The 144,179-nt window shown below is 39.8% G+C and overlaps 2 protein-coding genes and 1 non-coding gene across 5 annotated transcripts; 2 read left to right on the forward strand and 1 right to left on the reverse strand.

Annotated features, from left to right (window-relative positions):
* Nucleotides 1-667: 667 nt before the first annotated feature.
* LANCL1 (LanC like glutathione S-transferase 1) lies at nt 668-52,206 on the forward strand. 2 transcript variants are annotated; one of them, XM_066279552.1, is made up of 10 exons: nt 668-718; nt 1,031-1,127; nt 6,207-6,324; nt 34,916-35,123; nt 42,451-42,586; nt 43,433-43,579; nt 45,956-46,138; nt 47,989-48,165; nt 48,596-48,668; nt 49,242-52,206. In XM_066279552.1, exons 2-10 carry the CDS (start codon nt 1,047-1,049, stop codon nt 49,316-49,318), a joined length of 1,200 nt encoding a protein of 399 aa, XP_066135649.1. In that variant the 5' UTR covers nt 668-718; nt 1,031-1,046; the 3' UTR covers nt 49,319-52,206. The 2 variants fall into 2 exon arrangements, with proteins under 2 accessions (XP_066135649.1, XP_066135647.1); XM_066279550.1 differs by having other exon boundaries at nt 717-822.
* A 40,296-nt stretch (nt 52,207-92,502) lies between these two features.
* Nucleotides 92,503-92,578, reverse strand: TRNAA-GGC (transfer RNA alanine (anticodon GGC)). Its single transcript has one exon. It is a non-coding gene; the product is annotated as a tRNA-Ala (tRNA).
* An 8,000-nt stretch (nt 92,579-100,578) lies between these two features.
* Nucleotides 100,579-124,663, forward strand: MYL1 (myosin light chain 1). Of its 2 annotated transcripts, none has more exons than XM_066232551.1 (7): nt 100,579-100,843; nt 113,656-113,683; nt 117,659-117,802; nt 120,419-120,592; nt 121,051-121,128; nt 123,738-123,779; nt 124,355-124,663. In XM_066232551.1, the coding sequence occupies exons 1-6, from the start codon at nt 100,730-100,732 to the stop codon at nt 123,764-123,766; spliced, it is 567 nt and encodes a 188-aa protein (XP_066088648.1). In that variant the 5' UTR covers nt 100,579-100,729; the 3' UTR covers nt 123,767-123,779; nt 124,355-124,663. The 2 variants fall into 2 exon arrangements, with proteins under 2 accessions (XP_066088648.1, XP_066088649.1); XM_066232552.1 differs by lacking the exons at nt 100,579-100,843; nt 113,656-113,683 and adding exons at nt 112,481-112,614; nt 113,378-113,402.
* Nucleotides 124,664-144,179: the final 19,516 nt, after the last annotated feature.

Below are 144,179 nucleotides of genomic sequence, written 5' to 3' on the forward strand. Positions count from 1 at the left end.
CTTGGGTATACAGTGTTAGAGTCCAACTTAGGCTAAAGATCAGATTAACGTTCTTAAAAGCTGTGATTTCTGTTTTTCTGTATTTTCCCTGACGTCTTATCAATTACCATTTGATACCTTGTCCCTAGGGCACTCACGTGGCCTCTTGAGTACCTGTGAGGTACTGGCCCTTCCATATATCCTGGTTTTTGCTGTTTTGTTTGTGTTGATAATTGGGGTGGTGGGCTTCATTTGTTCTGTTTCCTTTTTGTTTTGTTTATTTTTAATGAAAAAAAGAAAACTTTGCAAAATACTAGAAAGACATTACCCTCCCCAATTTCACGGAGTCCTAGTAGTGGAAATATGAACGCTTATTTCTCAATACAGTCTTTTTTCCAGATAAAAAAATGTCTAATTCTTATGAATTATCAGAACTTTAATTAGTTTTCATAAAAAAAATTTTAATTAAAAGAGAATAAGGTAGAAAATATTGGGCACATTATCCCGTTGTATTAAGATATGTCTTCAATCCAGCTATCAAGGAATTAAATCACTCTTTAGTATCCTTTGGAAATCACACTCCTGTTTCTTTAAAGAACTGAGAGAAGGGGGCGGGGCTTCCTTACTTCTCCGCCCGCCCCCGCCCTCCGCTGCGCAATCAGACGCAGGTTCTGATTGGCCAGACGGCCGGAAGTACTCGGTGACCGCGCCGCTTCAGTTATCGTCGGCAGGCTGCGGGGTGAGAGGCGGAGGCGGGGCTGGGCTTCTGGACACTGCCCTGGGCAGTGGCTTCAAATCGCGGGAGTGGGAACGTGGGGTGTAAAACGGCTCCTCTTCATCCCGGTGGGTTCGGGGCCCTGGCAGCCTTTTCGCGGAGGTGCCACGCCCTAGCGGCCGGGCCGCCGTGGGCCCGGCGTCCCCGCGGACCGCCGAGGCCGCGCGGTGGCCCTGGAGGCCGCAGGGAAGTGTCGCCCGGGCTCCGGCCGCCGCCCGCGCAGTCAGGCCGTGGCCCCCGTCTCAACCCCGGTTCTCTCTTTCCTCTGTTCTGCAGGCTCGCTTCCGGCGTCATGGCTGAAAGGGCCTTCCCGAATCCTTACGCCGATTTTAACAAATCCCTGGCCGAAGGCTACTTCGATGCTGCTGGGAGGGTGAGTGTGGGATACACCTGCCCGAATCCCTTCCTCCAACCCCCAGCGTTTGGAAAGAAGCTCAATTTTGCCTGAAAGGGATGAGCATCCTTTTAAATATATGTATATAATTCGATGGTAATGATATAAAATATATTTTAAATATGTAAAATACATGTTAAAATATACAATTTGAGCTCTAACATGTGGGATGTCTTAGGAATCATGGTTAATATGAATCAGTGCGATCACCTCAATCGTTGATATTTTAAATTATAAAAATAGGTAGATATGCAGTTTACATTAAATTTGCATTTTTTATTTTCTTTTTATTTGCTTTTTTAAAGAGAGGTGAAAACCCTGACGGTATTTCGCATGTGCCCTGTTAATTGCTCTAGGATGGTACACAAGTATAGGCAGGGTGAAGATGAGAGTAAACTGGAATGCAGACATCTTTAAACTGAAAGAGCTGAGAGAAATTTGGGACATAGGCCTGAAATTCTTCGTACCATTTCCACTCTTTGCATGACATTCCCACAGCTGGGGGAAAAAAAAAAACCAGTAAATTAAACTAGTTTGCAAAACCACTGTGCAAAAGAGAAGCTGGTTGTGAGTTACCAGAGGCCTGTGTTTCCTCATGTTTCTTTAGAGACATTGAGAATACGGTTCTTAGAATACCTAGTTGAGAGATCTCAAAGAGTGAGTTCGATTGGATAAGTGACCTCTTTAAATGCACACACACTTTTTAAAATTTTACCAGTTTATTTCTTCCAAACTTCTCAATCCTATGAAAAGCATTTCATTTTTCATATCTGTCAAGTTTACGTGGCTCTGTTGATCTCTTCCCTAAAACACTCATCATTATAGATTAATTTGGGTCATGATGCAGGTGGGAGACATGTCAGATGGAGAGGAGCTGTAGGATAGAAAGGTACCAAAGTGTATTTGGAACTAGAGTCAGTTCTATTCTTTTAAAGACCAAAATTGAACTGCCCTAAGGAAGCTTCTTATAATTTTCTTGAGGTCAGATGGCTTCCGTTTGGCCATTTGGACCTGCATTCTGCCTAGCTCAGCAGATCCTGAGGCTGAAGTATTTGTCTTGTCTTGTTGGAAGAAGACATGCTGTTTCATGATCACTTGGCAAAGAGATCCTAATGTATCCTAATGACAGAAGTCTTCAGGAGGATGTAGCTCCCTATTTAGGCTTTTTTATAAATGTTTTTTCACAAAGTTAACTATAAGGGGGGAAGAATATTCAGAAACTTAAATTCCAGCCACGAAATAACAATGTTATTTATTGCTTAACACATAGTTTTTTTGTTTGTTTGTTTGGGGTTTTTTTTGTATTTTTCTGAAGTTGGAAACGGGAAGAGACAGTCAGACAGACTCCCACATGCGCCCGACCAGGATCCACCCGGCACGCCCAACAGGGGCGACGCTCTGCCCAACAGGGGGCGTCGCTCTGCTGGGACCAGAGGCCAAGGAGCCATCCCCAGCGCCCGGGCCATCTTTGCTCCAATGGAGCCTTGGCTGCGGGAGGGGAAGAGAGAGACAGAGAGGAAGGGGGGGGGGTGGAGAAGCAAATGGGTGCTTCTCCTGTGTGCCCTGGCCGGGAATTGAACCCGGGTCCCCCGCACACCAGGCCGACGCTCTACCACTGAGCCAACCGGCCAGGGCAACACATGGTTTTTGGACAGATCCTTGAAAGAAACTAACATACAAGTTCTAAAATTGCTTAATGTTGAACACGAAGGATGATGCCCTGGAGATCTGTTCTCCTAAGTTTGTTAACATACACGTTTTAGTAAAGAACTGGTCCGTTTTCTGGCATCTATCAGGAAAAGGGGGGCTTTTAGATATTCTTCAAATATTGCTAGAGTTTGAATAATTTTGTGGTCTGCCACAAGCAATCAATATTCTTAAGCAGGTCACCTTTATTAAGTGTAGTTGTGTGCCAAACAGAAAGTAACTTCCTTTCTTGAGGTTTGGGCATTCTTGTTATTCTTGGTCTCTTAAAATAAGGCCAAGTAAGATGACAAATTATCTATCTATGATCTGTGAACAGTAGGTGACATGTTCTCATGTAGAAATACTCTTCTTAATATTGAAGTATATTTTATCTTACTAAGTGTATTTTCAAGACTTGTTGAAATCTTAATCTCTTGGTAGAAACTTTTAAATAGTAGGGGTATGTCCTTCAAACACAGTGGTTTCTTCAGCATGTGAAATAAGGGATCACAGAAGCGTTTCAGAATAAATAATCCAAGTATGGCCAATTTGCCTTATCAGAGATGCTCTTCAGAAGTGAAACTCAATAACATATTATTATTAATAATTCTGTACTGCCTTCTTACTTTTTTTCAGTGTCAGGATGCCCTTTTTTAAAAAAATGATATTATGATGCTGACAGATAGTAGTTAGTTTTGTTTTTACAATCCTTACATGGTAAAATAAAACATACTTTTGTAATGTTCTCCAACGTGGTTTTGAAATTTCACTGCTTTGTGAATCTTATTGTAGGAATCACAGAAGATTCCTAAAATTATTGAGGGATAATTAAAGTGACTTTTTAAGATACGTCATGATTCAGTGTATATAGAACTTTCGAAATACTTTTCCATTGCCTGTAGGACAAATAGCATAATGATTGTGTGGGCCTCAGTTTGCCCAGCTCCTGTGGGCTTTATATGGATGTCACTAATCCCCTAGCCCCAGCCTTTATGTGTTTTCAGTCCATGTCCAAATCATTGCTTATTATAGACCCTGGACTGCTTATAGCATAAAAATGTCAGCAATTGTATCCTTGTATACAAAAGACCTGGGCCATATGATCTCAGTTGATCTTCGAATTACCTTTTCAGATTGGTAGGACAAGTATTTTCCTGACTTTATAGAGGTAACTGAAGCGTAACAACGCTGCAAGTTGAGTAAGGTCACTTGTCTAATAGCAGTAAAGAGACAGCCCAGTTCATTCACTGAGCGATATTTAGGAAGCCCCTACTCTGCCAGGCACGGTGCTGGGCATGGGTTCTTTTTTATTTGATTGATTGTTTTATTTTAGCAAGAAGAGGGGAGGCAGAGAGACAGACTCCTGAGTAAGCACCAACTGGGACCCAGCTGGCAAGCCCACTAGGGGGCGACGCTCTGCCCATCTGTGGCATTGCGCCGTTGCTCAGCAACCAAGCCATTTTTTAGCACCTGAGGTGGAGGCCACAGAGCCATCCTCAGTGCCAGAGGCTGATTTGCTCAAACCAGTTGAGCCTTGGCTGCAGGAGGAGAAGAGAGAGGAGAGGGGGAGGGGGAGAGAAACAGATGATCGCTTTTCCTGCGTGCCCTGATGGGGAATTGAATCCAAGACACCCACACACTGGGCTGATGCTCTACTACTGACCCAACTGGCCACGGCCTAGGCATGGGTTTTTTATGCTAGATTTGATATTCTTTCCACTCTGCATGAGACTTTATTTTCTAAGAGAAAAAGAAAGAGACAGACAAGGACAGACAGACAGGAAGGGAGAGAGATGAGAAGCATCAACTCAGTTGTGACACTTAAGTGGTTCATTGATTGCTATCTTATATATGCCTTGATCGGGGCTCCAGCTGAGTCAGTGACCCCTTGCTTGAGCCAGTGACCTTGGGCTTCAAACCAGCGGCCTTTGGGCTCGAGTCTATGATCCAGTACTCAAGCCAGCGACCCCACACTCAAGCTGGTGAGCCTGTGCTCTAGCTGGATGAGCCCGCACCCAACCCAGTGACCTCAGGGTTTCAAACCTGTGTCCTCAGCATCCCAGACCAATTTTCAATCCACAGCACCATCACCTGGTCAGGCATGGCTCTTGATATCTGTGAATTTATTTTGCTTTCTTAAAAGATGTTTATTTTTTATAAATGGATTTTTATAAAAGTTCATCCTTTAAAAAAAAAGCAATTAGAGTTTCTGTAGGGAATTAACATTGCTGCAGCTTAAATACTAAAAATGCAGTGGTGTGCAAACAGCAAACATCTTCTGATTTGTGATTAATTGAATAAAATGACTTTTATTATCATAAAAAGTATTGGTTTAAAAAGTGAGCTCTACTAGGTAGAAATTACTGTGATCTAGTTTATCACTGATGGTCTATTTTAGTATTTAATTAAAACCTTTGTGTAATGCACTGCAACAAAGTTTGCAACAAAAATACAATTGACCCTTAAACAGTGCTGGAGGTTAGGGACACTGACCTCTGAGCAGTCAGAAATCCAAGTATAACTACATTTGGCCCTCTGCATACTTGATTCCCAACCATTGAGTTGCCTCTTGAATAGCACAAGTTGAGCTGCACAGTCAAGTAAAAAAAACCCACATAAAGGTGGACCTGCACAGTTCAAACCTGTGTGGTTCAAGGGTCAACCATATTTCCTATCATGATTAGTAGTACTTTTTAAATTTTGTTACTTTGAACAATAAAATACAGTAAGACCTAACTGTGACTTTAAGGTAAATAACATATAACCAATTTTGCCATAGGCTGATTGATATAAACAAGGGTTAAATTCCTATGGCATATTTCTGAATACAAATATATTACCAAAATTCTAAATAAAGACACAAAACACTTCTAATATTAAACACTGAAATAAATGTGAGCTATACACACATATAAGAAAGATTTCCAAAAACAAGGCTGATGATTATTCTCCAGCCTGCTTCCCAGAGTCAGGGTCGGGCCTGGACAGGACGCCCTGCCATGCCAGCCTGCACTCACACCCACACCCACACCCATGCCCAGGCCGGGCAGTGTACACGCCAGTTCCCCTCGCATGCACATCTTTGGGATGAGGGAGGAAAGGAAGTTTCCAGAGAAAACTCCGATGTGAGGAGAGCACACAGACTCCATACCGACAGTGTACCCTGCAGGAATTGATTTCTTTCCTCATCAGTGTTATAACGAAACAACATTGAACAATGACATTTGCGGACCTGCTGCAATTGTCCAGTCTCCCAGGGAGAAATACGTGGCCTGAGTGGAAATGAAGTACCCTCCGATTGTTGATAGCCTACAGTCCAAGAAATCAAGTGACCCCATATTTTGATGTTTGTTTTCCTCTTAATTTCTACAGCTGACTCCTGAGTTCTCACAGCGCTTGAACGATAAGATCCGAGAGCTTCTGCAGCAAATGGAGAGAGGCCTGAAGTCAGCAGACCCTCGGGATGGTACCGCGTACACTGGCTGGACAGGTATGAGGTGCTGACTGTGAGCTGGCCTAGGCGTTGTAGAGGAGAGCCAGCGCATTGCCTTTCCGGAGCAGTACGGCTCAGTACCCTTACATGTTTCCTGCTACTGCGTAGGAGCAGTGCTGTGCTCTCGGCTGGCCTTGGTATGTCCGGATTCTTCACAGTGCTCTGAACTTGGGCAGGGTAAGCCTGTTCATGGAATTCATGCCTGACACACATTTAGAGGCTGCTGTACTTGTGAGGACAGAAAATGATGTTCAGCATTACATAGTTAATTTGGAGATGGAATTTCAGTGGGAAAAGTTGGAAAGAGTTCCACAATAGAGTGTGTGAAAAAGGTTAGGAGAATTTATCCACAGGAAATAAATCACAACCAGAATCGTTTTTTATAAAAATTACCACATAACGGGGAACCATACCGAACACAAGGTAAAGTATAGATTCTGTGAACTAATCCTTTCATATAGTCACTGGTGGGTGGTTTGCATTCGCTGTTTGCCGTCTTTGAGAAATGGAGAAAATTTCGGAAGGAATAGTACAAATGTCAAAATGGAAAGAGAGAGAAACCAAAGTAGGAAAGTTGAAGAACAGTTAGTTTACTAATGTGGTGAAACAGAACGGCTTTATAAGCTTGAAGAAAGCACAGTTTAGAGACTCAGTGTTTCCCACTTACCCTGAAAAGTAGACAAGAAGGAACCGGTTTTTAGCTTAGGAGTTTGAATTTGATTTTCAGGCAGTGGTGCTTGTCCTCAAAATGCAATTCCTGAGCCTCACAGCAGAAATTCTGGCTCGGGAGGTCGTGGACAGGCCCATGGTCATCTTTAGACTGGGCTTTGAGGGAAGGAATTACTAATAGCAGTCTCTGAGCAAGCCTCTTCTAGTAATGGCAAGTGATTCTACCTGTCCTTACAAGGATGGGAAGGCAGATAAAATCAGAGTAAAACTTATGATCTCTCAGGGACATTTAAGGTTAGTATTTTATAAAATAAGAGGAATGGATGGACCTTCCCTTTTATAGTTTAGTTTTATGATTTTTGTGGGTTTTAGAAGCTTCCATTTTTTGTCCTTAAATATCTCTGATACTCATTGCTGTCTCGTGGAAGTAGCTTATATGGCAGTGTCTAAGGCAAATTGGCATACTGAGCAGTGGGATTTCTTCAGTTGCTGGTTGTTTTATGATGTAACATAAAATCTAGATAAATTTGTTACTGACTTTTTTTTTTCTTTAGAGAAAGAGAGACAAGGACAGATAGGGACAGATAGACAGGAAGGGAGAGAGATGAGAAGCATCAATTCTTTATTGCAGCACCTTAGTTGTTCATTGTTTGTTTTCTCAATTGTGCTTTGAGCGGGGGACTCCAGCCAAGCCAGTGACCCCTTGCTCAAGCCAGCAACCTTGGGCTTCAAGCCAGAGACCTTAGGGTCATGTCTATGATCCCACATTCAAGCCAGTGAGCCCACGCTCAAGCCCGTGATCCTGTGCTCAAGCTGGTGAGCCTACACTCAGGCTGACGCTCAAGCCAGTGACCTCAGGATTTCGAACTTGGGTCCTCAGCATCCCGGGCTAATGCTCTATCCACTGCACCACCACCTGGTCAGCTGCTACTGGCTTTTGATGCAAGTTTCCTAATGTCTCCTAATCAAGCACTGTAAAAAAGCCATTGTTCCAACATAAATGGACTGTCTCCTCCAGTGTTTTGATAAGTAAAATGCTTTCGAGGCCAGTGTTCAGACAATCTAAATGGCATAAAACTCTGAGATGCATAAGATTCTAAAGCTGATTTGACCAAAAACGATCATAATATTATTCATAACGCCCATGATGTTCTATCTTACCAAGTATTTCTATCCACAACTGCAATTTTAATAACAAAAAAATACATCCATAAACATCTTTTTTTTTTTTTTTTTTTTTTTTTTGAGAAAGAGAGGGACAAATAGGTACAGACAGACAGAAAGGGACAGAGATGAGAAGCATCAGTTCTTTGTTGTGGCTCCTTAGTTGTTTATTGATTGCTTTCCCATATGAGCCCTGACTGGGGGCGGGGGGCTACCGCAGAACGAGTGACCCCTTGCTCAAGCCAGCAACCTTGGCCTCAAGATGGTGAGCCTTCCTCAAACCAGATGAGCCCGCACTCAAGCCAGCGACCATGGGGTTTTGAACCTGGGTCCTCTGAGTCCAGTCTGATGCTCTGTCCACTGCGCCACCACCTGGTCAGGCTCCATAAACATCTTTTTTTTTTTAAGTGTTTTTTTTTAATTTTCTTTTTTATTTATTCATTTTAGAAAGGAGAGAGAGAGGGAGAGAGAGAGAGAGACGAGAGAGAGAGAGAGACACAGAGAGAGGAGGGGAGGAGCAGGAAGCATCAACTCCCATATGTGCCTTGACCAGGCAAGCCCAGGGTTTCGAACCGGCAACCTCAGCATTTCCAGGTCGACACTTTATCCACTGTGCCACCACAGGTCAGGCTCCATAAACATCTTAACACAGTAAAAATACTTGGTGTGTGTCCAAGCTTTATTTACATAATTATGTGTAGACTTGTGTTGCTTTGTGCATGCTCTATGTTATCTTTCAAAAATTGATACTTTTTAGAAAAACGGACTATATTTCATTGACTTTGTTCAATGCCAAATTTAGGGTCAGATTTTTAAAAATATTTATTTTTGCTCTCATTGCTGTCCTGTCCAAAATTATTACTTTGGGAAACAATAATTTATTGTAGAAACCTGTATGGTCAGTAGCCATGTCCACCATCACAGCCACCTGGCCCACCATACAGGTTCAAACAGATGGTAATGAAACAACAGAGCCAAGAACTGGTGGGCCCTCATCTTTATCCTAGCTTGCACCCGGCGGGCAAGAAATACACACAGTGGGAAAACACTTTCCTTTCCAATCAGGGCTCCCAAAGCCACTGACTTATCCGAGTTTCCTAGAATCAAAGTTTTCTACCTCACCAACCTTATTCACCTGTTTCCCATCTCCTTCTCTCTGCACAAACTGCACTAACTGGCTTCTCCTTCTGCACTTTGCCATCTTGGCTGCTTCTCCTCTCCTTCACGAGGTCTTTCTCTGCTCTTTCTCTAATGCTAATCTCAGGAACCGAGAGAGAGCAAGCTCTTGGTCTGCCCCATTTTATAGTGTAGAAATCAAAACCTTTAATCCAATATAAAAACAAGGAAGTCTCTGAAACAAAGTCACTTAGGGTGGGAAAGACTTAGTCTTAAAACTAAGCCTTAGACTATAACCACCCTGCCTGCTTATAGCCTGTCCCCCACACCCAATGCAAACTATAAGCTAGCAAACAAATATATCATATTTACAAACTTATTTGACCAACAAAACCTTTAAAACTATTTCCTTCTTCAGTGTTGATATTTACTGAGCATTTGTGGTCAGTTTACTATTAAAGCTATTGCACATTATAATTATTGCCGGGGTCTAGCCCCGGGGGGGATCCAGGGGTCCCACAGGAGGAGACGGCGTCGGCGAAATCAAGTGAGAGAGCCGAATTCTTTCCTTTCTCTTTATTCTCTAGTTAGCATTTACTGCCAGGCATCTCTACCAAATGCTAGTACAGCTCCTTTTTTATACACACACACCAAGTTACGATTACATGGTATTAATCATTGCTTCTGTTTTACTATGTTTACATGTTTCCAGATAACAGTTAATTTATATCTATAAACTACAAATCAGGTGGCAAATCATTCAAAGTACAATTAAAAAATAACTTGAATAGCGATAACATCGGTAAAAGCTTTTAAAGGATTAGTACTAACTAATAACTCAACTTTACTGTTGTTGTGAGTCAAGGGGCAGAGAGAGATTAACAGACGAAATCATTAAGGACTAGCAAAGGACCACCGCTTGCTCAGGCAAATGGCCTTGAGTTTATGCAGTGTCCTAACTTTTCTCACAAGATAACAAAAGGCTTGCCCATTAAGAAATTGACATAACATTAAGAGTAACTTTTACTTAAAGATATATAGAGTGCACTCGCAAGATAGCTTAGTAGCAACATAATTTCAGAAGACATTAATTGCTATTGCTTCTATGGATGCCCTCCCATACCTCTCATTATCTGAAGAAAGAATTTTGGGGAGGTATACAAACCTCATGAGAGTGTCTCACTGAGAAAGCCCAGTAACTGCCTTCAGTCATAAAACAATTCTCTTAGCAAAACATCCTTTTCTTGCTGACTGCGTTCCCATCCCAAGCCATGCAACGGGCCATTCCATTACACTTTACCTAAGATTCTAATGTCTAGTTAAACTTTATTTATTTACTATATTCACACACTAGTAAATTCTAACTATATTCTTCTTAGAGTGTACCACTATCTGCAGATCAAATAAGCAAGAAGAAAGGAAAGTTTCTCTACTCTATCACATGAAAAGGCTTGGGAGAAAAAATGATGAATTAAGTGAAGGCCGAAAGGTGCTCTGTGCACAGCCACTGCCTTCTACCCATTCACAAGTCACAATCTTTTCTTTCTAACATGATTAAGAAGAAATTCTCCTACAAACTTAACCCTTTACGAGGGATATCATAGCCAGCCTCTTATGTTTACGAGCCCAGATCAAGGGGCTTACAGGCTTTTCTGTGGAACTTACACCTTCTGTCTCATTTCCAAAGAAATTACTACAAATCTACAGGGAAAGCACGGTACTGTTATTCCTGTGCCATAAATAATAGCACACACCCAGAAAAGGGGGAAATATAAGGCCAGATTAATTCAAAAGATTAAAGGGGGAAGTATCGTTGTCCCTTTCCTTGCGGTGACTTTGTCAACCCGCAGCTGTTGGTCTTTACTGCGGTGACTCTATCTTCTTTTGCTGTGACTTTGTCAACCAGCAGTTGTGGATCTTCTCCTGCTGTGACCTAGTTAGCCAACATTAGTGGATCGGTTCCCGACAAATTATATTATTCATTTCATAGTTTGTATGAGAAATCTGCATGATTATTACAGTTAGTTAACTTTAAATTACTATCCTAGTATTATGTTGAGATTCATTCCCCAGTACTGATATTATCAGTAGTTCATTCTGATTCACATAAGATTAGGATTTGGAATAGGATTGGGTTCAGCTGCATACACGCAGAAGAATCAGAATTACAATGCTTTAAATGAAATAGAAGTTTCTTTTTGTCTCATGTAAACGAAAACCAGAAACAGGCATTCCAGGGATGTAAAGCCAGTGGCGAGGGCTACCATCACAGCAGCCTGGCTCAGGCAGGTTTGCATTGGATTCAGACAGTCGGTAAAGAAACAACAGAGCCAAAAACTAGTGGGCCATCAATTTAATCTTAGCTTGCACCTGGCGGGCAAGTAAAAACACACACTGGGCTCCAAAACCCACTCACATTCAGTGCTCACAAAGCTACTGACTTACCCGAGTTTCCTAGAATCAAAGGTTTCTAGCTCACCAGACTTATTCTCCTCAGTTCCCCATCTCCTTCCTTCTCCCTGCACAAACTCTGCACAAACTGGCTTCTCACTCAACACTCCACCATCTTGGCTGCTTCTCCTGGCCTCTTCCATATGGCCTTTCTCTGCTCTCTGCTCTCTAATGCTAATCTCAGGAACCAAGAAAGCAAGCTCCTGTTCTGCCCCCATTTTATAGTGTAGAAAGCCAAAAACCTTTAATCCAATATACAAAATAGGGAAGTCTCTAATACAAAGTCACATATCTGAGTCATGATGGGATTGTACCACCCCACATTAAAAAGGGTGGGAAAGGCTTAGTCCTAAAACCAAGCCCCAGGCTACAATGATCCTGCCTGCCCACAGCCCACAGAGACACACATTAATATCACCTGGGCAACGGCCTCAATGTGGGCAGCGCCATCTTTAACAAAGTGAGCATAATACATTTTATCTGCCCAACAAGGGATAATAATAGTGGCCTCAGGATGTCACCTGAACCCAGTTTCCTTTCCTTCTGCTTCATAATCCCTCAGCCACTAGCTTCTACCTTCTGGCCAGTTAGCTGCTGAAGATCCAAGGATGACATCAGCTTTTCAGGCTTCAGGAAGGCAAACAAAGAGGAAGGCATTTCTTCCCTTTTAAAAGACTTCCTGGAAGGCCCATTTAGCAGTTCAGTTCTACTTACTTTGCATTGGCTAGAACATATTCACTAGTCATACCTGTTAGCAATGAAGGTTGGTAAATGTAGTCCGTTAGCAGGGGTTTTGTTAGTGTTGGTAAAATAAGTTTGTAAATATGATATATATGTTTGCTCACTTGTAGTTTGCATTGGGTGTGGGGGACAGGCTCTAAGCAGGTAAGGTCCTTATAGCCTAAGGCTTAGTTTTAAGACTAAGCCTTTCCCACCCTAGGTGACTTTGTATCAGAGACTTCCTTATTTGTATATTGGATTAAAAGTTTTGGTTTCTACACTATAAAATGGGGCAGACCAGGAGCTTGCTCTCTCTTGGTTCCTGAGATTAGCATTAGAGGGGAGAACAGAGAAAGAGGAAAGCAGAGAGAGGCCATGTGGAGGAGAGGAGAAACAGCCAAGATGGCGGAGTGCTGAAGGAGAAGCTAGTTTGTGCAGAGTGAAGGAGGTGGGGATCAGAGATGAATAAGGCTGGTGAGCTAGAAACCTTTGATTCTAGGAAACTCAGATAAGTCAGTGGCTTTGAGAGTCCTGATTGGAAAGGGTAGTGTTTTCTCACTGTGTGTATTTCTTGCCTGCCAGGTACAAGCTAGGATAAAGATGATGGCCCACCAGTTCTTGGCTCTGTTGTTTCATTACTGTCTGTCTGAATCAAACCCAAACCTGCATGGGCCAGGTGGCTGTGATGGTGGGCATGGCTACTGGATTTACAGTTAGTAAAAGAAGGAGGAAAGGATTTGGGGACAAGACCCAGCAGTCTCTGCTATTATAAGTCTTATGTAATAAGAACAATGATCCTGCCTGACCAGGCAGTAGTGCAGTGGTTAGAGTATCAGACTGGGTCTCTGAAGACCTAGGTTCAAAACCCTGAGGTCACCAGCTTGAGCGCAAGGTCACCAGCTTGAACATGGGATCATAGGCATGACCTCACGGTGGCTGGCTTGAACCCATAGGTTGCTGCCTTGAAGCCCAAGATCTCTGGCTTGTGCAAGGGGTCAGTGGCTCAGCTGGAGATCTGCCCCCCCCCCCCCTATCAAGGCACTTATGAGAAAGCAATCAATGAACAACTAAGGTGCTGCAACTATGAGTTGATGCTTCTCATCTCTCTCCCTTCCTGTTTGTCTGTCCCTACCTGTCCCTCTCTTTCTCTCTCTCAAAAAAAAATGTGATCCTTATCTTTATTCCCATGATTGCACATGGATTTGGACAATGAGCTTCAATTTTTTTATCTTCAAAAGGGTCTCTAATTCTATCCACATTTTGAGAATTTTTGTAATTAAAATATTTGAGTCCTGGCTAGATACCTAGGTTGTTTAGTGTAGGGCAGGGGTCCCCAAACTACAGCTGGCGGGCTGCATGCGGCCCCCTGAGGCCATTTATCCGCCCCCCGCCGCACTTCTGGAAGGGGCACCTCTTTCATTGGTGGTCAGTAAGAGCAGCACAAGATGCATCTGTATCCTGTGCTCCTGGAGTACTGTATGTGGTGGCGCTGCAAAGCGTGGTGTCGCTCACGTACAGTACTACTTCCTGTGACGTGGGTAGCACGCATCACGGCTCTGGAAGTGTGTCATATCACTTGTTACGGCTAGCAGTGACAAATATGGAACCGGACATTGACCATCTCATTAGCCAAAAGCAGGCCCATAGTTCCCATTGAAATACTGGTCAGTTTGATTTAAATTTACTTGTTCTTTATTTTAAATATTGTATTTGTTCCTGTTTTGCTTTTTTACTTTAAAATAAGATATGTGCAGTGTACATAGGGATTTGTTCATAGTTTTTTTTATAGTCCGGCCCTCCAACGGTCTGAAGGACAGTTTTTATAGAACTGGCCCCCTGTGTAAAATGTTTGGGGACCCCTGGTGTAGGGAATCACCCATCTAACCTTGAACCCTCTATAACAGGAGTCGGGAACCTTTTTGGCTGAGAGAGCCATGAACGCCACATATTTTAAAATGTAATTCCGTGAAAGCCATACAATATGTTTAACACTAAATACAAGTAAGTGTGTACATTTTATGTAAGACCAACACTTTTAAAGTACAATAAGTCTCTGAATTCTTTTTAATAACGTTGTTATGCTGTTGCTAACCAATGATGAATAAAGTACTTCTTACCATTAGTGGGACTTCTGGTGCTGATGGCTTTGTAGTCTGGTTGATACGTGGTGAGGTTAAACTTTATGCAGTCATTGATACTTCCATCTGTTAAACGTGATCATAGGTTGGTCTTAATGTTCTTTAGATGTGAGAAAGACTGCTCACATGCATACATAGAGCCAAACATTGTCATTACAGCAATACATTCTGCAGTGTGTGGTATGTGACGGGAAGCACGTTCCAAGTTTTGACAATCCGCTGGTCCACGGGTTGAAGTGTTTTCATTTCTCCCCACTTGTGTTTGCTCGCCAACTCTGCTTGCTGTTGTGCAAGTGTTTTCAAATCTTCATTCAGTGACTTGAACTTATTCACCCACGTGTCTGAGGCCTTCAGGTCAGCAGCTTGTAGCTCAAAATCTCTGATGGAGACACCAGGGATGTAACTCAGGTCAGTACTGTCCACTGCACACTTGAGTGGATGGGTGATGAACTTAAAAAGATGAGTGTGCTCACGAAATTCTCCAAAGCGCGCTTTGAATGACTCCAGGAGATTAGATGTGAAGTCCGCTAGCTGCTGGAGATCAAGATGTTGAGCAGGGTCACTTTTTGTGCATGCATCTTTAAACTCTCCAAGTTTTTCAAAATCTAGTTAAACGACCTGTTTCAATGTCGTGGATGAAGAGTTTAAGTTTGTTTTCAAATGCAAACACTGCTTGTTGAAGGGATAAGACTGTATTTCCAATGCCTTGCATTTTCACATTGAGCTGGTTCAGATGTTCAGTCATGTCCATGAGATAGTAGAACTTCAGGAGCAGTGTTAGCTAACTCAGGATGCTCGACGTTTTTCATTTCAAGAAAAGTCCAGATTTCGCTCAGATAAGCCGCGAGACGGCTGAGCACCTTCCCTCTTGACAACCAATGCACATTGCTGTGCAGAAGCAGACCAGGATAATTATTCCCAGCTTCATCCAGCAGTATTTTAAACTGGCCATCTTTTAAAGCTCGGGCAACAATAAAGTTGACCACCCAAATGGCCAGTGACATCACCTCACCAAGCTGCTCGCCACACATCTGAGCACAAAGCGCTTCCTGATGTAGGATGCAGTGAAAACTTCGGATGGGTCTCTTTTCATGTTTACGAAGAAGCGCTACGAATCCTGTTTTTCCCCACCTGCACAGAGCACCATCAGTACACACCGAAATAAGTTTATCCACCAGTAAATTTTTTTCTTTAGCAAACTCAGTGAAAAACTTGAATGTCTCTTTCATAAGCAAAAAAGCAAGACTTTCCTCACATACTGTGTCACCAACAGCATACCTTGCAATCACACTAAACTGGGATAAATGGCTTACGTCTGTTGACTCATCCAAAGTGAGACAAAAGAATGGTGCTGCATTTATGTTGCCTCAATTTGATTTGCCATCATGATGGTACGATCGTGAACAGTTCTTGCCGGCAGAGGCATGTCTTGTATTCATTTGATTATCTTGTCTTTATCTGAAAAGTCATCAAAAAGTTCATTGGCAACATCAAGCATGAATGTTTTGGCATACTCCCCATCTGTGAATGGCTTTCCATTTCTCACAATTGCTAAAGCACCAGCAAAGCTAGCAAATTCCAGTCACCTTGTTGGGTCCAAACACGGAGTTGCTGCTGACTAGCTTGCACTCTGCACAGTAGCTCTTGACATGCTTTCTTCCTGCTGTCCCCCGCTGGATATTTCGATGCAAATGTAGTATGACGTGTGTCGAAGTGCCACTTTATATTGGACTGTTTCATCGATGCATTTTTATCATTACATATTAGACACACTGCAGAACCTACTCTCTCCACAAAGGCGAATTCCTCTGTCCATTCCTGCTGAAAGGTATGATACTTTTTTTCTTTTAGCCATCTTCTTCATCAAAAGGGTTTCTGCAGTTAGCTAGCTGACTACTTGATTAAAAGGAGGGAAGTTTACTTCCTGACCTCACACGACCCATGTATGTTACGCATTATCCAATAAAAATTTGGTGTTGTCCTGGAGGACACCTGTGATTGGCTCCAGCCACCCACAGCCATGAACATTATTAGCGTAGGAAATGAATGGATTGCAATACATGAGAATGTTTTATATTTTTAACGTTACTATTATTTTTGTACTTTTCCGAAGCTGGAAACAGGGAGACAGACAGACTCCTGCATGTGCCCGACTGGGATCCACCCGGCATGCCCACCAGGGGGCGATGCTCTACCCATCCGGGGCGTCACTCTGTCGCAACCGGAGCCATTCTAGCGCCTGAGGCAGAGGCCATGGAGCCATCCCCAGCGCCCGGGCCATCTTTGCTCCAGTGGAGCCTTGGCTGCGGGAGGGGAAAAGAGAGACAGAGAGGAAGGAGAGGGGGATAGGTGGAGAAGCAGATGGGCGCTTCTCCTGTGTGCCCTGGCTGGGAATTGAACCCGGGACTTCTGCATGCCTGGCCGACGCTCTACCAGTGAGCCAACCAGCCAGGGCCGTTACTATTATTTTAATTAAAGATTTGTCTGTGAGCCAGATGCAGCCATCAAAAGAGCCACATTTAGCTTGCAAGCAATAGGTTCCCGACCCCTGCTCGATGACTTGGATTGAGGAACTTTAGTTAAAAACCCTGAGTGAATGTCTCTTGGATGCAAACACCAAGAAAGTGTGAGTGAGTGACCTATGTGCAGACACAAAGGAATACATGTGAGCTGGCTTTAGAAAGTTAGCCTAGAGGTCCTAGATTGCTCCTTCCTTTGTGCTTGTTAGTTAGCAAAAGATAGTGTTCTGACCAAATTAGCCCTTTCTTCATATCAGCAAAAAGTTCATTAGTCATTCTTTCCCCCTTGTCACCTGGCCTCCTGTTAGGCAGATAAAATATATTCTCACTTTGTTAAAGATGGCGCTGCCCACGTGGAGGCTGTTACCCAGGTGATATTAATGTGTGTTAGGGGCAGGCTAGGGCAGGCAGGATCCTTGTGGCCTGGAGCTTGGTTTTGGGATTAAGCCTTTCCCACCCTTTTTGATGTGGAGTGGTACAATCCTATCATGCCTCAGATAAGTGACTTTGTATTAGAGACTTCCCTATTTTGCATATTGGATTAAAGGTTTTGATTTCTACACTATAAAATGGGGGCAGAACAGGAGCTTGCTCTCTTGGTTCCTGAGATTAGAGGAGAGAGCAGAGAGGAGAGCAGAGAGAGGCCATGCGGAGTAGGCCAGGAGAGGCAGCCAAGATGGCGGAGTGTTTAGTGAGAAGCCAGTTAGTGCAGAGTTTGTGCAGGGAGCTGGAAGGAGATGGGGAACAGAGGTGAATAAGTCTGGTGAGCTAGAAACCTTTGATTCTAGGAAACTCGGATTAAGTCAGTAGCTTTGTGAGCACTGAATGTGAGTGGGTTTTGGAGCCCAGTGTGTTTTTACTTGCCCGTCAAGTGCAAGCTAGGATTAAAGACTATGGTCCACCAGTTTTTGGCTCCGTTGTTTCTTTACCGACTGTCCGAATCCGATGCAAACCTGCATGGGCCAGGCGGCTGTAGTGGTGGCCCTGGCCTTGGCTACCGGCTTTACACCTCCCTCCCTTGTAATCCTGTTATCTCTGTTCTGTTTCTGATCAATAAAAACTAAGGGAGAAGGAGATTCAGGAGGTCTCTCTTTTGCCTCCCTTGGCAGGCCTCCCTGTCTCTTCCTCTTGACATAAATTTGTGTCTTGAGTAGGTTTTTTCCACATGGCACTGGTAGTTCCCAGTAGGCTGGAGTACTACAGGTTAGAGCATCATCTGGAAGAGCAGAAGTTACTGGTTTGAATCCCAGTCAGAGCACATACAGGAATAGATTGATGTTTTTGTCTCTCTCTCTTTCTCCCCCCCTTCCTCTTTCTCTAAAATGGATAAAATAAACATTACAATACTTTGAAATTTGCTAAGCAGTGTTTTACCTGCTCTGTGTTTCTAGAGAGATTCATATTTGGGTTTGATTCACAACACCTGTAGTCTTTTTCAATGTTTGTGGGTTTTTTTTTCATTTAAATATGTAATAGTCTTTTCATAAAGCCTGTCTTAGAAAGGAGGTATTATAAGAATACCATATTATAAATAGTTTTTCACAAGCCAAGTGTAATAAATCTAGAAGGAGACTTGTAGGGCCATTGGCTGCCACCGTCGTGGCCATGCAGGTGCAGGTTCCATTAGATTCGGACAGTAGGTAGAGAAACAGTGGAGCCACAAAATGGTGGGCCATTCCTTTATTCAAGTCTTGTGCCGGCTGACAAGCAAACACACAGGGAAAAAACACTTCCCTCTTCATTCAGAGCTACTCACAAAGCTACTGATACATTAACCGGTCTCACAACCAAAGGAATCTTCTCCAGTTTCTCCTAGAATCAGAGGCCTCACCAGTCTCAGCAGAGCTCACAAAAGCCCCTCTCCTTTCTGGTTCCCCATCTGCACACTTTCTCCCTTCTCTCCACACAAACTCTGCTTCTTCCTCAGTGTTGGTCAGATAAAATATATTATGCTCACTTTGTTAAAGATGGTGCTGTCCACGTGGAAGCCCATCACCCAGGTGATGATATTGGTTGCCCTTCCTGCTTGGGATGGGCGTGATTATATTAATGTGTGTTGAGAGCGGGCTGTGGGCAGGCAGGATCCTTGTAGCCTGGGGCTTGGTTTTGGGACTAAGCTTTTCCCACCCTTTTTGATGTGGGGTGGTGCACTCTCATGAGGAATTCCATTATGCCTCAGATAAGTGACTTTGTATCAGAGACTTCCTTGTTTGTATATTGGATTAAAGGTTTTGGTTTCTATACTATAAAATAGGGCAGACCAGGAGCTTGCTCTCGGTTCCTGAGAGTAGCATTAGAGAGGAGAGCAGAGAAAGGAGAGTAGAGTAAGGCCACGTGGAGGAGAGGAGAGGCAGCCAAGATCAAGGAATGCTTAAGAAGCCAGAAAGAAGGAGATGGGGAACAGAGGTGAATAAGGCTTGTGAGGTAGAAACCTTTGATCCTAGGAAACTCAGATAAGTCAGTAGCTTTGTGAGCACTGAGTGAGTGGGTTTTGGAGCCCAGTGTGTGTTTTTACTTGCCTACCAGGTGCAAGCTAGGATTAAAGGTAATGGCCCACCAGTTCCTGGCTCCGTTGTTTCATTACTGACTGTCCGAATCAAATGCAAACCTGCATGGGCTAAGCTGCTGTGATGGTGGCTGTGGCTACTGGCTTTACACTCAGCACTCTGCAGTCTCTCTACTCTCACTCTGCAACAATGGCTTCTTTCTCCTCCAGCAAACGTTAGCAAGGCAGTGGCCCTTCCCAAGCAGGAAGGTAATTTGCAATTTCACGGATCACATACCTCGTGCTGCCCAGCACCATTTTTTAACATTAAAAGTGAGCAAACTCCAAAAATACAGATTTTACAAACTCATTTGCCTAACAGACTGCAACTGCTTTGCAACTTAATTCTGTAAAAATTTAGTATTTTTTCATCTTGATTGAACAGTTATCTGCCTCCTCTTTCCACTTCCTCTCAAACTCTTGTTTGCTTGTCACAGAATTTTAAAGTCCTTAATTTGTTGGTGCCATGTATTGTTATAAAGTACTGCACCCCAGATTCTGAAAGGCACTGTACCTCACTTCATCGAGTCCACGTAGAGACACCCAGTCCAGATAAATTTTGAAGAGTTTTATTAAAGGAGGAAATTTTAATATGCCAGCCGCATATGGCTGACATGGGGCATCTGCAGGCCCAAATCGTGCAGCCCCAAAAAATAGTTCAGGGGCTGCTTATATACCCTTGATCACACGCGGGCGATCATGACATCATGGCACAATTATTAACAAGATTATAATATTTGTCTAGGGGAGACACAGAAACATTAAGACTTTCAAGGTAACACAATCAAAGATATTTACAAATCTTTCAGGGCTCCTCTTCCCTCACTAGCCTAGAGGTATTTTACTCTCAAGATTCCAGGAAAGGGAGGAACTACAATCAATGCAAGGTGGTATGTAAATTCTGCCTCCTATTGAAAGGGAAGAAGTTTCTCAGTTAACCTTAATCCTTTCAGAGAACTTAAAACCAAATGACCCTAGTCATCCTTGTAAGTCAGGAGACTTTTACATTCCTTTTTCTCCATTTTCCAAGGAAAGGACAGGAAAGCCTGACCTTTTCTTCCTAGAATATCAATATTAATTTGCAGCTTTTTGGTACCTTACAACAGTATCGGTCTATAGTAAACTCCATACTCCTGTGTCTGTGTGTCTGCTTCATGACTCTAAACAAAGATACAGTAATGTTCATCCATGCTATGCTTAGATTTGTCTGAGTTGCTAACTTGATTGTGAAAATGAAATGTTTTCAATGCTGCATATGTACTCAATACTGAAAAACTGGACTTTCATCACTTTCCCTATTTTCTGTCTTTTCAACAAAATTTGAGAATAATAATGACAGAGTACACATTAGAATTTCTGCTAGAGCACTTCTGTGTTTTATGTGCTTCAGAAAGCACTATGTGCATAATGCTTTATTGGTAAGGGTGATATGTACAGTTCTAAATAGAAATTTAAAGTAAGCAAACATTGTTGTAGAAAGTACTTTACATTCACTTTATAAACTATTTTACAACTGAAATACCTTGGCTTTTATTTTAAAATTGATGCCAGGGAAATAATCCAGTGATGAGAGTGATTAACTTAGGCATTTTATTCATTTATTTATTTTACACTTGAAAGATATATAATTTGATTAACCAATGTCATCACACTAAGTTCAACTTAAAATATAGATATAGATATAATTTAAAAAAAGAAATAAGGTAACAGTCTTATGGGAGCTTCATTGTAGATCACGGTCTTTCTCTTGATGCATTTAAGAATCTCTGTCTTTAACCTTTGCTATTTTAATTACAATTTGTCTTGGTGTGGACCTTTTGGGTTCATCTTGTTTGGGACTCTGAACAGGTGTGTCATCTTCCTTCACCAGGTTAGGGAAGTTTTCAGACATTATTTCTTCAAATAGGTTCTTGTTCCCTTGCTCTCTCTCTTCTCCTGATAATCTTGTGATATGGTTGTTGTGATGTTTGATAAGGTCCTTAGACTTTCCTCACTTTTTAGATTTTTTTTTTCTGCTCTGATTGGATGTTTTCTACTCTCTTGTCTTCTAATTCATGATTCTATCCTCTGCTGCATCTAACCAGCTGTTGATTCCTTCTAGTGTGTTCTTCATTTCAGATACTGTATTCTTCATTTCTTTTTTTTTTTTTTTTTTTGACAGAGACAGAGAGTCAAAGAGAGGGACAGACCAGACAGGAAGGGATAGAGATGAGAAGCATCAAGAGAAGCATCAATTCTTTGTTACGGCTCCATAGTACATTGATTGCTTTCTCATATGTGCCTTGACTGGGGGGCTACAGCAGAGCGAGTAACCGCTTGCTCAAGCCAGCAGCCTTGGGCTCAACCCAGCGACCTTGGGGTTTCAAACCTGGGTCCTTTGCATCCCAGTCTGATGCTGAGTCTAGCCACTGTGCCACCAGCAGGTCAGGCTGTGGTATTCTTCATTTCTCACTGGTTCTTTTTTTATGATATCTATATTCTTTTTCATGCTTATTATCTCTTTAAATTATTACCTGAGTTCATTCATTCTTCCCCTAAATTTTTTCAGCATTCTTATAACCATTGTTTTGTACTCTGCATCTGATAGCTTGGTTGCTTCCATTTCATTTATTCCTTTGCTGGGGATTTCTCCTTTTCTTTCATTTGGGTCATTGGCTGCCTCTTTCTATTTGTTTCTGTGTATTAAGTAGATCCACTATATCTCCTAATCTTGGTATGCTGGCCTTATGTGGTAGGTGTCCTATAGAGCTCATAGGTGCATTCTCCCTAATTACCTTAGCTAGGTGCTCCCAAAATATCCCTTAGGTGGATTATGTTAACCTTCTCGTTGTGGTTGTGTGTAAAGCCAGTAGCTGCGGCCACCATCACGGCCACCTGGCCAATGTAGGTTCGCATTTGATTCGGACAGATGGTAATGAAACAATGGACCCAAGAACTGGTGGGCCATTAGCTTTAATCCTAGCTTGCACCCGGTGGGCAAGAAATACACATAATGGGAAAACACTTCCCTTTCCATTCAGGGCTCCCAAAGCCACTGACTTAACCGAGTTTCCTAGAATCAAAGTTTTCTACTTCACCAGCCTTATTCACCTCTGTTCCCCATCTCCTTCTCTCTGCACTCTCCTGCACAAACTGGCTTCTCAGAAACCGAGAGAGAGCAAGCTCCTGGTCTGCCCCCATTTTATAGTGTAGAAACCAAAAACCTTTAATCCAATATACAAACAAGGAAATCTCTGAAACAAAGTCACTTATCTGAGGCATAATGGTATTCCTTCTGAGAGTGCACCACCCCACATCATGCAATCAGTCAAGGGTGTGGGGAAAAGCTTAGTCTTAAAACTAAACCTTAGGCCAGGGGTCCCCAAACAACGGCCCACGGGCCGCATGCGGCCCCCTAAGGCCATTTATCCAGCCCCGCCGCACTTCCCGAAGGGGCACCTCTTTCATTGGTGGTCAGTGAGAGGAGCATAGTTCCCAGTGAAATACTGGTCAGTTTGTTGATTTAAATTTACTTGTTCTTTAGTTTAAATATTGTATTTGTTCCCGTTTTGTTTTTTTACTTTAAAATAAGATATGTGCAGTGTGCATAGGGATTTGTTCATAGTTTTTTTTATAGTCCGGCCCTCCAATGGTCTGCGGGACAGTGAACTGGCCCCCTGTGTAAAAAGTTTAGGGACCCCTGCCTTAGGCTATAGCGACCCGGCCTGCTTACAGCCTGTCCCCCACACCCAGTGCAAACCATAAGCGAGCAAACATATATATCATATTTAAAAACTTATTTGACTAACATTGCATCTTGACTGCTGTTGGCCTTTCTGTGAGTGGAATCGACCCTCAGGGTGGCTTGCTATGAGGATCTGCGCTGACCACAGTGTACGAGCTGCTGTGTGGGGGCTGATCCCCCAAAGCGGAGTTGGCCCCAGCAGGTTCGAGTGCCTTTGTGCCACTTGGGGCATGCTGTGGTGTTATCTGAAGCTTGCCACCTGTTGTGTTAGGTCTGGGTCTTTTGGGGAGGAACCACTGTATAGGTCAATGTCACACACTGACGGTAACCCACCTTGGGCTACCAAGTGATAGGCAGTTTGTGGCCTCTGCTGCTGGGCGTGGGTGTGTATGGGAAGGGCCAAGCTCTGTACCAGTGTGGGCTTCCACCAGCTCTGACCTTACAGGCAGGTCAGCAAAAGGCCCAGCGCACCCCAATATTCAGCTCTGCCTGCTAGCTGTTCTGCCACCCACTGATGTTGCCTGGATTTCCTTGAGAGCCTTCCGGAAAAAATCTATAGAGTAGGCCCAGGCTGGCCACAGCCCACAGACTCCTCCACAAGGTGTGAACTCAGCATTGGGCCTCTTGGAAGATGTGGTTTGTGGGTCTCCTATTAGGGGACAAAGGGACAGGGGAGGGAAAATGTGGCCCCTACTCCAGAACCAGACAGCTCAGTGTCTGCCCAAGTCTTTGACAATTCCTGGGTTTATCTTAATCCCCTTAATGGTTCCCCAAGGCATAGCATACCAGGGGCCAAGGCTGGATACAACCAGCAGAGTTTTTTGCAGGACACAGGCTCAGCAGGGTGGGGCCTCTGGGAGTGAAAAGGATGAAGTTAGTGCACACCCTCAGGACTGCATGATCCAGGGCAGATGGCAGCTGTAGGCAGTGTGGACCCTTCAGTTCTCTCCTCGGGGTCATATAACCAAGTTCTTCTCTCTATGACTCTAGTTTGCTCTGAGTCACCTTCCTTCTGCCAGAGCCCAGGGTGTGTGGCTGAAAATGAGATTTTGTGTACTGGCTCTTTAACAAGAGACATGGGTTTCATGCAGACTCCTGTCTCTTCCTGGCAGGCAGAATCCCAGCTGGTTTTCACAATCAGGTGTTACGTGGGCTCCTCTTGTCCGCTCTGGTGCTCTGCGATAGGGAGCCTGGCCTGGGGTTGAGACCTTTGCTGCTCAGGCTGGGGCATTTGCGGCTGATACACCCCTCCAGATTCTCAGCTGCCACCCATGGGAGTGGGGCCAGCCCTTGCCCTGTCTCCACCCTTCCTACAAGTTTCTGTGTGGCTTCTATAGATCCTTGGTTCTGAGACTTGTGTTCAGCTAGTCTTTAGTTGGTTATTCAGGTCCATTAATCTGTAACTTAGTTGTAATTCCAGTTTGGCACTGGGGATGCTGAGTGTAGCTTCAGCCTACTCTGCAGCCATCTTGGTTCCCAGCGTAGGCTTTTAATAGTCAAGTGCCATTTTCACTAAACCTGCATATTTATACCAGTGGGATGTCACAGTGCAGCTTTACATTCTGTGTTCTTGGTTTTTACCCTTTTATTCACAACAGAGAGGTGAAATGCCTTGACTCTAGGAAATAAAAGAGGGAAGAATTTTTTACAAACCTCACAACCATCTCATATTGGTGAATGAGACAGTATTACCATAATTCCCTCTGATCTAGCTCATGCTTATCCAGGAATGAAGTGTTGTGAATAATCAACTTTCCAGGCAGTGATTGAGAGTTAAAAAGTGATTATTATATATTAATGTTCAAAAACAAGAATTTAATACTTAATAATAAACGATAATGAATAAATTTTGGTTCCCAAGGGAATGAGGATCAACAGTATGCAGTTTTTTGTGATCATTTGTAGGGCAAGAGTAAAGATTAAAACATGATTCTTATTAAGAAACTGTTATTAGGATTGCCATATGAATGACAGAAGTCAGAAGTTGTGTGCATGCATGCCAATAACTAACATTACATGCCAGGCACTGCTCCAAGTGCTTTGCGTTAATTAACTAGTCAAAGTCTCAGAAGAGCTCCAGGCATGGATACTATTCATACCCCCATTTCACAGATGAGAAAAGTAAAGCAAAGCGAAGCTGAGTACCTGTTCAAGGTTACAAAGCTAGTAAGTGACAAAGCTAGGATTCAACCCAGCATGATTGGCTTTAGAGCACCTGCTCTTTACTGAGAGATGGAGACAGTGATGACAAGATTGTGCGTGTGTGCATGTGTGTGTGCATGTTTACTCAGATGGAGTAATTTGAGCAATCAAAACATGATACATGTACAAACTTTTTAGAAATGGTTAATGACTAATCAGTTTTAAGTGTTTTAGAAAACCATAAGCCCTGATAAAACATGAAAGGAATTTGGAAAGAAAGGAAAATGGCTTGTTAGATAGGCAAGAGTATTTACTACAGTATTTAAAGATCTAGGAAAAAGTTATTTAGGGCCCTGGCCAGTTAGCTTAGTGGAAGAGTGTCAACCCAGTGTGTGGATGTCCTGGGTTCGATTCCTGGTCAGGGCACAAAGGAGAAGCAACCATCTGCTTCTCCCCCCTCCCCTTCTCTCTCTCTCTCCTGCTCTATCTCTCTCCCTCCTACAGCCATGGCTTAGTTGGTTTGAGCAAGTTGGCCCTGGAGCTCAGGATGGCTCTGGGGCCTCTGTCTCAGGTGCTAAAAATAGCTCAGTTGCCAAGCAATGGAGCATTTCCCAGATGGACAGGCCATTGCCCCTCTGAGGGCTTGCTGGGTGAATCCTGGTTTGAGTGCATGTGGGAGTCTGTCTCTCTGTCTCCCCTGCTTTCACTTAATTTTTTAAAAAAAGTTATTTGAGATTGGGCATAAAGTAAACCCTGGAAAGATGTATGAGCATTTGCAGCTAGGAAAATGAAATTTCCAGCATTGTCCTATAGAAGTTGTTTTCTCTCCTTATCCTGTATTAACATATTAGCATGGTTTCAGGATAGAACATTAACTGGGGGAAAACAGAAGCTTATCCTCATAATTGCTTGTATTTGAAAAAATTTATTGAGGATTTTTTTTAAGTGAGAAGAGGAGAGATAGACAGTTTTCCACATGTTCCCTGACCTGGATCAACCTGGCAACCCCTGTCTGGGGCTAATGCTTGGTCCAAGTGAGCTATCCTCAGTGCCTGGGGCCAGTGCTCAAACCAGTTGAGCCACTGGCTGCTATAGGGGAAGAGAGAGAGAAGAGGGAGAGAGAAGGGAAGAGAAGCGGATGGTCTCTTCTCATGTGTGCCCTGACTGGATCAAACCCAGACGTCCGCATGCTGGGCCGATGTTCTACCACTGAGCCAACTGGTCAGGGCTGAGGATAATTCTTGTGTGAAATATCACCCATGTCTGAAATCAACTGGTAACACCTGCAGCTGTTAATGAGTGATATTTGAAATAAACAGCTTCAGCTCTGTTCACTAAAAGCCTACTTTATAAAAAGAGTGCATTGAAATGTAATGCATCATTACATAGATATATGACATATGCCAACAATAAACATTGAATTGTTCATGTTTAGCCTTAATGCTTTTTTGGGAGATTTGCAAGAGTTCTTTCTGGTATGTGCTCCCAGTTTGGGGAGCATTTAGGTTTTCTAGGTATCCCATCAAGAATCCTATATATCTGTGCACAAGCAGCCGACAGCACAGAGAGTAGCAGGCAAGGAGGTTCCTGATGGTCAAGCCTGATGGCCAGTTACTGAGTGGTCTTAGATGATGGCCAAAGAGTCTTGGATTAGAAATAAGCATTTAGTAGAAACGATTGCTTCCCTTGCAGATAATATGGTAGAAGGGTTAAGTAAACCCAAGGGATGGCTGATCTCATTTGTGTCTTAAAGAGAGAATGAGGGAATGTGCTAGCCCTCATTTAATTTCATTTTTTTCCCACTCTTAACTATGATGATTCCTAAGGGAAATGATGATCAACTCACACTTTGAGGGGAAAAAGTACACACAGGACTCTGGAGGCTTTAGTTCTAAAAGAAATGACCCAATCTTCTATAACTAACTAACTGTGTTAATGAGGCTAAGATCAGCATATAGTTCCTCTTTTCAAGTGTTAGAGAACATTTTAAATAGGAGGCGGTGCTGCCTAATCCCTAGAGTGTATTATTCACTTGCACTCTAAATGTAAGTCTTTAAAGTGTTTTGGGATGCTGTGTCTTTCATCCGCCAAATGTACGGCCTTGGAGCTACAGCTTAGCATGTGGGTCTTCATGCCGCTGATACCGGGCATATTGGAAAGGAATCACTTTAGCCAAGTGTCTTTTCTTTGCAGTTCGATCTCATTGTCAGAGCCAGCATTTCTGTGTCTACTTTGAGCCCTGAACAAGTGTCCCTCACCTTCATGAGAAGCACCTATGCTTCCCAGTAGAAGCAGGTAGGACCAGCAGAGGGAATTCAGGGCACGGAGCTCCACCAGGTTCCTAGAGCCCTCCACAGTGACTACTAGAGAGAAATGCACCAAGAGTGTCGCCTGCTTTCTTTCTGCCTGCATTTTATATGACGTTGATGTCATTGTACTACGAGTTACTTTAAATTGCCAAGCCACTGAGCTGAAACAACTGTAAGGGTTAGATGCCAGTGCGCTTAGGTGAGGCCCAGAGAGCAGAATGAGTGTTGGTAGAGATAGAAGAAATAGCAGGAAGGAAAGAAAGAAGACATGTCTGAGCAATTTGATTTTTACAGACACCAAAGAGACTGGGGCTGTGTCTTGTCCTTTTCATTCTAGTAACTTTAGCACCTAATACAATGCTAGGTCCATACTTAGTGCTTACTAAATATACAATGTGTCCGCAAAATCATGGTGCACTTTTGACCATGGAAAAGTCACAGGAAAGCAACAAAAGACAATAGAAATGTGAAATCTGCACCAAATAAAAGGAAAACTCTCCCAGTTTCATTCTTATTCAGTGCAGTTCGATGTGGGCTCATGCACAGATTTTTTAGGGCTCCTTAGTTAGCTATCCTGTATAGCCTCTACAGACTCATCACTGACTGATGGCCTACCAGAACGGGGTTTCTCCACCAAACTGCCGGTTTCCTTCAACTGCTTATCCCACCGAGTAATGTTATTCCTATGTGGTGGTGCTTTGTTATAAACGCGCCAATATTCACGGTGCACTTTGGTCACAGATTCGAATTTAGCGAGCCACAGAACACACTGAACTTTCCTCTGTACCGTCCACATCTCAACCGACATGGCCGTGGGCTGCTCTGCTGTATACACAGTGTTACGTCATCATCTGCACATGCGCACATGCTGCCACATCATTCTACAGAAACTGGAGGGTTTTCCTTTTATTTGGTGCAGATTTCACATTTCTATCGTCTTTTGTTGCTTTCCTGTGACCGATCAAAAGTGCACCATGACTTTACGGACACACTGTATGTTGGATGGATGGATGCACGGATGCAGTGGTGGGATTCAGCTAGTTTGCACTGGCTCGACAGAACCCGCAACCTAACTTTTTGTTCAGTTCGGCGAACCAGTTGTTAAAATGACACTCATAATCAGGGCTCTCTCTAAGGTGCATATCTGGGCAGCCATCCAATGTGAAAATCACAAATTTACATTCCTTAATCTTTTTTAACCTTCATCTGCACAACAGCATATTCTAAGTGCCCATAATGATGTTCATTCCATCCATAGGTGAAGAAAATTGCAAGTGAGGACACCAATCAAGAATAATATGGAAATATCTTAAATAACAGTTTTATTATTTTTTCAAGTATTACTTAAATAATATTTTTCATTAATATTTTAAACTTCTTATAATCTAGTTTTGTATATATCTTTAATTGTTCTTATTTAAGTGTTAAATGCATGAAATAATAAACTACCTTTCAGTATATGTTTTTTTATACTTAAAATGGTTGTTAGAGCAGAGAACCAGTTGTTAAATTATTTGAATCCCACCATTGGCTGGATGGATGGATGGATGGATGATGTCCTGCCATTACCATTCTAGTTAACACCTATGCAAACTAGGAACTGTACCTTAAAACAATGGTCCCCAACCTTTTTTGGGCCACGGACCGGTTTAATGTCAGAAAATATTTTCACAGACCAGCCTTTATGGTGGAACAGATAAATGTATCATGTGACCGAGACAAGAGTCAAGAGTGAGTCGTAGACAGATGTAACAGAGGGAATCTGGTCATTTTTAAAAAGTAAAACATCGTTCAGACTTAAATATAAATAAAACGAAAATAATGTAAGTTATTTATTTCTCTGCGGACTGGTACCAAATGACCCACGGACCAGTACCGGTCCGCGGCCCAGGGGTTGGGGACCACTCCCTTAAAACGAGGTGTAATGGGGATAGGGTGAGAATTCAGTTCATTTCATACATTAGTCAGTTAATCACATCTCTTTCCCTTCAACCTCTGATGTAATTGAGAAATGAACAAGAATTAGATAGGGCTTTATAATTGGTAAAGTGGATAGAGAGCTTATTGTTTAGATCTGGATGTTGAGTGGCTTCCTCCTTGCCCCCTCATTTGAACTTCCCTCCTCAGCCTCAAACAGAGCATCTGGACAGCCCAAGGTATGGATTACCATGGAAACAGTGAGAGGAGAAGGCAGAGGGCCTGAGGACAGAGACATCCAGAAAGGAGGCCAAGAGTGAGGCCAGATAGCACATTTTCCACCCTCCCCAGTCAGAGGAGCCAGTGGGGGTGGGGGGGAGGAAGGCAGGAAATGGGAGAGGGAGAGTATGGTTCCCTCTCTTCCTCCTCTGCCCTCAGCTCAGGCATCAGTGATGAGACAGAGTGACTCAACACAGTGAGGTTCACATTGGGCATTTGGGGTTGGACATTTATTGAGTAGTTACTGGGAGCTAAGGACTGTTGTGTTAAGTAGCATCATTCACAGTAACAACGGAGTGCTCTTAATGACTGTGTGTGAAGGATTTATCACACATACAGCAGTCTGGATAGAAGACTAGGAGCCCTCCTTAATGCGACAGTTAGGAAGCAGTGCCCTGCAGGGCCTGAGGGAAGGAGGAGGAGAGCATGATGTCTTCTCTTTTTTCAATCTCTTTTCCTATTGGTCATCTCTGGAAATAGATTCAGGAGAAGACACATCTTCAGAGTGCTCATGTGCCCTCTTTAATTTCTCTTCCCCTCCTTTGTCTGTAGCAATACTATTAGATTAAGGCTGTGGAGTCCCGACTAGTTTCCTCCCAGATTAGCTGGATTAAAAGGACTGGAGCATTGGAAAGCCAGCAGCTCAGGATGCTCAGCTGTGGTCAGATGACTGAGCGGAAGTGCTAGTCAGTGCAGTGTTTACATGCAGGCTCCGCACAGCGCTGCACACAGTAACTGCAGTGACTGGCCAGGGGAGTCCTGCCCTAACGGCAACTGTAAGTTTGTTGTAGAAATGGAAATACACACACTCAGACACTCTTCGCAATTGAGAAACCATTATAACATAACGCGTTAGAAAGTACTAACCTGATATAGAAAGATGATCATCTTGTATAAAGTTAATCAGAGGAAACTTCACTTATATTTATAAATCTAAAAAGAAATAAAAACAAATTAATGAACATTTAAACAGTTTATTTGAAACTTAAAACAACCCATCACCCTCCTTTAGGGAGTTCATGTTTTCATATCACTCAGACGATGATGACTCAGTCTTGGGTGTTAGCTGAGCACCGCTACAGTTTGAACACGATTCCGCATACAGAGACCATGAAGACAGTTTGTAAAAGCCCTGGCCTGTAAGGAAATGCCTTCTAGAGCTGAACTACCATGGCAAAGATTTGTGTGGACTGTTTATAAGTAAATGAATAATGTTAAGGAGTAATCTCTGAGATGCAGATTACAGAAAAGTGTTTTGAGAGGCTCATGCATCTGTGGAGATTTTCATCGTCTCCATACACATTTCAGGCACACCGGGTCTTGATTGGTCAGGATGAATAGGACTAATGATCCCACAGAAATTCAAAGGCTCAATATTAATTACTTCTAAACAGCTGGCTATATTTATAGTACTACTGGGGTAAGTAGCTGACTGAGGATATTGCAGATTTAGAAGTGTCCGTAAGCTGTTTGCCCTCCCTTCCCAGACTGTTAGCTATGGAAGGAAACAATAGAAAAATCTGGTTCAGAGTTTCCTGAAAGCCAGAATGGATTTCTGTGACAGCAAAATTTTATTTGGTCTTCACAGTATATATTACTTTTCTTTCAAGTTGTTGTCAACATTTCCAAAAGAAGATTTCTATGAAAAACTGTGAGGCAGTGCCACGCTTTCTGAACTTCATGACAGAATAACATCTATGCTTTTGTTCAGAGGAGGGGCATCCTTAGAACGCTCTGTGGTGATAGAAACATTACTTTGCTACCCATTACGGTAGCCACTAGCTCCATGCGGCTATCGAGCGTTTGACATGTGGCTAGTGTGACTGAGAAACAGAATTTTAATATTGTTTACTTTTAATTAACCTAACTGCCTACAGAGGCTATCATATTGGGCATTGCAGTGCTGAGGAACCAAACAGGATCCATAAACTGGAAGGTCAAAATAATAAATGTCTGAGTTTCTTCTGGCCTCTCAGTCCATAAAGGAGGTGCTAAGCTGGTTTTAGTTTTTGCTCTTCAGTCGAAGGCAGCTCCCACTTGCATTGAATCAATGTTGCTTCTACTCCAGCTGCTCCTGAACTGCATCAGGGAGTCACTGACCACTTTGGTTAACACATTTTCCACACATTTGGAGGACATTTGTCCTTCTTCTCATTCCTGATGCGCTCCAGACTCATATATCCAGCCGCCTACTTGACCTCCCTACGGGGGTTTATAATGAATATCTCAAACCTGACTTCCCAGGTTTGGCTCCTCTCTGCCTCCTCCCCAGCAGACCCCATGTTAGATAGACACTTGTAGTGCTCACCATACCTGCTGTCCCTCTCCTTCTGTGCTCATGGGAGGATCAGGACCACCCACCCACACACACACATTCTAATTAGGTGAGGCCACCTGTTCTGGACCAGGGGCTGCATGTGGAAGTGGCATGTGTCACACCCAAGCCAAAGCATGTAATTGCTGGTATGATATCCTGCTGCCCTTTTCATATGGTGCATGTTCACACTCCATTCCCTAGGTAAAAGGGTAGACCTTCCAAATCAAGTCCTGCATATTCAATTCCATTTTGAAAGACCTGGACTAACACATATGGCCAACTTATCTTTTAGAAATGTTTTTATTGAGTACTACTCCTCTGTATAAACTGACAGTGGATTAGCATCACATCTAAGTTACTAAATCTGCTTTTTAATCTTTTAGTCCCCTCGCAGCCCAGCCTTATTAACCAGGTCATTCTCTAGGCTTCTGGTCCACAAGAAGTTGCTCAGATAATTCCACTTGCTGGGAGTATTCCCACTAGTTAGTTACCGGCCAGTTTCAGCCTCTGGTAGTTCTGCAGAGGTGATGTTATATGCAAGAATATTGTCAAAGGTTGGAAGCTCTAAGAATCAGAGTCAAGACATTCGGCCACAGGTAGTTCCTCCAGTTCTTTCTGTTATTAAATAGGGACACCTGGTTTATAATTGATGCGGTATTCAATGGCTTTCTTTGACTTAGGCATTCTGTCTTATTTTCCTAACCTAGACTGATATATAATAAGCTTGTTCAGGAAGATTTTTTAATTGGCAGCAGCAGCACCCCTCACTCGAAACCCTTTTTATCCTTGGGATTTTTGTGACAAGAAAGGTTGGACATTGTAAATTGCAACCAGCAGGAGATTGCTTAATCAAAATATGCACACACGCAGGCCCAGAATGAGGAAAGAAATAGAACCTGAGATGGTGAAGTCCCAGAGGCTGGCAAGATAATTCTTTGTTGATCAAAAAGAAAAAAACAAAATATTTTTTCTAAATGAAATATTGTGAGACTTTAGAAATGATTACCTGTTTTTCATGAGAAATGCACCAAATCTTCCAATTGCAAATCTTTATGGGTTTTGTTTGTTAAATATTTAGGCCAAGAGGAATCGTTGATAATGAGAGCCAAAGGTCTGCAAAGGAAAGCAATCATTGGGCTTGTAGTTAATCACTTTTTATTTTCTCAGATCTCAGTCATGTCATTATCTGGCGTTGGTGCTTACATAACTTGATCAGGGGAGTTCAGGCAGCCATGGGACTCAGAGGGCAAAATGGAAGGGTAATAGTTTACACTGATTGCCTGCAGATGCCTGGAGTGGATGAGACGAAGCCTATTACGGATCTAATTCTACAAGAAGCTCTTGACATTGATCATTTGTGAAAAGGAATTTTTTTTTTCTTACCCACATATGTGGTTTTATACACTTATGTCTACAAACCCTGAGCATTGGTACATCTGATCATCAGCTTGTGGAATTACTAACACCAAGCTACTTTGAAAAAGCAGGCAACATTATTAACTTTGGCAGGAAATGAAAATTTGGTCTTAATATACATGTGAAATTGAATTGTTTCTAGCACAAAGCTTTGGAGATTACCCATGCAAAATGAGAAAGCTATCTAAATTTAAAATTGCCCTCAGTACAGTGAAAAGTAATTTTGCAGACTGCATTTTTACTGCATTGAAATTTGTGAAGAGCTTGGCTCTATTAATTTAGATTTAAACAGAAGCTTTGTATCTTTTTAAAATGGTAAATGAGATGGAAAATGTACTTTAAGGAGAAAAATGAGTTTCTGGAAAGGCCGCAGGCAGGCTGCTTCTGCCTCGTCTTTGAGTCTGCCCTGAGACCAGGCGCCTTCTAGGGAAGGCTCTGTCTGCTGGGACAGGTGTTTGGAAGAAAAACAAGCAGACAGCGGCTCGGTTACACATCGCAGGCTTCAAGAGTGGGTAAGAAGCGGAGTAAAGCCCAAAGCAAAGGCCATTGGCAGCTTGTACAGTGTAGTTCCCAAAGAGGCTGGGTTCTCAGCAGAGAGAAGAGCTTGAGGAGGAATTGAATTTTTCTCAAATCTCAAGTAATTTAATAGTTTTCTTTTGATCCCAGCCTACAAGGATACCAGGGTGGGGATTTGGTTACTCTGCCTACCTTCTCATGCAAAAAACTTCTCGTTCCCTAGTCTTTGAATTCCTTTAGCTCACAAGACAAACATTTCTTGTTTGTTAAGAAAATGATTTGTTAAATGAATAAGTGAATGTTTATTTGGAACAGTAGTTTTGATTTAGCCATCAAGAAGAATACATTAACACAATAACCAGAGTGCAACCAGGATGAATCAGAAACTTGGCTTTAGAGTTCTTAGAGGATGTTAGAGTTACTATTTTAGGGTGACAATGATGTGGATGGACACTTAGAACAAGTCAAGCGTTTGCCCAAGCCTGGCTCTTAGAGCTGCCTGCTAATAAAGCTGAGTTTAGATACCAGAGAGTTTACATATTTATCACTCCTTATCAAAAATCCATACTTCTGAGTAGACAACATACTGAAATAATAGTGAGCTGCCCTTGTCTCATTTTTACATGATTTTCCTTTTGCTTTTCAGGTATTGCTGTGCTTTACTTACATCTCTACAATGTGTTCGGGGACCCTGCCTACCTACAGCTGGCACATGGCTACGTAAAGCAGAGTCTGAACTGTTTGTCCAGGCGGTCCTTCACCTTCCTGTGCGGGGACGCAGGCCCGCTGGCCACGGCCGCTGTGGTGTACCACAAGATGAACAGCCAGAAGCAGGCCGACGACTGCGTCACCCGGTAAGCAGCTGCCGTAGGAGGGCTTTTATCTCTGTGTCATTATGCATTCATTCTGGGTGTGTTTGCAAAAGAACTTTTACTGAATTTACTTTCAGCAATAAATCTTAGTACTGTCACTTGATCAATTCTTACATTCTTATGTTGTAGTTAAGGAACAACCGTTATAATCCCTATTTCATTGTGAAATCTAATAACACTGACATGTTCCAGATCAAACATCAGTTTCAGTAACAAAAATGAGATCAAAAGCTTAATTATATGATTACTAATCCAAGGGGCTATCCAAGATCAATACTTTGAAAAAATGCAGTTCACTTCCTGTGGTGGGTTGAAAGAGGCCTCCTAAGGGTATACAAACTGATGCAAAACTGCCTTTTTTAAGGACAATGATACACAAATCCAACTTGTTTTTAATATAAATCAGGCAAGCTTACTAGAAGCTGTGAATCATGAAGAATTACCAAACTTTTGTACTAATAAATTCCAGTTCTTGTTTTACTAGAGTTGAACGAACCCTTTCAGAGTTCTGCTGAGAGAGCTGCTGCCGTGCGGTTCTGCCTGCTGCCAGGTTCCCGCCGAGCAGGTAGCGTACGGAGTTACGTTGCCTGCAAGGTTTTTATTTTGTTTAGTCATTTCATAGATTTTACTTTTTAGAGTAGTTTTCAATTCACAGCTAGATTGCAAGGGAAGCGTGTAGATTCCCCGTAGGCCTGTGTCCCCACACATGCACACCTCCCCGTGTCTGCACCCAGCAGAGGGCTGCAGTGCTCACAGTGGTGGGCTGTGCTCACACACCGGCCCTCCCTGAAGTCCCTAGTCTCCGTGCAGCTCATTCTTGGCGGGTACCTGCTGTTGATTGGACACGTGTATAATGATATGTTTCCATTGTGATAGTACCATTCACAGTCATTTGCCCGGAAAATCCTCTGTGCTCTGCCTACCCCTCTTTCCTCCTCCCTAACCCCTGGCAACCATTGATTTTCCTATGTGTCCATAGTTTTGTCTTTTCCAGAGTCTCATGTCATTGGAATCACACAGGATGTAGCCTTTTCAGATTGCCTTCTTTCAGTTAGTAATATACATCAAGCTTCCTCAGGTCTTTTCTTGGCCTGATAGCTCATTTCTTTTTAGTGCTGAATAATATTCCATTGTGTACCAGTTTACTTACCATTCACCTACTGCAAGATATCTTACTTGCTTTCAACTGCTGACAATTATAAACTACTATAAACATCCATGTGCAAGTTTTTATTTGCACATAAGTTTCCAACTCCTTTGGGTAAATACTAAAGGGTATAATTTCTGGATTGTATGCTAAGACTTTCTGTAGTTTTATAAAAAACTACCAAACTGTCTTCCAAAGTACCATTTTGCATCCCCCAGCAGTGGGGGGAGTCCTGCTGTTCTACACCCTTGCCAGCACTCAGTGGTGTCCGTGCTCTGGGACGTTGGTCGTCCCAGTAGGTGTGCAGTGATACCTTGTTTTCATTTGCATTTCACTCTAACATGTATGTGGAACATCTTTCATATACTTATTTGCCTTCCGTATATCTTTCTTAATGGCTGGCTCTTAAGGTCTTCTGCCCACTTGAGTCCAGCAGCATTTTAATTAGTGACTGTCCCTGAGTTGACCATGGTTTCTGAATCCCACTATCCTTTCTTATAAATTACTGTTAGAATAGTAGTATGGTTACTGGTTTCCTTTGTTGAGGATCCCTTGGTTAATCTTTCATTGTGTGGTGATGTGTATTTAAACAACAGGCTTTTGGCCTAATATTTTAATAAGTAGACTCCCCCCCCCCTCAAATTTTATTTTGAAAATTTTAAACATATAAAAAAGTTGAAAGAACAGTTAACACCTGTATATCTACTGCATAGGCTTACTGTACTTGCTTTATCACAAACCGACCCATGTAACATTCCTCTCTCCATTATTAATCCTTTTGTGGGGCTGCATTTCAGAGGAAATTGCAGACATCAGTACACTTTCTTCTAAATACTTGAGCTTGTACATAATTTACTAGAGTTCAGTATCTGTTTATAGTTTTCTTCCTTTGATGTAAACTTTATACATAATAAACTCCCAGTTTTAAGTGTATGCATGCTGAGTTTTGACAAATACATATACCAGTGTAATCCAAACCTCTGTCAAGGTCTAGAAGATTTTTCCAATTTTTTTTCTGCCCCTTCCTCTGTCTTCTCCATCTGAAATTTTAATTACATGTTAGGCCTTTTGATATTGTTCTCGTCTCAGACTGTTCTTTACTTCAATTATTTTCCCACTCTCTGTTCTTAAGATTAGGTAATGTTGATGTATTCTCAGTTCGCTTGTAAGAAAGTGTCAATTTTTTCTGTTATATCCATTCTGCTGTTAAGCCCATCCAGTGAATTTTTTATGTTAGACATTGAAATTTTTAGTTCTAGAATTTACATTTGGTTTCTTTTTTCAAATTTCTTATTATGGGAAAATACATGTAACAAAATTTTCTGTATTAACCATTTTTAAATATACAGTTCATTGGAATGAAGTATATACATTCATGATGTTTTGCAGCCATCACCACCATCCATCTTCGTAACTCTTTCCATGTGCCCCACCCTTCTGCTTTCTGTCCGTATGACTTTTAACTACTCCAGGTGTCTCATATGAGGGGCTGTTCAATGCCTGTCATCTTGTTACAGGCTTATTTCACTTAGCATAATATCCTCAAGGCTCATTCATGTTACAGAATACACTGTAACTAGATATTTTAAAGTGCGGTTTCTGTTGTATTTAAAGAAGTACTGACTCAACCATACTCTTGCTGTTTGAGCATATATGTGCAAATTCTCCCTCCTCCCTCAGTTTTTCCCCATACAGTGGTATTTTCTTATTGTAACTGAAAAGTTTAACGCAAGAGTCAGTACCGGAGGGTCCAAGGCATCTTGTGCTCCACCGGTAATGATCTCTGAATCATACTACAGCATTCCCTCAATTGACATATACTTCTGAATACCTTTTTAATGCATGCCTATTATACATCTGTCAGAGGTTAGAAATTATCTAGTGCAACTTAAAAAAATGTGGTACTGGTATATTTTAGAGGTAAAAACTTGAACATTCTACCCCAGGGCTGGGAAGTATTCAATATAAAACTTGTCAGTAAGCTTGATCACAGTGGCAAGTGAAACAAAACCGATTTCCCAAAAAGTTTAATTAACACATGTATGCCTTCCATAGTAATTAACTTGCATAAGATCATTTGAAATACAGGAACTACTACCTTTGTGGGGGGTTTTCACGTAGCCAGTTTAAAGCCATTAGACACACATCTGCTTTAGAGGTTCAAAAGAAAGTCTCATTGAGGGAATCACTCTTAGGTAGCATAAAAAATAAATTGTTGTGGGCACAGTATTTTATATATAATGCCAGCCTTTCTCAAATAGGAATAGCGTGCTATGTGACTAATGTTTATAAGTGTTAATGTTTGTTAAATACAAGAGTTGTGTACAGATTGGGGAAATACTGATTGTTAAATATGTAACTTTACTGGCTGCTGTCTTCCAAGAGTCGGAAGAGAAACTGTCCCTGCTCTAGGGAACGGATTTGCCAAACTTATCGTTTAGACAGCCTTTTTCCTCATGACATCTCAGAGTCTGTTCTTATAAGAATACTCTTATGGAGTATTCTTATATGGAGGATGGTATTTTATATTAATATTGGTTTATTATCAAACACTCTTTTTAAGAGTAAGCTAAAAAAAATTTATACCTTGATAAAAGAGATGACTTTATTATTTATGGGGGTTTTTTATGGCATTTTACCTATATTTTTTATAGCCAGCAGACTTATTAAGGTTGAAAACACAATGTGAATTTATGATAGGAAAAACCATTGTTTGTGGCCACAGCTTTGATTTTTTCGTATTTCTGGATTTCATGCAGAAAAAAACAATTGTGAATTAGTTTCACATTTCCTCCCTTTTAAGGAAAAAGATCTTGTCTTTTCAATTTAATTTCAGGAAACCCAAAACTAATTGATGTCATCAATTTTTTAATAAACCTAATTATTAGTTTTACTCTTTATGGAAACTTTTTGCTCCTATCACACAGCCTTGTGAAATATCACAGACACTCAGTTTCTCTCTGTGACACCCGTGCTGTGCTACAATGCCAGCATCCTACTTCAGCTTACCTGTCCATGTTTTCTTAATATAGTGATCTTTCAGACTCATAATTTTCAGTTTTAGAAACCAAAGCATTTTTAGCATCATCAAAAGTCTAAACCTTAGACAAAGAAACTGAAATACAAAGAAATCAGTGTTTTTTTAAGATAAAGGTTTTGACTTTAGGGCCCTGAGAATTCTAGGGCTTCTAGAGGTACAGAAAAACCCCAAATTGTATTCATCATAGAGAGTTGTTTACACTTTTCTTGGAGGGCTGTGTGACTCCACAAAAGGAGAGTGTGTGTGTGTGTGCGTGCGCGCACATGCAGATTGTCCTGCTATTAACCTTGGGAGTAGGTTGGTAAATAGCACTAGTTCTTCCTGGTGCTTGATTTTTTTATAGATGTTTGACCCTTCCTTCTGCATAGAGACAGTTGGTGCCACTACTTCCTATTATAGGAAACACTGCCTATTTAATACCCAGTGCATGTTCACAGTGGCCAAGACATGGAAACAACCAAAAAGCCCTTCAATAGAAGACTGGATAAAGAAGATGTGGCACATATACACTATGGAATACTACTCAGCCATAAGAAATGATGACATCAGATCATTTACAGCAAAATGGTGGGAACTTGATAACATTATAAGGAGTGAAATAAGTAAATCAGAAAAAAACAAGAACTACATGATTCCATACATTGGTGGAACATAAAAATGAGACTAAGAGACATGGACAAGAGTGTGGTGGTTACCAGGGGTGGGGGGAGGGAGGACATGGGAGGGAGGGAGGGAGAGAGTTAGGGGAGGGGGAGGGGCACAGAGAACTAGATAGAGGGTGGCGGAGGACAGTCTGACTTTGGGTGAGGGGTACGCAACATAATTTAATAACAAAATAACCTAGACATGTTTTCTTTGAATATATGTACCCTGATTTATTAATGTCATCCCATTACCATTAATAAAAATTTATTTAAAAAAAAAAAATACCCAGTGCAGTGACTAACCTGGGTATATAGTGCCTTGGGGCCAGTATTTACACTGATGATGAGTTTTGGTTATCTGGTCAGAAAATGTATATAATCTCTTTTTTGCAGCATGATGAGTAAGAAAAGGACCTCTTTTGATGATACAAGACAAAAAACTTCCCAATAACACCCTGGGGAAATATTGCTAAGAGTGGAACAGAACTAGCATGTGTTTATATGTTTTTGTTCTTCCTTCAGATTGGTTGCTATTAATATCAACATATTGAAACAAATAAATGGAGTTGCAATCCTTCTGGAGTTGAGTGTTTCTAAAAACACACAGAACAATCATTATGACTTATAAATGCTGTCATTTCTTCTTTTTATCTTAAGATATTGGCATGTAAAACATGTAATTAAAAGTCCTACCTTTAAGAATCATCAGACCCAACTGAGTTTTAATGACTTAAATTCAAATCCAGGGAAAAAAATGAAATACTTTTTTACACTAAACTGTAAAGTATTGTTTTAAGGAGGTGCTCTGAACAATACTTTATTTTTAGAGATTTGAAAAGTATTTGCTACCCACTTTTAACTTCCCAAATGCAAATAAATTTGGCTGCAAAATAATTGGAATGCTATTTATATACTGCCACCTACTGGTAGGTCATAATGGTGGCAAATAAGAAAAGGTGTTCTCTAATACAGTGGTTCAAACATTTTACTTACATGAGAACATCATTGCAGTCCGTGTAATAATTGTCCTGAATAGCTTCTGTAGAGCAGTATTTGGTTAAAACTCCATGGGTAATTACTCTTTTTGAGTAGTTTGTTTAAATCTTCTTTGCAAAAGTAAAAGTACTTTTTTGTATCTAATCTCTACAATTTGATATACTTAGATTAAAACACAATAAATTGTTATCAAGACTCTTAGACATTCATTCTGTTAACTACATCAGGTAAGTCCATTTTTAGGAAATAGATTTTGTTTTCTTAAGGTCTCAATGTCACTGAACTGCCCGCTGGACATTAGAAAAAGGACTTTTTTAAAAGATTTTTAAGTTCTTTAAAAACATGAGGAGTGTGTGCATGACACTGAAGTAGAAAACAAAATGCTCATATTTCTACCATTCACATGACCCTGTTGACATTGGAGGGGGGAATCAAGGTATCACAAGAATATTAAAAGCACTCTCATATCACCATGACCCTATACCTAAAATAACCACCATCCCACTGTGAGTTTAATGCCTGTATTTGTAGAAGGAAAAAACATGCAGGAGCCATCCATTGCACCTTTAACCGATAGGTTGGCATGCCTCCATTTGTTGAGATAGATATGGAAATTTGACCATTGCTAGTAACTGCAACCAGCCATGCTTTTCCAAGAGCTCTCTTTCCTGTTGGAGTAGTTTTGTTTAAGGATCCATTCACAGCTTTTTCTCAGTCTGGTACATAGCTGCTGCCCCCTTTTAGTCGCTAAATCATCTCATTCTCGTTATTAAAACATGTCTTCTTCATTTTAAATTGCGAGGGTTCCGCTTGTCTCACCACAGGGCGTGCGGAAGTGGTGGGAGCCGCTGGGAGGGGACAGCGGCTTTCTCTTTGACAAGGACCTTCCCTTCGGAGCACAGGCTTTTCACTGTCCCTGCTGGTATGCAGCCTGGTGGTAGCAATTGTCAGGTTTTTGCTGCTCATTTGATTTTGGTTTTTGTAGATCTTGGTAGCTTCAGCGATTAGAGGTAGGGGCTGTACACCCCAGCTCTCAGCTCTCACCTTACCACTGAACATGCTAATGAAAGCCCAGGCTGTTGACCAGGTTCTGCCGGATGTACAAGCATGATTACAAAGGAGATACACATGCGAGTGTATCTGTTTCTGTTGCTCTGAAGAAAGCCACGTTGTAGGTCCTTCCAAGATCCTACCCATCCAACAGTGGCAGAGCCTGTGCCATCTACGAAGTCTCCAGCCCGTCTCCACCACTCATTCCACCCGGGAAGAGCTATTTTCTGACATTCCTGACCATCATTCGTGCTGTGGCCCAGCCCACTCAATACTTAATGTATAATAACATATATGTTAAAGTATTAAAATAATATAATTTAATATATAATGTATATATCTCTGTGTGTGGTTTTAAATGTACCAATTTTTTTGGATATACCACTGCCTAATTCCTTTCAAATTATCTTAAGCATGTATTTTTCTTCCCAGGCTAATTCACCTATGTAAGGTTGAGCCCCATGCTCCAAATGAAATTCTCTATGGACGAATGGGCTACATCTTTGCTCTTCTCTTTGTGAATAAGAACTTTGAAGAAGAAAAGATTCCTCAAAACCATATTAAGCAGGTACCATGTTTTTGTGATTTTTGGAGTCTTTTTAAGCTTCCACTTACCATCTGCCTGAACTGTTGGTTTTATTTCTCCAGTTAACATATCCCAAGTAGCTGGAAGGTGTATCTTGACCTCTAAGGGTCAGGCATGATCAGAAATCAATGGCTTCATGCTGAGCACTGTTGGAAACACTACAGAGAGCGACTTAGTAAGAAGTCCAGCAGTTTGAGAGATTAGAGGCCCTTCCAAGAGGATGAGGGCCAGAGTTCACCTTGCAGGCACAGGTGTCTCCTGTGGCAGTGGTCCCCAACACCCGGGCCACGAACCCGTAACGGTCCGTGGGCCCTTTGGTACCGGTCCACAGAGAAAGAATAAATAACTTACATTACTTCCATTTTATTTATATTTAAGTCTGAACGATGTTTTATTTTTTTAAAATGACCAGATTCCCTCTGTTACATCCATCTGAGACTCACTCTTGACGCTTGTCTCGGTCACGTGATACATTTATCTGTCCCACCCTTAAGGCTGATCGTGAAAATATTTTCTGACATTAAACCGGTCCGTGGCCCAAAAAAGGTTGGGGACCACTGTCCTGTGGTGCCTGAAGGAGTCATGGCTTCCTTTGGCAAGTGGATTCTTGTAAGCTCTTGTGAAAAGAGTGCAAGATCTTTTATACCCTCTTCTTTTCAGAAAGAATCAATCACGCCCACTTCTCTGAGTTCCCGGTGCCCTTCCATGGCCTAAGGTGGTGTCTAAATCATCATGTTCCCCAGTATGGAGGCAAAACATTATTTACCTCTCCCGGGCACGTTTTTACTCTTAATTCTCCCATTATTTTGGTTGGCTTTCTCCCTGTAGATTTGTGAAGCAGTCTTAACATCTGGAGAAAACCTAGCTAGAAAGAGAAACTTCACAGCAAAGACTCCACTGATGTATGAATGGTACCAAGAATATTATGTGGGGGCTGCTCACGGCCTGGCAGGAATTTATTACTTCCTGATGCAGGTAAGAGGTGATGATGGTGACTTCACAGTGTGCTTCCTAATTTTACTGTCTCGGGTCAGAAGACAGGTGCTCCAGCTCCATGTTTTCATTCTGCCGACCACTGTGTCATCCTCCTGTTTTCTAGCCGAGACAGACAAGAGTAGTATTTGCCGGGGTGCATTTCAGATGTGTAAACCTAAAAGGCATTGTGTTTTGAGGTGACATTTGAGTTATGGGTGACCATACTTGCCTACTACTTATGTCCATTTGTTCAGACTAAAATGTTTTGACCTAAACTTCTGTGAAGGCTCTTTTGCTCCACTCTTCTCTTTCAGCAAATGCCTAGAATTAGAGTATTACTTTACGTTGAAACAAATACCAGGAGTAAGAACAAAGTCAATAAAATGCGCGGCCCTGGCAGGATAGCTCAGTTGGTTAGAGTGTCATCCCAGTACACCAGGGTCGTGGGTCTTATCCTCAGTCAGAGCACACATAGGAGTCAACCAATAAATGCATAAATCAGTGGAACAACAAATTGATATTTCTTTCTCCTCTCTCTCTCTTTCTCTTTTTCTCCATTCTCTAAATCAATAAATTTGAAGGGGAAAAAAAGGGAAAACAAATAAGCATATGTTGCCTAAGGCTCACTTAGAGAGCAAAGCCAAGAAGCCTTTCCAGTGGGTTTTGTGTAACCTACCCGAGAAGTAGCTGAATAGGCTGTACTCCACGGCAGCTCTTCAGATCTAATACTATCGGGGACATCCGCCAAAGTCAAGTTGAATGCACTGCGGCCAGCACAGCATAATCTGAGAAGGGCGGTCAGAAGAGGACTTCTCATGGAAGCATCATTTCTGGGGGCTTATTTAGCTCTCTTTAAGGAGAAATTGGCACTTGTGAATAAGAATTTATGGCAAAAGAAAATTGATTTTTAATGGTAGCTACGGTGTCCCCTCACCTTCCCAAAGTGCAGTGTGACATAAAGGAAAGGCCTCCTGAGAGTGATCACCATGGTGGTGCTGAGACAGACACTAGGAGCTGCTTGAGTAGCGGCTGCAATAAGGCACAGTGTCAGACCTGCCCTCTCCCGTAGCTACACAGTGACGGGACACTGGACAGCTCAAGGCTACTGCTTTTAAATGCAAAGCCACACTTCGAGGGATAGTGGCAGTAGGAGAACAACTGCTGTATTTATTCTGCACTTCTCAAGAGTTTGATTAGGGATATCAATAACTTAGAATTAAATTCTGCTATTTTCTGACATATCCTCTCATTGGCTCTCTATTTCCAGAAATAAATATAAATTCTTAAAAGTTGTCAGGAAAGGAGAGTTCATGTCTTCCAAAGTTTCAAGGCGAGTCAGAGTCGCATGTGTCAGTGACTGAACCCCCGCGGTTATTGAAGCAGGTCATCAGGAGCGCCTTAGCCTCTGCCTCCTTTTGTTTTCTGTAGTAAGAAATCTGGAGACCAGCTACTGCGTTTTCCATTGGCAGATTAGTATCTTCAAAGTGATTTCCTTTTTATCCTAATAGTTCATTTCAGGAGGTGTCTATATATCAGCATAAAGCAAATGTTCTTTGGCCATTTGGATAATTCCTGCAAGTTTGAGGAGAATCCACTCATTCTGTGCTGGCATTTTAATGAACTGGAACAGTATTCTTTGGATAAAGTGCAGCCGACGTGTGCACGTTCAGTATCTGCGAGAGCCTTCTCATCAGTGTGGCCTAATCCCCTGCCCCCGTAGCTTCACACTGTGCTTCCCGCCACAGCCCATCACCACGAGTTCACCCCTGCCCGGCAAAGAAAGCACCTCAAATTTGTCATTTAAAGATGTGAGCAGTGCTTAGAATTAAGAACAGGACCGAAAAGAAACTAAAAATGATGTCAAAAATGGAGACTTATGCCCTATGTCATTGTGTGCCATGAATCTGTGCACTGTTGTATCAGAATCATCCTTCTTAAGTGTCAGTTCCAGAAAGGCTTGTTCTAGTCACACAGAGGGTTGGGATCTCCTGACTTGTGAGCATCCTCTCCCATTGGAAACATCTCACTGTAATAATGAAAGGTGTGCTTGGTTTGTTTGTGATTCCTTTGGGGGCTTGAATGTATGCATTAGCTGTTCAAACTTCGATTGCACTTACTTTCTCAAGCATTGACTTAAGAAAATTATTTATATGTATGTAGATAACAATACTGAAAAATAATATGGATATAAGGCCCAAGAGTTAACTGATAACCTAGTTTTAGTTCCAGGAAGTGAAATAATTGGAGGAAATCTAGAACTTCTTAATGACTTTCAATTCTTTTGGTCCTGCTTTTTTTATGGCTTAAACTCATTCCTAGGGCTCAGAAAAATCTGTTTGCTTCAGCAGAACTCATAATTCCCTTTCTCATTTTTAGCCCAGCCTTCAGCTGAGCCATGGAAGGTTACACAGTCTGGTCAAACCTAGTGTCGACTACGTCTGTCAGCTGAAATTCCCTTCCGGAAATTACCCTCCTTGTGTGGGCGACACACGAGACCTGCTGGTCCACTGGTGCCATGGTTCCCCCGGGGTGATCTACATGCTCATCCAGGCCTACAAGGTACTGTGCAGGTTCTCGTTGAGAAATAAATTGGAAAATATAACATAAAATTCTATAATTTAAAATTAGTTTTATGCATAATCCTTAAAGATAGAATGGATAAATCACTTGTTAGACCTCAGATCACTTTTACTAAATGGATTATAATTCATTCTCCCAGTACCATCTGTGCCAGAGCAGACATTATGTCGTAGAATGAGAGACTGCCTCACTGCCAAGTAGATTTTGGGGTATTTACTCAAAAGATTAAAACCAAGGATGCAAACAGACACTTGTACACCAATGTTTTACAGCAGCATTATTCAAGCAACCAAAAGGTGGAAATAATTCTAAGTGTCCATCAACAGATGGATGGATGGACGAAATGTGGACCATTCCTACAATGGAATAGTGTTCAGCCATACAAGAGAATGAACTTCCGATCCATATTATAGCATGCATGTATTGAAATTGAAATTTAAAACAGTGTAAGTGAAATAAGCCAGATTCAAAAGGACACATACTGTATGATTCTACTTAAATGATGTGGTGGTTAATAGGGGGAATCTAGAACAGGCAAATTCACACAGAAAGGAAGTAGAGTAGAAGTTACGGGTGCTGGTGCTGAGGGGTGGGGCACGGATTTACGGTTAACAGGTACAGAGTTTCAGTTCGCCCGGACAGAAAAGTCTCGGAAACTCATAGTGGCGATGGTGATACAACACTGTGAATGTGATTAATGCCACAGAATTATGTACTTTAAGTAATTAAAATGGTAACTTTTATATTACATTTTACCATAATAAAAATATCAGTATCACTTCTAAAAGGCATGCTATAATAAAGCTGTAATGAAAGAAAGTTTTATTTGAGAAAATATTTTAGAAGTTAACCAAGATATCTATGTCTATCAGTGCTAAATCTAATATTATAGATCTGTAGACTGGCATCTCATAGTCTAAATAAGATTTTAGTATATCAAATATAACTTAAAAACTCAGTAAATATTTTTAAACTGCCTTATTCTATTGTTAAGGATACTTAGTTTGCAATGAGATATTTAAATGTCTACTCAGAATGTTCCTCAAGTCTTCGATTAAGATATAGGAGTTCTCAAAAATTGTAAAGGTGTATATCTATTTTTCTGCCAAAATATAGTGTTTTATAACCAAATTAGTTTTTTTAATCCATTTTATAAAGTTTCTCTTTCAGTGTGTAAAGAAACATTTTTATAGTGAAGGGCATCGCTGTTACCAAAGAACACACACACACACACACACACACACACAAAACTTAGAACAGGCAAACAAGGGCATGCCATTACCGTATCTCCCCATGTATAAGACGCACCTTAATTTTGGGCCCCGAAGTTTGAAAGAAGAATGTATTACATAAAGTTCTTGAACTCAAGTTTTATTCATCATAAAATTCATGCAACTCCATCACTGTCAAAACTCCCATCCATTAGCTTGTCCTTACCTTGTCCTCATCTGTGTCTGATGATGATGAATCACTGTCTTCGACAATGAGCACAAAAACAACCATGAAAAAACAGGAAACGCAAGTAAAAAAACCTATAATCACTGTATAAGACACACCCAGTGTTTAGACCCCAGATTTTTCCAAAATGGTGCATCTTATACATGGGGAAATACGGTATTTAAAAATATAAAAATAACTAGCAAAGTTTTGTGATTTGTCCCCACAGATATAACCCATCTCCTGTGGCTCTAAATCCCTTATCCTTTCTTGCCAAACTAATTCCCTCTCTCCTTCCCTCCCTCACCTCTCTCCTTCCCTATCAGGAAGGAGTAGCAATAGAATTGCCTTTCATATCCTTTAAAATGAACCTGTGCCCCTGGACTCCGCAGGTGTTCGGAGAGGAGCAGTACCTCCGCGAAGCCTCCCAGTGTGCTGATGTGATCTGGCAGCACGGCTTGCTGAAGAAGGGCTACGGGCTGTGCCACGGCACTGCGGGCAACGCCTACGCCTTCCTGGCGCTGTACAACCTCACGCAGGACCCCAAGTACCTGTACAGAGCTTGTAAGGTAGGCGGCCCAGCGCGGGGAAGGGTGCCTTCTCCTGGAGGCTGTGGAAGGGTTTCCAGGTCACCTGATTTAACCCCTTCACTTGTTAAACCATATCTGGAAGACAGACGCAGTTCTTTAAGAAAGCCCTTCAAAACCGTTCAATGGACTTAGCTTTCTTTTACAAGGATGTAATTCTGCTTCCCAGCGTTTGCGGGAGAAAAGGAAAGATGCAGGTGGTTGTGTTCCTTTGTTTCTTCTGCGCTGACCCGGAGCTGCGTGGCTCAGACGCTCAGGAAATTCCCACCGTACTTCATACTCTTTCAGGCCATCTGCTTCTCTGTGTAACCCCTTTTCTCTGCCCTGAAGATAGTTTATACTTGTGAGAATACTGACTCTGGGGGTCTTTGGAAGAAATCACAACAGTAATTTCACTTCGTCTCACTTTCAGTTTGCTGAATGGTGCTTAGATTATGGAGAACACGGATGCAGAACACCAGACACGCCCTTCTCCCTCTTTGAAGGTATTTTTCACATGTTACTCATTTGCCTGTATCAGCATCTACTTCTCTGCTTGGTAGTTAATGGATTTAAGTCAGAATTTTATCAACAAATTAATTTTATAATCATTTATTAAACTCCTTCCTTATTTCCTAATTCAACAACTTAAAACTCAGCACATGCACTACCACACCTAATACTGATAGTCACATGGTGCCTCCCTCACGGGGCCAGGCCCAGGCGAGGCCTTCCGCGGCGCCCCACAGACTGTCTCCGTGAACCGCTTGGACACGAGCGCCACGTCACAAACGGGAAGTCTGAGGCTCGGGCGGGCAGGCGGCCGTGGTGTCACACACGGAGAGGGCGGGCTGTGCTCTGGTCCCGGGTGCCTGCACTCCCTCCGGTCTTCCCCTGGGATGATGCGGCTGAGCTCCTCACCGGTCATCTCCTCCCATGTCGACCTGCCAGGACTGTACAGACAGCCTGCTTCCTTAACCATTGCCAGTGACACCGCAGTGTGGCGGATGCTGCAAAATGAAGCCCCTCTAAACTGGAGTCGTGTGGTGTATGAACTTCTGCCTCTTCTCTTCCTTCAGGAATGGCTGGAACAGTCTATTTCCTGGCTGACCTCCTCGTGCCCTCAAAAGCCAGGTTCCCCGCCTTCGAGCTGTGAAGGGACAGCCTGCCCTGCGACTCGCCGCAGGCCCTTCGTGTCTCGGACCCGCCGATGCCGATGCCCGTTGCTGTCCAAGGAAACGGAGTCAAACCCTGCGCTTTGATTTGATGTTTTGCAGAGTTTGTCTTTAGTTCACTTTTTGTTTTTTTATCATTTACTTTTATTTTAAAATACCCAAGGAAACATTTTAACTTTAACTTCACTTTCTTCCAAAAAGGATGTTGGGTGATAGAGACTATTTTGAGGGCATATATGTGTATGTACTTTATGATGTGGAGGAAATCTTTCAGGCTTATGAATATAACCATCTGCTACTGTTCTAAAACTGTTTGAAAGAAACTAGATGTAGGCAAAGAAAGACAAATACAGCTTGTTGTCAGACAGTGCCCGCTACCTCTGCTCTGTGTTAGCGGATCAGTTTGACGGATCTGCTTTTCTCCGTGTGGTCATGAGGAGAGGGGACGAAAATATAGCTGCTGCCAGGGCAGAAACTGCAGGAGTGCAAGCTGGTCTAGGGGCCCAGACACTGTATTTTAAATTCATAACACTTATTTAACTAGACATGAACATACTTGGAAATTTGCTTCTTTTTGTTAGTAAAGCATCCAGGCTCCAGCCAACATTTTTTAACAAATATTTCCAAAATGCAATGGTTGTGAAAAATTCTGATTTGAAGGTTAGTTCTACATAAGCTAATAATAAGAGTTTACTGTTTTTTTCTAAAATAAGCTAATGCATTTTGTAACTATTTATTTACATTTGTTTGTTCTCTGGAGTTAGTGTAAGATCAGGACGCCAGTGTCCTGCATGTGAATATGTTGTAATGGAAAATTTGAGTCCCCCTGTCCGACTGACCTTCTAAACTCGGACTTGTATTTTCCTTGCTTGGCCATGACTGTGCTTTAGTGCTGGCCGTTTGATGCGAGCCATGTTTCCCTTCCTAGCAGTCTGTCTGGATGTGGGGCTTTTCACTAAGTAGTACAGCATTCCACTTATGCTTAGAAGGGGGGAGGGGTACAGTGTGTGTGTGTATATATATATATATATATATTTATCCATTAATGTGGAAAAAAACAAAACACTAAGCTTTTGCTTGAAATCAGTGATCGTGCTTAGAGTAAATGGACCCTCCTTTTTCATAGGTTTAGGCTTAACATTTATCGATTTCTGCGCCCTCAGAGTGAGGTATTTATGTAGTATATGTAGCATCATCGCTGGGGCTTCGAACCTGTACAGATGTTCTGACTCATCAGCTTCTAGTCCTTCCATCGCTGCCTTTTCCAGGCTTGTTTTATTTGTTCTGTTTTGACCCATTTTAGAACATTTTGCAGCTTTAAAAATGAATAAATAACAGTGTCTAAGAATTTAAAACGTGCCTGTCTCATGGCTCTCTCGTCGTAAAAATGGCATTTTTTTTTTATTGGAACTTTGAACCAAATTCCCTCTGAGTGTGTTGGTTCCTGCAGGTAGCAGTCCCCTATTATTTTCAGTTTAGCACCAAAATAGCTAATATTATTGGAAATTGACTGACCCTTTAAAGGTTACGAACAATAGGATCTGAAAAAACAGCCAGTGCTCAAATCCTAGGATTAGCTTGTTCCTCTGTGACTGGCGCTGGTCGGGACAGCCTCGTGCCTCTCAGGTTTCTGAGAGCTGCTGATAGCTGTGTGCGAGCCTGCCCTTCTCACGGGCGTTTCAGATCACTGGTGTCAGTGTTCGCAGGAAAGCTCCTTTGACTTTGGCCGGGTGTCCAACCTGAAAATATAAAACCCATTCAGTTTAGTGAAATGTCTTATTATACTGAGCCTGTACTTTTGGCAATTCTAGTAACTAAGGGAGAAAGAACAAAACACATTTCCTCTTAGCTGGAGACTTGATCACACTGTTTCCCCAAACGTCTTCATTAATTTGACCCCAGGAAGACTTCAAGGCAGAGAGAAGAACAATTGGAATAAGATTCTTGTTAATATTTGAATTACAATTTGGCTACTGTCATCAATTATGAAATTCATCAATACAAATACAATTAAGGTACTTTATTTTTTTGTTTTTTAAGGACTTATAAAACTGGTAGAATTTCATATTTGTGCCATTAGGGGTTTTTTGTTTGTTTGTTTGGATGGGTTTTTTTATACTTAAGAGCTAAGAAAGTTTGATAGGATTTTAAACTTCAGCAAAGGCTACTAAGACCAGTACCTTTACATCATGGTAGAAACTGAAAAAAACATTTACGCTAGTTTTCTTAGTTTTAAAAGGAAGAGGTATCATTTCAGTTGTATTTCTGTTATAGCATTTTTAATCACATAATTTTTCTTTCGGGAAGGTTAAAAAAAACCTTCCAAAAAGTTGCCTCCTGAAAACTCAGTAGTATCTCTTATCTCCTTGAAGACTCGGTTGTAAAACCTTAAGAGCTTGTCGCAGTGTTCATTTAGCGTGTCCTATGTTCCTGCTCCTGCAGTAATGAAAAAACTGCAGTAGTTAACTTCTCATCACGGAGAAAAAGTTAACATTATCATAACTATTTTCATCAATCCCTTTGGGCTCTGTCTCATCCAAGTTGTCAGTCTTTAATCCTGAGAGTCATTTGGCTCCCTTTTGATCTTTGATGTCAATACCAGTTGTTTGGCATCAAAAGCCTTCGTGGTAGATAAGAGTGTTAGGTAAAAGTGGATCCAAGGACATTTTCTCTCCTCATTACCGCTTCCCCATGTAACTAAATGGCCAGAGATTCTATGTGCTCAGGTTAATTTGCGTCTGCTCTTATGATGCCCTGCCTTCGACTAGCTGATTTTGAATACAAGATGTGAAAAGTGGGCATTTATCATCTCCTTTGGCTACTAGAACTCATCTGTGGTCCTTTGTTACTCATACTGCATTGATGGTAATTCTGCTTCCCCTAAATAGGTCCAAGCACCCCGTTTCTGCGTTGCTAAGCTGCAGAACTGTTTCTCCCCTCTAGGTATAAAACAAAGTGTTCGGGACATTCAGGGAACCCACGCCAATGTTATATTGCCATTTATAGGGAAGGGCTTGGGGCATATGTATTTCTGTGTTCTATAAAGGATTTGACTTACAGGTTTTCAATAAAATATTATTAGGGCTATCTATTGTCATACACTTTTTGTTTGCTTTGGTTTAAACTTAACAATATTATCCTTCAGTGGTAACTGATGGCTTTTTCTCTGTACACTTATTCCCTAGCGTTTTTCCTTGACTTTTTCTTTATTGTTGGGTCAGACAAGATTTACAGTACTCTCTGAAAATAGAGCTGTAAAAGAGAAAAATGTTTTAAATCTGATCATTATAGAATTAGGAGGAGCCTCCTAAACTTCAAGCAGAGCAGTGTGTTATACATACGAGAATCCACCCTGTGGTTAATAACTAAAGGCCTAATTCTAGAAATTGATTTCCCTGCTGACCAGTTCTGAAAGGCACTTGGAATAGAGGAGGAGATTAAATGAGGCATAATTATGAAATGTATATGCAGAGGTTGGAAGGGAATTTTGCTGAATCACCTGGCATGACTTTGTACCACTTATTTTCATGGCCCAGCTATGTAGTGTCACTTAGCACAGCAGAGACCTGCCAAACTATAAAACACTGTTTTCACCCCTGAATTAGACTTTTGTCATCAGCTGGATATGATTAAAATGCCCTTCATATCCCTACTCTATTGTCTGAATGACTCATAAGACCTAAGGATAAATACACAGTTTCACTTCACTTGAGATGGCGGTGTGGCGTGTGGGGAGGTGGGCAGCCAGGCCCGCAGAGGACAGGCTTGCGGGAGTCGACTGGAGACCACGGTGACTCCTGGAGCACCCCGCTGTCTCCACGGGATTGCGTTTCTGTTGGCAGGCCACCTAGCGCTGCTCTCTGGTTTACCTCTCCCTGGCTCACCTTCCTGCCAGAGGAAAAACAATGACAGGCACGTGAAGTTCACCACAGTTGTCATTTCATAAACAAACAAAACTTAAAGAAGTAATTCATCTCCTGCAACTTACCAATGGTAGTTTGATTTATTTTTTTTCTAACTTTGTATTAGAAAAGACCTTTGCCTCCTCATACTCTCTGAATAGAATAATAATATTTGTGTCATTTCTTTTTCCCTAGATAGTTCCCACTGTAGAATCAATGTTATTAAAAGTCTCATGAACACTCGACTCTCCTAAGCATCATTTAACTGAAAAAAGCCAAACAGTCAGTCCCTTGATAATGTGCTTCCTCATTCTGTTTCTCATGAAAACCCGCCTGCTTCTTTCTAAAGCTGAGGGTCAGTTAACACAGTGAGAGGACCTTGGCTTTTTTACCATGGAGAACACGTTGGCTTCATTGGTCCCATTATGTAAGCCGCTGAAACACTTTTCCAGAAGCCTCGTGCTCATGCATCCTCCGGGACTCATTTGACAGTTTTGTGAGTAATGGGAGAAAGCAGGAAATACAATAAACCATGAGGGGAAATAATGAGAACAGAGAAATGGATCTTAGCAGGACCTCTGCTCGTAGTCAACTGGTTTAATTTCCCATTTCTGCATTGTGTTAACTTTTCATCCACATGCAAATCACAACCATGGTGACATTCAATCCGCAGCCTGTGCTGTATCGCTCTACAAACAGCATTAGAGAAAGCATTTGTGAGGTACATAGTCATTATGCAGGGAAAGGCAAGGTTCTTGATAAATCCATTTATAAAGTAGTGTCACAGTTGCCTAATTTCTCTGATGGAGCTGGGATATTAAGAAAGGCATTTGTCACTCAAAAAAAAAATACTAATGTGGCTCATTGTGAAAGTTGTGCTCTCAGAACTAACACGCTCCCCCTTGCTGGTATACTATAGTCTGAGCAGCTGGGATGTCTGTTTATATGGATACAGACATGCCATTTTATTTAATCATGCCGTAAGCCATGCTTGAAAACCATCGTATCACCTAAAGTCATTGGACACAGGTGTGTTTGTATGCAAGGTGCCTGGTGGCTTTGGGGCCGCGGTGTGTGTGAGATAGACACCCCTACTCTGACAACGCAGTCTGGTGACAAGTGAGACAAGGAGTGGCAATGCAGTGTACCCTAACATCCCTGTTACCCTCCAGATCCCACCCCCCCACACTCACACCTGCTCTTTCTTTGCTCCACCAATTTCAAGAATGCCCAGGTCTCTCAGGTGACCTGTGGTTTCAGGCTATATTTTGAGATAATGGAGTTTATAATCCTGCAGGGAGAAGGCACTTTAAAAGCCACTCAGCCAGCCCAGAAACACTTGGGGTTCTGTCATTTGGATCACCTTAAAGATAGGTGATATGGAGGGAAATTTGAGGACAAAAAATCACTTGCTTCCCAAATTATTTCCACTTAGTTGGTTGACTTCTCAGAAACTCCCAGTATTAGCATTATTAATGATTTAGGTTAAATTCATTTCTTTCAGGAATCCTGTTTAAAATGCAAATATATTCAAAGTGATAGTTCGTCAAACCTGCTGTTAGTCATTAGCACCTTAAAACTGGTTGATGACCAACACAGCAATTTATTTGAAGAACTTCAACCCAAATAATACTCACTGTGCTGTTAGAATATGCTCAATACAGCATCTTGCTAGGATCAGGAAGATATAACACCTGCTCACAAAAGACTTTAAATCTGGAGATAAAAATAAACACATATTTTTGATGTGACATGGAACCTCACCAGGACTGGCTTTGGGTGAGTAATGGAAGAACAAAGATAAAAGTTTATGAGATTCAAGGAAACTAGTTAAAAAAAAAAATGAGGTCGGGGCTTCTCAGTCACGTGTGCACACAAATCACCTGGGCATCTTGTTAGTATGATTCCACAATGCCAGCCCAGTGGGGCCTGACAGTCTGCATTTCTAACAAGCTCACAGGCCCTGCCACGCTGCACGCTGCTGTCCACAGAGCGTACTTTGAGTGTGGTGGGACTAGATAAGGAAGGAAGGAAGGAAGGAAGGAGGGAGGGAGGGAGGGAGGGAGGGAGGGAGGGAGGGAGGGAGGGAGGGAGGGAGAAGGGAGGGAGGGAGGAAAACAGTTGACCGATAGCGCTGAAGGAACTGACTGATGTGAATCAGAAGAGCACAGCCCTAGGAGCCAGAGCACGACAGCTGGAGGGGCTGCTGTCTGCTTTCTGATGAGACTCAATTCCAGTGTCACGGCAGTACAGTTCTCTGGGGTGGTGATTGTAGCGAGTGAAAGTAATGGACGTGGAGTAAATGTATATTAATAATTTTAATGAGAAACTGCCAAGGATTTAGAAACTTTTAAATCCAAAGAGTCATAAGCTTCTGATTTTATGAGAATCACATGGAAGATAACTATACTAAAAAATGAATTTGAGTCATCTGGAATCGTCAAGGCTTGTATGAGAAAAATTAGACTCCTCTGCCTCTTGTTTAGAATTTATAAGGAGTCCCTGGCTGGTTGGCTCAGCGGTGCAGTGTCAGCCTGGGGTATGGAGGTCCTGGGTTCAATTCTCAGTCAGGGGACACAGGAGAGGTGCTTATCTGCTTCTCCACCCCACCCTCTTCTCTCTCTCTCTCTCTGGCTTTCTCTCTTCCTCTTCCTCTTCTTCTTCCCTCCTATAGCCATGGCTCAAATGGTTTGAGCATGTTGGCCCAGGCGCTGAGGATGGCTTCGTGGCCTCACCTCAGGCACTGAAATAGCTCGGTTGCTGAGCAATGGACGGTGGCCCCAGATAAGCAGTGCATTGCCGGGTGGATCCTCGTTAGGGCACATGCGGGAGTCTGTCTCTCTGCCTCCCTGCCTCCCCATCTCTCAGTGGGGGGGGGGGAGAAAGAATTTATTAAGAGACATTATTAGCCAACCAACTTTTTTTTTATACAGAGATAGAAAGTCAGAGAGAGGGATAGACAGGGACAGACAGACAGGAATGGAGAGATGAGAGCATCAGTCATTAGTTTTTTGTTGCAGCACCTTAGTTATTCATTGATTGCTTTCTCATATGTGCCTTGACCGCAGGCCTTCAGCAGACCGAGTAACCCCTTGCTCGAGCCAGCGACCTTGGGTCCAAGCTGGTGAGCTTTTGCTCAAACCAGATGAGCCCATGCTCAAGCTGGCGACCTCGAGGTCTTGAACCTGGGTCCTCCACATCCCAGTCCAATGTTCTATCCACTGCGCCACCACCTGGTCAGGCCCAACCAACTTTTAAAGGTTTTTTTTTTAACCCAAAAGCAGATCAATCTCATTCCGTTTTTCAACATTTTTCTTAGTGTTTTCCCAGTAGTAAAAGTACATTAGTGGTGTCCTTTTTTTTCCTAATTGCCATCATCTATTTGCCATGTTTCTTAAATGAGAATTTCATAAAGTGATATGGGTCTAGGCTAGTTCAGAGATCATTTATCCAGGGACACCTCAGTTTGTAAGAACACGGCTGACCCAGGAAGCTTGGAACTTCATCAGAAATAGGAAAAGCCCATTAGTTCTCCTAAATTGAAGAGCTGATGCAAGTGAGTGTGGTCCTACTCCTGTTCACACAGGCAATCGCCTGGGTGCTCTGTACCAGGAATCGGTCCAGAGATCTCAACCACTTCCCACAGTGCACTTCTTACCACTTCCCACAGTGAATGCACAGCTTGTGCTACTTTATATGTCACAAGTTCTTACCTGCCCAGTTTAAAATTGAATTGTATTCACATTTTATTAGAACACATAAAAAGACTCTCTTGTATGTCTGGCTTGGATGGCTTTTTCTTCTGTTTCCTTTAAAAAAGCCAAATTTGTCATCTTTTCTACATCTAATATTCTCAAGCATGCAAGTTGTCCCTTCACCTGAATTTCCTAACTCATTGAATGGTGTTACCACTACCTGGGTGCTCAAGCCAACAAAGGTGAATTAACGTTCTCAACGGTGGGTTCTCAAAGTGCAGCTGCGGTAGCAGCAACACTAATTAGCATCACCTGGAACTGGTTAGAAATGCAGAAGCTAGGGCCCACTTCAGATCTACCAAGTCAAGCTCTGGCGCTGGGCGCCAACAATCTTCTGAAACGTCCCTCCCATGATTCAGAAGTTAACCTTGAGAACCAGTAAATTTAAAATAGTGAGGTTAACATCACGTATTCTGTAGGCATCTAATTTACAAGTTGTTGCTTTCTTGTTCTGTTTTAGAACACACACATATATTTGTAGGCCCATGAAAAATTCCTAGTACAAAGTAAAAGTATGCATTGCCTAACGGATAAAATGATACTGCTCTGGTGTGTCCCTCCACCAAGATGTCCTTGGAACAATGAGTATAGCACCATGTCTTGCTGCTAAAACTGAAGGCACCATGGATAAAATACTTTCTGAAGTGATCGGTTTGGATATATACATCTTCCCCACCACACCCTCTGCTCTGTACAAAAAGGGGCCCTGTCCAAGACCTGTCCCCACTGTGTACACAGTGTTTAATGCATAGAAGGCACTCAGAAAATACATGTCAAACCACCAAACTGAAATATGGTCCTTCCAGCTAGAGGAATGGACATAGCAACCTTTACTTAGGGTTATTACATGCTGCTTAACAATCTTAGGTTTGGTTCAGTTCTATTTTCTATTTCATTTAGTACAGCCTTGCTTGACTGGTTTAATTACTGACTTGGTAATATAATGAAAAACAAATTTTATCCAGCAGATGTCAGCAGAGCTCAGTTTAATAATTTCAATTGTTAATGAACTTGAAAAATTGATAATGACGATGAGAAGGAAAATACTTGCACCCAGAATAGCATTTCTCTGTTGACATTTGAGAAAGTGGCTTCTACATCAAAAAAAAAAAAATCCACATAACATATTCTAACATATTGGAAATGCTACAACTACTAGCTTCAAAACAAAGATGGCATTCCACTTCAAAGTTCAAACCAGATGTCAGGTTGTTATTAACTAGAGCCAAAGTCAGGAGAGGGGGAGGGTGCAAGTCTGGATGGACAAGATTATTCCAATCTGTGTTAATGATGCCAGTTGACACTGTTTTCTGAGGACTAGAACTTTATTCATTTTACCAGTTATTTAGATCTCTCTTCTTTCTCCAGAGTAATATAAAACCATACTTTTATGCTTTTAGAAATACCAAAGTCTCCCCCTAATTTTAAAAGGAGAGAGGACAAGATTAAAGGGAGCCCAAGGTGGTGTTTTTTGTTTTTATTGAAAGAAAATTCACTTAAAATTCACCAAGTGCAGTCTTTTGAAAGAGAATGGTGAAGCCATCATACTGGAAAATTATCATTTCATTAGTCTTATTTGGTTTTCCCAGTTCGGAGTGTCTATTTTGTTTATACCTAAGAAAAGGTAGCTTCTTCCAGTGAGCCTGGAAAGGCACGCCTTTATCTAGAAGTGTCCAAGAACAAGGCCTGTATCTGCTGGGCTCTCTGTCTGGGCTCTGCTTCCGCTCCAGCACCAACATTCTCTCCACCTCCGACTACACACCCTCCTGTCAGAGCCTTGAGGGAAGACACCTGAAATCCTGAGAGGATCTTGGCTGTAGCCATTGCCTGGAAGTCGCTCCAGGCTACTGCAAGGGAAGGGCAAAGGTGTGGATAGCAGGTGAATCAAGAGGCCTTCAAGCCTGACCAGGTGGTGGCGCAGTGGATAGAGCATCGGACTGGGATGCAGAGGACTCAGGATCGAGACTCCAAGGTCACCAGCTTGAGCACGGGCTCATCTGGTTTGAGCAAAGCTCACCAGCTTGGACCCAAGGTCGTTGGCTCGAGCAAGGGGTTACTCGGTCTGCTGAAGGCCTGCGGTCAAGGCACATATGAGAAAGCAATCAATGAATAACTAAGGTGCTGCAACAAAAAACTAATGACTGATGCTCTCATCTCTCTCCATTCCTGTCTGTCTGTCCCTGTCTATCCCTTTCTCTGACTCTCTCTCTGTCTCTGTACAAAAAAAAAGAGGCCTTCAGGCTTCTTGCCACACTCCAGGGAAGGCAGGTCCATTTTAACCAAGTGGCTGTCATGGGAGCTATTCCCGTGTTTATTCTTCTTTCCAGCCCAGAGTAAAGAAAATGGCTCTTGAGCTGTTCAGTCCCCTCCAACACACACGCACACAGACACACCCTTTACACTCAAAGCTCTGTCCCAGTTTTCTTCCTGCTCTTTACTCCCTCCCATCCACAGCTCCACCAGACCTCACACTGTCCTAAGAGTCCCTCATCTACCATTCACGACAGACAGGTGCTTTGATAAAAATCCCCTTCTTCTGCAGCAGACCATTTGCTGGACTTTTAAATCACCATATCTTAATAAGGAGAAAGGAAGTTTATAGTCTCCGCAATATTAGAGGGTAAAAAAAAAGAAACAAGAAGCAACGGATTTTTATTAACAACTTTGCTGGAAAGTGGCAAGGCAACATCTGGAATACTTATTACCCATTTGGCATGCTATTCATCTCCATGGGTAAGATTCAACATGACAAGCTCTGTCAAAAGGAAATAAACTCCATCTAGTTAAATTAGAATGATTAGGGTCATTTAGACAAAGGAAGTTTAATTTGTGTGGATCTGGAAATTTTATACAAACTGGAATACCGAAGTATTTAATCTTCCCTGAAGCTCAATTTAAAATTGAAAGAGACTATTGCATAGCACTATAATGAGATGAGACATTAGAAATTAGTTTAACTATTACTGCACTGTGAGCATTTAGCCCAAGAAGTCAAAGACTATTTCACTTGCAGTTTGTACACAATAATAGAGGAAAATGTTCTGCTACAACTCATTAACCATTCTATTATTTTATGAACTCCTTAAAGGGAAGCTGAAGCATCTAGAGTGAACTTGAATTTTTTTCTACTGCTTTTAAAAAATTATCTTACCAAATGTATGGCTGTGAAGTTGATGTCAGCAGAATTCAATCTTAACCTTACCTTCTACAATGGGGACACTTAAGCTTTCTGGTATCATGAACCCTTTTAATAATCGGTTGAAGGCTATGGATCCCTTATCAGAATAATGCTTTAATACATTAAAGTACATAGGAGTTTTGTTTAAATATTTAAATAACTTTCGTAGGTAGGATTACAAAGAAAATCAACTATATTGAAATATAGATACCAAAGTAGTTCTTTTTTCTTTACGCCCCTCCCCCTGGTAACCACTTTACTTTTACCTGTGTCTGTGATTCTCAGTGTTATATCCCACCTATGTGTGAAATCATATAGTTCTTAGCGGTTTTGATTTACTTATTTCACTCAGTATAATGTTCTCATGGTCCATCCATGTTGTCATAAGTGGCAATATATCACCATTTCTTATGGCTGAGGAGTAGTTTTAAATGTGTGTAAGATCCATGCTTCTTTATTAGCATGTCTAATGACAAAATCTAGTGGTGTATCTGATAACGATCATAATTTTGAAGTAATGATGAAAATAAATAACTTATCATGGTATAAAAATATGGGTGATTCTATCAGTGATAAAGCCTAAAGTAGAACAATTACAACTGTGTTTGTTGCCTACATTAGTAGATGAGGGAAATGCTAATTTCAGTTAGAATTTTGTGAAAATTAATGTGTGATTGTTTTCCACTCACGTTCACAAAGCATCCAGTCTATTTAATGACCATCAAAGGTTGGTTAAGAACTCTGGCTCTCCAGTTAAGTAGTACAGTGTAGTGTGGTTAAGACTATGGGTGGTCACTGCAGCAGCTGACACATGTTGACAGCAAAAATGGAATGCAAAAGGGAATTGGCAGTTACTTAGCTGATGAACAGCCCAGGCAGAAATGAGGACTGAATTAATCATCTTGATCACAAAATTGCCAAACCTGTTTCACTTTGTGCCATGTTGCCAGACTTGTAAGAGGGCAGATTCTAATAACCTGCTTTAAAGGACTGATCAGAGTCCCTAAGTCATTTGGCTAATTTTGTATTTTAGAGTATACTCTTACTTAAAATAGCCTTTCCACCAGTAAATATAACAGTAATAAATCTTGAGGTGTTATTGTAAACTTTTTATTAGCTGCTTTAACATAAAAAGCATAATGTCTTCCTTGAAAATGTTGAGTTTCATTTGACAACATTCCTGTTCTGTGCTGGTTCCATGAGGACTAGGTGCTGAGCAGCCCAAGCTGAGTAAGACTTTGGCACCGTCCTGCTTTAGGGAATTCATAGACTACTGGGAGAATCACGCGAGTCAACAACTAAAGCCAACACCAAGCTGTCATTCTCATAGTAAGTACCAGTGACTGTTGAACCACAGAAGAGACAGTCCTTCTGAGGCTCAGGAATTAAGGAAGACTGCAGAGAGGGGTCCCAGTATAGTCATCCTCTAAATGTAGAAAAATGTAAAAGACAAGGAGGAAATGGCAGACCAGTACATGCAGAGTCATGCAAAGATGAGGAAGGGGTCAGCATGTTGGAGGAAAAGGTAGAGAGGTGGGAGGGAAGTGAACAGACCTAGTTGTGAAAGGCTCTTGGGTATCTTGTTCAGCAGTTAGCATATTCTGTTGTTGGCCACTGGTTATCTGAACCAACATCATCAGCACCCCCTGGGAACTTGCTGGAGATGCGTGTTCTCAGACCCCATCTCAGGCCTGGGACTTTGAAATCTGAGGGATACACATATCAGTCTGGGCTTCAACAAGCCCTCACCTAATTGTGACTTACACTTGAATTTGATAACCACTTTTCTCCATATTAGGGAGCCATATCATTGATGCTCAAAACCACAAAATTGCAGAAAAACCATCCTCTTCTCTGTCTTCAGTGGAGTGAAATGATAAGGCTGGATTTGCAAATGGAAAGATTACTTACACTTCCACCTGGAGGATGGGCTGGAGAAAGGAAAGTCTAGAGGCAGGAACACCAGTAGGAGGCTGGACAGTGCCCCAGGATAGCCCTGGAAAGTCCAAGAAGCGGCAGTGAGAATGTGCATAAGGGATGGACTTGAGGGAACTGACAGACGGGGCCAGGTGGACCCAAGAGATGAGGGAAGGATAAATGTCAAGGATGACCTATTCCTTTAGCAACTGCCTTAAGCGGCTTGCTTGGAAGTCCTTCACATACCCAAGCCTTGGTAGTGTGATCAGAACTCATGTTATGGGTTATTTTACAATTGCAGTTCAGAAAAGGAATATGTGGCCCTGGCTAGTTGGCTCAATGGATAGATGGTCAGCCCGGTGTGCAGATGTCCCAGGTTCAATCAGGCACACATAAGAAGTGACCATCTGCTTCTGTTCCCATCCCTTCCCCTTCTCTCGCTCTTCCCCTCTTGCAGCCAATGGCTGGGCTGGTCCACGCGTCAGCCCCAGACACTAAGAATAGCTTGGTTGATTCAAGCATTGGTCCCAGACAGGTATTGCTGGGTGAACTACAGTCAAGATGCATGCAGGAGTCTATCTCTCCTCTTTTCACTAGAAAGAAGGAATGCAAGCAAGAATGAGAGAGAGAGAGAGAGAGAGAGAGAGAGAGAGAGAGAGAAAGAAAGAGAAAGAAAAGAAATTTGTAGGCCTACTTTTAGTGATTGATAATACGTGTATTTGAGTTATTGTAAGAAATAACCTACCCAAGACCCAGGAATTTAGGAAAAAATTAATCAAGCACACTAATCAAAAAGACCAGATACTGGGCTTCTTGGGCAAGTGATTGATTTCACGGCTGAGGAAGAAAGAATACAAGATGAACTTGGAACATCGATCTTTTGGTGCCACACAGTAAAGAAACATTACAGAAAAGTTAAGGGATATGGAAGTGGACAAAGGGTCTGGCCTAAAGCAGCTTCTAATTTAGCAAGAAAATAAGTAATAGAATTAACCCAGGAGAATAGCACTTCTATAGTATTCTTCCCCAAAACACATAATTTCAGTCTAATCACTAGAAAACATCAAACAACACAACTTGAGAAACATTCCAAAGAATGCCTGAAGTGTACCCTGAAAAGTGTTGAAATTATAAAACTAAAAGGGAAACTGAGGGGTGTCACAAAGAGGAAGAGACTAAGGAGACGTGACAACTGAATGCAATGCAGGTCCTGAATGGGATCCTAAAACAGAAATAGAGTAGTGGTGAAAATTTGGAGAAAAACTGATACAATATAAATAAAGTTCGTAATTTAGTTAATACTATTGCGAGAATGTGAATTTCCTAGTGTCAGTAATTGCACACTGTATGATGTGAATGTTAAGGGAGGTGAAGAATGTATGGTCACCTTACATAACTATTTCTGCAACCTTTCTATCAGTCTAAATTAATTTCAAAATTAAGAATTTAAATAAAATAAATTATTTTCATCATTTGAACGCTTTTGCTGGGCTATGGAACTGTTCCAAGTAGATGAGTAACAGGTAGTGGTTTTCTTAGGAAGTCTAATGGCTACAATTCACTGTCATGTTCTTGAGACTAGGAATTGTATCCTATGTATCTAGGTTCCCTAAAGAATTCAGAGGCAGATTTATCTCGAAGCACCATGAAGCTTAAGCTTTAGGGCTGCTCACTCCCACAGGCCCCACTGGGTACTAGGAGTTGCTGGAATCTATAGAACGTTCTATCTAGGTGGGGGAGAGGGTATTTAATTAGAAGCATCATCATGTAAGCAATTCTAGTAAATGTCCTAAAGAGAACTCAGAAGCAAGGAATGTAAATCTCTAAGCCTCCTTTAACTTATTATGATTTCTTTTCTCATTCTAAATAGTCTCTTTTGCATATTTGTAATTATCTTTTTGTAAAGAGGGCTCCCTAAATCATGTAAGACTCCTTTCCAACAAACCCAGATAAGCTTCTATACCTAGCACAGTTGCTCAGCAAACATTTCAATTAAATTATTAGAAAAATAATCCCCACTTTTGTAAAAGGGAGTTGATGATATTAACCAGTCACCTAACAGCAGAATTTGAAAGGGCTAATTTGGGAAAGATTTATATATAACAATTCTCTATACAGCACCCTATCTTTAAAGGTACTTTTACAGTTCTGCCCCAACATAGTATGTCAGCACTTCCAAGACCCTTAGAGATTTCCAAATGCTTCCTTCTGCAAATGAATAAATAGTCCCGAAGAAGTTAAGTAATTCAAGGACAGCTAGTGGTAGATTGACGGGGGGTGGGGGGGTGGGGGGGTGGGGGGGTGGGGGGGGATAGGCCTAGAATCGGGGGAGGTCAGGGTTGTCATGAATTCTATACACTGCCCTAGAATAAAGTCTTCTATGTCTTTCTCTTACTAAACTACATACTATTTTAGATCCCAGAACAGCAAAAAGTAGCTTTGTCCCTCTTTTGTACTTTCTACAGAGACATAGTGCAATCTTAAGAGGCTATGATTAAACATTAAGCCAGCCTAATGCACATTAACCAAACTATTGAAAACTTAAATGTAAGCAACCATGCGCCAGTGTTAAACCAATAAAGCGGAGTAATATGGAGTAGGAGTGCGAAGAAGAATGTCTCTTAGGGGCTTGAAGCATCTCCTCCGGGCAGGTATGTGCTCCAAGAACACTTGATGCCCAGAGACTTGCAGTGACTGCAGTCTGTCACCAGGTCACAGAGACTCCGGGCTGAAACCTAATCCTCTGTTGGTTCATTCCCCATCAGTTCCGAGCCAAGCCTAGAAATAGTTCCGCGGCTGCTTTCCTGGCATTTGGGACGGGAGCAAATGTTCTACTCGGTGGCGCCTGTTGGCTCTAATTCGATAAATTAAGGAGTTAAGCATGTTTCCACCATTTGGTTTAGTTTTATTTTAGTCCCCAAGTCCCTTTGCTCTCATTTGAAGGCCTGGCACTTGCTCACTGGCAAAGCCATCCCCAGGAGCAGCTTCCTCAAGTAGAAGCGCCACATGCCGTGTTCATCCTGAGGGACACTGAGTGCCCAGCCAGCCTGCAGCGCAGCTGTGGCCTCACCTCACGGAGGCCACCTCTTTGTCTTGACATCCTTGAAATCATCTCTCTTTAGAAAGGAATTCATGAAGCCTTCCCAAGAGAGAGAGAGAACACAAGGTGATATTTTAGAGTGAAAAGGGTATTTTTCAAGATCATGTTGTAAAGACCAGGCAAATGGACTCCGGCTCCGTTTATAAAGACAGCGTAAGATTTAGAATGAAAGAATAGTATCTCTGAAGAGATGTGCCTCAATCACGGATGTTCTCCCACTGCAGGAATATTGGGTTGAATCATCTTGTCCTGCAGACATTTTACTGTTTTTGACCTACAAAAGTACAATTTTAGATGGTTCACATAAATATGTTTCTCTACCTCCAGATAATTGGTTTGTCTCTCTCTTTTAACTTTCCTGTGTAGACACCTCTTGGAACTTCTAAGAGCAGGAGAAATCTTCAAATTGTAGTGACTGCAAATGACATTGTCCTGGGATTCTTAGAAATCTCCCACAGTTCCGGCCAATTCAGTGCTGACACAAAGCAGCTCCTCTGCATGTTAGTATACTGCCCTCAACAAAATAAAGGAATAAACGAGGGCCAGGCTGCCTGCTGTGAGCTGTGTCCTCCCTCTTTTCCCATCTGCCTGACTAGCTGTACACTGCAAATAAGTGGTGTTGCCTGGAGAACAATCTTTGCCAATCCCTCAGTTATTTACCCAGTGTGAACCCCATCTTTTATAGATGAGAAGTTTACACTGGAACAGCATGTTCATGTGCAAACGGACGACTGTTGTGATGGCAGAAAATATCTGAATCCTGGTTCCAATACTTACAAGCTGTGTGATTTAGGACAAGTCACTTAACATTTCTGGAACTTGAGATTCCTCAAGTGTACAATGGGGACAAAGGTACTGCTCTGCACTTTGTAGAGTGGTTGTGAAGGTCCGGCGAGAAAATGTACTGAAAGCGTGTAGTGTGATGTTGTATCTCAGGCTCATAGTGAGCACTCAATAAATTGTAATTCTTCCTTTTTTATTTTCTGAAAGTATGGTATTAAAGATGCAGACAGCTAGATGTTTCTATTCTGAAAGGAGTGAGGAGGAAGAACTGAACAGAGCTTATTCTATCTCTCCATTTACTCCTTTTCCATTCAATTGTTTTTTCCTTTCTTCCTTGGAGTCATGGTGAGAATTTACCAATCCCTGCTGTTAAAGCACTTTCCCAAGCCTTTAAATTCAAAGGGCTTGAGACTAAATATAAATCTTGACAAGGAATCTTGAATATCAGCTGTACTTGGAAATCATTCAAAATGGCTTCCCAAGGAGGCGTAAGAAAGCCTTCTGAGATGTCAAGAATGTTGTATATCTTATCTACGCTGCAGTAAAAATTCATTGTTCAGTCTTTGTAAGTTATACCTCAATGGCAAAGAAAATTAGAAAAAATGACTTTTTTCTTTGTATTTGTCTTAGAAACTTATCTTCTCATTTTTTAAATTACTGAAGAAATGAATTTGTATTAGAAACTCCAGGTTCTAATTCTTCCTGCCATTTATTTACAGCTCATGTTGTAAAATGAATTGAAGCAAAGATTTCAAAGGTTAATAAAGACATCATCAGGGTGGAAACAGAGTAGGACCCAGAAAAACAATACTTCTCAATCCTCCTAATTAGACTGAAAACATCTGGTAGAGGAAATGAGATTTTTTAAGTATAGTGAAAATAAGGATTACATTCAGCTGATCAATTTTACCTCACCAACTCTGCTAGCTATAAATTCAAACATATTTACATTTTATCCTTAGGACTTAGCACAGTGGTAGCACATAGGATGTCAAAAAGTTGTATGACCACACATCCAAAGGAGGGTACTGATTTATGCCTAATGTTCTGGCTTAATTATTAACCCTGCCCCTTTTCAGTGTCAAAAGTTTCTCAGTTTAGAAAATAAATTATATGGCCATCTTATTAAGTAAGAAGTGTTAGTGTTTTCTGAGCTTTATTTTGTCACTACTCTTCTTGGTATTGCCAAGTAATCTAAACCAATTTGAGCACCACAATCAGTTAGTTCTTTTGGTAGAAATAAGTATCCTCTAACAATAGGAGAGAGAGAGAGAGATTGATGAGAGCTATATCTTCTTGTAATCTGGCTACCAGGTTGGCAACTAATCTAGAAAAGCTCATCTCAGGCAGCATTCCGTCATTCATACAAACATCAATTGATTAGCAGTCACAGAAGCATCCATACTGACATACAGTATAGTCTATTCTGGGAAGCTGTGAAGGCCAAGCTCACTGTCCTTTAGACACCGGAATAAGCACCTTGCACGAAGTAATGTCCCCGTGCAGATATAATGGTGCTCTAATGGCAGGATCATCTACTTTGTTGTTGGTGCAGTCAACTGAATTCCTAATTGTTGGGCAGATAAAATATATTATGCTCACTTTGTTAAAGACGGTGCTGCCCACGTGGAAGCCCATTGCCCAGGTGATAATATTAGTTGCCCTTCTTGCTTGGGATGGGCGTGATTATGTTAATATGTGTTGAAGGAGGGCTTTTGGGCCAAAAAGTTTTAAAAGGAAGAGAGATTACATTATTCCAGGGGAAGAATTATTACGTTCTAGGAGAGCAGGGAGAGGAGAGCAGAGTAAGGCCACGTGGAGGAGAGGAGAGGCAGCCAAGATGGCAGAGTGCTGAAGGAGAAGCCAGTTTGTGTAGAGTTTGTGCAGAGAGAAGGAGATGGGAAACAGAAGTGAATAGGCTGGTGAGGTAGAACCTTTGGTTCTAGGAAACTCAGATAAATCAGTGGCTTTGGGAGCCCTGAATGGAAAAGGAAGTGTTTTCCCACTGTGTGTATTTCTTGCCCACCAGGTGCAAGCTGGGATTAAAGCTAATGACCCACCAGTTCTCGGCTCCATTGTTTCATTACCATCTGTCCGAATCAAATGCAAACCTGCATGGGCCAGGCAGCTGTGATAGTAGCAGAGGCTACTGGCTTTATACTAATTAAGTTGTGGGGACTAGGAACAAATGGGTCTTAGAAATAGAACACCTCTTGAAGGGTGTTGAGTTGTTGATTTTTCCATATTTACAAATCCCTTTCTAGAGGTGCCTGCCCCCACATACCATATTTCCTCATGTGTAAGACAGTCCCATGTATAAGATGCACCTTAATTTTGGGACCTGAAATTTGAAAACAAAAAGTATTACATAAAGTTATTGAATTCAGGTTTTATGCATCATAAAATCCATACAACTCTTCATCACTGTCAAAACTCCCATCCATTAGCTTGCCCTCATCTGTGTCTGATGACAAATCACTGTTTTCATATATTGCCTCACCCTCAGTTCCATCTATGGCATTTGAAATGCCACAACCACAGTATAAGATGCATTCAGTTTTTAGACCCCAAATTTTTCAAGAAAGGGTGTGTCTTATACATGGGGAAATACAATATCTTTAACACCACTCAGTTCACCACTGAAAAAGCATCTTTAATTTTCTTCATGAAAGCTCACAAGCTCTCTACAGAGGGTTCAGAGAGCAACATTTAGAGTTCTTCTTGTCTCCAGAGCACGGACTCCGGAAGAGGATTTTTCAAACGTGGAAGAACGTTGATGCAATGAGCAGTCCTGTTCCTCAGATATATATTTATATTTATATTAAACTATCTGCATATAGATCAGACTCTCCATGCTTTAAGGTTGTAGGTTTTTTAAATTAAATCAAGGGCAATATACTTGATTCATGTGCTGCATGACATATTTATATACTCAGCTTGGGCTGTTGAAAAAAGCCATAAAAGTGCCCCTCCAAAGGTCAACACTGACCTCTCACTTTCCCTCCCTCCACCCTTCCCCCAGAAGCGAAAGTTCAGGTACAACATGCCTTGAGCCAAATGGAGTTTTAAGAGACATATGCAAGAACCCTGTACTAAGTCATAAAGATATATTGGAAAGACACTAGGGCAAATAATTTCTTGTAGAACTCTGTTCCACTCAGAATTCTCACTTATATGGTGTTCATTCTATCCCTCTCCTCTCTCCCTTGCAGCTGGCTGGGCTTGTATGGTAAATGGAACCCAGAGGGTCTCCCATCCCCAATGGGATATCAGAGATGACCTGGATAGAATCAAATAAAGGGAAACTGAGGTTCAGGTCAGTTTTGTTTGAGAAATTAAAGATGTTTCACTGTTTGTTTGTTTTTGTTTTGTATTTTTTCTTATCTTTCTCTAGCAATTAAAGGTAAGCTCCAAAGTCTCATAAAGACCTTGGCAAAAGGGAAATAAAAGTTGCCTGACCAGGCAGTGGCTCAGGGGATAGAGTGCTGGACTGGGACGCAGAAGACTCAGGTTTGAAACCCCGAGGTCACCAGCTTAAGCGCAGGCTCCTCCGGCTTGAGAGCGAGCTCACCAACTTGAGTGTGGGTTGCTGGCTTGAGCGTGGGATCCTAGACATGACCCCATGGTTGCTGGTTTGAACCCAAGGTCACTGGCTTGAGCAAGGGGTCAGTTACTCTGCTGCAGCCCTTCAGTCCAGGCACATATGAGAGAGCAACCAATGAACAACTAAGGAGACTAAGGAGCCACAATAAAGAATTGATGCTTCTCTCGGACCTGACCAGGTGGTGGCGCAGTGGATAGAGCATGGGACTGGGATGCCGAGGACCCAGGTTCAAGACCCCGAGGTCGCCAGTTTGAGCGCGGGCTCATCTGGTTTGAGCAAAAGCTCACCAGCTTGGACTCAAGGTCGCTGGCTCTAGCAAGGGATTACTCGGTCTGCTGAAGGCCTGAGGTCAAGGCACATGTGAGAAAGCAATCAATGAACAACTAAAGTGTCGCAATGCTCAACAAAAAACTAATGATTGATGCTTCTCATCTCTCTGTTTCTGTCTGTCTGTCCCTATCTATCCCTTTTTCTGACTCTCTCTCTGTCTCTGTAAAAAAAAAAAAAAATTGATGCTTCTCATCTCCCTCCTTTCTTGTCTGTCCCTCTCTCTGTCTCTGTCACAAAAATCTTTTTAAAGTAAAAGAGAAGCAAGTCCTCTTCACCTGCATCAGATCTAGTTAGACCTTAAGATAAAAGAGTCATCAGAAGTCACATTGACCTGACAAAGTAAGGTAAAACACCAGGAAGTGGGGATTCAGAGCCAAACCCTAGAGAATAATAAGTTATGCAGATGCCTGGAGCATCCCTCAGGATTCCAGCAGGGGGTCTTGCAGGATTTGTCAAGAGCCATGTTTGAAGCTCTATTCTACGGTTGTGCCACATACACCTTAGACACTCATTCCTGTCAGTGATGAATAGTTCTTCCCATTGGAAATCTCTCTGCGCAGTAGTTATGACAAAGAGAGAAACATAAACTGGTATATGTGCTGCTAGAACTCATACTCCAGCTTGCCAGGGCAAGGACAAATACTACAGATTCTACAATTAATCACCATCGCATCTGTTGAAGTGATTAGTAAATGGATGACAGCCTCCAAAAGATTACATTGAAGTCACACAGTTAACAGCCTCCACACTGAAGACCACTAAAGAAATAAAGCACTCTATTTTTGAGGCATCTAGATTTCTAGTAGAAAAGTCTCCCCAATTTCAGATGTCTTATTGCTCTGAGCCTCCCCCAGCATCATTTCTTGGACTGTTCCCTTCATTCATTCTATTCTGAGCTGCTTAGAAGGAAAGAATATTGTTCACATAATCTCTGGACATAGAGAATAGACTCAGAAAAAAGAGTTCAGAAATATTCTGCTGCTGTACATTGTAATACCGTAGCTGAAGCTTCATCCCTTTTGCTTTGAAATGTCTCACACAATCAACAAAATGCGCTTCAGAACTAATTACACTAATACCAGTATGAGCCCATTTTAGCCTCCTGTAGTATTCAGTGAAATGCAACAGGACCGTATTTGGAAGAGAGCTTTGCACTGCCTCACAGCTCCCTCTGGGAAGAGGTCCATGCTGCAAGTTGAATATTAATGCTTTCAAGGAGACCTTCGCATTTTTACAGATATTTGTCATTAAATTTAGTTATTAAAACCACTTTCTGGGTGCACATTAATTTATATTACAAGTTATCTATATTGATTAGCAACATCTTACTAAATAAACTGATATTTGCATTTCAGTTTTTAAAAATCCAGCAGTGTTAAAAGTAAAAACTGCGTGGTATCACTCTGAAATTAAGAAAACAATAAGAATTCATAACCAAAAACCCGTCAACAAAGGGAGTAGCAAAGATAAACTGAGGCATTTCTCACGAGCTAGTATTTGCTCAGGTGATGTAGGAGACCCGAGGGCCGGTTAGTCCTCTGCCTTAACTCTCATTGGAACACAGGCATCATTTATTCAACAAGTATTTAGGAAGCATTACTACCGGGTCTACCCAAGTTCTGACACCCCCAATCCAGTGTGACAGCAGTTCTGCCCATATCCCAGAAGCACTTGAGCTATTTCCTGTTTATGAATGACCCTTACTACCTCTCAGATAAATCTGAGTCCCATCAAAAACATTACATTTTGAGTACATTCTGCAAGAAATATAGCGACTTAAAAAAAAAAAAAATGAAGCGCCTGACCTGTGGTGGTGCGGTGGATAGAGCATCGAGCACCTGGAACACTGAGGTCTCCAGTAGGAAACCCTGGGCTTGCCTGGTCAAGGCACACATGGGAGTTGTTTCTTGCTCCTCCCCTCCCCCTCTTTCTCTTTTCTCTCTAAAATCAATACGATTTAAAAAACCTTTTAAAAAATGAAGCCATACCCATTACTGTTAATCACAGGCACAGAGGAGGCTAAAACAGGAGAAAAAATGAATTCTTTCTTGTCCCTCCATTTACTAAAATCCCCTCAGCCAGAAGAAGGGATGGCGCAGTGACTGTGGGAAGAATTCCAGTCTTGTATGGATCTCCATATTGATAAGGAGTCCCTACTGAATGGGGACCCTGACCTTCCTACAACCCACATGGAAAGGCTGTGTAGTCAGTAACATTGATAAAAAGTTTGTTTTGCAATTGCCATTAAAAGATGCTAGTCAGCCGAATCAGAATAAAGAACCTGAGAAAGAGGAATATATAAAATTTAAAATAAATTTGAGAATTATATAAATCATTATTATTGATGTTAAAAAATTTTTTTTTAGAAAAAGATGCATAATGAAAAAAATAATAATGCTTTGGACCTAAATTTACACCAATAAATCCTAGCAAGTGAGTAGAAGGTAAATGTGTACTTAAGTGTTCAGCTTTCTCAAGAAAACGTTGGTAGAAACTGCTTGCTTTTCAAGTTCATAGTAAAATATATTTGTAAGTGTCCTTAATCTAAAGTTATCCAAAATAGTGTAAACTTGTCTTTTTGTTTTCTTGGGGTGTCAGTGGTTAATAAAATTATATAAGTTTCAGGAATACAATTCTGTAATACATCATCTGAATATTGTATTATATGTTCAACACCTCAACTCATCTTCACCCCCTTTTTACTGTTCTACCGCCTCACACCTTCTTTAAAACTTCAAAGAAACTAGCAAAAACGGAAAAAAATAAAGACAATGTAACCAACTCTCAAAGACTTTTTTGTACATTAGATTCATTTTTAATAAAATTATAGTGAGATAAAATATACAAAATTGTTATTAGTGACACTGATCCCCCTTCTTAGTAGAATTTTATTGGAAACACTTAATGCACCAGAAAGCACTACAAGGTTGGCTTCTAGAATATTTTACAATCATGTCACTTAACATAGGTATGTTCTGTGAATACTAATAGTCTGATTCCAACTTGTTCATCAGTGGTGACCTTCAAGCATGCTAAGTACTTTTTGCAAAGCTTGAATTTAGAGAAAGAGATATTTTAGCCAAGAGTCTAATTTTCTTCTACAATATAAAATTAGGGAGCAGGAGGGAATAAGAATGTGTTTGGCCTCTTTTATGAATCATACATTTAGTACTAAATGTATTTTACTTTAACCATAACCATTGACACACTTGAGTATGATATTTCTCTAAGATAAAATCATTGGGAAATCATCGTTCTGTATAACACAGTTATTATACATATACAGCTACAGGGATTGCCCTTTGAGATTTTTAACACATAGACAAATAGAACAAAGGAACATAACAGAGATTCCAAAAACTGATTCTCAGACATATGGACACTTGTGGTTTCTTGGAAGTATTGTTACAAATTGGGAGAGCGGGGGGGGGGGGGGGCTGTTTAATACCTAGTCTTGAGACATTTTGTTTTTTATATAACAAATTATCCCTATTTTACATCATACTCAAAGATACAAAAATATAGAAGCAAATATAGGTAAAATACTAGAGTTGTAAAAGATTTCTTAAAATGATTTCTTAAATAAAAAGCATGAACTAGGGCCCTGGCCGGTTGGCTCAGTGGTAGAGCGTCGGCCTGGCATGCAGAAGTCCCGGGTTCAATTCCCGGCCAGGGCACACAGGAGAGGCGCCCATCTGCTTCTCCACCCCTCCCCCTCTCCTTCCTCTCTGTCTCTCTCTTCCCCTCCTGCAGCGAGGCTCCATTGGAGCAAAGATGGTCCGGGCGCTGGGGATGGCTTCTTGGCCTCTGCCCCAGGCGCTAGAGTGGCTCTGGTCCCGGCAGAGCACGCCCCGGAAGGGCAGAGCATCGCCCCCTGGTGGGCAGAGTGTCGCCCCCTGGTGGGCGTGCCGAGTGGATCCCGGTCGGGCACATGCGGGAGTCTGTCTGACTGTCTATCCCCGTTTCCAGCTTCAGAAAAATACAAAAAAAAACACAAAAAACATGAACTATATAGCCTGACCTGTGCTGGCACAGTGGATAAAGCGTCAGCCTGGAACACTGAGGTCACTGGTTCAAAACCCTGGGCTTGCCTGGTCAAGGCACATATGGGAGTTGATGCTTCCTGCTCCTCCCCCCTTCTCTCTCTCTCTCACTCTCTCTCTCTCTCTACTGTATCTCTAAAAATGAATAAATAAAATTTTTAAAAGCAAGAACTATAAAAGATTAATAAATTTGACAGCTTTAAAATTAAAAAGCTATATACAACAATGCATGAATATAAAGATACACCACAGACTGAGAGAAGATATTAACAAACCATATAAAAATTGTTTATAATATATAAAGAGTTCCCACAAATGAATAAGGAAAAGAAACTAGTCATAAAATGGGCAAAGGTATTTACAAAAGGTAAAATTGACTAATAAGCATAGTACTAGCAAAACTCAACTTCACTAATAACTGAAACATAAAATAAAAGGATATTAATTTATACCATTCAAATTGGCAGGTACTTTTAAAGCCTGACTCTTTCATGATTTGATAAGATCTTGTAGCATTGGGAGCTCATACATGACAGGAATAAACAACTGAGATTCATCTTTGGAGTCAATCTAACGATATCTAGCAAAGTTGAAGATGCCTGTACCCTATGACTAGCAAGTCCATAGCTCCAGGGGTCCCCAAACTTTTTACACAGGGGGCCAGTTCACTGTCCCTCAGACCGTTGGAGGGCCGGACTATAAAAAAAACTATGAACAAATCCCTATGCACACTGCACATATCTTATTTTAAAGTAAAAAAACAAAACGGGAACAAATACAATATTTAAAATAAAGAACAAGTAAATTTAAATCAACAAACTGACCAGTATTTCAGTGGGAACTATGGGCCTGCTTTTGGCTAATGGGATGGTCAATGTGCTCCTCTCACTGACCACCAATGAAAGAGATGCCCCTTCCAGAAGTGCGGTGGGGGCTGAATAAATGGCCTCAGGGGGCCGCATGCGGCCCGCGGGCCGTAGTTTGGGGACCCCTGATATACCTTAAGAAATTCACACAGGCATAGAGAAACATATATGCAGTAATGTTCATTTCTGCATCAACAAGAAAAGAGATAAATAAATTATGGCGTGTTGGCATCGTGAAATATTACACAGTCATGATAAAAATGAATGTATTAGAGTAATGTTATCAATATGGCTCAATCTCAAAAAATGATGCTAAATGTATAAAGCAAAATGCATCAGTCTATGTATAGGTTATTATGAGTCCCCATATTTTTATGTGCATAAAACACTTTATAATTTTTATAGCTCAGAAAAAAATAGAATAAAATTTTTTATTATGAATAACAGGAAGCAGATAACTGGCATCTCTTTTTAGTGTACTCCACACCATATTTTAAGCATAGGTTTGACTCAAAGTCTATGATGGGTCTTATATTAACCAAAATTACCTGAGAGGAAATTTATATTGTATGTGATTATGCATTACAAAAAATAAATAAATGAACCACATAATCACAATCTCTTTTCTCAAAGACACTGGGATCTGATAGTATTAAAAGCAAGCAAATAATGAAGGGGCCTCCATCAACATTCCTTTACATCTGCAAAATATCCCCACACAGTGAGTGCCAGCACTTCCTGGCACAGAGAGGCTGGATAAGGCAGCATTGGGAAGCATTAAGGAAGAAGCAAAAGAAAGAAAAAGAAGATATCAGCTGAACTAACAGAGAAGGCTAACTATACATAAGTAGGGTTGCAAGACTTAGCAAATAAAAATACTGGATGCTAAGTTTGGAATTTCAGATAATTCTCTAGCATAAGTATATCCTAACATAAGTGTATTCCCATAACTGAGAAATTCACTCTAATCAGGAATTTCTATTAGAAAATAATGTGGAATAACAACAACAACAACAACAAAAAAAACAGACCTTGGTTGTCTGACAGACCTCAGTTTAAACTATAGCTCTCTGGTTGCATGACTCCAAACAAACTGTTAACTTCTTTAAGCAACATTTTCTCATTTTTAAAAAAATGATTTGAGAGAGAGAGAGGGAGGGAGAGAGAAAGAAAGAGAGAGAGAAACATGGACTTGTTCCACTTACCTATGCATCCATTGGTTGATTCTTGTATGTGCCCTAACCAGGGAATAGAGGAGAATAATAATATCTATTTTACAAGAGTTTCTGAAATAGCATGTGTGAGAACTTGGCTCATAGCAGTTACTCAGTAAATAATTTTTGAAAATCAACTGATAGGCCCAGGCTGCTTGGCTCAGCGGTAGAGCATCGATCGGCCCAGCGTGTGGAATTCCTGGGTTCCATTTCTGGCCAGGGCACACAGGAGAAGCACCCATCTGCTTCTCCACCCCTCCCCCTCTCCTTCCTCTCTGTCTCTCTCTTCCCCTCCCTCAGCCAAGGCTCCATTGGAGCAAAGTTGGCCTGGGCACTGAGGATAGCTCCATGGCCTCTGCCTCAGGCTCTAGAATGGCTCCAGCTGTAGCAGAGCAATGCCCCAGATGGACAGAACCTCACCCCCTGGTGGGCATGCCAGGTGGATCCTGGTCAGGAGCATGCAGGAGTCTGTCTGTCTGTCTCCCCCCACCCCCTCTGCTTCTCACTTTGGATAAATACAAAAAAATATTTTGTTAATTAAAACTCAACTAAAAAATTATTAAATGCTTAGCATGAGTGTCTCCTTCCTTACCTGGTATTGGGGCTATACAGTTGAATAAGAAATGATTTCTTATTTCAAAGGAGCTTGTGGTTTTTTGTGGAAGATATTTAAAAACCAGGAATGTTCTATAATAGGTGCAAAAGATGTAGACAACCACTCAATCAGAAACCATCAATTTGACTCTTACAACCAACACTGGACACCTTAGCCTTTCATTTAAGGACCTCTGTGATCTAGCCCAGAGATATCTTTGCAGCTTTATGATCTACCTCTTCCTTTACACACATATTTTACTCTCACATTTCCTTAAATATGTCTTGTTTTTGGGGGTTACATGTTTTAGCTCATACTGCTTCTTGCCACAATTTACCCTTATCTGCTTGTCAAAATCCAACCCTACCTTTGAGGTCTAACGCAAAATGCACTTTCTCCTCAATATTTCATCCATTCCCCTCAATCAAAATCAGTCCTTCCCTTCTCTATTCTACCAAGCAAGTTCACTCAGACCACTGCTGTGGAACCTAAACTCAATGGATTTAGCCTATCATTACTCCTGCCTGTCACCTGCACTAGCTTATGGGTAGGAACAGCTCTATTTATTTTTGTGTCTCCCTTACATGTAGCATGTGATGCATGTTCAGTAAATGCTTGTGCTGCCTTTCCAAATGGAACTAGGCTATTATTTTTATAAATGCAAACAAGCAATTAAAATAACAAAATCTTTTCCCGGGCAAGTGCCTGCGGGTAAGATTTTATATTCAACTGAGACATGAAAACTTGACACATATTTCTTTGAAGTAACCCAAAGTTGGCAATAGAACATACTCCAGTGTAGATGAAAAGATAATGAGTATATATTGTGAAATAAGACAAAGTTGCAGAGAAATATGTAAAATACAATCTTTTTTTATAAAAAAAGAATTTACTATTATTATGACATTGTTATTATGTTAGGTTATGCGTAGAAAAAAATTTGAAAACTATTATTGCTAGAAGTGGAATCAGGGAAAATGTACCTTTTCTACATTATAGAATTATTCATTATTTAACCATTTTATAATGAGCAGGTATAGTTTTAGAAACAGAAAAGAATTAGGTTTTGAGAAGAAAAAGGAGGCCCTGGCCTATTGGCTCAGTGGTCGAGTGTCGGCCCAGCATGTGGATGTTCCAGTTTGATTCCTGGTCAAGGCACACAGGACACAGGAGAAACGACCATCTGCTTCTCCACCTCTCTCCCTTCTCTCTCTCTCTCTCTCCCTTTCCCGCAACCATGGCTCAATTGGTTCAAGGGAGTTGATTTCAGAGGCTGAAGATGGCTCCGTGGCCTCTGCCTCAGGAACGAAAAAAATGGTTCTGTTGGGTAGTTGAGCAACGGGAGTAATGGCCCCAGATAGGCAGAGCATCACCCCCTAGTGGGCTTGCTTAGTGCATTCCGACCTGGGAGCATGTGTAGTCTGTCTCTCTGCCTCCTCTCCTCCTCTCACTAAATAAAAAAAAGAAGAGAAATGAATTAACCTAAGAAGTTATACTATGGAGTCTTTTGCCTATTTTCATATTAAAAATTTTACATTTGTTCAAAATAAAAAAAATAAGACTTTTCTTAAATGAGTAAATGAGTGGTAGTAATTCTATTTTTTAAAGAAAAAGAAAACAAACACTTCTTATGCCTTCCTTTTCTTCTCTATTGTGGACTCAAAGGAACCAGACACCTCGTTATAATGACAACAGGACTCATATAAAAAGTAAAAATAGTCAAGTCCTAGTTTTCTCCCCTGTACTCATTAGTCTGACATACTTAGGTACTTCAATTTTGGTCCGATCCTCTTCTGTTAATTGAAAAAAAAAATTTTTTTTCTAATACTGCACATATGAATCAAGTGAAAGCCAGTCAAGTGCTGTATTGATTTAGCCAAGAGATAAGGGGAACAGGCACTTAAATATTTCTCTGCTTCCCTTGGGAAGATGAAGGTGAACTTAATTCAACCTGAAGTGGTGTAAATATCATCCCTAGATGAAGCCCCTATAACTGAGTTGACATAAGAGAGCGAACCGCTGATTCAAAAGGAAAGTGCATCTGTGAACCAGTTTACAGCGGGTCAGGGCAGAGGCAGAGAGAGACTCAAGCATGGCGGAGTGGGAAACGGAACCTGCTTCCTGAGGACGTGAGGAAATTAAGAATGGCCCTGCGTTATCATTCATAAAATGTTCTTTTCAGTACTCAAGGTACTGCTGAGAAAATTAAAAAGAAAGAAAGAAAGAAAGAAAGAAAGAAAGAAAGAAAGAAAGAAAGAAAGAAAGAAAGAAAGAAAGAGAAAGAAAGAGAAAGAAAGAAAGAAAGAAAGAAAGAAAGAAAGAAAGAAAGAAAGAGAAAGAAAAGAAAGAGCAGCAGCATATCTCATCTTGAAATATCCTTGAATGTTCAGTATTTAATTTTACTTAGGTAATCTTTTGATCTTGGGAGGGCTATGAAGAAAGAACTTCCCTTTCCTCCTTCCTGGGAAGGTACTAAATGATAGAGAAGTCAAACCAGAACTGAGATGAGTGGCACTCTCCATTTCTGTAGGATTAGGGGGAATCAACATTACAACGATACAGTGCCTTTGTACAAATGCCAGGGGAATACACAGAATAGAGATATGGGACTTTCAACTTCTTTACTGCAGAAGTGGTACAGAATTGCTAGGCAATTTTTAGTTCTCTGGAGTATTTCTCTTATTCAACATTTCCTTCTTTTATGTATTTATTCATTCATTTATTCAATGAATATGTATTAAATGCCCACTATGTCAAAAGCATTGCTAAGTACACATCCTTTTACAGATGCTTAACACCCAGGGATGCTGGCAATAGGTTTCTGCTTCTACCCACACAAGAGGAAAGAATGGACGTAACTTCTCCTCCCTTGCACGCTGCCTGCAGCTTTCATTTTTGTCTGCACTGGGCCTAGCTCTGGATAGCACTAACCTTTAACTATTTACCTTCCATTTGCATGAACTGATTCAACAGGAGTCAATAAGTTTTGAATCACATTTTCTGGCCCTCTCATATAAAAAATTTAAAAATAATTTAATGTAGTAGTTCATAAACTTTACTGTACATCTATACTACACAAATCAGAATCTCTGGGAACAAGACTAGACATCAGTGTGTTGGGGTTTTGTCTTGTTTTGTTTTGTTTTGTTTTTGCAACTTCCATAGATTTCAATGTCAGCCAAGGTTGAAAACCAATGCTTTAATGAAAGTTGGGACAACTATGTCCTTGTATCTGTGATTTATTTTCCTTATACCTTAGGGGTATTTCTTCTATATTTCTGACAAGGTACTTGAAATTTCACTCTGGGATGTCATTTGCTAAAGAACGTAGATATATAGATATAATCATTGGAACTTAGAGTAGTACAGACATTCAAGACAGCCAGTGTCAAGCAATCAACCTGTATTTCTCTGCCCTGGCCAGATAGTTCACTTGGTTGGAGCATCAACCTGAGGTATAGAGGTTGCTGGTTTGATCCCTAGTCCAGGCACATGCAAGAGCAAATCAATATTGCTTTTTCCCTCTCATCTCTCTCGTTAAAATCAATGAATACAAAATTTTTCTTAAAACCTGTATTTCTCCAACTAGAGGTAGAATGCTCAGAAACTATATGAAGAAATCGCCAAAGCACTTACAAAAATTTAATCTGCAAATCTCTAAGCACTTGTCCAGTGATAAAAGTATAAACTACATCATATACAGAAAAAAAAAGCTAGCCACCTGTAGAACATCCCTTCCTTCATCCCTTCCTCCCTCCCTCTTCCTGAACTGTTGTGGAACACTGGGAAGGCAGTCAGGAAGAGCAGAAGAGCAAATAGTTACTGAATGTTTATATTTTAAAGATTATTTAAAAGATGTGGGGGAAGCAGTTGAGAAATTCTTTTTTGTTTGTTGTTTTTCTTTTGGTTTTAGTGTTTTTGTTTTTTCTTAAGTGAGAAGTGGGGAGGCAGAGAGATAGTCTCCTGCATGCGCCTGACTGAGACCCACCTTACACACCCACCAGGGGGCGATGCTCTGCCCATCTGGGCCGTTGCTCCGTTGCGACCAGAGCCATTCTAGCGCCTGAGGCAGAGATCATGGGGCCATCCTCAGGCCTGGGTTAACTTTGCTCCAAGGGAGCCTTGGCTGCAGGAGGGGAAGAGAGAGACAGACAGAAAGGAGAAGGTGAAGGGTGGAGGAGCCGATGGGCGCCTCTCCTGTGTGCCCTGGCTGGGAATCAAACCTGGGACTTCCACATTCCAAGCTGACGCTCTACCGCTGAGCTAACCGGCCAGGGCTGAGAAGTTCTTGAGGGCTATTTCTCCCTTTCATAAACCTGGATTATTTTCTTGGGTCCTTATTTTTAATACCTAAATATTTATACCTTTTTTCTATAAATAAATTTTTATTAATGTTAATGGGGTGACATCAATAAATCAGGGTACATATATTCAAAGAAAACATGTCCAAGTTATCTTGTCATTCAGTTAATCAAATATTATAGCCAAATAATACATTAGGCCAAAAATGATCTAATGCAACCAACTGCTTTTACAGATGAAAATAACCGAAGGGTACACTTTATTTTACACAAAACAATTACCTGGATAAAAGGTAAAGTCAATGTTAGAAGCAGCAGAGGTCTATATAAATATATATGAAAACTTCAGTAAAAACAATCACATAAATGTTTGCACATATGTTATTGTTATAACCCTATTCCAATTCTCACCATCAAGCTGCCAACTTATAGTTCTCAGACTATTTCAGCACTTTATTTGGATTTTTTATTTTATGAAATACTCTGCAAGATATAAATAATAAAATAAAACCCATACACCTACCACCTAGCACAAGAAATAAAACATTAAAACTACAATTAGATTCCTTTATCTACCAACCCCAGATCCCATTTATCCTCCATCCCTCTTAGAAAGAAAATTTCTATCTTAAATTTGAGGTTTGTTATTTTTATTAATATTGTATTTTTATTCTGTCTGTTTAGGCCATAAACAATATGCAACATGGGTTTGCATGTTTTAGGCTCTACAAATGGAATCATGCACTATGAATGCTTGAACAACTTGCTTTATAATGTAATACTTGTGAGACTCACCTATGTTAATTTGTGTGCTATTGTATTCACTTTTGCTTTCGTAGAATGTTTCACTGTATGAGTTATATTGATATTTTATATTTATAATGCTTGGTGTTGTCGTCCATTTTTGTTTTTACCTTTCACACTTTCCAAATTTTTATATAACAATGTTACAGTGCACATTTTCAGGCCCATGTGATTGAATATATATATAAATATATCCAAAACTGGAATTTCTGGGCCATAGGACATATACAATTTCAACTGCACTAGATACTGTTAAATTGATTTACAACATAGCTCTCATAACTGCATAGTCCCACATGCACTGGATGAGGGTTTCTAATTGTAATTCTGTGACAGTGCTCTAGAAAACCTCTTTAGCAAAGCCTAGCTACCAAATCACTTAATGAGAATCATAATGAATGGTATTCTTATGATATAAAATGTCACTTGATGCTCCATTGCTTAAGTTAGACTTTACAGTTTTCTGAAACCTTTCTAAAAACTTTTTTTTTGAGTTTATTGGGGTGACATTGCTTAATAAAATTATATAGATTTTAGGTATACAATTCTATAACACATCATTTGTATATTGTATTGTATTCACCACTCCAAATCCCCATCTATCACCACGTATTCCTCCTTTTACCCTCTTCTACTTCTGCCCATTCCTCTTTCCATGTGGTAATCACCATACTGTTGTCTGCGTCGCTTGAGGTTTTTTTCTTTTTCTTTGCTTAACCCCACCAACCTTTTACACGCAGCCCCACCACCACCCTCCCCTCTAACGGCTGTCAGTCTATTCTCTACCTATTAGTCTGTTTCTATTTTGTTAGTTTATTTTATTCATTAGATTCCACATATAAAAGAAATCATATGGTACTTGCCTTTCTCTGATTGGCTTACTTCACTTAGCATAATGCTCTCCAAATTCATTCATGCTGTCACAAAGGGTAAGATTCATGGCCCAATCGTATTTTTCATGGCCCAATAGTATTTCATTATGCAATGTATCACAACTTTTTTATCCACTCATCTACCGATGGACACCTGGGCTACTTTCAAGTTTTGGCTATTGTAAGTCATGTCGCAATGAATGTAATGGTGCGTATATTCTTTCAAATTAGTGTTTCAGGTTTCTTCAAATATATTCCCAGAAGTGGAATTGTTGGGTAATAAGGAAATTCCATTGTTAATTTTTTGAGGTAACTCCATACTGTTTTCCATAGTGGCTGCACTAGTCTGCATTCCCACCAACAGTGCATGAGAGTGCCCTTTTTTTCACATCCTCATGAACACTTATTGTTTATTTATTGATGATAGTCATTCTGACAGGTGTGCAAAGATAGCTCATTGTTGTTTTAATTTGTATTTCTCTGGTGATTAGTGACATTGATAGGTACCTATTTATTGCCATTTTATCCTTTTAACTATGTTCCTTTGGGATGTATTTTTCTGCTTTTTCTTCTTCTTCTCCTTTCTCATTCTCCTTCTCTTTCTCCTTCTTCCTCTTCTTTTTCTTAAAGAAGACTCTATAACATTTCTTGTAGTATTAGTTCATTGGTAACAAACTCTTTTAGCTTTTTCTTGTCTGGAAAGTTGTTTATTTCTCTGTCAGTTCTAAATGATAGCTTTGCTGGGTAAAGAAGTCTTGGTTCTGGGTCTTGCTTTTCATCACTTTGAATATTTCATACCAATCTCTTCTGGCTTGAAATATTTCTGTTGAGAAATCAGCTGATAAACTTATAGAGCTCCCTTGAAGGTAACTAACTTTCTCTTGCCACTTTTAAGAATCTCTCTTTGTCTTAAAGCTTTGCCATTTTAATTACAATGTGCCTTAATGTGGGCCTCTTTGGGTTCATCATGTTTGGGACTCTCTGCACTTCTTGGACTTGTGTGTCTTTGTCTTTCACCAGGTTAGGGAAGTTTTTAGCTATTATTCCTTCAAATAGGTTCTCAATCCCTTGCTTTCTCTCTTTTCCTTCTGATATCCCTAGAGGTGGATATAGTTACACTTCAAGTTGTTGCAAAGATCCCTTAAACTCTCCTCATTTTAAAAAAATTCTTTATTCTTTGCTTCTCTGGTTGACTGTTTTTCTCTACCTTGTCTTCTAAATCGCTGATTCAGTACTCTGTTTCATCCAGGCTACTATTTCTTCTTTTCAGTGTATCTTTCATTTCAGATATTGTATTATTTATTTCTGAGTGGTCTTTTTTTTTTTATAATTTCTATCTCCTTTTTCATGCTGTTGAGCATACTTTGAACTCTATATCTAGTAAATTGCTTGCTTCCATTTCATTTAGCACTTTTTCTGGAGGTTTTTCCTTTTCTTTCATCTAGGGCATGTTTCTTTGTCTCTCATTTGGCTGTGCCTATTTCTATATATTAGATAGATCTGCTAAGACTCCCAGTCTTGGTGGAGTGGCCTTATGTAGGAAGTATTGTGTGGGAGTCTAGTGGTGCAGACTCCTTGATCATCTGAGCTGGGTACTCCAGGAATGTCTTTTGTGTGGGTTATGTGGGCCTCTTGTTGTAATTGAGTCTTGATTGCTATTGGCCCATTCATGAGTAGGACTGACCCTCAGGTTGGCTGGCTGCTTGACTCCAACCACAGCATGCGAGCTGGTGTGTAGGTGCTGGCCACACAAAGCAGAATTAATCTCAGAAGGATCTGGTGCCTACCAAGATCTCCCTTCGAATATGCCACTTGTGAAGCTTATTAATCCTGCTCTGGTGTTGTCTACAGTTGACAAATGGTTGTGTTGATTTTGAGCCTCTTGGGATGAACTCTGGTGCAGGCCAATGTCAGATGCTGCCCATGACTACCCAGAGCAACCTTTTTGGAGCTACAAGCAATCCACAATTTGTGGCTTTCTCTGCTTGGCCTGAATGCACGTAGGAAGGACCATTGTGGTCCTGGTAAGTGTTGCTTCCACCTACTCTGCCACCATCTTGGTTTCCCTCTAATTAGTTTAAACTTAATACTTGGAGGAATGAATGCTCTCTCTGGATCTTTCAAGAAAGATAGGTTGAGCACGTTATTGGAGTACAGATAATTTTTAAATTCCGAAAGTGTTTTATAAATAAGTACAATAAAATTTAATGATAGTAGTTGGATCTATAGGGATAACATTTATAGTATACTTTTAGAGATGGATTATGGCTAAGGCAAGTAGGTATAGGATTTAAAATACCCATTCTGGCTTTAGATATTAAATTTAATGGTTGGACGAAATGCCACCAAATGCAAATACTTTTTTAAAAGAGCAGAGAAGAAGAAAGGGATAAAACTGTCCATGTTGAAAGTGAAAGAATTGGCTGGTTTGTGTTGAATAGTTTTCAAGTCTGATAGGCATCTACCCAGACTATGAAAATTAAAAGTTAATGGCCTGTTTAATTCTTTTTCATTAAAATTGATGTGTATTTCTGAAGGCTGAAAATTGTGTGTATAAGCTGCAGCACAGAACCAGCCTTCAGGTTCATGAGAGAAAAAAGATCAATTTCTTTATTTATTTTCATTCTCTCATTCAAAAACCTATTTGTTGAGAATCTTCTCTGTATTTGTTATTTAAGCAGGCACAGTGATAGGTTTAAGGATATGTCGGTGCATGCAAAAATAGATACTAATGAGCACATATGTTTTCTTGCATGCAGTTCTCTACTATGGGTGTCTGTGTCCTGAGAAACCTCTTTATAATAGGGTTGATATTGCTGTTGGCCAAATGAGAAAAAGAAACAAAATGAAAAACCTTAGAAACCAAAAGATACATCCATGTAGGAAATCTGGAAGCTAGCCTCCAACATGACCTCCAATGATTCCTGCCTTCTGATATCGATGCCTTATGTCCCCTCCCACGTTGAATAGCACTAATAAGCAACAAATAATGCATTGAGAATAAAGGTGTGTGACTCCTGAAGCTAGCTCCTAAAAGACACTGAAACTTCAGTTTGTTCTCTTAGACCACTTATTCTTAGGGAAGCTAGTTGCCACTTTCTGGACACTCCAGCAGCTATTCAGAGAGACCTATATGGTAAGGAACTGAGCCTTCCTGTCAATATCTACAAGGTAGGTATGTGACTGGACCACCTGCAAGTAGATTTTCCAGCCCCAGTCAACTCTGCAGATGACTGTGGCCAACATCTTGATTATGACCTTATGAGAGTCTCTGAGCCAGAACCACCCATTAAACTGGTCCAGAGTTCCTGACTCATAGAAAGTATAAGCTAAGAGATGTTTTTTATTGTTTTAGGCTGTTAAGTTTTGAGGTAATTTGTTATAAAGCAGCGGTTCTCAACCTGTGGGTCGCAACCCTGGCGGGGTTGCCTAAAGCCATTGGAAAATACATAATGCATATCAGGTATTTACATTCCAAATCATAACTGTAGCAAAATTACAGTTATGAAGTAGCCACTAAGATTATTTTTTGGTTTGGGGTCACCGCAACATGAGGAACTGTATTGCGGGGTCATGGCATTAGAAAGGTTGAGAACCACTGTTATAAAGCAATAGATAACTAACATAGGGTTAGAAAGAGAAAATAAGAGCAACTCTCATTCTTCCTTTCTCTAAAACTCAGGTAAATGCTTCTTTTTAGTTTTTTCTTAAAAGAATTATAAGTGTCCCAGAGAGAAAAACATGTAAGATACTAGCCTCAAGAAAAACCTGGTAAAGTAAAAAAAAAAATCACCCTAAATGGGTTTATTCATTCACTATGCAACAAATGTTTATTGAGCATACTATATGTTAGATACTGTGCTAAGTTAGATGATTGCAACAGTAAACAAGATAGTCATAATGCTGCCTCATGGAATTTACATCCTAAGTGCAATGCACAACAATCACATAAATAAATAATTCAAATTGTTAGAAATGCCCTGGGTCCAACATGATGTGTAACAACATAAAATGGGGGAAATAGAATCTACTTTAGGTTGTATGGTAGGTAAGGTCTCTCTGAGATGACATCTAAAATTAGATTTGAAGGATAGGAAAAGAAAGGTAGGAAGGGCAATCTGGGGAGAAAGAATAGCATATCCAAAGATCTTGACATATAGAGACAGAATGAATGAACTAAGGAAGGCCAGAATGGCAAAGGTCTAATGAGGAGGAGAACAGCATGAGATGAATGAAGTTCATTTATTTTTCTCCCACATTCTCAAAAAAGTAGACCACTGTATGAAGGCACACTATAAAAGTTATTCCATCACACACAAGCCCTGCTTTGGATAACCCCTCTGTTTCATACTTAAAGATATATTATTTGAGGAAACAAATAGGATCAAACCATACATCAAACTTGAACACTCAGAACCTACTGGTTCCTTACTCCTCCAGGCCCCAGCCAAAGGTCTTCCTCCTTCTGCCAGAATGTCTTGGATTCTAGACTGGCAATATCAAGGCACAGCACTAGGGACATTCTCTAGACACCTGTGATGGCATAGTCCAGTTGTAAATCTGGAGAAATGTAGAAAAATATGTATATATCTCACCTGCCCGGTGGTGAGACTGTCATCATGGGACACTGAAGTCCCAGGTTTGAGATCCCAAGGTCTCCAGTTTGAGTGCAGGCTCATCTGGCTTGAGCACAGGTTCAGCAGCTTGAGTACTGGGCTGCCAGCTTGAGCATGGGATCATAGACATGATCCTTGGGGGTCACTGGCTTGAGCCCAAAGGTCACTAGCTTAAAGTTCAAGGTCACTGGCTTGAGCCCAGAGTCTCTAGCTTGAGCAAGCGGTCACTGGCTAGGCTGACCCCCCCCCCCCCAATCAGGGCATGTGTAAGAAGCAATCAATGAACAACAAAAGTAATTCAACTACGAATTGTTGCTTCTCATCTCTCACGCTTCCTGTCTCTTTTTCTCTCGCTCACTAAAAAAAATAATAAATAAATAAATAATTTTTAAAAGTGTGCATATCAAAAACTAAAATCTGAGGGAAAACCTAAGGCATATTGGATTTAACCACTATAGACATAAAAAGTTTAGTTGGAAAGTTCCTGGCAGTTCTCAGGGGATTATGTGACAGTTTAGAGTTTGAAGACCAAGTTTCCTGAATGTTCAGACTTAAAATTCTGTCTCTGTGCAAGACCTTTCAGACTCTGTTTGCTGAAGAAAGAGACTGTGAAATGTAAAGCCTCCAAGTCACATTGTAACACTGCTGTTGGCCAGGTGTTGAGGGACCTCATGCTATTTATTTAGCCATGTCTTACTGCCCTTTCCAATCTCAAATTCATTCTTGCCTCCAGAAGATTATTGAAATGGGACTTCTGAGATATACAGTCTATTTCAACAAACAGAAATCTAATTCTTCCTTTACACATTTCAGGGGAGGGGGAAAAATCATCTGCCAGCTGGTCCTCAGGCTGTGCTGTGCTGAAACGACAAGAGTCCTCACTGCCTGAAGGGCACTGAAGGGATTTTAATATATACAGCGCGGAGGTGTCAGAAGCAGCATTTTATGAGGGCTTTAATCTGTTCATTCGAAAAAGTGTGGTGTGAACAGTCCCACGGGGTTCACCTCCAGGGCAGACAACACTTCCACTCTGTAAAGAATCCCACTTGATGAGAATCAATACGTGTGCTTGGTCTTGACTACAAATAGTTCATTACAAGTGGAGAACCGTGACACTCCATTTTTGCCTTCTTCCCAGCTTTTATGGTCCTAACTTCCTCCATGTCAGAAACCCCACCATTATTTGGTCTAGAAATATGAATTGGGCAATTAAAAAGCTAGAAATCTCACAATGAAATCTATAATTACACGATACAATTGTATACCTGAAACTTAAATAATTTTATTAACCAATATCAACCCAATAAACTCAATTTAGAAAATTTATAGTTACAGAAAAACAGGTGTCTCACATTTTTTTAAATCCTAGTGCCAGCATTCCCTTTGTCCTGTCCCCACCTCTGAAGCCTCTGTAAGATATTTCCCGCTGAGGAAGAAAGAAGGGTGTAGCCACCAAGTGTGGACTAGCAAAAGCTTTATTCAGAGCACATCCTGAGCGAGGTTCACTGGTCCCCGAGACAGGAGCCAGGGAAGTCGCACAGCCTCCCCTGCCCAGGGGTAATTTCTAGCATCGGTATGGTGGTGGCGGGTTGATATGACGTGGTGAAATTTCATTGGCTGACAGACAGTTGGTCTTTTTTAAAGTGCTTCTGGGCCATTTATTTTTGCCGGCATGGATGTGGGTGGTTCTAGCCAAAGTCCCCGGACCTGGTTCCTCATGTGACCTTCCTTCATTGCCAACCAACCTCACAACCTCCAAACACAAAGAGGCCAGTCCTTAGAGAATGCTTAATGTGCCAGCGTGGGTTCCTGGAGACATAGGTACTCTCCTGGGCCCAAATTAGAAAACCTTGACCAGGACAAGAAGAAGCAGGTGCACCGTAAGCCATGGCTATCATTGTCTCTGCAATAGCTGCCCATCTCCAAAATGAAGACGGCCACCCTCCTGCTTCCTGAAGCGCCTACAATGGCCTGGAAAACAGGAACCCTCTGTCCATTTGATCCCATCCAAAGTCATTCATTTTACTTTGGAGGGAAATAGTATGTCATTTCCTCATTGAGCTTTTTATTAAAATATAACATGCAATCAGGAAAGTACAAAATCTTAAGTGTACAGCTTGTGAACTATCACAAAGTGAACATGTTTGTGTAACTACAAGCCCCTTCACTCACCATCACTGGCTCACCCTCCTCTCAGAGGTAACCACCATCCTGTCTTCTAACGCCATCATTACATTCACTTGGTTTTGAACTTTATTTGAATGGAGCTTGAGACTTGTTTGGAGGTTCTAGCAGGGGAGCGCAGCTACTCGTATACCCTTGACCGAAGAACGGTCCTCTCCTCTAGCGGGGAAGGTCGTCCTCTTCGACCGAGCGCGCAGCTTCGGGAGGGACGCACATGGAGCGGTGAGGGAGGAATGGAATCATACGGTATGTATTGGTGGGGAAGTTTTGTTCATTTGTTTGTTTTTATTAAGTAAGAGGCAGAAAGGCAGAGACAGACTCCTGCATGTATCCCAACCTGGATCCACCCGGCAAAAACCTTACTGGGGAATGCTCTGCAGGCTGGGCCTAGCTCTGTTGCTCGGCAACCTAGCTATTTTAGTGCCTGAGGCTAAGGTCATGGAGCCATCCTCAGCACCTGGGGTCAACTTTGGTGAACCACTTGAGCCATGGCTGTAGGAGAAGAAGAGGGGGGGAAGTGAAGAAGTAGATGGTCACTTTTCCTTTTTGCCCTGGGCAGGAATCAAACCCAGACCTTCCATACACCAGGCCAACACACTATCACTGAGCCAACTGGCCAGGGCCTATTGGTGGGTTTTTATCTGAGTTTTTTAACTCAACACTATGTGAAGTTGATCTACGTTATTGTATGTACTGGTACTTTGTTCATTCTTACTGCTGTGTAATATATCATCATATGTATGTATGTATGTGTGTGTGTGTGTATATATATATATATATATATATATGCCACACTTTACTTATCCTTTCTACTGTTGATGGACATTTGTTTCTTGTTTTCAATATTATGAATCATGTTGCTAAGGGTGTCTCTGTACAGCTCATGTGCACATGGCGTTTTTGTAGTGAATATGCCCAGGAGTGGGTTTACTGACTCTTAAGGTATGCACACCTTTAGAACTTCTCAACGTTTTTGTCCTGGAAGATATTTGACACCATTTTATTTCCCAGAAAAATATCAGCTACCAAAAGCTCTCTGCCAGTTTGTTCTTGGTGCTATACCAGATATTATAGAATGAGGGTGGGCTAATGGACAGTCGTTGTCCTTGAACAACTGTGCTTTCTGCTCTCTGTCTCGGGAGGTAACGTGAGGCATTCCTGATGGACAGTCTGACCAATCAATGTGTGTTCTCCTGCTGCCACCGCCCCTTTTCTTGAGGCAGCATCCATGTGCCCTTCCGTACCACTGGGATTTTCTGTCCCTTTAATACTCCCCTCTTGCCAGAAACACATACTAGACCATCAGAATTACACAATGAAGCAAGCTCTGAGCAATTTTAATCACTATAAATGCCCTTCCTTGAGAAACCTTACACCCCCCACCTCCAAGGAAAGCAGCATACCAACCTTGTAAAGAGTCGCACTGATCCCTCTCCGCACGGCTCGCCATCTTCCCAAGGAGACAGGATTCCTGAGCACAGGCCACGGTTTGCCTTGGATGTGTGTGACCTCTAACAAGGTAACTACTCTAAGAGCAGATGGAGAAAAATAATACCGGTCTCCGACTTACCCCAGAATGAGATTTATTGAGTGTTGAAGATATAATTCTGGGCTTAAAAAGCTAGTGATGAAAAGAGTACAAATAACCAAAATAAATAAATAAGTAACATCTTTATTAAATAGATAAACAACTAACTAACTAAATAAATAAATAAATAACATCTTTATTGAATAAATAAATAACATCTTTATTCTGTGCTCTCAGTCCTTTAGCAAGCTTGCACTTTAACGCCTAACTAGTCTTAACAGAAAACAGTTTACAAACTTTCAGAACTTTTGGAGTGTCTCATAATCTCCAGTTAGTAAATTATTTTTTCTAACTGAAAATCTGTTCATTCATCCCTGGTAGCTTCACATTAAGAACAGCTAATGATTATTCTCTTAACAGTGAAACTTTACATAATTAAAGTTGCTTTTAAGCCACCATTTTTTCTCACTTCGACTAAATAATGCCAAAGCTTTTATCTTTTCAGAATGGATTCTACTGATATAAGAAACGTCCAACCCTGTAGAGAATTTTTATGAGTTTATTTGAACCAAAATGATGATATCTGCCAGGTAGTGAGATCTCAGATGTTCTGGAGAATAAGTTTTGCAGCTTGTTTTATACACTTGAAATTAGGGAGGGAATGCAAGGAAGATTAAGTGGAGATGGGAGAAAGCAAGGCAGGGATTGGATTACAGGAGAGTTAATAAGATTACGAGCTCTCTTGAGAGTGGCTCTGCTTATTTCAAAGGTCTATTAACACAAATGCACAGAAACAGTGGACATGGCTTGTTGAAGACAAAGATAAATCTTTTACTAAAGTGATATGCCAGGGGAGTAATTACCCACCAAGACCTGCCCTATTAGGAATTTTGATCAGATTACCCTATAGGGTTGCTTTCCATAGATTTACATTTCCATCCACAGTTCTGATAGTCAATTCTCTACTCATTACCATTTTTCTCATCTAGCTCCCCTAGTTCTTCCTAGCTCTCCAATTTTGGAGCTCCAAACTGTCTTTGGTTATTTGTTTATAAATTGACCATCGCTAAAATCAGTAACGTTCTTCCATTTATTTATTTATTTATTTATTTATTTATTTATTTTAATTATTATTTTAGTGACAGGAGAGGTAGAGAGACAGACTGCTGTATACACCTTGACTGGAATCTACCCTGCAAGCCCACAAGGCAGCGATGCTCTGCCTATCTGGGGCCATTGCTTTGTTGCTCAGCAACAGAGCCATTGTTTGGGTTTTTTATTTTTTATTTTTTTGTATTTTTCTGAAGCCAGAAACGGGGATAGACAGTCAGACAGACTCCCGCATGCACCGGGATCCACCCAGCATGCCCACCAGGGGGCGATGCTCTGCCCCTCCGGGGTATCGCTCTGTTGTGACCAGAGCCACTCTAGCACCTGGGGCAGAGGCCAAGAAGCCATCCCCAGCGCCCGGGCCATCTTTGCTCCAATGGAGCCCCGCTGCAGGAGGGGATGAGAGAGACAGAGAAGAAGGAGAGGGGGAGGGGTGGAGAAGCAGATGGGCGCTTCTCCTGTGTGCCCTGGCCGGGAATCGAACCCGGGACTTCTGCATGCCAGGCAGACGCTCTACCATTGAGCCAACTGGCCAGGGCCCATTGTTTGTTTTTTAGTGCCTGAGATGAAGACATGGAGCCATCCTCAGTGCCCAAGGCCTACTGGCTCAAAACAATTGAGCCATGGCTGCATGAGGGAAAGAGAGAGAGAGAGAAGGAGAAGGAGGGCGAGGGGTGGAGAAGCAGATGGTCGCTTCTCCTGTGTTCCCTGACTAGGAATCAACCCGGGACTTCCACACGCAGGGCTGACTGCTCTACCACAGAGCCAACCAGCCAGGTGTCATTTATTCATTCATACATTCAATAAATAGTTGTTTTGAGCTTACTATGAGCTGGAAGCTTGAGATGCAGTACACAGTCAGGCAGATGAATCCATGATCTCATGGAGTTCACTTCCTAAATATATTAGACAACAAAACTTTAAACACTAAACTTATGAAGATTCTGAGGAAAATAAAACCAAATGCTGGCCACCTAAAGAATGGCCAGGATAGGAGCTGCTAAAGAGTATGATTGGAGAAGGTCTTTCTAAAGATGTAACACTTAGGACTAAAATCTAAATGATCTCAAGAGGTAGCCATAAAAGCTGTGTGGGCAAGTATTCCAGGCAAAGGATACAACAATGGCAGGCCCTGAGTGGGGAAGGTCAGTGTAAAGCCAGTAGCCATGGCCACAATCACAGTTGCCTGGACCTTGCAGGTTCGCATTTGATTCGGACAGCCAGTAATGAAACAATGGAGCCATAAACTGGTGGGCCATTACCTTTAATCCTAGCTCGCACCCAGCGGGTGAGAAATACATACAGTGAGAAAACTCTTTCCATTCAGTGCTCCCAAAGCCACTGACTCATCTGAGTATTCCTAGAATCAAAGGTTTCTAGCTCACCAGCTTTATTCACCTCTGTTTCCCATCTCCTTCTCTCTGCAGAAACTCTGCACAAACTGGCTTCTCCTTCAGCACTCCGCCATCTTGGCTGCCTCTCCTCTGCAATGCTAATTTCAGGAACTGAGCGCGGGAGCCCCTTGTCTCCTTTATTTTATAGTGTAAAAATTAAAGTGTTTAAGCCAGTATATAAATAAGGAAGTCTCTAATTCAAAGCCACTCATCTCAGGCATAAATGGGATTTCTCATAAGAGTGCACCACCTCACATCATACAAAAGTCAAGGGTGTGGGGAAAAGCTTAGTGTTTAAAAAATCTTAGTATTAAAAGGGTGGGAAAGGCTTAGCCTTAAAACTAAGCCTTAGGCTATAAGGACCCTGCCTGCTTACAGCCTGTCCCCCACACCCAATGCAAACTATAAGCGAGCAAACATATACATCATATTTGCAAACTTATTTGACACACAGTCAGTGTGACCATGGCATAAGCTGCAAAGGGAACAGAGCAATGAATGAAGACGAGGGGGACAGATCAAATCCAGCCTGTTGACTGTCCTTTGGAGTTTTTCTTGCAACTTCCACAGAAAATGATCCCATTAATAAATGGTCCTGCATATATATGTGTTTTCTCTGGATCGTAAATTCCAGGGGTGTGATTCCATCACTATGGTGAGCCCCCTTCCGTGCTGTAGTTCCCAGCACTCCCAACGTGTCTCTGACACCCACATCACCACTGGCGTCTCCTGCTTCTGTCCTGTCTTTCTGCCTTCTTCTTCTGAAAGGTAACCTTAAAGTGGGTCCCTTTTTACAAGCTAACATTTAATTCTATCATAACTGAACAACTGAGGCTCATTCCACATAGTTTTTCACATGTAACGTTCTTCGCTCAGCTAGTAGGAAGCAATGGTTAAGAGCTTAGGCTTTAGATTGCATCAAAACCAGGTTCTATTTCTAGTTTTGGACACATGTACTGTAACTAGAGCAATACTTTCTGAGTCTTTTTCTTTGTAAAGTGGAAATTATACATCTACCTCAGCATGGAAAGGACTGATGAAGATAATGCACATTAACCCTCAATAGATGGCCATTTATAATAATGACGCCATTCAAAAAGCAAAAATCAGAACTTTGCAGTGAAGAGAAACATTCGTTCTTACCGCATACATTCCGCTCATTTGATATTTAAGTCTCTCTGAAGCTAACGTAATTGTCAGTGGTCACATAGTGAGAAGTAAACTAGATTTCTCTAGTCAATATTCTGATAGAGGAATAATTTAACTACTCACCACTTGCTTTATCTTTGAGGTTGGGCTTTATGAACTACATAATCATTATTTGAATAAATCAGAAATACAGTCTGACTCCTGATGGGACAAATTATGACTGGAATACTGTGAGGTTTAATAGACGCTACTTATTAGGCTTGAGAGATTCAGAACCATGCACTCTACTTTTCATTCAATTTGTTAAGTGGAAAAGTCAATAAAAAGATGTGATTTCCACAGAGATCTCATCTACCAAATGTGGGTTGTAATTCACACACAAAGCTCAGACAAGGAAATAAATTGCAGGTGATAGAAAAGCTTTGGTAAGCAAATTATTGGGCATAGTGGGTATGTCGACCAAGAGCTAAAATCTTGGAGGAAGAGTTGCTATGGAATGGAATTATGTGACGCCTACCAACTACCAAGAAAAGGTCTCCTTCTAAGCTGAAATAGCAGTTCCCCAGACAGGCTAATACGTAAAGTGGCTGTGCACCTTACCTCAAGTAATTATTTTCATAGCACTTGGTTTGTTTTCTTTACATTTCTTGTGACAACTTGCAGTCATTTTATTTGGTTGATTGCTATCTTTCACGGTCCCCAGTCTCCAACAGAACTTCAAGAGATCAGAAATCAAATCCATCTTGTTCACCTGGTAATCTTAACACCTCTTATAATAGAGCTGAGCATGTATTTGGTGGTATGTGTGGAATAAAGAAAACCACAGCATGTGTGGTTGCCTAGTCAGTCGTTAAGCATGATGGGCTGTTACAAGGATCAGTGACATGAAGGGAAAATACTGGTTGCTCTCATTTCCTCGGCCCAACCTCCCAAAAAGAAAACAAGTATTTTATCTGAGTCAAAGAGAACCTAAAACCTATAATATGAGATACAGATTGCTGTGTGTCGAATCCTGACCATGCGGTAGAAAACCCACCCAAGATGAGAAGGTAGAATGTAAAGAGCCATCTTTAGTAATGAACTTGTCCCTCTGCCCTTCCCCTGCACTGTGGTAAGTGTCTAAAAAAAGCTTGTACAGCAAATGGTACAGTTAAGCATGAGGAGCACTTGAAAGATCTGGGCAGGGAGCGTATCAGCTGTCACTGGGAATATGACTCCTCAGCTGTTGCCCTTCTTTCTCCTTAGAAGTCACTCTTGTCACACAGTCCCATAAAAAGGAGGAGTCAAGAAGAGGGAAATTTCATTTTGATTCTGATTATCATATAAAATTACTCAAGAACATACTTTCAGAAAGCCACTAAATTCTTCTTTCTCCACACATAATTTTAATAATGTCTAACTGACGCATGCATTGTGTCCAATAGGACAAACCAGTTTTTAAAACACCACAAGGCTGCAGTGTTACAAATTGTGAATATTTTTAGAGGTTCCTTCTCTAATTTTTAGAGGTGGCTTCTCTAGTCAAAACACAAAAAAAATATTGACTAAGAATGAGATTTTATACTTCATTTTAGTTCCTAGGGGTTTTTTTTAATACTTTTTTTTTATTTAGAAAGTTTTAGCCTGACCAGGCAGTGGCACAGTGGATAGAGCATTGACCTAGGACGCTGAGGGCCCAGGTTCAAAACCCTGAGGTCACTGGCTTGAGCGCAGGCTCATCTGGCTTGAGTGCAGACTCACCAGCTTGAGTGCAGGGTTGCTGGTTTGAGCGTGGGATCATAGACATGACCCCATGGTCACTGGCTTGAGCCCAAAGGTAGCTGGCTTGAAACCCAAGGTTGCTGGCTTGAGCAAGAGGTCACTGGCTCAACTTGAGCTCCCCAGTCAAGATACATATGAGAAAGCAATTAATGTACAACTGAAGAGCCACAACAAGTTGATGCTTCTCATCTCTTTCCCTTTCTGTGTGTCCCTGTCTGTCTTTCTGTCTGTCTCTTGCTCACCGTCTCAATAAAAAAAAAAAAAGGCTTTAGATTAGCAGAAAAGTTGAGAAGAGAGTTTCCATGTACTCTACATCCAGTTTCCCCTGTTGTTTGCATCTCCCTTTAGTATGATACATTTGTCATAACTAATGAACCAATATTGTTACATGATTATTAGCTGAAGGCCACGTTTTATTCGGAATTCCTTAGTTTTCACCTATGTTAATTTTTTATTCCAAGATTCTATCTAGGGCAGTATATTACATTTGTCATTATGTTTCCTTAGGCTCCTCTAGACTGTGACAGTTTCTCAGACTTCCCTGGATTTTAATCGCCATGACTATTTTTTTTTATAATTTTATTTATTTATTTATTTTTAATGGGGTGATGTCAGTAAATCAAGATACATATATTCAAAGATAACATGTACAGGTTATCTTGTTGTTCAATTATGTTGCATACCCATCACCCAAAGTCAGATTGTCCTCTGTCACCTTCTATCTAGTTCTCTTTGTGCCCCTCCCCCTCCTCCTTCCCTCTCCCTCTCCCCCCTCCCCCCATAACCACCACACTCTTATCAATGTCTCTTGGTCTCACTTTTATGTCCCATCTACGTATGGAATAATGCAGTTCCTGGGTTTTTTCTGATTTATTTAGTGTTTGCCAGGAATTTTGTGGAATATCCCTTGATTCAGGTTCAATTGGAGTTTTTCTCATGATCAGACCAGGTTATGGGTTTGGGGTGAAGTCTGTCAAGAGCTCCATCAGCCACACGATCAAGGTTAATATCACCAGCAATGTCATGCGGATAGCATGTACCCTTCACATGATATGAATGATACTTTACCTTTCCAATTTCAACAGCAACATCTTTTCTTCTATGAAGTCATAAATCTGTGATATAGCTTTGGTAACACAATGGGATTTAGAAATATAGTGAGATCAAACCATTTCCCCCCTAAATATGGGGAAAAATGTGTTCTTATTTCAAACTTTTGCCTCAGAACACATAATCTTATCTTTTTTTCTTCTTTTCCAATTTGAGAAGAGGAGAGATAAAGAGACAGACTCCTGCATGTGCCCCGAACAGGATCCACCCAACAACCCCATCTGGGGTTGAAGCTCTGCCTATCTGGGACCATGTTCACAAGTGAGCTATTTTTTTTTCTTTTCTTTTTTTTTTTTTTTTTTCATTTTTCTGAAGCTGGAAACAGGGAGAGACAGTCAGACAGATTCCCGCATGCACCCGACTGGGATCCACCCGGCACGCCCACCATGGGGCGACGCTCTGCCCACCAGGGGGCAATGCTCTGCCCATCCTGGGCATCGCCATGTTGCGACCAGAGCCACTCTAGCGCCTGAGGCAGAGGCCACAGAGCCATCCCCAGCGCCCGGGCCATCTTTGCTCCAATGGAGCCTTGGCTGTGGGAGGGGAAGAGAGAGACAGGGAGGAAAGCGCGGCGGAGGGGTGGAGAAGCAAATGGGTGCTTCTCCTGTGTGCCCTGGCCGGGAATTGAACCCAGGTCCTCCGCATGCTAGGCCGACGCTCTACTACTGAGCCAACCGGCCAGGGCAACTGACCTATTTTTAGTGCCTGAGGCAGAGGTTCCACAGAGCCATCCTCAGCATGCTGGGCCAGAGCTGGTGTGCTCAAACCAATGAAGCTATGGCTGCAAGAAGGAAAGAGAGAGAGAGAGAGAGAGAGAGAGAGAGAGAGAGAGAGAGAAAGGAAGAAGAAGAAGAAGAAGAAGAAGAAGAAGAAGAAGAAGAGGAGGAGGAGGAGGAGGAGGAGGAGGAGGAGGAGGAGGAGGAGGAGGAGGAGGAGGAGGAAAGGGGGGAATGTGGAGGGGGAGAAGCAGATGATTGCTTCTCCTGTGTGCCCTGACTGGGAATCGAATCTAAGACATCCACATGCCAGGCCAATATTCTACCACTGAGCAAACTAGTCAGGGTCCACATATATGTAAACCTGTCACGGACCATAAGAGATCTCTGCACATCGAATGGCATATGAAAACATAGGCCATGAGTTAAAATAAGAGTGCATCTACCTGCAGTAACTCCAGGAAAACCCTATCCAGCCTTTGATAATCCCAAGGGAAACAAACTGGTGGACAACTCTCTACTATTTACAAAAATAGCATATCTAGTCTAAATCACAGAATTATTTTTTTTAATTCTACTCTAATTACTTAAACTTGAGACAAAGAGCATACTTAGATAAAATATACTCTGAATCTCACAGCTGTCTTACATGGAAGAAATGAGTATCGGCAGCTGATTTAGGTACAACTCATTTAGGTCCTTGGTAAGGGGCAGCACGGGAAGGCCGCTCATCAAAAGCTCCTCCTGCACATACATGGATAAAACAGCACAGCAGACAAGGCCACCACGTGTGATAAGGAGACTGACTGACTGTGGCCCAAGTCAATTATAGCTAATATGATGGTCTTAATCTCTCTGCTATAAAATTGAGAGGAGTTAACCTTTTCCAAATTGAAAAATGCTTTTATATCAGACCAAGATAAATGGCTAATGAATCTATATCTTTAAACATACCTATATTAAACAATCAGACTACAAGTGTGTTTATTTATGCATATGTACACATATATGTCTATGTGTCCATATGCTCTTATATATGTAATGTATAACTATGACTTTTAAAATTCCAAATTAGGCCCTGGCTGGTTGGCTCAGTGGTAGAGCGTCGGCCTGGTTTGCAGAAGTCTTGGGTTCGATTTCTGGCCAGGGCACACAGGAGAAGCGCCCATCTGCTTCTCCACCCCTCCCCCTCTCCTTCCTCTCTGTCTCTCTCTTCCCCTCCCGCAGCCAAGTCTCCACTGGAGCAAAGATGGCCCGGGCGCTGGGGATGGCTCGGGCGCTGGGGATGGCTCCTCGGCCTCTGCCCCAGGCGCTAGAGTGGCTCTGGTCGCAACAGAGCGACACCCTGGAGGGGCAGAGCATCGCCCCCTGGTGGGCGTGCCGGGTGGATCCCGGTAGGGCGCATGTGGGAATCTGTCTGACTGTCTCTCCCCGTTTCCGGCTTCAGAAAAATACAGAAAAAAATAAATAAAATTCTAAATTAGCTACTGTTTTCTTACTAATTAATAAAATATCTCACAAGTGAAAGGAACAGAAGAGAGGCTAGTACACTGATTATTCTATGTTTCTTGATATGAGAGTCTAGCCTTGCAAACTGAGCGCATCAAGGACAGAAAAGAAACAAAGTTACTCACAAAAACTTACACCTTATTGATAGTTAAAGTATTTTCCTCTCCTTCTCTCTCTGCCACTTGGGATAATTTCAGAATTTATCTTATCTCCTTACTATATAGACAAATAATTTAGATGATAAAGAAATAGACTTTATGCCCTTTAGGAAATGAAATGAGTGTCTACTTCGAAAGTTACTATTTAAAAAGTTGCTACAATTTGAAAAAGAAAGAGAGGGAGGCAGAAGTTGTGCTCTCTAGAAGGGAAAGCACTTTAAGACTTGATGGGCTTTCCTTATACGTCTGCTTTTTATTTTTAAACATCACTACCTCTTTGCTGACCAACATTTTCTTGCAGGTTGTGGCAAGGAGGGAGGAGCGTGAGCAAGGAGCCCGGTGGAAGTCAGTGATACTCCCTGCCAAAATTCCAAGTTGAAATCAAATCCTCAGTAAAGTTTCTTAGGCATGGTGGTGGGGGGGGGGGGGGGCGAGGGATTTACAACTTCAGCAGAATTGTAATTCCATGAAGTAAACGTATCAGTCAATTTACTTTACTGTGATCAAAGGATCTGAAACTGACTTTACTTCTTTCTCGTTTATATACAGAGGGGTAAAAAAATAAAAAAAAAACAAAAAAGCAAGAGGAGTTTAAAAAAATTGATGAAGCCATGACCCCTCAGACTCCATTTATAGACTGAGAAGGAATGCCATCCCCCTTGCCTAGTGGACTGTCCAATCCAGCCTCATGTGTCAAGATTCTATTAGGTACTAAGTGAAATATATATGCATGCCCTTAAACCATTTAATACTCTGGGTCCACCTTCAAGACACTGGGCTGCGGGTCAACCGAACCACCACTCCTCTTCCAAAAATCATTTTAACGGGCTCATTTGGAGGTGCTGCTTCTCCTTTTTTTTTTTTTTTTTTTTTAACCCATCCTTTTAAACAAAATGGCACCAAAGAAGGACGTGAAGAAACCGGCTGCTGCTCCTGCCCCAGCGCCTGCCCCAGCGCCCGCACCTGCCCCACCCAAAGAAGAAAAAATTGACCTCTCTGCCATTAAGGTAATTGAACGGGTGCATTGTTTGGTCACTGAAACGTCTTTCAGCAGCAGGGAACTCTAGGAACTTGCAAAGAGGTGTATTTTTCAATGAGGGAAATGGTATGACTAAGTGAGCCGGGAGATTTGGGGAGAAAAGAATCCTGATTTAAAAGATAAATAAACTCTGATATATAATGTCAATAAAATTACCATGAGTATGGTATTCCATGTGGAACCTGTATTTCCTCGAGCTTTCTGTTTTCTAGTTCCTTTCCCCCCTAAGTTGTCAAAGTAGCAATTTATGGGGAAAGTATATAAGTGTAAAGATGTTTCACAAATACTTAAATATTTCTTTTAGTTATTTATAAAGCCTCTGTGGCAAGGGCAGCTGGATCCTTTCCTTTAAAGTGACACCAAAAGGGAAACTTTAGTGCATCCACTGATTTCCAAAAGTGTAAAAGCAGTTGATGACTCACGTGTCCCGGATGTACTTATCTGACAGCTGCTTTATTTCATTGGAAAAAGAGATTTTTGCAGTTTGAGTTAATTTCCCCTTCAGCTTTGCTTAATAAAATATGATACACCACTAAATGAGATCTCAGTGCAGACAATTATGCGCTCAAGTGTTTCAGTGACTATAACGGTCATCTTGTTTATTTATACACAGTATTTAATTCAGAATGTGTGAGTTGTTTCCAAATGAAACTAACCCAAAAATTACTATAAAACTTGTTGCTTATATGGCTTTTAGCTTATGTCTTTGAGCACTTGCATACCGGTCTTGAACTAAGGAGAATGTGATTAATTTTTGTATCAACACTTTGCTGTGATCAAAGCTCTTGAATACCAAAAGGTTATCTGCTTTTAGAAAAACCATGCAAGGCATGTGCCTGTGACCCATCAAATGTGCACCTTCTCCTCATTCACTGGGCTGAGCTTGGTCTAAAGGACATTTTGAAATCTTTATTTGGGAACCCTGCCTTATATGGAAAACTACTGGGTGAAAGTGCCTAGGAGAGCTCTTTTCACTTTCATCAGAAACTAATAAAAATTCTGTACCTAATAAACCTGAATTTTGCTAACTTAACACTTTACTTGCAAGGACGATGCTGACCTATAGAAAAATATTTCATTAACTATTTTACCCTAATCATCTATTCTAAAAATATTCTTAACATAAATATTTAATTAGATCCTTAGATATATGTGAAAATTAAATAAATATATTCATCATTTTATAGCATTCCAGTAAGACATGAAATTTTATGTTTCAAAGTTTGAGTAGATTATCACAAATATTTTATCTTGAGTTTGTAGGTAAGTGAATTCATATTTTAATAGAATCTAATATTGGTTAGGAACTTTAGGGGGGGTAGGAACTATTCTTTTTAATGAATATCCACTTAGGAAAAAAATGTATGTCAGATTGTCTAATATTTTTCTACTCCATGCATACAGTTCATTAAAAGGAAACCAAATTTTTCATCTCCAGCAACCCTAGTTAATGTGTCTTTATAAATGTACACTGACTACATTGTACAATAGGCATGATTATAGCCACTCCAACAATTGTCTCTATTCTTTGATTCTCCACTCTATACTAACATTGAAGATAAAAATCACTGTTAAAGCTGGTCCTCTTTATATTTGCTGTGATTTATAACATAACACCATCTCTTTGTATCTTGGACTCCCAAGAATTTGGAAAGCGGGAAAAGTACCTTTATCTTAAGAAGAGAAAGAAGTATCTCACTAATGAAAATAGGCATTAATATTCTTCCCTGAGGAATTGTGTACGAATAAGTAAATAAATAAAAAATTTAGTTTGGCAAGAAGACTCCAAGAAGAGAGGAAACATCACTTTTCTAATCCAGAAATTAAACATTACTTGTTCATAGCAGAAAAGCTAGACTTTTACGAATCTTGAAAGTTGCTTTCACCTTTCCTCTATATGTTGCAATAAAGCTGGTATGAGCTAGAACAACTTAAAGAGTTGCAAAGAGGTATATTTTTCAATGAGAGAAATGATATGACTAAGTGAACTAGTAAATTTGGGGAGAAAAGAATCCTGACATACTCCTCAGAAAAAAAAGACATACTCTTCAGACTGTAAGGATGGGTTCCAGCTTCACTATTTCACTGCAGAATGACAGATGGGATAGATCCCGATAAGGGACACAAACCAAAAATAATTTAGGTGAACCTCGAAGAAACAGAAATAAATTAACCTTTATCTTTCATCCAGAGAGCCCAATCCTGATAGAAAGAGATAATAATAATAATAATAATAATAATCAGAACTGAAACTAATATACATTTATAAAGACATGTCAATGCCTCTTATTCATCAATATGAAACCAGTGCCTATTTATAGGTATTATAACATAGTCAAAGAATGTGGTGCAACATGAGGACTTTATAGAATTTAATTTCATCCCAGCAGGTAACAAGGCTAATTAAAATGTACATTGAAATATTTCATATTGTGATGCTTTTAATCATTTAATGATGCTCTAGCTATATTACCTCATATAGGGATAAACTTTCTTCAAGCAGAGGAAGTGAACTTTAAAAAAATTAATAGTACTGTGTTCATTAACTTTCTGGAAACTCAATAAAGAACAAAACTTAATTGGATTTTAAACTTTCATAAATCATATGATTTAGCACTCTAACTGTCCTTTAGACTTTCGGTAATGCTAAAGTTTAACCATCTTTGGTTGGTATTAAATCATGGTAATATTTAATTCCTAATATTATTTCCAGCTATTATCTATGTTTCATTTTATAATATGCCATGTTTAATAGCCACATATTTGAGTCACCATAAACTCTGAACAATCTTGTATATTAATTAGTTTTATCAATTTCTTAAATATTTTAAAATTTTTTACTTTCTTTGATTTGTTGGTTATTTATTTAGAATATCTCTTCAATTGTTTTGACATAAATCCTTTGATATCTGAGGAATTGCTTACTTGATGCCTTATCCTCATGGATTTTTCTATGAGCATTCTTTTTCAAAAACACATTTTATGCTGATATAGGGACATTAAAGTTACTGTCCTGGGTGGTTCAGAGAGCTCTTTGCTTGCACAGAGCGGATGCTTCCAGCAACAATGCCCAGACCAAAGAATGCCTGGTGGAATTTCAAGAGCAGGAATTAAAACCTACGACGAGTAGTACAGTTGTAGATGCACACACAAGAATTAACACCTGTTGTCCGAAATCACAACCAAGTGTAATAATGAAAGGGAATATGTAATGAGATGACTGTGTACCTAGATTTTAAAAGCTCTTCAACGTTTAAGTGCATTTTTTGCATGATGCATGCCTTAGCTCATTGCTGTGAAGTGATGGGATTTTGGATCATGTCTCTCACTGTGTTGCTTAAATTTTAATTCTCATTGTATTCACCACTCAGTCAGGTCATCCCTGACTAGATTGCAGGCGATATTACAAAAAAAGTGGTAAAAGTACAGAATGCATTGACATCAAATAACAAATCTCACTGCAACAACATGCTTGGGAAGATTTAAACTTTTAATTTACTGGGTAAGGTAGAAACATCATTCCCAATAAATACATCTATTTACTGATTGATATTCAGTGGAGTCAAAAATATGAATATATTGTAACACCTGACTTGTTCTGGTCAGGGTACAGGATTGTTTGTGCTAATTTATAAATACTTTTTCTCATATCTAACAAGGCTAATACAAACCCAGTTCCACGTAGAAGAATTGTGAAAATCAAATGAGGTCATGAGCGTAAAATGCTTTGAAAATTATAACGTTCTTTACAATATAACAACCATATTCATTGTGAATTTACTCTGTTCCCTATTATCTTATTTAATCCTCAAAACATTATACTGAGGTTGTTTTAGCCTCATTCTGCAAGAAAAGAAACTGAATCTAAAAGAGGTTCAGTGCTATGTCCATGAACAAATAACTTGTAAAGATGAAACTAAGATTAACCTAGCGGTCAAATCCTGCATCAACTGTGTTAACTGCATTATAACCTACCTCCTGTTTATGTGTAAGGGAAACTTCTCCACTCTCAAGAAAGTAAGGTAGAGTGGTTCTTCTATTAACCTGCACAGCCCCATGTAGCCACAAGAGGGGGTGACAAGCACACACCAGAGCGAGTTTGTCAAGATAACCTTGGCAGTTTACTCTTGTCTTAGCACCTGTTGCTGACAGGATGAGTGTTCTTTTTTATAGATGGAAGGTGGAAAGTTAGGAACTAAGAAAGATTCCTAGCCACTTTGCTCCAGCTTCCCATAAAAAGTTGTAAACAGACTATGTATATTTTAAAAATACTGTTATGAGAGTAGATGGGTTGTTGCCAGGGGCTGGGGTGGGAATGGAAGGAAAGAGTGAAGGTGGTCAGAGGATACAAACTTTCAGTTGTAAAATGAGTAATTTCTGGGGCTCCATATACAACATGGTGACTGTAGTCAACAGTACTGTATTGTATACTTGAAAACTGCTAAGAGAGTAAATCTTAAAAGTTCTCATTACAGAAAAAATAAAAGATGTAAGGTGATGGATGTGTTATAACCTTAATTCAACTCATTGTGGTAATTATTTAACAATATCAAAATGATCATGTATACACCTTAAACATACACAATGTTTTATGTTATATTATATCCCAATAAAGCTGGAAAAACTTAAACTATACCAAAGTATTTTTAATGTTGTTAAATGTAGTAAAACTGGATTTTTAAAATAATTATGTTTTCAATTAAATGTACACATATATTAAACCTGACCTCCAATTTTGCCATCAGGCTAATATTCTGAGAAAAGGTATAGAAATATATTTCTATTTATTAATAAATAGCATGATCTAAACTGGAATTCCAAGCACATATTCTCTGGGGTGGTTTGTAGAAATATAATGCCAAACATATATTGATAAAATCTTGACCTTAATTAGTTTGAGGAAAAGAACACATAAGGTTAATTTCTAGTTAGAAAAAAAATGGGTGAAAACATATTAGAAAAAAAATGGGTGAAAACATTTATAAGTTGTTATTTTTATTATGTGATTGTAAATGTTTGTCTTCTTTTACTCTGGCCTTTCAATAATACAAATCAATTATTAATACAACTATCTATATAATGCCAACCAACCGCAATATTAATCCACTCGCAATGCGAATATAACTTCAGGAGTAAATCAAAAACCTATTTGATACTATCTTTAAGTATCAGCATCAAGTTTCCACCTTCAAACATGTAGGTTGTAAAAGAAGAGAACAGGTGGAATGGAGTGGAAAAATATTAAAGGGTATCAGTAACTCTAACGTTATACTTTGAATTCTATGTAACTGGATAATGTCTTTGTGAAGTAAAATGCAGTTTGAAGAGGAATAGCTAAGTTCACCAATAATAGTGAGTAGCACTTTTCATTTTATTTTAAGGATAATGAAATCTTTGCAAGAGAAGGAGATCACAAAGTAATAGTACCAAATTCAGCCTCTCGACATTTTAGTGCAGCAAATGAACCAACCCCCTGGCAAGTTGACTTCAGAAGTTGGCCCATAATTACCCAGCATTCAGCACCAACTGACTCATGGAAATTGTGGAAAGGATTATATTTAGTCTGCTGATACTACAACTTTCTTCTGCTTCTCTTCATACTGAAATACTTTTTGTATGAAAATAGAATCTTTGACAGTTTGTTTCTACATCAAGTTTCTACAGTTCGCTACTCACCCACATAAGAATTTGGAGGGCAAAATTTTAATATACAAGTAGTAATGGCTTCAATTATACTAGTTAAAATTTAAACTATATGGATGATAAATCTCTGCTAGTGTAATCATAAATTAATAAGTTTTATGCATCCTTCCCTTTTCCATTAGAAAGAGTAAGTTGAGGTAGATTTTTCTGACAAAAAAATAATTTGAAAACTCACAATATTGGGGAACCATGAGCAACCCTAGAATCGTTCAGCATAACAGATTATATTTGAGGAAGCTATGGTGCAAATAAGTTATTTAATCCAAAGACACATTATTTGTTATAAGAGAGCCAGAATAAAATTCTAATGATTTAACTCCCGTCTAGTTTTCTTTCCATCATATCAAAAGACCTGAAATCTCCAAAATGGCGATGCCAATATCCATATACCCTTGTTGCCACAAAAGGACCATTTTCTCCCAAATACTTGTAATTTCTTACAACACACACAACACATTTTTCTAAAGCTCATCTGTCAGAAATAAAAGGAGGAAAGAAGAAAGAATAACACAGCTAAGATTTTTAATAAATTATATGCAAATAAATACACAAAGTAGAAAAAATGCTACTCTCAAGGAATTTTGGATTTATTTATCAACTATTAACCATGGACAAGCTGATGAGACATCTAAAGTGTGGACTTAGGTCACACTTAAAAATTTTTGTTAAAATGCACTTAGACCTCTCTGTTAATTCCTGTAGATCTGAGTTGTGTTACTTTAATAATTTACTCCTTGTTTTAATGTGCCTAAATTTAGTTGACTAGTCTAAGCATCTTTACAGAGAATTACTCAATTCTTCTTCTGTGCAGATCAATTAACCAATGTTGCCATCAATTCTCTCTTATGTTAGACAGTCTGGGCTAGTACTGTATTCTCATTGTTCTTAATTTCCCCTTTTTATACCATATTATAGTCACCAGCCTAAGTATATTCTTTGTTGAGGTAAAAATAATGTAACAAAAAATATTTATTTCCTTTAAATTGAGTTCCTCTGAAATACAAAACTCAGAGTTTCAAAACAATTCTTCTGCTGGTCTTTTACAGTGATTCCCAGTAACTTTGAGAGTTTGGACTGAAAATTAACAAATTGAGTTTTCCTTAAGATTTTCAGACATACAGGTCTTTGTCTCTCTGCCAGGCATTAAATCAGAGAACCTGCAGCGATTCTTTTTTTTCCAAGGGAGAGAGATGAGAAGCATCAACTCCTAGTTGTGGCATGTTAGTTGTTCATTGATTGCTTCTCATATGTGCCTTGACCAGGGAGTCTCCAGCTGAGCCACTCATTCTTTCCTCAAGCCAGAGACCTTGGGCTTCAAGCCAGTAACCATTGGGCTAAAGCCAGAGACCATGAGACCATGTCAGTGAACCCACGCTCAAACCAGCAATTCCACGCGCAAGTTGGTGAGCCCATACTTAAGTCAGATGAGCCCATGCTCAAGCCAGTGACCTCAGAGCTTCAAACCTGGGACCTCAACGTCCCAGGTCAAAGCTCTATCCACTGATCCACCACCAGTCAGGTAAGCAGCAATGTTTTCTTGATTGAAAACTGGCCCTGGTTAGAGTAACTGCTTTACTCAGCCTCATTAGCCCCCTTCTATCTTGTAGTGATGATGAGTTTAAAGACTAGAGTATATGTTGCCCCCTCAGGCACTTTCCCTCAATATTTAACAACACGTATTTCTCAAATCATCTTTAATTATAGCCCTTCTTGGTTTACTAAATCTTAACATACATTAGTTCCAAAGCCTGGGCCCTGGCTGGTTGGCTCAGAGGTAGAGCATCAGTTGGCGTGTGGAAGTCCCAGATTCAATTCCTGGTCAAGGCATACAGAAGTGACCATCTGCTTCTTCACCTCTTCCCCTTCTCTCTCTCTCTCTCTTTATATTTCTCTTTTTCTCCTCTCACACAACCATGGCTCATTCAAGCAAGTTGGCCCTGGGTGCTGAGGATGGCACCATGGCCTTGCCTCAGGCGCTAAAATAACTCGGTTGCCAAACAATGGAGCAATGACCCCTGATGGGCAGAGCATTGCCCAGTTTGTGGCTTGCCAGGTGGATCTCAGTCAGGTCACATGAGGGAGTCTGTCTCTCTGCCTCCCTGCCTCTCACTTAATTATTGTTTTAAATTCCAGAGCCTGTTTGATTAAATGCATTTTAATATTTTTTCTATAAATAAATTCCTTCTATATACCAGAGACTTTATCTTATATTTAATAAAAGATCTATAAACATTGCAACAAAAATATTTTCAGTCCCAGGATCTCATATATTACTACTTACCTAAATTCAATACAAAGAGTACATGAGTCATAAAAATGTGGAATGTAGTTATTTTACTGTCAGTCTCATATATATAATAAGTATATAGGCAGAAGTGGAAAAAAACTTAAAAAACAAATTGAGGGTTGGCAAATTAGAAGTCCTGATCATAAACATTTATACAAATTCTAATGAAAGGCTCTGGAAACCTAAAGGCATACGCATCAATAATGCAAGATGTGCATGCCTACTATGTGTCTGGCAGTTCTGAGTGCAGGAGGTGCAGTATTGAAGGAGAATACACGCACTTCCTCCAGAAGGTGAGCTCTTTGAATGGACTGACGAAGTCTCTTCCCTCAGGGAGTAGAATGTTTTAGAGGAGGAGCTTATGTTTGAAGGAGAAACTTACTATACATGTCCTGATGATTTTAACTTAATGAAAAATCTGTTGAGCAGCTAATATAGACAGGTATTTTATAATGATGGGGGATAAAAATCAAAGAATAATGTAGGGGCAGTTCCCCAAGAGAGATTAGGTTGGGGTACACCTGCACCTGTGTTCACATCATGGACAAAGGTAAATAGCTTCCTCAGTGACCTGTGCTGCCCCGAGTTTACAATCAGGACGGTTAAGCATCCCTTTTCAATGGAAGGAGGGAACTAGGTAAGTAGAGAGAAAAAGTTCTTTCCAAGGGGAGGCGATTTTACCAGAACTTTGAAGAACAGTTCATTTCTAAGAAGCAGGGATGAGAGAAGAGCATTCCAGATAAGAAAGACTTATAGCTAATTTTTAAAACAAACCAAATGGTGATATAGCAAAGTGAGTTCAAAATCAGCTTCCATTTTGTGTGTGTATTATGCCTTTGCTCAAAGGGCTGGTTACTTCACCATCCTAACACTAGAAGAGATGCCAGAGAAAGTTTTGGTCCTTTGTAAAAGTGTACCAGAGAATAAATAGCATTTCCCATTTACTCTATGAGCATGGCACCTAAGTTTTCTAACTTGTAAACTATAGTTTATTCTCTGCACTAGACTATACCACAGTCTTCTCCACTCTTGTCAATAACTTGCTTAAATGTTTACTTTGATTCCCAATAGATACCAAAAAAATCTAAACTCTCATTGTCTATGTGATATATGAAAAGAAAATGGGGTTAAATAATTTGGCAATTGCCTACCACTTCTATTTTAATAATATTAAACCTTTCTCTTTTTTTTATTCACTGAGAGGAGGGAAGGCAGAGACAGACTCTCGCATGCATCCTGACCAGGATCCACTCAACAAGCTTACTAGGGGGCAATGTTCTACACATTTGGGGCATTGATCTGTTGCTTAGCAACTGAGCTCTTCTTAGTGCCTGAGGTAGAGGCCACGGAGCCATCCTCAATGCCCAAAGCCAAGTTGCTCCAATAGAGCCATGGCTATAGGAAGAGAAGAAAGAGAGTGTGTGTGTGAGAGAGAGAGAAAGAGAGAAAGAGAGAGAGAGAGAGAGAGAGAGAAGTGAGGGGGCAGGGATGGAGAAACAGATGGATGTTTCTCCTCTGTACCCTGACCAGGAATCAAACTCAGGACATTCACATACCAGGCCAATGCTCTACCATTGAGCCAACTGGCCAGGGCCAATAATATTAAATCTTTACATAATATCCAGCTTGTTCATAACATAATTATAACTTTTAAAATGACTTTCCAATTTGCTCAACAGATTTTATGCGAAGTTACTATGGTTTATATGTATTCAAGGATATACTTCTTCAACTGGGAGAAAAACATGAAAATGAGCATTATGTAAGACAACTTTGATGACTTTATTTTGTGTTATTTATAGTTCTCAGCTCTACTAGAGATATATGTTTGTTTCAATATTATTTATAAGCAATTTAAATTTACTGACACAATACATTTAATTACAAGACTAAAAACACAAAGAAATATAGTCTGCTTTAAAGGCTTTAATTTTTGCATCAAAATCATGAGACTCCAAGTTATACAACTGTCAAAGGTTGCAAATTTCCACTTTTATACCTCCCTCCATTTCTCTCTAATGATTCAAAGCATTTAAATTTTTCATTTAACTCTCTCAAAATGTCAATCTATTTATGAAGATATGTTTACCTGGATAGTAATATCTTAAAATTATATTTTCAATGTTCATTTTGGAACTCAAAACCCTATGAGTTTTTTTCACTACTTGTAGTCTTTGGACAAAAACTGATATACACTTAAATGTTGATTTCTTTCTAAATGGTTAAAGAAAAGTCACAAAATATACATCTGTCTAGCAGGGGAGATTTCATGCTTTTTAGTACATTTTCTTAAAAATAGTTGCTGAAATAGTACTTAAATTAGAATTTATTTCCAATATTCTTTATGCCAGTAAACTGCTTTAAATATGTAAAAAACAATAAGCATGTTGTGTGAACTTTAGTGAATATACTAAAACCAATCTTTTCCCAGTATTATTTTGCACAGTAGAATTCTTAAAAGGGAGTGCTCTATAGATTCAGATAAATTACCATGAGAACCCATTACTAGCCAATCCCTGAGATATCTTTAAAATTCTAAAGTACAACTTCGCATTCCAGGACCCTTCTGGGTTACTTTCTCTGTCTGGGAGCTGAGTCATCAAATGTTTGACGTGACAGACACAGAAACAACACAAAATCCTTAAATCTCAAATAGAAGGAGAGAAAAAGAATGCAAAAATGGCCAGCCTATCACAGATAACAGAGGGAAAGCACATTGGAGGGGGAGAGTAAAGAGGGTAAGGAGGTCAATTATATGGTAACGGAAGGAGAATAGACTTTGGGTGGTAAGCACACAGTGCAATATACAAATAATGTGTTGTAAAATTGTACACTTCAACTCACATAATATTATTTTCCAATGTCACCACGATAAAGTTAATGTTAAAAAAAAGGACCAGAAATGAAGCTTACATATACACACAAAGGTGTATTAACTTTGTTACTTAGAAGAACTTTAGAAATAATAAAAATCTGACTGGCAGGCACCATAAAGGTAACAGTGACAGAGGAAAATACCCATCCCTAATGTAATTAAGAGAGAATGGTGAAAAAACAGAAGTCAAAGCCATTATACTTCTGAAAATACAGCTAGCAAAAGAGTGGTCTTGAATTGCAGAGTTCAAGAATTGTCCAGAGTAGCAATTGGGTGAACCCTAAGGGAGATACAGAATGTGGGATGCCTTTCAAGTCCTCTGAACTTTTCCACAAGGGACAGCATTTCAGAAGATGTTCTTTCTATAGCACTTGCCATTTGAAACCCCAAACCAGTCCTATCCGACGAGCTTCATTAATACCAAAACTTGCTCACTTGAAGTTTGTGAAGTCCAAAATTCACCAAGAGGCCAACAGCCCAACCCTCTAGAAATTCTAAGCTCTTCTGCCCCTTAACAAAGAGAAGCTTCTTAAATGAAGACACTCCAAGAGAGTGTCTCGGGGGGAAGGCGAGGGAAGACCATAAAAGTACTGATGGGCTTCAGTCTCACGATGGCTGTCTACTCCTAGATTCTGGTTTCCTAAAAATAGCCCTAAGCGTACAGATCCCTCCTTCCCTTTGCCCTAAGAAAGGTAAAGAACTCTTCAAAGGGTGTGGCCACTTCTCTCTGCAACCTGATTCTAGCTGTGAGGTCATAGCTTCCCCAGAAATAAGAGGCAACCCCAGCAAGGGTGGCCCCCACTCAGGGACTGGAAACGCCCTCAACTCTGCCTTCAGCCTCGCCGTTGTTCTGCAGTCCAGCAGCTCCACCATGGTGGGTCCGATGAGGAAAGTATTTGTCATTTATAGGAGGAAATAGATAGTAGATATAATCTCATTGAGAGAAAAAGGCAGCCAAAAAGTAGAATTGGGGAGAGAACATATTCAATATTGAGTCTTTGGAGTCTACTTTGGGTTTCTGTTGAGGTGGGCTGAGGATAGAAGAGGGTCATGGGAGCTATTATGCCAGCTGAAAAAAACATGACTTGCTCCTCAAAGTAGTACTTTATGCTTCATCAATTTTTGCTGCATCACATAAGGCTTACTATATCTAAATTTAGAAAAGAGCTTGCAGCTATTGGAAAGCATTATACCTTAAAAAACAATCCAATGATGCCAAGTTCTAAAATTAAGTGAACTACTTCCAATGCATTAGGTAAAAATATGGTTGTTAAAGAGAAGAAAGACTTAAGAGAATCTTTTCAATGCAGTGCATCTGTAATTCTTAATACAGTGTATATCTGTATTAGACATACATTAAATACACTGTAGATTATTATATCATTCCAGGAAGTATTTGACCTGTCATTTGTTAAATCATTGATTCATTAAGATAAGAGAGATATTCCCTAACTATCTTTTGCAATAGCTTTTTATTTTTCCTAGATTCAAAAGTATCCTAAGGCAACCTTCTTATTCTATGACACCTACATGGACTCCTAAAAAATTTCAGAGCAGAGGGCACTCAATTCTTCTGTCAATGCATTTGAAAGAGTACTAGTTGTTTCTTTCTTTCTCTCACTCTCTCGCCACTGCAGTCCTTCAGTGCTGACCAGATTGCTGGTAAGTGAATTGAGCTTCTCTACTCCAGATTTAGGCAGAACACTGCCTAGTTTTGGAAACATCACTTATTTCCAAGGCATGTTACTATGTGGCTCAACCTGTCAGTGTCCAAGCTATGCCTGAACTCTGAAAAGTAGGCTTACTTTGGGAGCTTACTTTAAAGATTCCTCAGGGAATGAGCTTGGTTACACTTAAAAGTTCAGGACATTTTGTTTGGTTAAAATATTCTCTATGGTTAATTTCTTTCTAACAGATCGAGTTCTCTAAGGAACAGCAGGAGGGTAAGTTTGAAAGATATTGTTGTCAATATGGTCACACTCCTAGAGATGGCATGTGAGAAAACCAACTCCCTTGGGATGAGATTAGCTCTTCCTAATTATCCCCCACTGGTGTTGCCACTCTAAATATAAATGCTCTCAATCACTAACTTCTTTCAACAACCTGAACCCCTCAATTATAATTAGTAATCAGAGTTTAAGCAAACAGTAGATAAACACTACAAAATAGGTCCTTATATTTACTGATTTCTAAATAAAACCAATGTGATACAGTAAGCAATACTATATATATAGTATTTAGATACATACATATATATATCTTCAAAAAAAAAGATGTAGATTTTGGATGGCTGATTTGTTAATCAAATCCTTAGAGATTTGGCAGGTCTGAATTATTCAACTTGTAAAAATTCAATGGGCATCATAATGCACTGAGGGAAATTACGGGTGAAGTGGATATAGAATAAAAGTAAATTCAGAGACAAAGGAGGAGAATTTATCATAAAGCTGCGGGAAAAAACAGTAGATGTCTTCTGGTCTATTTTAGTGATGAATGACAGGCCCCCAGGGAGGGGGTGGGACTTGCTCAAGGACCTAAAACATTAATAGAAGAATCAAAATCTGGTATTACTTTTAATTCATTAGAAATTTATTTCATAAAAACAGATACTAACTAGAAGATTTAAAACTCTTAAGATCCAAGAGAATTTGGATACTTTTCCTAACACTTCCATTTTTTTTTCCTTTCAGTCTTAGAATTCAAGAATCCTTTGTCCCACAAAATTGTATTTTTTCACTGGAAGTGTACTAAGACATATTTTATGTAGTGAGAATGTTACATATTCAAATAAAAGTTAGCTAGAAATACATCTATACAAGAGAAGGGGAGAAAAAATTAGTTATATGATATATAAATTAGAATATTGTTCATCATAAGTGTATTCATATTATACATCTTATGATATATAATATATAATTATAAATATAGGTGATTAATAAGGGCTTATTCAAATACTCAGTTATCTACCTAAATAAGTCCACAATTTTTGATATTTTAGTGTCTGGACTACCTCATGTTCAAACATCAATTAAGAAATAAAAGGATATTAGCTATCATAAAGACTCACATGTATCCACATCATGGTTGATGGTCTCATGAAGACAGATTTGATGATTTGATGACTCAGAACTCAATAGCATCTAAAATTATACTACAAAGAACTATTTTTTCTTATGAAAACAGTTGGTAATTCCACTAATTTGTTTGATTTTTAATGCATTTTTAAATAGTCATGCTGCTTCATTTTTAGCTACTACACCCCAGTCTTCTTAAATATCTAATGTACAGCGACATTTTGACAGCCAAATTATGGTAGGACCAAGGAACATGACACTCAAGAACCCTTACAGAGACAGAAGGAAAATATTAAACCTATTAATATGAAATAGGTTTTAGATATATAGTTTTGGTAAACATTGCTAAGTTGGACTGGTTTTCTCTTGTGCCAGGAAAACAACTGTTTTGTTTTTTTTTTTAATTAGCATTTTCAATTAAATGAAAGTCCTACACTTTCAGAAAAGAATGAATACTTCCTTTGCTTATTTCCTTATTTTAGCACTTTTTTCAAGGCTGCTCTGTTTGAAGGTATCCTGGGTTAGGAAGAAAGAAGGAAAAACAATTAGAACACTATAATATTCTAAAGGTCTAAGTCCTCTTATGCTGTCCAGTCCAGTAGACTCTGGCTACATGTGGCTATTTAAATTTAAACTTTAATTAGTTAAAACTAAATACATTTAAAAATCCATTTCTGTAGCTATACGAGTTACCTTTTGGTGCTCAAGAACTACATTTTGGGGCAGCCCAGGCATAGAACATTTCAATCATTACAAAAAGTTCTAGAACAGTGCTGTTCTAGACCAGGGGCTGGCAATTTTTTCTTAAAGGGCCAAAGAGTAAGAATGTTAGGTTTCATTGGCAAACGCAGCCTCTGTAAAAAGAACTCAACTCTATCGTTAAAGCATAAAAGCAGCCATATTCAACACATAAACAAAAGGCTGTATTCCATTCAAACTTTATTTACAAAATCAAGTGGCCAGCCCCTAGGCAGGAGTTTGCTAACCTATGTTCTAGACTCTTCCAGAGAAAGACTTAACCCTTAAAATTCTGAGTGAGATAGGAGGAGCAATAACTTTCTGGTCTTAGACTTTAAGTCAACAAAAGGGTTAATCCCAGAGAGGTTCTATTACAGCCTATAAAATCCTATTTCTATATCAAGCATCTGACCAGGGTAATAGCCCTCTGAGCAATTTGTGCATGAAAGCCTGGAGCCAGTAACAAGAATAGTTCAGTTTCATATGTCCCTTAGAAAGATGAAAAATAATATTTGACTAATGACCCCACAGTGCCTGTGGCATGTTTTTAGATTAGAAAAATTATCTTTTATAGTTAAATTGCATAGAATTTGAGGGGAAAATTTTAGCAAAGAATAGTAACATGATCACAATAGTTGACAGTGAATGTCTGGTACAATCTCAGATTAGGGGATAGAAAGACAGTAAAAGAGGCTATTTTGCTGAGTAATCTATCTAGAAGGCAGCTTTTGTTTTGAGATCACAAATGGTCTAAAAAAGAACATTTTCACCATTATCAGCTCATTCACAAGTGATTTTTTTTTTACAAGTGATTTTTTGAGTGTTGTTAGTATTAACTCCAACAAGTTGCCATCAGTACTTTTGGGTGTCCCAGTTATTTAAAAAATAAGTTTTCAAAAACTTATTTAAAAATAAATTTTGTTTAACTAATTAAATAAGTTAAATAAAACTTATTTAATTTTATAAGGTTCAGCTAAAATGTCTTCACTGGCCCCTAATCCATAGTAGTGCCCCTTTCTGTCTTTCTGGTGCACATGTCTTAATTTTTTCTTAATGTAATTCTGAAAGACACAACCAGTTTAATCAAAAAAGAATTAAAAACATTTAGGAAAAGTAAGGAATAAAGTGATTGTGATAAAAAAAAGACACTTTAAGAATATGTACTTATGCACAAACACACACACATGAGTACAAGTAAAATGGAAGTTTGAGTGACATTGGTGGAGTCTATCAATGTGAATATTCTGGTTTCGATAATACAATAATTTTGCAAAATGTTACTATGGGGAAACTATGCAGAGTATTTAAGATGTTGCTTTTTATTTCTTTTTCAAAATTGCAGATGAGTGTGCAATTACTGCCATAAAATTTTCATTAGAAAATATGTACTTCAAGTCTAAAGCTAGCGCAGCAACATGTTGTCATGTTTTTCTGGGGGAAAAAAATGTTTAAAGAAGTTACCACAGCCACAGGTTCAAACAAATATTCCTCCTTCTGAATCAATTATACTAAGAGCCTATTGCAGTGGTTAAATAATACTATAGAACATAGAGATTTGATTCATCTTTCTCATCTTTTTCCTTATAAATGAAGTTACTCCTGAAGAAAACTAATTAAAGGGAGTATCTGGGAAATTTGTACCTCAGGAGGTGTTTTTTTCATATAATTCGAGAAGTTTCAGTTAACCTCACAAAACACAACCCAATTTGAAAATTTGGTTTTTGAAATTTGTTAACTTTGTTAATTTTATGAGAGATTATATAAAGAACTGTTAAGGCCTCAGAATTTCTTAACTCGGTCTTGTTTCCCAAAAAGAGGAAGGAAATATGAATAAATATGAGTAGGAGCTTCAATTTCCATATCTGATTAATAGTTACATATGACTTGAAATTGGAAATGTTGCTTTAAAAAGCCCCCAGATGAAATGTCAAAAGGGCTTGTCAATGTTTGAACTAGGAAAAAGGAGAGTTCAACCATCACAACTAACGTGGTTGGAGAAGTTGTGAAATAGAGAAGATTTTGCAATGGATCTTTGATGAAATTAGGATTAATTTATAGGTCTGGGGTAGAAAAAAACCCCACCCTAATGCTTCTCACTTCTTACAGATTTCAAGGAGGCATTTCTCCTGTTTGACAGAACAGGTGATGAAAAGATCACCTTGAGCCAGGTTGGCGATGTCCTTCGGGCCCTGGGTACAAATCCCACCAATGCAGAGGTCAAGAAGGTTCTGGGAAACCCCTCCAATGAAGGTAACCACATGGTTTTCCAATAAGTTAGAAAATGTACGTGTGTGGTGTGGTGTGGCTGTGTGTGTGTGTGTGTGTGTGTGTGTGTGTGTGTGTGTGTGTGTGTGTGTAGGAGAGAGGTTTATTGAGAATAATTTCCACAGAATAGGACTTAATTTACTGTTGATGGTAAGTGTGTCACTTGGGAAGAGTCTCAGTTTTTTCCTTCATAAAGTAAGTTAACCTTCCTTTGAGAATTTGCAAGCATGATAAAATTTCATGCTAATGAAAGGAAATAATATCTAATGCTAGCATCATTATCATCATCTTACCTAACGCTCTTAATTTAAAGGTTAATGAAATGAAATAATATCCAAATCTACACATTTTCAAACCTTCAAAGGCCAAAAAATGCATTTTGAGAAAAATGTTAAGTACGACTAAAACACAGTACACTTTGCAAACAAGTCTGGGAATATTACAATGGCGCACTTTTGGGAGCTACTCGGACAAAAGCTGCGGAAATAAAATTACAGTGTTTCCAGGAGACTGAAAAAACACCTGCTGGCTTTGCCCAATGGTCTGACTTTTGACACCTTGTTTCTATGACTACTTTAAAGGAAATTCAAGTATCTTAATTAAGAAAGACAGGATAACATCCTAATAGGAGTACTTATTATGTACAATGAATTACAATAAATATCTTAAAAATCTAAGCCAATACCCACATTTAATCACGCAAGTTAAATCAGGGGACCAGAAGTAATGTCATACATGAGCAGCAAAATTGCAGAAGCTATTTGCTCAATACAGAAATCCAGTCTTTAATCTGGAACAAGAAAAAAAAATTAATCCCAAAGGCTCATGACAAAGTATAATAGTCTATTAGAAATACCATCTGAAGCTCAGAGGTTGCCAGTTCGATCCCCAGTCGGGACACATACAGAAACAGTGTGATATTTATGTCTCTGTCTCTGTCTTTCTCCCCCCCCTTTCTCTCTGAAATCAATAAAACAAAATAAAATAAGATAAAAATAGAATTTCATTTGAATAAAATAGAATTTAAAAAAAGAAAAAAGTACCATCCTAAACAAAAAAACAAGACAAAACTGAAGTTTTTTCAAGTAGATATGTGGGCTGTTTAATCTTAGCCATAAGGAAAAAAAAAAAGAGAGAGAGCAAATCTCTTTTTTCTTTGATAATTAAAATGACTATTTCCTTTGTTACAAAAGAAATAAAAACTTATTTCAAGAAAACCTAACTCTAAATCAGTTTGCTAGAACATTCCACACATTTCCTTTCCTCTAGAGAAAAATTTCCAGATACATCACACAAAAAATAGGTGAGGGCAGGAGCTGAAGCGAGAGAGCAGTAGGCCACATCTTTCTCAAGCGCCGTTTCTAACTTATGCATCTCCAATGGAATTATTACCTAAATGTTCATCCATTCAGCATTTCCATCCAATCTTTCTACTATTACACAATGTGCTAGATTTCTATTCTATGAGGGAAGACTAGTAAAAGGGAATTTTGATTTTAGGAGTACATAACTTTATTCGCTTGTATACATCCAGATAATCTATTGTATATGTTCACTGTGAATATGATTTGCCTTGTCAAAAGATCCTAAAGGGAATCCAGTCATCTGCAGGCCTCTACAATTCAAAGAAGTCAGGAGATCACAATGTGTTTGACACACACTTTCTCCTCATGGGTTTCTTTTTTAAATTACTTAAAGTTTAAAGAAGCCTGACCAGGTGGTGGCACAATGGATAGAGCGTCAGACTGGGATGTGGAGGACCCAGGTTCGAGACCCCGAGGTCGCAAGCTTGAGCGCGAGCTCATCGGATTTGAACAAAAGCTCACCAGCTTGGACCCAAGGTCGCTGGCTCGAGCAAGGGGTCACTCGGTCTGCTGAAGGCCCATGGTCAAGGCACATATGAGAAAGCAATCAATGAACAACTAAGGTGTCGCAACAATAAACTGATGATTGATGCTTCTCATCTTTCTTTGTTCCTGTCTGTCTGTCCCTATCTGTCCCTCTCTCTGACTTTCTCTGTCTCTGCAAAAAAAAAAAAAAAAAAAAAAAAAAAAAATTTAAAGAAATTGAAGACCCCCTAAACACTCAGGACAAAGATGAAATATATATTAAAGTTCTCTTAAGTTTTACTATTTTTATATACTAATAGGTTTGTTGTATCGATATAATTTTATATTACTTTCCTAATATTTATAAAAGTATTAAATTGACAATACTACTAAAATAATAGCCAACTCTTATTAAGTACTCAGTTGCCTCAGGTATTGTAATAAACTTGGCTTGTGTCATCTTGTTTAATTCTCACACTAATACTAGGAAATATCTCTATTTTAGAGAAATTGAGGCACAGATTGGTTAAGAAACTTGTCCATAATCACATAGTTGTAAATGGTAGATTGGGGATAAAAGTTCAGGCACTAGGACTACAGAGTTCATGCTATTATCTATTACCAAATTTTTTTCATCAGCAATTTATCAACTGAAATTTAAGCTGTATAAAGATTTTCCAGGTCCTCTAGAAGGAACTTTCAAGTTTAATTTGAGACTCAGAGATGACATTTGATGATAGCTAATAACACTCCAAATTGTAATTTCTTCCAGAGATGAATGCCAAGAAAATCGAGTTTGAACAATTTCTTCCCATGATGCAAGCTATTTCCAATAACAAGGACCAGGGCGGTTATGAAGACTTCGTGGAGGGTCTGCGTGTCTTTGACAAGGAAGGCAATGGCACAGTCATGGGTGCTGAACTCCGTCATGTTCTAGCCACACTGGGTAAAGAAAATTTATTTGGGTGCAATTAATAGGGCAGAATATATAAGAAGGAGCATGACTTATGGGAATCATGTTATAACCAAGATAGGTGAGGAGAAAGACTACAAAGAATAAATGAAAAAAAAATAGTAAAAAGTTAATGACCATTTCAATTGTCTTCAGTGTCTATGAGTTTGTTTGGGGAAAATGATAACCTAAATTACTGGTAATGAATAAGTCAAGTAAAGCATTGTAGTCCTCATAGGATATAGTTTGGATATTTAGGTATTTATATAATGCACATTTAATTCATTAATTCAAAAACCTTTGTTGACAACCTACTAAGTGCCGGTGGAATAGGAAACACTTGCTTTCTATCCTCCAAAAGCTTGGTCACAGCCTTTAGGAGCCCCAAACTGATCGCTTAAGGTAAAATATTCTCTGGCCTTTCTTTTGAACAAAGAATTTTGCTTCATCAGGTGAAAAGATGAGAGAGGAAGAAGTGGAAACGCTGTTGGCAGGTCAAGAAGACTCCAATGGCTGCATCAACTATGAAGGTACAATCTCATGTGTTCTGCTAGTTAGAGCAACTCTTAAATGATTGGATTGATTTTGGACTCCTTTTAAATTTAAAATAATTTCTTTTTCTTTTCCTCCCTTATTGAACATATACATGCTACTTATTTATCAATCAATTATACAATAACTCGAACACTAAAAAGATACCTTGTGAAGACTTGATTATATATAAGGTTTAGTCCAGTGGGATTCAGCACTCCTGTGTATGTTTATAGAGCTTCAAATGTGTTTTTTGTATGTACTTTTTCCTGTTAAACCTTCATAAAATCTCTGTAATGTGGACAGAGTTGTGTTAGAATAAAATTTATTAGAATATTAAAGTTGGAGAGATCTCAAAATTCTTTACATCAAGCAATTATGAAAATGAGGAAGTTGAGGACCACAGAGGTTTAGTTATTAGTGAAGGTCACATCATTAATGACAAGGATGGTGTTAAAATTTAGTTCTCCTTGGCGAGTGTCCTTGCTTAAATGATAGTCATCTCATAGCGACCAATCATCTATTTTCTGCTTTCAATTTACAGCAGCTTCACCCAGAGGATGTGAAACGCAGCCCACTACACATAATAAAGATGCAAAATAAAGTTGTGCGACATAATTTATAAATTAAAAGATTTCCAATAAAATTGAGAAACCTATTTATTCCCCTAAAAGACTAATCTAGCCACATTTCAATAAGAGGATGTTGGCAGACTCAATGTAATTGTAGACTCATGAAGTCTAGTGACTGGGGAAAGGTAAGAAAAGCCAAGCAGAGAGAGGAAGGGAAGAAAGGAAAGGGGGAAGAAAGAGCGCAGAGGACAGGAGAAAAGGAAAGTAACTGAGCCAAGCATGCCTTCGCTGTCAATCTTGGTTAACCTTCACTTTTTTCCCCATAAACAATGTTTTACATATGATTATTGCCATAAATACATTACAGAAAAGAGGACTCATTAAATAAATACTGTTTGGACAAGTAGATAGAAAATTAAAACAGATCTGGACCTTATATATCATAAGTTCCAAATGGGTCAAAAATTAATTGTAAAAGAAAAAAGCATTAAAGCCACGGAAGAATTATTTTATAACTTTTGGAGTGAGAAGGCCTTTCTAAGAATTATATAAAACCCACAGGGCATTTCAAATTTTGATAAATTCAGCTGCATAATGTTTTAAATTCTCTATGTCAAAAGTCACCAGAAGCAAAGTCAATAGATAACCCCCAGACCGAAAAAATGTGGTTTGCAATTAATAGTAGAGCTCATTTTAATAATAGGAAAACAGTTACAAATTAATAAAAAAGATTGCAACACAATATAAATATTAATAAATACATGAACAGCCTGACCAGGCGGTGGAGCAGTGGATAGAGCATCAGACTGGGATGTGGAGGACCCAGGTTCGAGACCCCCAAGGTCGCCAGCTTGAATACGGGCTCATCTGGTTTGAGCAAGGCTCACCAGCTTGAGCCTATGGTCGCTGGCTCAAATGAGGGGTCACTCAGTCTGCTGTAGCCCCCTGGTCAAGGCACATATGAAAAAGCAATCAATGAGACAACTAAGGAGACTAAGGAGCCATAAAGAAAAATTGATACTTCTCATCTCTCTCTCTCTTCCTGATTGTCTGCCCCTGACTCTGTCTCTGTCACAAAAAAATAAATAAAAATAAATAAATAAATGATAAATAATTAAATACATGAACAGACAATTCATAGAAAATAAAATAAAAATATATCTGAGCATAGTATGTAATGTTAAACTTTATTAGTAATAAAATAAATACAGATTAATACTATACTAAGATATTATTTTTAAATAAGCTGATTGCCAAAGTTTAAAAGTTTGACCACACTCTTGGTTACGGAGAGTGTACGAAAAAGCTGGTTTCATGCATTCCTGTTGGAAATGTAAATCATCTAATTCCATGTGATAATGTGGCACTATTAATCCTAACAAATCGACTTAAAGGGATGTAGTCTTTAGATATACTTGCACTCAAGTGAAACAAGTACTCCATCGTTATTCATTAGTTGAGTTGTTAGTGATGGCCAGTATCTGAACAACTTAATGTCCATCAGTGAAGGATGCATCACAGACCCAATACATTTACACGATGAAATACCCGGCAGCCCTTAAAAAAACCCAGCACTTCTGTTTACGGTTATGGTCATATCTCCAGTATATATTATTAAGTGAGAAAAACAAGTGCAAAAGAGTCTGTAGAGTATGTCACTATTTGTGCAAAAAAAAAATTTAGGAACATATATTTGTATTCTCTTATATATACATAATAGCTCCACCAGCTTAGCTATAAAGAGAAAAATGAGATAGCTGGCAAACAGTGGTGAGGAACTCTTTTTATCATAAACACTTTCACACTTTAAAGAAGAAGAATTTAACCATGTGAATGTATCACTTATCAAAATTTAAATTTACAAAATCAGGGGAAAAGTCATAAATCCAGTAATAAGTATAGTGGGCTGTACAGAGCATAAAAAATAAACTCCAGTGTTATAGCTGAGAATAATTAGGATTTAAGTAACTTGCAAAACCTCTGTTGTCTTACATTTGACTGTTTCTAACTCTGAATAATCTGTCTTGTGCCCACAGCGTTTGTCAAGCATATCATGTCTGTCTAAACCGAGCTCTCAGGTATGTGTTTGTTTCCTCTGCTAGTAAGATTTTCTTTATATTGTGTGTGTGTTTTAATTTAACAGCTTCACTTTATATTCTGTAACATAATTAGTATTATTTCTTAAAAGGTTTTTATATTAACCAAAAAACTTCAACTCCTTGAAGTAAGTTATTTAGAAATAGAACATTTCGTATAAGATTATAAGCAATAACTTCTGAGGTTTTTGCTCCCATCTACAAACCCCACCTTTGATGGTCCTATAATATATAAGTACACAGTGGAGATTCAAAAAGCCAGAGACTAGCTGAATTAGTTGAAACATAATAATACTAATAAAAGCATGGCCCTAATTTTTTTATATAACACATGTAATTTTTTACAATTGCTGCCCTGGAAAACTATGTTCTCACAGTCAAAATTAAGTACTTGCAACCAGGTTCTTCCAACAAGGAAATGGTTTACTTTGGAAGTACTGGTTCATTTGTGCTTTTTCTTCTTTTATACTCCACATTTTTTCCTACTCAGTAGTCTGTCTGCAAACATGCAATCCAAATCTAACTTGTTTTCCCTTTTTTTTTTTTTTTTTTTGCAGATCAAGCATTCTTCAGGAAGACTGGCTGGAAACTTATTTTATAACACCCATGTCCAGATCTATTTACCATCATTCAGAAAAAAACAAAATAATGAGGATTGCTCTAGACTGAAGAACTCCCTGAATTTTTTATACCTTATGTTTCTCTCTGAATTGTATTCATACCACACAAACCAAGCATCTTCTGCTCTAGACAAGGATAAAATACTGACAATCTCAAACCCAAGCACAATTCTGTATTTTCCATCATGGGTCAATGAACATCCTCAAATTAATAAATCAATAAATAATTTTGGTCAGTCGGGAATATCCAAGTTGTTCTGAGTTTTTATCTTCTTGCTTAGAGAAAATAACTTTTAAAACCTCAATTCTTTTCTAATCTATAGAATATTGATAAATTAGAATGAATCATTATAGTCTACAAAGCAATAGCAAAATGAATAGTGATGATAATCATATATTATTGGAAAAGTGAAGTGGAGAACTGAGGGAATTCAGAGGATCAGAGATGTTATAACATTAAACTATCCAGGCAATTTAAGATGAAAGCAGCTTTCTTCAGTTTTATGTAATTAATTGTATTCATGGTTTGATCTGTTTTACTTCCAGTGATAATCTGGCTTATGAGGAAATTCTAATAAGCTCTGATCCTTCTCACTGAATGTCTTCAAGGATAAAATATAAAGTGACCTTTCAGTTGTTACTTAAGAAAAACTCTCTGGAAGGAGACTGCTATTCAAGAACGTGTCTATTAATATCCTCTTTCCTGCTATGATGCCCTCTACTTTGCATGTTCATGTCTCAGAAATCTTAGTTCAGTGTTTTAATACATGTCCTAAATGGTAAGACTAATTGACAGAAAGGTCCATAATGTAAACTTACTTTATCATATCCTACTGCTATCATTCACCGCTTTTCTTTAGAACAAAGGCAGAATTTGCAAGTTAATAGTTAGGTATTACAAGAGATGAATAATTCTCCCACTCTCTAAAAATATATCTGTATTATATGGGATTCTAAAATCTCTGAAAAGCACCTGCCTGCCTAGACATTTTTGGAAACTTAAACAACTTTTTCTTGATGTTAGGCACTTCGTGTCAACATGCTCCTTCTATCTTTAGCAAACATCACTCAGATTCCAGTAGCCAATAGCTTGAACTTTGACTTATGCTTTTATAGCCAAGATGATGTTGGGACACTGCAATCACTCGGAAGGAAACTTCACCATGCCTCCAGATCTTTAAGATGAAGTCTGCCTAAGACCAGGAACTGGAAATTTCACACAGCTCTGTCCAACAGAGCTTGCAGTAAAAATGTAAATCTGCATCTACATTGTCCTATTTGGGAACCACTATCCACATGTGGCCACTGAGCACCTGAAATGTGGCTAGTGTGACTGTGAAACTGGATTTTAATTGTATCTCATTTTAATTAATTTAAATAGCCACATGCAGTTCATGACAGCCATGCTAACCAGGGCAGGTTCAATACATATTTATATTTGGCTGTTACATAAAGCAATAAAATATTTTTAAGTACAAATGTCACCATGTAGAGAAGTTGACTAATATAAATAGTCCCATCACAGAAGTCTCATTGGGGAGGGGGGGATATATGGTTAAATTTTACTTTTTTTTCCATTCCTTTAACATTTTCATTTAGGAAAATGTGATATCTGCAAGGTACTAAATTTTTAACAAGCTTCATATTTAACACTTTTCCCTCAAGACCTTATAAAACTGCTTAAACTCCCAGTGGGAAAACACCTAGTCCCACTGTCATGGGACCTAACCTTATTAAATTACCATGTGTGAAATGCCCATAACTCAAGTAGCAGCAGGTGCAAAATAGAGGAGCAGGGGAAAGAGTGACAGTAATTTTTAACATCTACACCAGCTGGCGAAAATGACAGGTGCTTAATTCTCCAGCCTTTAAAAATAACTCTCAAAAAGCCTTCACTGCATAAGCAAATATTTTTAAATTTGTTTTTTTAAACTATCTTCAAGTCACTTCTTGACCAAAAATAATAATAATAATAATAATAATAATGTTATTTTTGCCTCAAAGTATATTTGAAATTTAGCTCACAGGAACTTAATTTTATTCTCCTCTAGTAATAAGATAAATGATTATTAAATTGGGGAAATAAACTTTTATTTTTTAGACATCATGGTAATATTTCTCAAGAAACACTATATCAAAAAGAACCTCTAATAGATCTTTCTCTAATTATACTTACATGTCTTTTTCCATAGTGAAAAATATAACTTGAAACTTAATAAAATGGAAAAAGATTGTCTTCTTGTATATCATGAAATCTATAGACTTATTCAGCAAACCAAGTTTATATTCCAAAAGAATAGAGAATATTAAACAACAATTATTGGGAAGCTAGGAAGAGCAAATGACAGAATAATTCAAGCAATAATCTCAATATTACAGTTTGATGAGTGATAATCTTATAGCAAGATAAATTTTGTTAATCATAAATATTTGTAAGAAAAGTATTAGCTATACCAGGGATCCCCAAACTATGGCCCGTGGGCTGCATGCGGCCCCCTGAGTCCATTAATCCGGCCCCCACCGCATTTCCGGAAGGGGCACCTCTTTCATTGGTGGTCAGCAAAGCGCAGCGTCGCTCATGTACAGTACTATACTACCTCCGGTGACACAGGACGCACGCATCACGGCTCCGGAAGTGCGTCATATCACTTGTTACGGCTAGCAGTGACCATCTCATTAGCCAAAAGCAGGCCCATAGTTCCCATTGAAATACTGGTCAGTTTGTTGATTTAAATTTACTTGTTCTTTATTTTAAATATTGTATTTGTTCCTGTTTTGTTTTATTACTTTAAAATAAGATATGTGGTGCCTGACCTGTGGTGGTGCAGTGGATAAAGCATCAACCTAGAATGCTGAGGTTGCTGGTTCAAAACCCTGGGATTACCTGGTCAAGGCACATATGGGAGTTGATGCTTCCTGCTCCTCCCCTCTCCTCTCTCTCTCTCTCTCTCCTCCTTCTCTCCCCTCTAAAATGAATAAATAAAGTCTTAAATAAAAGAAAACAAAAAAATAATAATAAAGTAAAATAGATATGTGCAGTGTGCATAGGGATTTGTTCATAGTTTTTTTTTATAGTCTGGCCAACGGTCTGAGGGACAGAGAATTGGCCCCCTGTATAAAAAGTTTGGGGACCCCTGAGCTATACTTTCCTTGGCCTTCACCTGCCAGTTCCTACAGTGAGATTGGCCGGAGCTACCTTGCTTCCATCATGGCCGTGCAAAACTGAGAAGCAGAATTAATATTGGCCAGTGATAATTTGGCCCATGCCCTGGACCCCGCACCTGAAAGGGCTCCACTCATTCTTCTCCAGCCACCCTCGCCCCCCGAGCCAAGGATTCTACCCAGAAATAGAGCATACCACTTTCAGAGCCTTTGTTCCTATTCCTTGGCCACATCCTAGTTACCCAGAAACCCAGAATTCCCTAGCCAAATGACCCCAACTCTCTTCTAGGGCCTGGGTGGGATTCTTCCTAGGTCATCCTCCTAAAGGAAGACTGTCACAGATGTGTGAAAACCAAAGACCAAGGGGTGGCCAAAACCAGTTTATGTCCTGTTTAGTTTAAAGTAAGAATAGCCTAACCAAGTGATGGTGTAGTGGATAGAGCGTAGGACTAGGATGCTGAGGACTCAGATTTGAGACCCCGAGGTCGCCAGCTTGAGCGCAGACTCATCTGGTTTGAGCAAAGCTCACCAGCTTGGACCCAAGGTCAGTGGCTTGAGCAAGGGGTTACATGGTCTGCTGTAGCCCCCCCCCTGCCCCGTCAAGGCACATATGAGAAAGCAATCAATGAACAACTAAGGTGTTGCAAAGAAAAACTTATGATTGATGCTTCTCATCTCTCTTTATTCCTGTCTGTCTGTCCCTATCTATCCCTCTCTCTGACTCTCTGTCTCTGTAAAAATAAATAAATAAATAAATAAATAAATAAATAAATAAATAAATAAATAAATAAAAAAAATAAAGTAAGGATAGATTGTATCACAAGGCCCTGCAGCACCAGCTAGAGCTGGGGGTTGGGACCGGAGAGCTGGCCACCACAACACCAAGGAATCCAAGAATTCTAACCTGGTCTTTCAAGTTATGAAGCTCTATTTGTCAAAGAAGTACTGGAGTATATACATAATAACTTTTAAATATTTATGGTAAGTGAATGTATATTTGAAGTCTTGCCCCAGGCCTGCAAACATAGGGGTGGACTAGCTGAGAAGGGATAAAGCTCAGACTTTTCAGGAACAGATATTCCATTTGCCCAGAAATATTCCAAGGAATACTATAAATGCTCCTGGTTTGCTTGAACTTTAAAACAAAATAGTGTCAGTTACCGAAAATTTCTTTGGCAGCAATCATGCAAGTGGCAGAGAATAATTATAGTAGCAAATAGGCTCTTCTCTCTATCCTTGAAAAGACAAATAAGATTATCCTTTCTTATTGTCTTCCTCCAGCCTGCAAAGAAGAAAATCAACTCATCTCATAATATTCACTGCATAGGGTGAAAATAAGTACAGCTATTAGCATAGTAACAGGTAATAATGCCTGGTGGTGAAATAAAAATGTAAAATTGAAAATAATAAGTAAGTCATAACTAGTGATGATGCAGTTTATAGAGCATCAACCCAGAACTCTGAGGTCCCCATGTTGAAACTCCAAGGTCATCGGCTTGAGCATAGGCTCGTCGGCTTGAGCACAGGGTCACAGACTTGAAGCCCAAGGTTGCTGGCTTGAGCAAGGGGTCACTGGCTTGGCTTGAGCCCTCTGTTTAAGGCACAGACGAGAGTACCCAAGACTATCCACCATGTGTGCCTATGACACCTTGTACCTATTACTGTATTTATAAAATAGTATAATTATTAATTTGCATTACAACATGGCAGTATCCCTGAACATAGAACAGTACTTGACTTATGGTTGGTACTAAATTAATATTTTTCAAAGCATAAATAAATGTATAAATAAAAATATTTCTATGTCTTCTATCCCCTTAACTTTGAAAGTAATACACATGTCCTATTGACATTTGTATCCTGAATGATTAGGTGAGTAATAAAATCAAATATGTACTCAATAAAAATTTAGTGAATGTATTCATGAATTAATGATGACAAGAATGTGTTGATAAATGTAAACTTCCACAATTAGTGGTAAGATGACCCTGTAGTGTGTGTCTACCTTCTAGAACCAAATGACAAATGAGGACAAACTCTTTTTAATTGGTAATTGGTATGTTTGTCTGGAACACTGTTTTAACCAGGACTATGTAGCTGTGCCTAAGGTCAACAGGAAAGAAAGTTGTGATTGATTAGCACTGAAAGACTTTTTGTGAAGTCTGCCATGTGGAAGGGGAAGTAGTGTCATATGTGCCAGAAATTCACTGCTCCTGAAAGTCTAGGGATTTTTATTCATCAAATCAGTCTATTTCAATAATGTCAAATATGTATACTATGAGGACAATATTGAACTGATAACGTTTTTAAATTATTCATTTGGGCCCTTCTCCATCTAGACTTATCAGTGAACAAAACATTAAAAATAAAAATAGGCAGTCCTCATGAATTTATAGCATAATAATCTCCAGGTCTTTCCATGTTGCTGCAAATGGTAAGATTTCCTTCTTTTTTTATGGCCACATAGTATTTCATGTGTTAATGTACCATAGCTTTTTTTTTATTATTATTCACTCATCCACTGATGGACACTTGGGCTGTTTCCAGATCTTGGCTATTGTAAATAACATTGCAGCGAACATGGGGGTGCATATATTCCTTTGAATTAGTGTTTAGGTGTTCTAGGGATATATTCTCAGGAGTAGGATATCTGGGTCAAACAGTAGATCTATTTTTAATTTTCTGAAGAAACTCCATATTGTTTTCCACAGTGGGTATACAAGTCTACATTTCCACCAGCAGTGCATGAGGATTTCTTTTTCTCCACACCTTTTCCAGCATCTGTTGTTTGCTGATTTGTTGATCATAGCCATTCTGGCAGGTATCTCATTGTGGTTTTTAATTTTCATCTCTCCGATGATTAGTAATGAGCATTTGTTCATATGTCTATCTCTTGTTTCAATATTTTTGCCACTATAGTTCCTCAGGCAAGTGAAACAAAGAAAAAATGGGGCTACATCAAACTAAAAAGCATTTGCACATCAAAAGACTCCATCAACAAAATGAGAAGACAACTCACTGAATGGGAGAACATATTTGCTCATATATCCAAAAAGGGCTTAATAACCAAACTTTATAAAGAACTTATAAAACTCAACACCAGTAAGACAAGCAATCCAATTTAAAAATGAGCAAAAAGCCTGACCAGGTGGTGATAGAGCATTGGACTGGGATTCAAAGGACCCAGGTTTGAAACCCTGAGGTCGCCAACTTGAGCACAGGCTCATCTAGTTTGAGCAAGGCTCTCCAGCTTGAGCCCAAGGTTGCTGGCTTGAGCAAGGGGTCACTCGGTCTGCTGTAGCTCCCCTTCCCCACATCAAGGCACATATGAGAAAGCAATCAATGGGAAACTAAGGTGCTGCAACAAAGAACTGATGCTTTTCATTTCTCTCCTTTCCAGTTTGTCCCTCTCTCTGTCTCTGTCACACACAAAAAAATGCAAAGGAACTGAATAGATGCTTCTCCAAAAAGGACATACAGATGGCCAATAGACAAAGGACTGTTTTTTATTAATTGAATTAATTGGGGTGACTATTTTTGACTTTTAATAATAGGGGTTTATTCCATTTTAATTAGTAACTTAAAACTTGTAATTAGCAACATTAAAACATAAAAGTTTCACCTGACCTGTGGTGGCGCAGTGAGATAAAGCGTCGACCTGGAACACTGAGGTCGCCGTTCGATACCCTGGGCTTGCCTGGTCAAGGCACATATGGGAGTTGATGCTTCCTGCTCTTCCCCTTCCTCCCCCCTCCTCTCTGAAAATTGAATAAATAAAATCTAAAATAAAAAACAACAACATAAAAGTTTCTTTTAATTTTTAAATTACATTATAGCACATTTTAAAAGAAATAGGTATCCAAATAAAATAAAGTAGATATTCAATGAAATGTTCATACAATTAAAACATTACTTAGTTCACATTTTATTGTTTATGGTAGAAAGAAAACAACCAATGCCTGACCAGGCGGTGGCTCAGTGAATAGAGCATTGGACTGGGATGTGGAGGACCCAGGTTCGAGACCCCGAGCTCACCAGCTTGAGCATGGGCTCATCTGGTTTGAGCAAAAGCTCACCAGCTTGGACCCAAGTCGCTGGCTTGAGCAAGGGGTTACTCGGTCTGCTGAAAGCCCACGGTCAAGGCACATATGAGAAAGCAATCAATGAACAACTAAGATGTCAGAACGAAAAACTGATGATTGATGCTTCTCATCTCTCTGTGTTCCTGTCTGTCTCTATCTATCCCTCTCTCTGACTCTGTAAAAGATAAATAAATAAATAAATAAAATCTTTAAAAAAAAAAAAGAAAGAAAACAACCAATAATTGTATTGTATCCCATGATTTTAAAAGACAAGGATGAAGCTATTTTTGTTAGGTAGTACTTTGCAAGAAAGCTCAAGCTTTTATTTATTTTGGCAATTAAGTGCAGTGTCCAGATGAAGGTAGAGCGAAGTGTCAGACTAGCTTCCAGGCAAAACCATGGGATTTGTCTCCTGCAATGGTGGTCAGGAAGCTCAGAACAAATTTAATGTCTTTCACAATTCTCCCCATATAATTATTTTGTTCTTTCCTTTACATCTTTTTTTACCTCAATTTCTACCTTTATTTAAATGCTTTTACTGTTAGCCACACCAAAGCTGTTTGGAAAGATTGGTGGTATAAACTATAATAACCATATTGATAGACTTCATGGTTTCATCATTCTAGATATAAACTTTATTTACTACCCATGAAAATCAACTTCCTGGATCAAATAAAAAAAGATTATAAAATGGTTCATAAGGTTTCCGGACATCCAGCATTTATCTAGCAAATAATATTTCAATGAGTAATGTATAACTAAATCAGAAACAGGTTTAATATCCCTTGAAGTTCACATGGCTTTAGACTAAGACTTAGCACAAATTCTTTGCTGAGTTTGCTAAACCTGGATAAAAAGAGAATTAAAGTTTTCTAAACAACCAAAATTCTTCTTTTTTCTGTTCCAAAAAAAAAATAAAAATTGAAACGCATCATTATACTATAATAGAAAAATATGAAGGCCCTCAAGGGAGTAAAAATGATAAAATGGACTCTCTTATTGTGGGTTTCCTTACTTCAGAAACAAAGTGACATTGAAAGTCCCTTCACAGTAACCTGGATGTAACCATAATTGAAACTGAAGTCCCATTCCCTTCTTTCCTTGACTGGCACCATCCCGTCCTCTTGTGTGTGATTTTTCTCTTGAACCATGCTTGACTACAAAGAATCTGTATCTAATACAAACTTGTTTCCAGAATCCTGGATGGCCTTAGAGGTCAATCTTGTCATCTGATGAATTTCTGCGCTTCATACAAGAGATTGTGGAGAACCAAGAAGTAATTACACCCATTGAAGATTTTTTTTTCCCAAATGACAACCTCTTGATCCTTAAAGGGAGAGAATTTAACTATTGATATCACATAGAATTTTCTCTTAGGAAAAAAAAAATCTCAGATTGGTGGCTGCCAGAGGAGAGGAAGGTAGATGATAATTGAAATGGGAGAATGGGGTTGAAAGGTACAACATCCCTGTGACAAAATAAAAAAGGTATGAGGATATGATGTACCAGAATAATAAATAATAAGTACTAGAGATGTAGTCTACAACATGATGATATGGAACACTGCTGTATGATATACAGGAAGTTGTTCAGAGAGTAGATCCTAAGAGTTCTCATCACAAGGAGAAATGTTTCTTTTTTCTTTGTATTGCATCTATATGAGTTGATAGCTGTTAACCAAATCTACTGTAGCAATCAGTTCACAATATCTGCAAATCAAACATTCATGCTCTATACCTTAAATGTATATAGCGATGTATGTTCATTATTTCACAATAAAACTAAGAAAAGAATCACCCTCAGAATCAGGAAATGTCCTGGAAAATGTATTTTTCCCCAATTTCATAACATCATAAAACCTATAAACACTTTTTTTCTCTCTTTGCTATGATCTGTTCGAAATATCTGTAACCCACCTCAAGTATCTGTGCGGGGAGGATTCTATGACATGAATCTCTGTGTAGGAATCTTTGATTCAACTTTTATGCAACTTATTCTTTTGAACACTATTTAGCACTAGTCAGTGACATTCTTTAAGTACTTCTCATATGCTAAATTAATCCTTTCTTTTATTTTGGCCTTCAGTCAAGTGGCTGCTCCCACCTGTCTTTTTATGTCATTTCCTATCAACCAACAATTTGCCTTTGGCCAGCAACACTAACTGGGTGAATTTGTGTATCTCTGTCTTTCTGGAATTATTTGGATATTTCTACATAGTCTATAAAAAATGAGTTCAATGTTAAAATTTGAAAGTGTTTATGATATTGATAAGAAGATAGGTTCCATAAATTTAAAACTAACTAACAAAGATGGAGATTATTAAGTACACCCAATTAAGTATCAGCCTCAATTTTATACACAAGTGTTGTTTGACCAGCTAGCTGATGATGAAGTAAAAGAACAAATTAAAGAACATGGGTGAAATGCAGCAAATGTGCATTTCTGTGCTCTTGACTACAGCAAGGAGGACTTCCCTTATTATGTAAGCCTTTGGGTCCACGCTTGCAATATCGCTTTCGTACACACTCTATCGTAACTTTCTCTGCTGATTCACCTCGTTCGCTTTCACTTTCCCTGTGCTTAGTTTTCTCTTCTCTTTAATAGTCCATTGAGTTGACTCTATCTGCTTTCTAGCCTCTTCATCCTTTTTGAAGTGAAGTGGAATATTCGATTATAAATTAAATATTTGTTAAATAAATGATGACTTGCTTACCATTCTGTCAAGTACTGAGGAAAGTAATTTGCATGTATTGTGCTCTTTGGGTAGCTGTTGTAATAGAAAGTTATGGGTTATTAAAAAGCCAGAATGTTTTAGAAATGAGATTATAGGCAATTCACTTAATCTTGCTAAATTTCTGTTTTCTTTTCTATCAAATCAGAGATTTAAAAAAAAAAAGTACTTTCTCAGGAACGATGGAGGCTGGATAGGTGACTTTTTGTACACTTGGCATATATAGTAGTCAGTCTTTAAGTGTAAGCTTCTATTCTGATAACCACATTCTGTGGATATATATATATCACACATCACCACAAACATCTCTGATTTCTTTAAATGTTTATGGAGAATTATCTCTAAGAGGTCCCTCCTGAATTTAACATATAAGGTGTTAGGGAGTGAAGGAGTGTGGCTTTTACCCTAATTAGTCACCCACCCTTAGGGAGTCACCTGATTGTCTGCCATCCTGAAGACGCATGTTACTATACTGACAGCGATAAAATAATTTTGGAAAGGAAACTAAGAACTGGCCTCTTAACAAATACCTAGAAAGCCTTTAATATGACCTGTCTCAAGGCGGGAGGAATTCGAGCTGGTCTCTAGTGACTCCCTGTGGTACAGCAGTAGAGCAGGGCTGAGCTTGCAGAGAGAGCAGCAGGCAAATCTGAGAATATCATTGCAATGACTCAAGCCTTTGAAGTGGAGGAGAGTGGGAGTGGAATTAACATGTTTCAAAAAGTAGGATAAAAGCTCTTCTCCAAGGAACAAGTCCCAATTTTCTTAATTACTGACCCTTATTATCTCGCTTTGCAAGCTCTAATTATGTAAAGCAAATGTATTGGTGGCTCTCTCTATTAATAGTGTAAATTTTGGAACAGGATGACCATTAATAATTAAGAACTAGAGACGGTATCCATCAGGAAGCCTCCCCTAATCCAATGCATATGCCTTCAGACGGGGGACAAAGTCAGCAAATGAAGGGATCATTTCTCACAACTTCCGATCCTGCCCATTTAACGTACCACTCGTGTTGTATGTAATAAACATAGCAAAGCTTTTCTTGAGAAGAGTGTTGTATATACTTTTAAGAAATGCTTTAGGCCCTGGCCGATTAGCTCAGTTGGTTGGAGCTTCATCCTGAAACACCAAGGTTGTGGGTTCCATCCCTGGTCAGGGCACATGCAGGAAGTGATCAATGAGTGCACAACTAATGAATGTTGTTCTCTCTCTCCCTCCTCCCTCTCTCTTTCTTCCGCTTCCTCTATGTCTCTCTTAAAATCAATCAATCAAATAAATAAATAAATAAACTTAATGAAAGGTAAGAAATGCTTGAATTTGCTGACTGAAAGCAACAGAAATATTTTTATTGTATAAGAGTACTGAAAAAAAATGATGGAGGATTTGAGCTGGGAGGGAAGATACTCAATGAGTGGTGAGGCTGAATACAGGAGAGTGGTGAGGCTGAATACAGCTGTTTCCTGCGTGTACCTCACCAAGCCAGCCCACGCGCAAACACAGCTGCATCTGGACTATAATTTCTTGTTATCCTGACTCTTCCACACAAAAAGCCGATGATGCCTTTGTACTGAGGCATTCTACTCTCTCAAAATTAATTACTCAATCAAATAACAAAAGGACTTTTCCAAGTGATTTTCTCATCTCCCAAAAAAAGTCATTTTCCTATTTATTGAATTTGATCATCCAGTTAAATATTAAAATCCATTATTAGTACATCACTTATGCAATGACTCTCCCCAGTCACCTCCTTGTCTATTTGCACCTCTTCAGGCGGCTCACTGTCATTGACATTATTCCTGGGTTTGTGGAAGATCATTCTTTCTTACCTTGTCAATTAAATGTAGGACTATGTGGGTGTGGCTGTACAAAAGTATAAAAGCCTATCATTTTCTTTTCCAGAAAATAAAAATACATTATATTCCTTCCAGGAATCATGCCAGGTCACATTTTACCCCTAAAATCTTAATGTATCACCTCAAACAAAATATTAAATAGGAGCTGCATTAAGTAGTGTATCTCATATTTTATTTGTGTAAACTGAGTTACTTCAGGCTTCCTAAGAGATTTGGGGGCATGATGGGCAGACAATAATAGTAAAATGCCAGATTTCACTAATGTGTCCTCCCCACCCTCACCACCTTGTTAAGACAAGACCTCCAGCACCACTGCCTTACTCAGCAACCAGTACAACCACCTTAGCATGGTGGCAGCTATGGGACATTACCAGTTCTTCTGTGTTCTTGCCATTTTCCACAGGCCCATTGGCACCAGTGTGTCTGCTGGACACCCACAATTTGCCACTGTGCATCTGTTGCATTTGGCCTTATCTACTGGGCACCACTGTCTCTACCCCTATTGAGTCATTGCAGCTTCTTAAGTTTTGAAAGTAACACAGCTTTCTGTTTAAAAGGAGGCAACAATGCCACTCTCCCCTTATGCTCAATTCCATTCAAGGGCCCTCACTCTGCTGCTGACAGGGTCGATATTTTATAGTTTAAATAAAATTAATTTTTGTTACGATGTTGGGCATCATGGGTTACTGCAGAAGAGGACATCATGGGTTACTGCAGAAGAGGACATGCATGGGTTACTGCAGAAGAGGACATGCATGGGTTACTGCAGAAGAGAACATCATGAGTTACTGCAGAAGAGTGTACAATTTGTGTCCAAATGAAGAACTGCCCAAAGGAGGTGCCTTTTCCTAGTTTGCAAAACTGACCTACAAGGGAGGCAGCAACCTTGGACACACACATTCGTTTACTGGGACTGAGGAGAGGAGTCAAACCAATTGAGGGCACCGGGCAGTGTTCAGAGCCACCCTGCTATTCCTCCCATTCCATCCCCAGAATCAAGCACCAAAACTTTCTTACTAAATCAAATGCATTGCGCATAATCCCAGTTTTTCAATGAGAAGGTTCAGTTGTCTTCACACAAAGAAGCTTCTGACAAGCCCTCTTAACTAATCTACCAGATATGATTACACATAGACTAGGACCCCTTAGATGGGAGCTAGAATCCTACTATCATTAAGTAGCCCTGTACAGTGCCTGAATGCTTGATGTAATTTTTCACAAAATCCTTTCTAAAACTTTATTTTATGTTTTGAATAGCACCTTCTTCCATAAATTGAAGAGCGAGTAATAAATATTTCTGATATTAACTATATTTCCAGGGTCCACCATCACCTTGGGTTGCATTACCTTGCCCTTAAGACGTTCCAGGCCTTGGCACCGGGGTAGCAGCGAGCATGGAGATACAGCGTGTTCCTCTAAGGGTCGTTAAGCAGCATCTGCTGACTTGAGAAACTCAGAAGAACACAAAATTCAACATCAGAAAACTTGGATTCTAATATCTGGCATGCTACTCTGGTTTTGGCCATGGCTAACTGTAAAAGCCACAAAATGATGGCAAAACCAATTCTGCTTATTTCACTTGATTGTTATGAATATCCAACAAGAATATTTCAGAAAGTAGAAAAGTACTGGATAAATATAAATCATTGTTATTATCTGCTATCCACAAGGACCTAGAAAACATTTATAATGAATGACTCTTCATATAGTGATGCTTACTGAAATGGAATATTGTTTAAACATACAAATAAAATATACATATATATCTATTACTGCAGCATGTTTTCAAGGAGTACTTTCACTGCAATTAGATTTCCAAGTAAAATAATTCCTTCAATTTAAAAATTATGACACAACTTGCTAACGTCAGCAAGGTGCACATAGAGAAACAATTCATCTCCCAAAGTCATGATACGTATGAAGAGAGACTTGAAGAGTGTATGTCGAGCGCTGACTCCATTTCTCCCCGGCTGTATAAATTTGAGCTGGGTCTGTCTCTTCAAATGTTCCCTTCTCAATCCTACGATTGTGAGGATTTAAATAAACATAATCTGGAATATAGTCTTTCCCACAGGGAGAGCAACACTTTAAGAAAACTTCGGTTCTTGCCTAGGGCCTGCTGTAGATATCTTTTCACATTTCTCCTGTACGTGGTTAGTGAAACTCAAGAGGGAAATTATTCTGTAAGAAAGTATCAACTACCCTGATAGTTGGAAGAGAGCTGAGCAGAAGCAGGCTGCACTGTGAAACAAGAAATAAGCTGGCTGAAGTCAAATGTGCATTAGGAGCAGTGACAAAGTTGAGTTAATCACAAAGAAACTATGAAACAGAGAGGGCTATAAAAGAACCAAGTCAGAGTCATTGACAAAGAACTCATTTACTTCTAAGACATAAATATCTTTATAAACTTATGTATGAAAATAATTCTTTTTTCTCTTATATGTAAATCTTTTTTGTATAAATATTTTGTATATCTTTTGTATCTGAAATCCAGAGTCAAGGTAAAAATGGAAACACTGAATTACCTCACTATTATTATTTTCTAAGAGGAAGCATTTACAATTCTGCCTGGATAGGTAGACTTTCTGCAACACATTTCCAAGGAAAATTATGTCTAGTAAAAAAAAAGGCTAGATAATAACGGGCTGATAAGGCAAATGCGTAAAAAGTATAAGTAGTTTCTGGTCTGTTAAATGTCAGAAAGTCAATAGAAATACTAGTCAATTGTTTGTTATACAAGGCATGAAAATATTTTTTAAAAAGGCTTCTTTATATGGTACTTTTAAATTTTATACTATCCTTCCCCTACCTTTTATTATTTCATTTCTAATTATGCATCCATTGATTCCTTTGATATTTTTGCTTGATGTGTGTGTGTGTGTGTGTGTGTGTGTGTTTCTTGGGAGACCTAAGAGGACTTCTGTAAACTTTTTATATTTGGATTTTACATGAAGTTGCACATAAACATACAGGGAAGTACCATGAACCTTCCATTCTTCCACCCCCAGTACGACATCTTGCATAACTATCGTACAATTACAAAACCAACAAGTTGACATTAGAACAATCCAGAGTTCATTCAAATAGCACCAGTTTTACAAGCACTCAGTTGTGTGTCTATGGTTCTATACAACTTATCACCTGTGTAACTTCAGTAATTACCACATCAATCAAAATATAGAACTATTTCATAACCACAAATTTTTCTCTTGCTACCCCTTTATAGCCACACTCACCCTTCCCCCACCCCCAACCTTTAAATTGTCCTCCATCTCTATAACTATTATTTCAAGAATGCCACAGAAATGTAATCCTATAGGATTGACTGTTTTTCACTCAAAATAATTCCTTTGCACTCTATTAAGTTGTTGTGTGTATCAAATTGATTTTTTTTTGTATTTTTCTGAAGTTGGAAATGGGGAGTCAGTCAGACAGACTCCCGCATGCGCCCAACCAGGATCCACCTGGCATGCCCACCAGGAGGCGATGCTCCGCCCATCTGGGGCATTGCTTTGTTTCAACCAGAGCCATTCTAGTACCTGAGTCAGAGGCCATAGAGCCATCCTCAGTGCCCGGGCCAACTTTAATAATTTAAAAGTTGGGGATAGGGGAAGGGTGAGTGTGGCTATAAAGGGGTAGCAAGAGAGAAATTTGTGGTTATGAAATAGTTCTATATTTTGATTGATGTGGTAATTACATGAAGTTACACAAGTGATAAGTTGTATAGAACCACAGACACACAACTGAGTGCTTGTAAAACTGGTGCTATTTGAATGAACTCTGGATTGTTCTAATGTCAACTTGTTGGTTTTGTAATTGTACGATAGTTATGCAAGATGTCGTACTGGGGGTGGAAGAATGGAAGGTTCATGGTACTTCCCTGTATGTTTATGTGCAACTTCATGTAAAATCCAAATATAAAAAGTTTACAGAAGTCCTCTTAGGTCTCCCAAGAAACACACACACACACACACACACACACACACACACACACACTTCCAATGGAGCCTTGGCTGCAGGAGGGGAAGAGAGAGACAGAGAGGAAGGAGAGGGGGAGGGGTGGAGAAACAGATGGGCGCCTCTGCTGCATGCCCTGACCTGGAATCAAACCTGGGACTCCTGCACGCCAGGCCGACGCTTTACCACTGAGCCAACTGGCCAGGGCCTCAAATTGGTTTTTAAAATTCAAATGAAGTCATCGTTATTTAGAAGTGTCATTTGAAAGTCAATCTATGTAATTATAAATGTTTATCCTCATTTGTGAGGGGAAAAAAATTTACTTTTAGGTAGGGCAACTATTTATCAAAAGTGAACCTAATATTCCTGTTTTATCTTAAATAATACTATTATTATTAATTATGCTCTGAGATAATTATGCTCAGAACATCTAACTAGTACAAAAAATTCTTGTTCTTACATCAGCCTTCTAGATTAATTGGTTCAATATGCCTTACATTACACTTCATTAGAGCATTCAACTAAATTTTCCATTACCAAAAAAATCTATTCTTCATAAGGAAAATAGAGATTACTTCTTAAACATTTCATCTCCAGTTAATGAAGCAATGATAGGCAGCAATATTCTTAATACAGTTTGTGGTAAAACAATTATTAATCTCTTAAAAGAAAATGCATTGAACAGTTTGAAAAAGAGAGAGAAAAAATGTGTATCCTCAATCTCTTAAAGTTCCTTTCATCTTCTTATTCTAACCGAAATGGCCTTTTCTAAGAACTCTTTTTCTGGGCAATTGGTACCTATTGGCTCTACTCCACACCTTATATATACAAAGCTGAGAGATTAGGTGAGTCTTTTCCAGAATATTCTTCTCCCTCCACCCTAGAACTCTCCAGCTTTGAACTTCCTGTCGTCAAATCATGTCAACTGCTGCCTCACCTTGTTGTGGTCATCTACAGACCCCCAAGTCACTCACCCACACAAGTATTGAGAAGTCCTATATCTATGCAGATCATCCTTCCAACATTCTGACCTCACAGTACCACGGCCCTTTCCACTCCAATGATCTTGTCCTCTAACCTGACCTCAGCCACCTAATCTCATGGAGACGCCCTTAGACATTCCATCTCCATTAGCTGCTCAGTATCTAAAATCTCAAATTCAACACCATAGCATTCCTAACTTTCTACCTCACCCTCTTTAGTAGCTTCATCCATCAACTTTGTAAAGCACCAATCCTATTTCCATTTGATTCTCCACTGTCTCTCACCATTTCATGTCCTCAGCTCACACTTTATCTAGCTTCAGTGGTCCATAAGTGTAGCCACACCTCTGCACGCCTCTCCAATCTATCCTTGCCCCTTTTGTCATGTGTAGCACTAACATGGCCAAACCTCAACTTTGATGAAATCCATCTTTCAACCTACTTTGTGACACCTTCACAGTTGACAGTGTCTGGGGGAAAAAAAAAAATCTTGGTGACCAGTCTCAAGTCATGACCTTACATACCCTTAGTCTAGTCATACTATTATCAGATTTCCTTCAGACATGTTCTTTCTCATGCTCCTGGATAATTATTTCACATTTTCTCCTCTCCACTCCAATCTCTAACACTTCCTGCCTCACCTCACTCTCAGAGAATGACCTTGCTTCCTATTTCACTTAGACAGTAGAAAAAACCAGAAGAGAGCTTCCATAAGCTCCCCTGGCCTCTCTACCAGCCTACATGCATCTGTACCCATACACTCCACCTTCCCTCCAATTACTCTAGAAAAGCTGGCTATGGCCATCTCGGTCATTTGTGCATGGATTCCTCCCCTCTTATCCCTCATGGAAATAGCTTCTATAATCACTCAACCCCCGCATTATTAGATTTCTTTCTTTACTTCATAATTTTCATCAATATACACTGTTGGTCAAATAAGTTTGTAAATATGATATATATGTGTGTGTGTTTACTCGCTTATAGTTTGCATTGGGTGTGGGGGACAGGCTGTAAGCAAGCAAGTCCTTATAGCCTAAGGTTTAGTTTTAAGACTAAGCTTTTCCCCACATCCTTGACTGCTGCATGATAGGGGGTGGTGCGCTCTTATGAGGAATCCCATTATGCCTCAGATAATTGAGTTTGTATCAGAGACTTCCTTGTTTGTATATTGGATTAAAGTTTTGATTTCTACACTATAAAATGGGGCAGAGGAGCCTATGCAGGAGGAGAGCAGAGAAAGACCACGTGGAGGAAAGGAGAAGCAGCCAAGATGGCAGAGTGCTGAAGGAGAAGCCAGTTTGTGCAGAGTTTGTGAGAGAAAAGGAGATGGGGAACAGAGGTGAATAAGGCTGGTGAGGTTAGAAACCTTTGATTCTAGGAAACTCGGATAAGTCAATGACTTTGGGAGCCCTAAATGGAAAGGGAAGTGTTTTCCCACTGTGTGTATTTCTCGCCCGCCAGGTGCAAGCTAGGATTAAAGCTAATGGCACACCAGTTCTTGGCTCCGTTGTTTCATTACCATCTGTCCGAATCAAATGCGAACCTGCATGGGCCAGGCAGCTGTGATGGTGGCCGTGGCTACTGGCTTTACATACACACTTGTAATACATCCCTTGTTTTAAAAAAAAAAAACCTTCATGACCTCACTGCCCCCTCCAGCTCTTCTCCAATCCTCAGTCCCCTTTATAAAGAAACTCTTTGAAAGCATCATCTCCATTCTCTGTCTTTAATTCCTCCTCTCTAATTTTTTTTAATCCACTGAGTTTTCGCTCCCACCATTCCACCAGAACTGCTCTAATCAGAGCAATACTTTACCCCTTATTCATAATTCAATTATCAGCCCTCAACCTAATTAACCTATCAGCTGCATTTGAAAAAAATGATTACTCCCTCCTTCTTGATACACTGTCTTTGGGACTTTACAGTCTTCTGATTTTCTTCCTATCTCCTGAAAGTTCTTTTGTTTCCCTAACCTCAGTCATCTGTTTTTCTCTCCACACACTTCTGAAGGGATCCCATCCAGTTTCATAACTTTAAGTATCATCTACATGCTGATAACTCCCAAATGAAATCTCCAGCCTAGTTTTCTCCCCTGAACTGTAGGTTGCTATATCTAAATTCCTGATCAACCTTTTCGTGTGTCTCATAGTTTTCTCAAACATAGCATATCTAAAAAAAAAAAAAACCAAAAAAACATAGCATATCTAAAAATTAAACTCTGATTGTACTCTCCAAAGCCTCTTCCTTATGCAGGATTCCCCATCTCAGTTAAAAAACCTTGAAATAATCTTTGACTTGTCACTTTCTCTCACTTCCCACATCTAATCTATTAACAAATCCCGTCAACTTTACCTTCAAAATAGACTCAAATCCTAACTACCCCCCACTCCACCTTCATTGTTAACTCTTGGTTTTCAAGTTACTATAACTCAACTAACTGTATTATAAACAATAGCTTATGAATTCATCTACCAACTTCCATCCTAACCTGTCTTACAATATGTTCTCCACAACACAGCCACAAATCATTCTTTTTAAACATAAGTGAGGCCCTAGCTGGCTGGTTCAGTGGATAGAGCATTGGCCCAGCGTATGGACATCCTGGGTTTAATTTCCAGTCAGGGCACACAAGAGAAGCGACCATCTGCTTCTCCTCCCTTCTCCGCCCCCCCTTTTCTCCTCTCATACCAGTGGCTCGATTGATTTAAGTATTGGCTTCAGGCTCTGAAGATAGCTCAGCTGATTCAAGCATCCACCCTAGGATGGCAACAGGAATTGCCAGGTGGATTCTGGTTGGGGCACATGTGAGAGTCTATCTCACACTCTCCTCTCCTCTCACTTAAAAAAAAATAAGTGAAATTACCTTACTCTCTGCTTAAAACTTCCCAATCTATTTATAATTTACTTAGAGTAAAAACCAATGACCTCACAATGTCCCATAAGGTCTTACATTATCTGGATCTACTATATCTCTCACTTCACCCCGTAATC

The sequence above is a fragment of the Saccopteryx bilineata genome, chromosome 5 (genome assembly GCF_036850765.1).
Source record: "Saccopteryx bilineata isolate mSacBil1 chromosome 5, mSacBil1_pri_phased_curated, whole genome shotgun sequence".
In the NCBI taxonomy this organism is placed as follows: Eukaryota; Metazoa; Chordata; class Mammalia; order Chiroptera; family Emballonuridae; genus Saccopteryx; species Saccopteryx bilineata.

Coding starts and splice junctions, on each gene's coding strand:
- LANCL1 (XM_066279552.1), top strand. CDS start 1,047: ATGGCTGAAAGGGCCTTCCCGAATCCTTACGCCGATTTTAACAAATCC. Junction 43,580..45,955: donor TTTATTACTTCCTGATGCAG/GTAAGAGGTGAT, acceptor TCTCATTTTTAG/CCCAGCCTTCAGCTGAGCCA. Junction 48,166..48,595: donor ACCTGTACAGAGCTTGTAAG/GTAGGCGGCCCA, acceptor TCTCACTTTCAG/TTTGCTGAATGGTGCTTAGA.
- MYL1 (XM_066232551.1), top strand. CDS start 100,730: ATGGCACCAAAGAAGGACGTGAAGAAACCGGCTGCTGCTCCTGCCCCA. Junction 100,844..113,655: donor TTGACCTCTCTGCCATTAAG/GTAATTGAACGG, acceptor TCTTTCTAACAG/ATCGAGTTCTCTAAGGAACA. Junction 121,129..123,737: donor TGGCTGCATCAACTATGAAG/GTACAATCTCAT, acceptor TTGTGCCCACAG/CGTTTGTCAAGCATATCATG.